We start from the raw sequence: 143,263 nt of genomic DNA, 5'->3' as shown, positions 1-143,263 counted from the left end.
ATGGATAAAAGAGACAGGGGGAGCAAATATTTACTTTAAACAAATATAGAAAGTTTCTTCTGGGCTTCTTTTTATTTGCTCGTGCCTAAGAACTTCTAACTGGCTCGTTAGAAAGAGGTCGGGTCACAGGGGTCATAGGAGGAGCTGGGTGGTCAGGAGCCTGCAAGAGAAGCCCAAGCTCACTTGGGTCCCATGCCTGCCAAGGCTGTTAGGAGCTGCAGCCCACAGACCCTGGACTGTGAAGGAGACGTACCTTCTAGGACAAGCCTCTCCTCGACCCAGACGAGCCCTTCCCTAGAGATGAGATTATCAATAGCCCAAGACCCTATTTATTACTTATCTTCAGAAGTCCCTCTTCTTAATGAATTATTGTTTTTGGCACTGAAATTTCTCTTGTTACAATTTCTTTCTTGATATCAGAATAATTTATGTCCATTTCATCAATTTCATAATCTGTTCATTTTTATCTGAATTTTCTCAGTTATTTAGCTAAAGAAAAATGAGATTCTTTAATGAAAAGTCCAAGTTAGTATCTATATTTAAAACATTCCATCTGTGAGGCGAACACGAAAAGGAAAAATGTAACTGTTGGAAAACACTGAAAATGTCAATCACTTCAGGCACCGTGAAAGAGAGATTTCTCGTGTGAGATTAAGAAAATCAATCGGACATGACACCTATTCTGCGAACCCCTTGCTGTTTTTACAGAATGCTTGCAGCTGCATTGTCATGAGTGACTGTGAATGTTGTTAAACAGCAGGTTACCATCCTCTGGAATGTGTTTGGGTTTGTTGAATGAGTCACAGATAGATGGTTTTCACTTGCCAAGATGTTTGAAATTGCCCTGGAAGGGCCTGTGCAAGAGAAAGGCCTTAAGTGTCACCAGCTTCATAGTAAATCCACCCTATAAACCATAAAAGAGGGTTGGCCCCTCCCAAGGGTCGTTTCACCTACCCTTCATGATAGCCACCTCACAGCCAATGAGATGGACAAAGCCCAGTGAACTGGGGTCACATGATCATGTGATATGAGTAAACCATGGGGAAAACAGCATCAGATTCAGGGCTGTGTGACTTTGAGCAATGCTTTACATATCTGAAACAAAACAGTATTCATCATTCTATTAATACTTCTATGAATAGTAGTAATAATACTAACCCTATCTACCTCACAGAGGTGATCATGAAATTGTATAAGATCTGGGAAAGTACTTTATAATCTACAAAGTACTTCCTGAAAGTAACATATATTATTCATTCAATCATGAAGTCATTGAATGTTTGCTGAGCACTGACTGTATGCCCGGCACAGTTCCAGCGTTGGAGATAAAGCATTAAACAAATATTATCATCTTTTTAACAGATAAAGTTGATTTTCTTCCTGGCCTTTAAGCTGAATGGTTCTTTGGTGTGATGGTCAGTCTCCAAGATGGTCCCCAATGACCCTCTCCCCCTGTTACCCATGCCTTTATGTTGTCCCTACCACATTGAATCTGCCCTCAGTGACCAACAGAATATGGAAGAAGTGACAGTCTGTGACTTCCAAGGTTAGGTCACAAAAGACATTGCTAGTTCATCCTTGGTCTCTTGGATGACTCACTCTGGAGGAAGCCAGTCACCATGTCATGGGGACACTTACAAAGCCATGTAGAGGCTTGCAGGGAGGAATGTGGTATTCTCTCAGCACCGAGCACCAAATGGTGTGCATTACTTTGGAATTAAATCCTTCAGCAGCAGACAAGCCTTGAGATAACTGCAGTCCAGCTGACATCCTGACTGCAACCTCATGAGAGGCCCCAAGCCCCAGTTGCCCAACTAAACCACTTCTTAATACCTGACTCATAGAAACTGTGAGAGATGATAAATTGCTACATTTTGAGGTAATTTGCTATGCAGCAATAGATAACTAATACAGTCAGTCAAGTAATTCTTTCAAAAGAGTAAATGAAGGTAATTCCATATTTGGTCTCATATCACTACGAACTGGTGTTTGTTGCCTCTTACTCACCATTTGGTTGAGGAACGTTGCTCCCATGGCACCAACCATGTAGTCGGTGCTCCATAAAGAATTACCTCTTGGATGTTGGATTAATAATTTTGGAATCACTGAGCACAACTATGGCTTAGAGGGAAGGAGCTAGGTCACACAAGGTTGGCCACAACATAGACCCACCAAGGCAGGGCAGGTAGTTAACGATGGTCTCAGCAACAGGAGATCCTAAGTCCAGAGGGGCGGGCTGGCCTAAGAGGGGTTTGGGAGTAACCAGTGGACATCCTGGTAGCTAGTCAGGCAGATCCAGGCTGGAGGGTCTGGACTGGAGGGAGGGAAGTATTGGACAAGTATAATTTGAGGGAAGGGCAAAGGACAAGTACTGAGGCTCAAGGGCAAGACTTCAGACCAAGCAATGACTGTGAGGTGGGGTATGGTAAGCAAGACAGAGGAACCCAGTCTCATGAGGCTTAGGGAATCAAGGTAGAAATGGTAAGCAAGTCAGAAGCCCACACCTGGAGCTCAGGCCCAAGTGGAGCTGAGGGGTGCAGCAAGGCCACAGAAAGACCGGCCGCCATGCTGACTCAGTGGCCGTGTATAGAGCTCCAGCTCTAGGTCCCTGCCATTCCCCCATCTAAGATCTAGCTTGATCCAGGAGCCCAGAACAGAGTACAGAGCGCAGAGGAGACAGTTTAAGAGGCCCCAGTCCGGTGATAGGGAGGGAGGAGTGGGCAGAAATCAGAACTGTCTATAATTTGGGAGAGGGCTCCGGCTGGCATGTACTGTTGGGTCTCTTGCCTCAAAGTAGAGAAAGGCAAGGAGACATAAAGCAAACCATGAGTTGAAATGCTTGCTTATTTCAACCTCTGATCCTCGATCAAAACTGTTTTTAGTTATTGTTACTGGTTGATAGCCAAGCGGACTCCTGTTCTTTCTCTGTGCTTCCTTCCCCTCAGCCACTTTGGGATGGAGGGTCTGGTAGATAGATGGATTCGGACAGTCAGAGAGACGAGTCTCGGCAGCAAGATGGTTGAGAAAAGAAGATAAGCATGAAGGGGACTGCCATAGATTCTCAAGGGACTCTAGGGTGAGTGCTCAGCCCGGCTGGCGCCCTAGGATCAGCACTTTCCTGTGGGGAGAGAACCAGCCAGTGGGTGTCAAGGGTGCCTAGCGTGTGATCTCCCTCCACAGATCTTGTCCTGCCTCTCCAGCCCAACCTCTTCCTCCAACACCCTCCTCACCTTTCTGCTCCTTCTCCTCTTCCATCTGAGCCACCTTCTGGAATTGACACTTGTTATGGTCCCCTTGGTTTTGGTTTGAACTCCTCCCCACTATGATTCTGCATCCTCAAACTGGCAAAGCATCCCTGAGCTGCTGCCCTAAGTAATACCCTTCCCCACTCACCTGGCAGTTGGACCCTTTTAGCCAGGCACCCCTCCCACTGGTAAGCTCCCACCAGACTCACCTCAAAGATTTCTGACTCCTGGATCTGAATTGGTTTGGGATGAGGGTGCTGTAACACAGTCCTCCTGTATTAGAATCTTAGGGGAAGCTGTCTCTCCTTAACCACACCTTCAGAGTTTTCCCTTTTGTGGTCCCTGGGCTTCTGGGGCAATAAGCAATGTCCCCAAAACAGGTGACAATGAAAATCTAGTGATGACACCAAATTGCGAGCCTGCAATAGGAAGTCAAGGCAGGAAACTTCATCGAGAAAAGGACTTAGCACAAGAGCTCTGGGGATAAGCAAATGAAACAAAATACAGAGTAACCAAAATAAGGCCTTCGCTTCCCAAAATATCCTTGCCTTCTCCTAAAGCTGGATCCGCTAACCACAGAAGAATAGCACAAGTGAAGTGACAAGCTCAAATCCAAATCCCCACTCCTAACATCGTGGAGGCTGCCTGTGGTTTTGTAGAGTCTCCTACTTTTTCAAACGTATCAAAGACACAAATTTTCCAGGCATTCATCCCAAAAGGAAACTCTCCAAAAAAGTTTATCACCCAAAGATTATGCAGATTGGCCCTGAGATCCTCCACTGTCAACTTCTGCTCTCTCCCCACCACCCTCAACACACAGTGCTCAGGTCCGAAGAGAGTTTTCCTGTAGCAATTTCTCTACATCATGTTAGCAGAACTGGCATGAATCTTTGCGCCCCACTTGAGCTGCAAAAATTGTTACTACCAGAAATGTTTCTGAATTAAATCAAATCAAGCTCTGATTCCTCACAAACCAAGCTCTGTTTGAAATCCCATGTTAGTCATTTTTTGTGGCTCTGTTGCCCTCTCTCCAGGACTTTCACGACCCGTGAGACAATAGGAGCAAGTCCTCCAGTTTGGGCTCATAGTCACTGTCGGGTGACCATGTTTGTGACTATGTTTGTCCACGTGGTGGCTGCTTCACAAACATATTTATGACCACCATGCCCAGGTCAGACGTGGGACAGAAGACAAAGTTCCATGAGTATGGTGTTTGAACCCTGGCCCTTAAGCATCAGGCAGCCATCCCTCCCTGGGTCCTGTCACCCTTGAGAATGAAGCTTTCCCATCCTCTCCCCTACCCAAGCCCCAAGCCCCTGACCCCTCCTTCTCTAGGACAATCAAACCTTCCTCTAGCGGGGCCTGGACCTTCCAAAAGAAGCCCAGGTGTTTTTTCCTTTGTCCTGGAATCACACGCACAATGCTGTTCTTTCCAGCCCACCACCACGTCCTCCAGGGCAAGATGGATAGGGCTCTAGAAAGGAGAGTCTGGCTGCCCTATCCAGTGAGGCTCAAGGGAGAATGCACTCTCTATTCTTTTGCTGACAAGCCTGGAGCAGCAGGAAGGACATGACCTTCATTTTTCAATAATTTGATCCGTTCACTTATCATCACATATCTTCTTAATTCTAAAACAATCTACTTCCGATGTATTCAAATTCACTTATGGCCAGGCACACAACAGGGACTCAGTGCAGCTTTGGTGACAAGTATGAAAGGATTGTGTGAAACCCCTCTTGCTTCTTTCAGCTCACTGAGATCTGGCTCATTACGATGTCAAGAACTAAGGTGAGCCTCCAGAAATCTACACCCAGGGACTGGCTCATGCTGTGGGCAAATATACCTTACTAAGAATGTGTCTACCTTGTTTGTTGAAACAATTTGTTGCATGTTTGTTAGGCACTGTGAAAAATTAAAAGAAATAGATGACATGGCCCCTACATCTAACAACTTTTATTTTATAGCTGGGAATGTATGCACCCATGATAAGGCTTAAGTTTAACAATAGCATAAGGTAATAATGAAAGTAACATCACAAGGCACATTGGCATATCTTACTGGATTGCTGTGGCCATAATCCTGAGTGGTGGATATGACCAGGATTGATCCCCTATTTTGTAGATGAGGAAACTGACCCTCAGAGAAGGCATGCTGTCCTCCCATAAGCCGTGTCTCTGGAGGTGGAAACTAACATGGGGCCAGAGGAGGCCACGCCCAGCTGTTACCCACTGGTTGCCTTGCCCCCCACCCTGCCTGACTTACAAACTTCCCAAAACACGCATATACGCACACACATAGTATGACTCCACCTTGCGGAGCAACTGACTCTGTAGCAGTCTATAAAAATTTTATTGTTCCTTCTTTTGGAAAGTTGCTGGATCACCCCAGCACTTGTAAGTAATACAGCGGTCCAACCCCTGCCCTCCACCCTGTCCCTAACCATAAGCACCCAGGGAAGCTGAGGAAGTTTGGTCAGGGGATTCTGAGGTCACAGACCTCCACCTGTGGGTTGTTGACCCACCATCCCATCTGCCCCAACCTGTCAAGGAGACAATTACCCTGGGCCGGGCGAGAGGCACCCTGGTTTTCCAGTCTCCTCTCCCACTCTGCCCATCAGTCTCCCTAGTACGTCAAATGGACTTCCTGCTATTTCCTGAACATTCCTCCTCCCCAGACTTTGGCTCATGTCCATCCCTCTTGGAGTGGCCTTCCCTCAAATTATGCTTATCCAATATGCCCACCTTCAAGAGCTAGGTCTAAAGACAGTCTCTTCCTCAATCCTTCTTCAGTTTCCTCTATCAGTATGTGAACTCACCTGTCTCTGAAACACCATAGTTCACCCTCCGCTTCTTATTACAATTATTTGCAGGTTTGCTTTACTGGATCAGAGTCAGAGTTCTGAGTCTGTGTCTAACCTCTGCCACTTTTGACCTGTGCAAAATTGGAAAACTGAGCCCCAAGAAGCTCACCAGTAAAACGGAGTTTCCTAAGGATGAAATGAGATAATTAGGAGGAAAGCACTTTATAAATGACAATGGGCTTTACTTGTGTTATACATAACCACTCTCTGCCTCAGTTTGCACATCCACAAAAATGAGGAGTAGGAATAGTGCCTGCCTCTTGGATTTGCAGTGAGGATTAACTGAGCTCATCGAGGTAAAGCAAATGGAGCACAGTTCCCTGCCTCAGTCTCTGCCCTACACATGACAGAAGCAGAGCTGGGAGCACAGACTCAGCATCACGCTCTCCACTCTGACCACAAGGCTACGCAGGATTCAGGACGCCGTTGCAAACACTCCTCCACATGGGTGACTTTTGGAATCTGGGCAGGAATTCCAATGCTCTGCAATAATAATCATCATCATAAACAGTTGGTGGTCCTTGCGTCTAGGAAATTAATTTTCAGGGGCCAGGTCTCTGTTGTGATGGAACACGCCTCTTCCTCAGAGGGAGAGACTGCAGAGTGTGTGTCTATAAAATCACAGCTGATCCTCAGAGCCAGATGAAAGAGCCGCCTTCCTGAGTAGGTGGCTGCTGCATCAAAGCTGGAAATGCCTCTCAAATTACAGTTTGGGGAGCATTGGCCCTAGTCCTCCATGAGCCGTGTTATCTAATTGCTTCAGTTCAGATTTGATGCAAAGAGTGAATAAGTCAGCTTAGATTCTGGGTCAAGGATCTGCATCTGAGAAGGAAAAGAAATCATAGACTATCAGAGCCGGAAGGGGCCAATTTGGACCACGGTCCTTGCTGAGCACCTCCAAGCATCCCCCTCCCCCTTTCTTAGCTGCCCTCCCTTGGTGCTAAAAGGCTATATACACTTTCCCTTTAAATCATGGGTCCCTAACCCTTTAGCCACAGTTGACATGACCAAGAGTGGACCAGGCCAGGCCAGTCAAACATCCTCTCCTGGAATTCTGGAGTTGGAAATCAGATACGCTGGTGGGTTTCTGTTAGGATCTTTACCCAGGAAGACTCACTTTCATGGATAGGATACAGATTGGAAGCCAGACAAGGAGAAGTGTATGGGAAACTTGGAACTCATTCCAGAGAGAAACAGCTCAAGGAGGCCGCCCCATATAAGGAAGATTGCAAAAAAAAAAACGTCACCAAAGACACTGAACTTCTTTTGTCTCATTGCTTTAGTTAATTAACACAGTGTCTTGCACATAGCTGCTGCTGAACAAAAGTTTGTTGACGCTTGAATTAATAATCAGAAATGGGTGGAGACCTAATCACAGTTAGATTTTGGGGAGAAATAAATAGGCACTGAGCTGCTCAAAATCAGGGGCCAGATTTATGTATAGCTCAAAAACAGGAAACAATTAATCAGGATAGTGGTTACCCTTATAGAGATAGTATGTGGAAGGAGGCACAAGGGGCTTCTGGAATGTTCTAATTCCCAGTCTAGGTACTGGTTACCCAGGTCTGTTGAGTCTGTGAAAATTCCATGAGTGTATGATATATGGATATCTCTGTATCTATGGTACATGTTAACAAAAAGTTTAAAAATAAAACAACACGGAGCTGGCCCAGTGGTGTAGTGGTTAAGTTTGTGTGCTCTGCCTTGGTGGCCTGGGGTTCACGGGTTTGGATCTCAGGTGTGGACCTACACACCACTTGTCAAGCCATGCTGTGGTGACATCCCACATACAAAATAGAGGAAGACTGGCACAGATGTTAGCTCAGCAACAATCTTCCTCAAGCAAAAAGAGGAAGATTGGCAACAAATGTTAGCTCAGGGCCAATGTTCCTCACCAAAAAAACAAATAAGTAAAATGAAATGAAACAAACAGGGGTCAGGTCTTGACTTGCCCCCAGAGCCCACCTGATACAGTTCTGGCAGGACTGCAAGGTCCCAGCTCACTAGCATTTTCACACAAGTGATATCTGGCTAAAATAAATAACCCAAGTGTCCTGGAAGAGAATAGGATTCAGAGGGCCAAGTCACAGAAGAGTAGCCTCATTCTGAGAAGAGTTTGTGGTAGAGAAGAGCTCATTGCCAAGAAGACAACCCCAAATCCTGTGATAATAATGTGTCTGGGCTAATGTTTTATTCACAGACCTGGAAACACACATATGTGTGTGTGCACATGTTCACATGCCTTGGACATTTTGATAAATTCATAATAATTATAAAAGTAATATTTATTGAACCTTTCTTCATGGCAGGCACTATGATACCTGATGAAATGGGTACTATTGTTTATCCTCATTTTTCGGATGAGGAAATTGAGGCACAGAGAAGTTTAGTGACGTCACTAATGTCACAAAGCTAATAAATAGCAAAATCAAGTTGTCTAATTCCAAAGCCTATGTTTTTTAAAATAGTACTTTCCATATCCCCAAAAAGGGACAAACAGAGGTTTTTACTCTTGACTCCTCTGTGTAAAATAAAAGACAGGAAATGTTTAGTTTCATTTATTAGTGATTTATACCAAAGGTTTATACATCTGGTAGCAAAACAGATGAGCTTGTTTGTTTCAAGGGGTAAATAGGAGATAATTAGCCTGCTGATAATTTCCCCATAAGTGAATGTTGGAAGGGAAGCAACAGAGACAGTGGTTCTGTTATCACACAATCCTCCTAACAATTTTATGAGGTGGGTCGTCTTGTCTCTAGGTTGCAGAAGAAGAAACTGAGGCTGGGAGAGATTAAGGGTCTCCCTCTCTATTCAGACTCTTGCCTGGGTGACTCCAAAGCCCAGGAAGGTATTTTTACCCCCGAACAAGGCAATCTACATCCTTGGGTTGACCTCTGAACTGAACTGACCACTCAGCTGTCAGTTTGGACAGGAGACTCGAGTGTGGCCTGGCCTTGCCCTGGATCAGGTGTGCTCAGTGACTGGGCTGTTACTTCTCAGGGCTTCTGTCTGTCTCTAGCAATACCAGGGCCAGAGCTCACCAGCTCAGTGAGCACCAAGAAGAAATGGTCACACCAAGGAGCAAATCCACACTGGACTCCCTGTAAAGGGGGAACCCGGGAACCCAGAGAGCAACTGCCAGCACTCGTCCCTTGGAGGAATTTGGCTGATGACTGAGAAGTCACAAGCCACACCAGCTTCCCCGGAGGAGAGAAGGACATGAGTAACGGCTTCCTGTTGGACCACACACCTGGGGGAAGCACCGTCATTCCCAGCCATGAGCTCACCGTCCTTGCTCAGACTTCAAGGCAGACGGAGAGTGAGGGGAGGTGAAAACAGGCTGGCGTGACCTTTGCTTTCTCTCTTATCTTAGCTGAGACGATACTGGCTGCTGGCTTTCCTACTGCTGTTAATGATGTGTGACTGTAAGACATTGCAACTGCAACTTTTAGTGTGCGTGTGGAACATTTGTTCACTCAATAAATGTAAGTCGTGGTCCACTCCCATCGAGCATTGAGAGGGGCACTGTAGTCCAGTGGTCAAGAAGGTGACTTCTGGTGCCTGAATCGGGTTCAAGTCCTCGCCTGGTTCAGGCCTAGTCGAGAGAGTGTCCGCTGCTTTTATTACTTGTGTTATTACTCAGTGGAAGTCCTAAGCTGGGTGCTGGTGGGGAGAGGGTAGCTCTCAAGGAGTGTTCCTGCTAGGAGAGGCGTTAAGACAAGTACACAAATAGCCTGTGATTGTGAAATAGGAGACATGCAGAATATGACAAGCTACCCAACAGGTAATTCAGAGTTATAAGCTCTGTCCTTTCAAAATTGTCCCTTTGGGAGGCCTCATATTTACATATTAAGCATTGTTGCTGATGGTTAAAGGAGCTTTTGAACATTTATTGATTTATTATTATAAAAGTAAAACGTTCATTTTTGAAACTTGGGAAAGTACAGGAAGTATTTCAGAAATTTATCGTGATTCCATCATCCAAGAAACTATTGTCCGTATTTTGCTGTATGTTCTCTTGTTTGTATTTTTTCCAAAAGTATTTTTGAGCTGCACATCTGGAGCCTCTGTTCCCTTAGACTCTCCAGCACATTCTTTTGACTTTGCCTCATGGGGCACATCTTTATCTTTTGAAGGTAGGTCAGCATTTTGGGAACACCCGTAAGTCATCAGGAACCAGGTGCGGCAACTTTGATAAGTGATCGAGCTGGGGACTTGTTGCTTTTGGTCCAAACACAAGATGCTAAAGCAATGAAACAAATTTTATTGAGTGGCCTGTAAAATAGCACTAATGGCAATTCCAGTGGGTAGCGTGAAATTTGAGCTTGCCACAAGCAGCGATTTAGAAATAAAGGATCTCATGGAAGGCCAGAATGCTGGGGTTGCCCATTTTTAAATTTCTGGTGCCCGGGGTTATGCCTGACAAATAATAGACAGCACTTAAAAACAGTTGGGTTCCCTGAAGGAGACTGACAACTTTATTTTTTCATTGATTTTCAATTGCCATGTGGCTCTGGCTAGTGTGGCTTTGTGGGGCATATATGCCAAAGTGGATTTTCCTCCAAGAGACTCAGGCAATTATAAACCCTCCAGAATTTTCTGTAATACACTCAATAATATATTTTTAAATAACAGTAAAAGGAAAATAAGAGATTGTTAACACATTATATAATTCGTTTAAAAAATTGTACTTATAAAATTAAACCTTAAAGATATGCCTACATTCCCTTTTGACCACCATATCCAATCCTGGGCCCCCTCTCACCTCCCCAGGGGAAGTGAAGTCAGTTATCAGATTGATTTTCAACTTTTCAAATCTTTTTTATGTTTCTGTGTGTGTATACATATATATTATACATATATACTATATATTACATATGTTCATATATATCATTTTTTACTAAATTGCATCACCATATGTATGATTCACTGCTTGCATTTTTCATTCAACTAAATGAAAACTGACCACTTTAAAGGGGAAAAACGCCACTTAAATATTTAAGTTCTGGTTTACTTTCTTTTGAAATAGGCTCTTGACTTCCTAACTAGCCCTTCCATGGTGCTTGGGAGAATTTAAGCAATGAGAGAAAACAGAGGCACATAAAAACTTCCACACTGGGCTAGCCCTACAATTTATCAGCCTAGTATTGTACATCTGACAGTGGCACCAAGGAATGCAGTGGAGAGTATGGGCTGATGTCAAACTCCAGGATTAGAGACATCCTAAGACATTCTCACTGTCCTTCATGACCCATGATGCATCTGTGCTCCACAAATGTATCAGGCTTCTTGAGAACATATCTCTATTTTCAGCTTGTACCATTCTTAGGGGATAATGAGTTCAATGAGTTACATCTGCTTTGAGAAAGATGTTTGCATCCCTATTACCATCATCTGATCTGGAAAATTAGCTGGACTTCATCTCTCACCTTATTTTCATGGATATCGAAAGAGGATTTGCTTCAGGGAAATAGGTGTAGACATTCTTTCTCTTGTTGCCTCCATCTGGCATAAAGAGTAGAGGGAAAGATTGAAGTTGGGAGCCAAGAGCAGAATCATCATAACTGGACTGGCTGGCATCGAAGTACACAGATGCAGTGGTTTTCTCCAACCTCTTCCTAAGACAGATGCCACGTGTAACAGCCCCACAGTCTGGGGAGGGACAAGAAAAGGAACACAGCTAGAAATGAGATGGCTCCCACCAGAAAAGACTTCCTTGGGTGGTATTTTAGGACATTCGCTCAGGCTGCCTTGTCCTCAGTCATCTCACTGGCATTTAAGTAGCCCCTTGGGTTACAGATCATGGCAGGTGCTGGGAAGTAAAGAAGGCCATGCTAAAAATACCCAGACTCTTCTGGAACTCTGCCGGCAGCCCAGAGCTCTCTCCTCAAGCAGCAGGACCTCAGAAAAAGAAGAGAGAATTTCCTCTGCCTTAAGCAGTAGGAAAGATCTGGCTCCCTCTTTCACTGAAGTTCCTGAGGTGGAAATGGTCCTCTGGAGAAAACACACTCAACGACGCATTTCTACTGAGAAACAGCAATTTCTACTGAATCAAGAAAACAGGCTCTCTTAAGGAGAAGCCAAGGTCCCAGTAGAAAGTACTTGGGGAGAAGGCTTTTGCTAGTCAGCCAAGAAAGCAAAAGGGCTTTACAACAACAAGGAAGTCTACTGCCTATTTGCAGTGACCTAGGCCCGCCCTTGGGCCTCCAAACCAAAGAATCTCAACTGAAAATGGAGTTGTTGGTAGTGGGTATGACATAGGCACAGGAACAAAATTTCAGAAAGCCCAATTTTGAATTTACCTAACACAGCCGCCCTTCTAGCGCCTGGATGAGTGATAGTTAGATGTCAGTTAGAGCAGGAGGCACCGGGGTTGTCCACATCCCCAGGCATTTTTGCATCGCTTTTCACAGTCTGCAAAGTAAGAGTGGAGTTCTGCCTGCCACTCGGGAGGCTGCAAAGGTCACTTTCACCTATCTTCTTGTTAATGACATCAGTGGAAACTTGAGGACCACGTAAAACATAAAAATGAGAAAACATAAAAATGAATAGGTGGGCATCCAATACAAAAAGAATGCGGGGTTTGCTGGAAAGTAATAATTAAAACCATTCCCAGCTCAGATGTGGCCCCTGAGGCTGACCTAAGCCTCTAGACTGCGAAGCCCATGGACGCTCTCATATCTGCACAGGCTCGGGCTTGAGGACGGACTAGATGCCGTCCTGACCGCATATTTTGTCTTCATTTTCCCCCAACTACACTGCCTGGATTGATTGGTGGCTCGTTCCTTTGCTGACCCAAGAGTTTTGAGAGAAGCAGATGTAGATCTCTAATGAGTACCTCGAACTCTCCCTTGGAGCTACTAGAACAAAATTAATGTACCTCCCTTTCTATCTTTGTGAAGATGTCCTTCTTGTCCCATCTTGGACCATAAATACGAGAGTAAGGAAAGGTTTCCTTGGCCCAACCACACTTTGTCACCAGGTTCTCCCAGCAGCTGAGAGTGGAGGTGGGTTTAGGAGCCCTGGCTACAGTACTGAGCTGGCTCATGCAGGATAAGTCACCCCTTCAGTCCCAGCCTCATTGCTGTCACGTTTTAATCAGGTTCACATGTAGAGGAGATCTCTGGTGGCCCCCTCTCCTCTCCTCTTCACCTTATAAAGTGTTGCTTTTAAATATGAAATCAAACATTCATATAAAAACAGGCTGGGGAATGGTATGAAAAGGGCACCTTTGCAGGGGGCTGGGACATCCAGTTCTTGTCCCTGCACTGCCACCTCCCAGCTGGGTGATCTTGAGCCCGTCGCTGCCCTCAGTTTTCTAATCTATAGAGTGGGAATAACAGCTCTCATCCTGTTGCTGTCATAAGAGGTTATGAGGAGGAGAAAATGAACTTGAAAGTGCTTTTAGACTTTACAGAAATAAGGAATATTGCTATTCTTAAGGCAGCTAAATTCCACTACAAGTCAGCTTGATTAAACCTGTATGTAGTTGTTCCTATTGAAAAACAGAAGATATAAGGCAGGAAAACTCATGGCCTTTTTTTGTACTGGGAGAATCACTTTGCCTGTACAAACCCTCCAGGTAGCAAGTGTACTCAGAGACCTCGCAGCAGAATCAGGACCAGATGTGCGTCATTTAACAATGAAGGAAGGCGTCCACAATGGCCCAAAGACCTTTCTCAGAGCTCCAAACGCTCCCCGGAAGCAGAGCATATTTGCCTTGGGTCCTTGATAGTAGCATCACGAACCTTTGAAAAAGAAAACTCCCTTGTGTATGAGGAGAACATGCTGTATCTTGTTCTGTGGGACAATGAGCCATGAGCATAACACACTACATTCCAAAACCCAGTGGAAGAAGCAATTGTCTCTCGGTTTAATTATAGATTCTTCATTTTCCCTTAATTGCTTGAGTCAGCACTGTTGACTCTAAGGGAGTCACGGTACACAGGTAGAGCTATTGCTGTTAAACAAGGTGTGACTATCAGGTAATGAGGGTTTTGTTTTGTTTTGTTTAAACACACAAACCCTCACGTACATATTCAAGTGAATGTGTCTATTAAAGGTGTCACACTAGTGAGCTATGTTCACATTCACTGTCTTTTCTAACCAAATATTAGGCAATGTAAAACGGCAAGTACAGGCGCTCTTATGGTGGGAAAGGGACAGTATATTTAATGTTAAAGCTCTCTCAGAAAATCTGAGGTATGTGATCCTCACAGCAATATGGGGGGCCCAGGCAGCATTTAGGTCAATAGTAACATGCTTGGAAATTCACATTAAATGACCCCCAGGGAGAGGGTTTTACCCCACATCATACACAAATATTTTTCCTGGAGGAAAAGATTCATGTCTCTTATCCATCTTCCTTGATCCCATAAATTCTAGTTAAATACCTTGCACACAAAAGGTGTTCAGTAAATATTTGTCCTACCCTATCACAATACTTATATTCATTCTTCAGAAAATAAATCATGGAGTCCATATTTTGAATGGAAATAAGATCTTTTGAGCCTAGATTTGTTATCTTTTCTTCCCAGATACTGCTTCTCCTACTGACTTGCGTGGCTAATAGCCAATGAACAGTCATTCAATTAACATTTACTGAGAAATGACTGAATACCAAGCACTGGAGAAATATCCTGGAAATTCCATGGACATTCTTGATGTTCACATAGAACCTCTGGACCAAGGATGTTGTGCAGGCTCCCACACCACCGTGATCTGATCAGCTTATTTACTTTCAAGGAACACAGACTCTCTCATGTAACCTCAAGAAAGAAAGGGGGGTTATTATAGGGACCCCTGGAAATTAAATTTGGTCATATTCTCCCAGCCCCTTTCTCTCATTGGTGCTTCTGTTTATCTTGATATGTCTGCTCCATTCTCCTTCCTCTATAAGCAGACTTCTCTGCTTCCTCATAACTTATATGATGCATGGCCGATTATGGTAGATTAGGCAGGAGAAGCTAGCTATGCTTCAGTAACAAACAACCCCTAGATCCCAGTGGCCTAAAATAGCAAAGGTGTATATTCTCGCTCTTGCTACATGTTGATGATATGTTGGTTAGGAGGAGAGGGGGGCGCTCTGCTTATCACAGCCAGTTGGGAACCCAGAATGATAGAGCAGCAACAGCCTTGAAAAATGAACATAGTGAGGCAATGTGCTAACTCTTAGAGTCCACCATAAGTCACTTCTGCTCACATTTCCTTAGCCAAAGCATGTCAAATGACCACACCTAACTTAATTGGGTGAGGATGTGCAATGCTACCAAGACCCTGATTAGGGAGAGGGAGAAAGCCCAAATATTTGTGAATAACTTTCATCACCCTCATTCAAGGCATCTCTAGCCGAAGATTGTAAACCCCTTTTGTTTCAGCAGCCACAGCTAATGATTCATATTTTCCACGTCCCTTAGTTCAAACCACAGTGAGAAAGAAGCTGAGTGGCCCAGTCCATCTTTACCCAGCAGACCATAACGCTAGGTCCCTGGTTAGCCTATGGGTCTGTCCTTGAGTCATGGCCAGTCAGCTGGGGAATAGGGATATACAATACAGCACATGGCTGTCCAGCCTACCCTTCTTGATCCGATCCACGGACCAGGAGATCTGTCCAGAACAGAAGAAATTGCTGTTTGAGTTAAATCATGCTGTTTTGCTTGTCCTAGCCCTTGATGACAGAAAGGTCATGGATGGTGCAGTCCATGAAGCTGGGTTGGGTCTGACTGGCTCTCAGGCTATTCATAGGGCAGAATCTCAATAGTGGTGAAGTGGAAATGATTGAGTCCAGGGACCTGCTATGTTAACCCATCAATCTAGGGATCAATGATGCGGTACCAAGGGATTTAAACACTTGGCTCTATGCAGCTCCATTTCCATGCTCGGATACCACAGTCTTCATCCTCTGAACATAGCCCTGGGGGAGAGGGTCAGGGAGGGGAAGAAAACTGCCTGGCTTCAATGCAAACAATAACACCTGAACGTCTGAACCCAGAATTCAGTCCCTTCACCATACACCCCCAATCTACCTTTCCAGTCTCATGTCCCAGTTCACCCAAGGAAACCTACTGTCCAACCACCATCAAACATTCCCTTTTCTTTCCTTGGCTCATACAGTATCTTCCTCTCTATCTGCCACCTTTCCTCTAAAACCAGTTTAAAGACCACCACTTTTCAGGAAAGTTTATTCCGTCTGCTCCGACCTGGTCATTTCGATTTCTTCCTTCTCCGAATTCTTATACCCCTGCTCGTGCTGAGCACCTGGAGGGCATAGATGTGTCTTATCATTTGGGAATCCCAGAGCCTAGTGCCTGCCTGGTATAGAGCAGATACTCAGTAGTGGTGTGCTGGAGGAATTGTCTGTAGCACCAGTTCATTTAAGGAAACTTTGAGTTGCTCTCTTATGTTAGGCACAGTGGAGAAAAGTCAGTAAGACATGGTCCCTCCAGGAGTTTCACTAATTCAGTAGTCTCATTTTATAGATGAGAAAACTGAGGCCCAGAGAGGGGAAATGACTTGCTCTCTGCCACCCAAGAGTCCAGAATTTACTGAGCACGTTGCTATGTGCAAGACAAAATGCTTTTCATTCTTTATCATGTTTTCATCCTTGTAACGACCCTAAGAGGGAAAGAATTTTTATGCCTACTTTACAGAAGAGAAAACTGAGACTTAAGGAGATTGTAACACGGCTAAGGCTGCCCTGCAAGGAGATGGCCAGGTCAGAATTGGATCCCAGGGTCTAATTTCTGAGTCCCTACGCTTGCCCCCTACGCTGAGCTTCACGCTGAGCTTCAAGCTGAGGAGTCGCTCCCTGTGGTCCACGCATCTGTATATTGCCCACAGGCCTTGAACTTTGTCAGTGCTCCAGTGGCTGGGTTGAGATACGGTGATTAAGGATTCTGGTGAATTTCTGTACCATGCAGCCCCTATGCACACAGATCTAATCTTCTGACCATTAGGTCAGGGTATTTTTCCCTCCTGGGCACTTGGGTTGGTGGAAGAAACTTGATAAAATCCTGGAGAGGAACTTGATTGTTCTCTGAAGGATTTACAAGCTGTTTGGCCTGCCAAATCTGCTCAGATACTGTCCAGGGAATATTCGGTATCCGTGTAGTACAGGTCGTGAATTATTCTATGGGGACTGTGAACAAGACCCTCACCAATTCTGCTGCAGCCAGTCTCAGGCAGGGCCTTGAGGCAGCCCCCTTTCTTCCCTTCCCATCAAAGCTCTGAAAAGAGCAGGCTTTTCCCCATTGGCAGCTGGGAGGAGTCAGAGACTTGGGGGAAACCGTCCTGCCTTAGCAAGAGCTCACTGTACAGAGCTGGCCTGTTCCCTCCTCAGGGTTATGGCTGTGACACAGTGACTTCGCTGGCATAACATCTAGCCCACATTTTCGCAACCTGGTACCTGAGCACCTAACATGGAAAGAGGCTGATTCCATAAAATCAATGCAAGAAAAATGATTAAAATGTGAGATCCGGAGGCACCTCAGGAATCATCTACCCCCTGGATTTAAAGAGGAGGAAACTGCAGCCCCAAGGCTACTTGTCAAGGTCACACAGCTGCTGGTGATGGAGACCAAAGACCAAGTTGCCTGAGTCTAAAGTCAATATCCTTTCCTCTTAAACTCCCAACCTCGCACCCACCCACCGACACAACGCTGGCACTCTCCCCTTTGCGGAAGCACCACACACAAGCACAAGCAGAACTAAGCCAACTAGGTCCTAGGTCCCTAAAATGTTGGATTGTCCGTCCCACCCCCCCCCCCACCTCCCCCCGCCCCGGGGGTAAGGGCACGCAGGAGACAGATTCCCAGACATTCTGACCCGCACCGGCAGAGAAAGTCTCAGGAGCGGCCCCCAGGCCTTCCTCCTAACCATCCCGTTTTCTGCTCCAGTTGAATTTCCAGAAAGTGAGCACCCGGCTGACACCTGGCCAGCTGAGAGCTGCGGGGAAGGTCTGGGCGGGTGCAGGGAGCGCGCAGGCCCGGGCGCCGGGTGAGACGGCTGCTGGGGACCTCCGGGCCTGATGCTGTGCGCGCCCGGGTCTGGCGGCTCAGCGGGGCGACGCGCACCCACTACCTGCCCTATCCCCCTCGGCCTCCTGTGACTCAGGGCGGGCTCGGCTGGGGACCCTGGTGGCGGGGCGTCGGCCCTGGGAGCAGGGGGCGCCCCAGCCCGGACTCGGCCCCGGTGCCCTCTCCCAGTCTTGCAGGTTTGGAAATAGGGCGGCCTCGCCCGGCCGCCGCCTCGGCGGCTCCGGTCCCCATATATAGTCATATCCACCGTCAACTGGGAGGGCGGCAGGCGGCAGCGAATGGGCGAGCGGCCCCCGCGGGAGGCGCGGGGAGGGGGCAGGGGGCGGAGGGAGGAGGGGGAAAGGGGGCAGGAGGAAAAAGCTTTTCCAAAAAAGTATTGGCTGTCTTGAGGAATGCGGTCGCCCCCTTGGGAAAGTACATATCTGGGAGCAGCAGGCGGCTCTGCGCTCGCACTCCGGCTCGGCAGCCCCACCGCGCTCCCGCCTCGCCGCTCCCGCCGCAGCCCCAGGGCCCCTCACCGCCGCCACCATGGACGCCATCAAGAAGAAGATGCAAATGCTGAAGCTCGACAAGGAGAACGCCTTGGATCGAGCGGAGCAGGCAGAGGCCGATAAGAAGGCGGCTGAGGACAGGAGCAAACAGGTCTGCGCCTCCCCGGCCCTGCGTCCGCCGTGCGCCCGCGCGCTCCGCCCGCCCGGATGCCCCCGAGCCCTGGGACCCGGGCCTGGCACCCCTTCCCGGCCCCTCACCCGGAGGACTCGGGGAGCCACCCTCACTCCTGGGCGGCGAGGGACGCGCGTCTGAGAAGGGGGAGGGGAAGAGCCAGACCCAGGCTTATTCTAACTTTTCAGTCTCGTCTGAGGACTCTTATTTCCCTTCTCTGTTCCCAGAGCTCGCGAAGTCAATTCAAGTCCTAGAGACACTTGATTCTCAGGATCGGGAATCAGTTTTGGATCGAGGGTGGGGTAGGGTGGAGGGGTGAAGGAATCAAGTCCGGGAAGTGTTAGTAGTTCTTCTGGACTTTTGCCTGGGGAGAATAAAAGCTTCAACTGGGATAGAGACTGGAGGCGGGGGAAGTCATGGAGTTTTCCCTAAGAACAAAGATGGGACAGAATAGAGAGTAAGGCCAGGGAGACACCGGCGTTTTACTGCACGTCCAAGTTGTGCACTTGAGCCCGCTGGGACCTCGGCAGGAGTCTCCTCTGGGGGGAGGTGGAGGTGCAGGGGGGGGGAGGGGGGGAACCACGCTGCGATTCCAGCTCGGGGCGAGAGGAGGTTACCTAGGGACCCTTGAGCCCCAACTCGGCGGCGCCCCAAGCCCGAGGAGCCCAGCCAACCCGGCGCCCTTGTGTTGTGTGTGTGTGTCTAACACCCGGTCCGTGCCGGCCGCCCGCGCCCGCCCGCCGCTGCCCCCAGCTCGAGGAGGACATAGCAGCGATGGAGAAGCTAATGCGGGCGTCGGAGGACGAGCGGGACCGGGTGCTGGAGGAGCTGCACAAGGCGGAGGACAGCCTCCTGGCCGCCGACGAGGCCGCCGCCAAGGTACCCGGGGCGCGCGGCGCGGCGCGGCGCACGAATGGCTAACTCTGTCTCTCTCTCTCTCTCCCTCTCCCTCCCTGTCTTTCCCTCTCTCCCTCTGTTCCTGTCCTTCTGGTTCTGTGCACCCACACCCCTCCCCTGCGGGATCACGCTGCCTGCTGCACCCCCCCTCCCCACCTTCCCCGTCCCCACGGCCAACTCCCAGCTGGAAGATGAGCTAGTGTCGCTGCAAAAGAAACTCAAGGGCACCGAAGATGAACTGGACAAATACTCCGAGGCTCTCAAAGATGCCCAGGAGAAGCTGGAGCTGGCGGAGAAAAAGGCCACCGACGTAAGTGCACGCACACAATGCCTCCCTCACCTCCTGCCCGCGTGGCCACTGTGGGGTCACCACAGGGGTCAGAGAGCAGTGGAGGAGGGTCACCTCCTCCTGCTGGACACCTGCACACAGCTCCGCCATGGCTCAGAGCACTGGATGCTGCCTCCGACTGCTACTGCACACATTCATTTATATTTCATCCATTCCTCTCTCTCTTTTTCTCCTTCCTTCTCCCCACCCCTGGGGGTGGAGTGGGGTGGGTGAGAAGCTGGGAACATAGAGCAGCTGAAATTGAACTTTGGAGGTGAACCTTGCCTCCCTGGTGGCAGAAAACTTCTGAGGTGTCATCACCAAGGTTTGTGCAAACAGAATGCCTGGTTTTCTTCGCTCTTTCCTTTTGCCATCTCTGGTGGGTGGGAAGGCCTGGTTTCCAGTGGTGGGTCTAGTCAGGGTACAGAGGGCCTGGCCTCTAAGTGGAAGGAACAGCATGGTGCTACGTTTGCTTAGAAGACTGAGCTTGATGGTGGGGTGCAGAGACACTTGAGGCCTCCTTTCTCACTAGGGAAGTTTTAATCCAGCCCTTAAGACCTGCCTGGGAAGATGATACTTGCTGGGTCTGCAGTCTGAGGGCACCAGATCCAGAAGTAAGCTGGGAGTTATATATAGCTCAGTGCTTTATATGGTATAGTGAGCTCGCTGCCCACCCCCTTCCTGCCCGCCCCACCCCCACCTGTCAGCCTTCTGACAGCCACCACATAGTTTCAGGGGTGATGCACACACCGTGAGAGCTCTCCCCGCACTTTGTCCGATGCCCTTTGGAATCTTTTTAGCTGAAGAGCTGGCCTCTTCTGCTGAATAAGGCAAGCTAAGCATGAGATTTCCAAAGGACTGACTTCCTCTCACACTGTTGGATTCCATTCTAGAAGCTAATTAAGCCTAGAGGCCCAATTAGGAAAGAATTCCTTGGGAAGTCAGTAACAATTCCAAGAATGTATGAGCACCCAGGAAAGCTACGCCCGGAAGTTGAACTACCAAGTTCAAGGGCAGAATTTTTTGTATGAGAGTAAAATGCAAATTGCTAGACGGTCTTGGGTCTTGAAATCAGTAAAGGCTTTTTGTGGCCGGAAAGGTTTGAAGTGTCATTTCCAAGTGCGCTTTGTAAATGAGAAATCCAGACACAGGACATTTAGAATCTGACAAAAAGAAATTTTCAGTGACAATCAAGATTCCTGGAAAAGGGGGTTCAGGGAAGCACTGATTTAGCTAAAACATTTAAGTTACAAACGACCTGGCTTTAGAAAAAGAGCCAAAAAACACATATAATTCTGTGCCTGCTTTGTATAATGCAGATCAGATGTCTGCTCCGTATATGGCTAAATGGAGGATGTCTGTCTCCCCCAAATTCTCCAGCAGGACGTTTATTTAGTTTTTTCAAAAGAGCCGCTGATAGATCAAGGAGAGATATTCCTTATAAGGAAAAGAATGCAGAGAATTTGAAAATAGCCCAGTAAGACTGAAGGCAAGCGAAGGAGAAAAAAAGCTACTACAATGCTTAAGAAAAAAAGATCATAATTATTGTATTTATGGAGTGCTATCATGTCTTTATTGAAAAGTCTTGTTTAGGGAGCATTGGAATGAGGTAGGGCAGAAGTGGAAAAGAGGATATTTAAAGCCAGCTGGGGGCGGGGCCAGGAGGGGAGGGAGATTTTTGAGACTGTTTTGGTTCTTTTTTTCCCACTGGAAAACTGTCCCTAATATGGTACACTTTTTTTTTTTTTTTTGTAGTGTATTGATCATCTTTCCCTTTAAGACATTTTAGGTTGTTTGAAACCTGTAGGGATGTTGAAGTTTGTGAAGAAATGCTATATTTAGAGTAATTCCTAACTAGTAAAAAGAGTCAAGATTTGAGGAGGAATAGACAGATGTCACTAGGGAAAGCGGAGGGGGGAGGGAGGTCAGCTTCCTGAGGTAGAATCATATTACATTTGAGATTAAGACATTTCACTGGCGTTACTCACCAGTGTAAAACAATTTCACATTTTTCTATTAATCTATCAGCATACTTTACAAGTTTTATTCCAGAAGTGGGCTCTTCCTAGCTTTAAAGTTATAATTCAGGTAGCACCTGGGTTTTTTAAAAAATTTTTTGTTGTCGTTCCACCTAAGTGAGGCTGAGGGGGATCAAGGTTCCATTTTCTCTCTGGCCCCCAACATCATTCCCAATAACTGTGATGTACCTGATATTTACAGTATGTAAGTCTTTATTCCCTGTAGGTCTTGGCTTCCTAAATCAGTGATTCTCAACCTTATCTAAACAGAATCACCGAGGGAAGTTTTAAAACCCCCAATCCAGGCTGCAGCCCAGGCCAATTAAGTCAGAATCTCTGGGAGTGGAACCCAGGCGTTAGCATTTGTTAAATACCCAGGTGATTCCAATGTGCAGCCAAGGCTGAGAACAGCTGTCCTAAACTCTTGTATAATGACATCAGCATGAAAATGAACTCACCTGAAACTGACTTTCCCAGGTGTTTGAAAAGCAGGACATTAAGTCACTAGTTGGCTGTTTAGAACACTTCTAAGTGTCCAGCAGTTTCCCTGGCTCCTCTCGGAGGCTCCCAGATGCTCCCAAACGCCCCCTTCCCCCACCCTCGAAGTTGGAGGCCCCTGGTGTGTAGTCCTCCTCTAGGGAGGAGTTGTAACCTCCGCCCTGACCCACCAACTGTGTGGCCAGAAAGCGAGGGGCTCCACCTACAGGACGGCCGGTGCGCGGGTTTGTGAGCGTCCGCAGAGGCTGTGAGAAAGTCCGTAGAAAACGGATCAGGAAAGCAAAGGAGGGGCGCTGTTAGGCTTTGGGGTGGGGGGTTGTCAAGCTCGATCTTTTTCTGCATTGTTCCCACCCTTAAACACATCAGGAGCTGACCGGGAGGGCCTCCTGTGAGAAAGGCGAGGAAAGAAAGCCGGGAGACAGAAGGCACTGAAAAACGCAGACCAGGGGCAGAATTGGCAGGGGATGCCTCCCAGAGATTGTGTCCACTGTGGTTTTCACCCAGCTGCAGCCAGAGGCTTTTATAGGGCTCTGTAGCCTTCCTTGGTGTGCCTTTTAAGGCATCCCAATCCAGCCCAGAATTGGTCAGATTCCAGAAGATCTCAGAGGTTGATCTAAAACCAGAGAAGGTTGTAACTAGAAGGAACCCTTGAGATGACTGTTTTTATGGAAAGTAAAGTGAGCCCCAAAGAGACTGGCAGGCCCAAGATCACACAGCTGGTTATGGGCCCCAGCCTGACTCTTAAGACCGTGCCTGCGTATTTATTAACTAAAGCTGTCATTTGAGTTCTTAACTATGTACAAGGTATTGTGCTAAGCGTTTTATATTATTTCAAAATCCTCACAGCAGCTCTATGAGGAAAGTACTACTATTAACCCCACTTTTACAGATGAAGACCAGAGGAGTCAAGTCATTTGCCCAAAGTCACACAGCCAGGAGAGAACTAGGAGCCAGTTTCTAACCTAGGAAGACAGCATTTAGGAGACTTAACCGCCGTGCAATATGTTAGTGGTTTTCACTTCGTGAATTTTGAGGGGCAGGAGGGTCCTTATGTTTAGGATCTTGTGTTCGCGGGTTCTTTATAACGAGGAACAGTCCCTTCAGGGACACATTCAGGCCCCAAACCCCTCGCTCAGCTTCCCTCCCTCCTGGGCATGGGACTCCGGGACTCCGGAGCGGCGCGCTCCGCCGCCAGGAGGCGACACCATCGCCCTTCGCAGCCAGGTCCCTTACCCCGGGTCACCTCGGAGCCGAGGAGGGGCGCTAGGAGTCGAAGTAAAATTCCTGGCGCGCTGGCCGCCCTCCCGGAAGGGCCCAGCCGGCCAGGTGCCCCGCCGCGCGCCCCCCGCGCCCAGCAGCCCTGCTGCCGCGAGCATGCGCAGTGCCTCCCGCGATTTGCGAATTCCGAGGGTCCGCGGCGCGCGCCCCGCCCCGCCCCGCCGGCTGTGCCCGCCCCCGGCGCTCGCGCACCCGCCTGCGGTTCGTCTGCGCCGCCCGGGAAGCCGCCACTTCCGGGCTCGTTTTGGGCCGCAGGGGGCGCCCCGATCGCGCGGCGCGTCCGGGGCGGGGCGCGGGCGGTCGGGAGTGCGGCAGCAGCGGCGGCGGCCGGAGCGCTGCAGCCAGCCTCACCCACCGCAGCCTGCCCGTCTGCCCGCCGGCGCCCCGCGCGATGGCGGGGAGCAGCTCGCTGGAGGCGGTGCGGAGGAAGATCCGGAGCCTGCAGGAGCAGGCGGACGCCGCGGAGGAGCGCGCGGGCAGCCTGCAGCGCGAGCTGGACTACGAGAGGAAGCTAAGGGAGACCGTAAGGGACCCACCCATCACCCACCCCCACCCCCACAGCCACCGAGGCGCCTTCTGCCCAGTGCGCCCCGCAGAGCCCTCGGGAGCCGGCCTTCCCCTGCCCCCAGCCACCCCCTCCGGGGCGCACCTGGCGCACCTGGGCCAGCTGGCGTCGGGCTCTGGGGAGGGGCCCTGCCGGTTCTCCTTAGCCCTTTCTTTCCATCTCGCTGGTCTGGAGTAAAAGGTCTGAAGGGAGGCAGGAGTGGTGTTGAGAAGGTTCTGGAAGCAGCGCTTTCCCACAAGGGGCTGTATTTCTGGGGTGTTTGCGTTCGGTCTTGGTCCCCTGGGATGTGCACTTTGCGCTGCTGGAGTTATTTACTCTGAGGGTGGGGAGGGAAGTCCCTCCTTTTGGAAATCCGTTTCTTTAGGGAGGGGCGCTGACAGGTCAAGTCTGAGGCATTGCCAGATTTGGGAGCCCGGTGGTGCTAAACTCCCCCATCCACGTTCACCCTTGGTGTCCTGGAAGCCTGAGACATTGACAATGCCAGGTTCTGAATTATATAGTAATAACTTGCCTTCCCTTTCTTAACATCCTTTCTCCCAGGTTCTCTTATACAGATAGTATTCCTTTGTTACCGAGTCTTGAAAAAAGTTGGCTAAATATCAGGGATTATTGGGTGTATTCTCTTGCCGGCTTCCCCCTCCCCCATGTTGAGTGTAATACCTGGCTTCCTTCCTTTCTCCTAAGGCAAATGTATCCAGCAAACAGAAGCAGGATTTCAGAGATAGTTTAAGCATTTGCTATTTGTTGATTTTGTGTGTGTGTGTGTGTGTTTTAAATCACAATACTCAAAACACCTTGGGGATTTTATGACAAGCGATAATATGATGTCCAGCTGTGCTTAATATTGGCCTATTCTAAGTTGGTAATCCTATTGGTTAAGTTTGTAATGGCAGTATGGCTGGCTGCAGAAACAAGACCTGTTTTACATAAAATACATAGAAGCAAACAGGTCCTCTTAAGAGGAAGGCCTAACTGGAGGAAGTTTCAGATAAAATACAGAAAGGAATTAGGAAACCTATAGGCAAAAGATAATTTTCTTTAGAGGACAAGTCAGCAAAGATGCCATGGATGACTTTCAGTTTGGCTGGGCGGTAAGTTGATTCCGACTGCCTCTCTGACTGGCTAGCGGCTGTCCTTGAACCATTAAAGCTAATGGAACATGATGGATAAGAACGAGAACTCTGGACCCAGACTGCCAAGATTTGAATCTTGACTTCCGATACTTATTATCTCTGAGACGTGGGGCAAATTACTTAACTTCTCAGTCCCTCTTTTCCCTAACTAAAATGTGGCTGATCACAGTACCTGCCTGTTGTGAGGGTGAAAGACGTTAGAAGGTGTAAGGAAGTTCCAGGGGTGCTTGGCACAGCAGAGTAAGTGCTCTGTGAGTGTCAGCTGGTGTTAAAACTGCACGGCGCCTGGCGTGAGCTCCTTCACCTTCGATTCACCACCTATTGGAGGGTCTGGAAAATGGCCTGCACATCACTACATCTTGAAACACTCCATTTAAATAGTTTTAATCATTCATTTTTCTTTCTGGAACTTGGATGGAGAGAGGATGTGGGCAGGCTGGAAGGACTGTTGGGGCTGGAGTGCTATTAGTGGGGGAAGTCAGCAGAACTGCCCTCACCCGCTGAGAAGGGGACTCTGTGTTCCTGTACGGGAGAGCCTTGGATCCACTCCTGTCCTGGGGGTCGATCTGTCTGGGTGATCAGACACCAAAGCTTGGCAGACAGCAACTTAAAGACTGGGTCGGACCATTGAAGAGAGCATTTCACATTGAGAGTTCCTAACTTTTGAAACTGAAGCTTGCTGGTACCTAAGTTAAGGTGGTTTCGTGACGGGTAGTTGTCAGACATAGCTGTGAGTTAAGCCAGCAGGCAGAGTTTCTCTTAGCAGCAAAGATAAAGGCTTAGTGACAAAATCGTAAGCCACTGCAAAAAATATTTGACTGGAGAGTTGGCCCTAAATTCGGATTCTCAGAAGTTTGGACAGGCTGTAGTTAATTGGCTGTATTACACCAGCACTTAACCTTGGAAAAAGCGGCCATTCCTTCCTTCCTACTGGTTTGTTTTTCCAAGGTGTGTGGGCCCTTCAAAATGTTGGAATGAGGCTACTTTGCTTGATGTAATGGTTGACTCTAGGTCTTGTGACCACTAGGGATTTGTTTGTTTTTTGTAATTATCGAAGGAAAAAGTAGCAAGAAGGAGCCAGTCAATCCTCCTTCCTCCTTTCTGGGTAGTTCCCAGCAAACAAGGAGTCTTAAAGCTGCTGCCTGTCGTTTCTTAATTGGTAACTTTATTAAATCATGGATGATAACCAGTTTACCAAAATTCCCAGCCCTCTCCCTCTTTAGAGTCGGTAAATAGTTCTGAGACGAGGGAACTGAGAGTGCATTTTGTCCTCTGGCTGGCACTCTGAGGGTGGCAGGAACTAGAATATATACTCTCCATTTCCGCTTTCGGATGTAGGCAAGGCAGGGGCATGACAATGCCTTGTTCATATCCGTTCTCCTTCATTATAGAAATATGCCTCATAAATTATAGGCCTTGGCGCAAATAGAGGAGGTCGTGTTTATCTGTTATGCATGGGAGTGCCCCTTAATGTCATCAGTGGGTTTTTTTCCCTTTCCTTACCATATAAGGGCAGAAGTTTAACTTGGCTCTAGTTACTTGGTCTTACACAGCAAGTTGGGTGAAACCTTCTCTGTAAACTACAAGTTTGCATGAAATGAAAAGGGCTGACCTTTGATCATCCCGTGCTCCACTCCGGTTCGGGCAGGACTTTAAAAACATATTCCAGAGGATTAATTTTTAGGATATATTCTTATTCTCCTAAGAAGATTATTTCTTAATAATCTTAACTGGAATACTTTTTTAAGTGAAAGTCATTGCTATTTTTTATATTTTTTTCGTTATCTTAGCTAAAACATCTGGATTTCATGAAAATGTGGGCCTTGTAAAAGTTTTCTTTCAGATCCGATTTGGAGTACTGTTTTGCTGTATTGGGCAGACATGTCCTCGACTTCCGTGTATTACCTGTTGGGGATGGGGGGAGGTGTGTGCCTGCCCTTGTTTTCTGTACAGGTGCCCTGGGGGCGGAGGGACGGGGCAGGCACCTGCTCCTTGAAGGCCCCTCACAAGTGCGGAGCATCACAGATCTGCAGGAAGACAGTTGTTAGCCTTTACTAATGTAGCAGTTTCTTTTCTGAGCAGCTCGTTACATGTTGGGACACAATAGCACTTTTGAAATAAAAGAAACTAGCATCCCAAATTAAAAGACTTCGCCCGCAGTGTCAACACACGGGCCATTGTTAGAAGCAGCTAACCCAGTGCACTGAGGGTGATTTCCATGCCTGGAAGTAATTTGTGTCTGAGGTCTTGGCCCTTCCCGAACGCCTGGTTATGTATATCTGCTTTTTAAATAACAGATGGTCTTGCGGCTGTGGGCTTGCCCTGGCGGAGGCGACAACAGGTTAAATCTTAAGTAGACTGCCCAGGGCCTGAGATGAAAGGAACCTTAGAAAATGTGTAAATAAGCCTCAGAACTTAGAGACTGTGCACCGGAAATAAAGACTAGTGAAGGTGAGAGATGTGGGCCTTTTGAACAGGCAGGATAATCAGGACAAAAAAGGTGGACATGAGAGAAAAACGTGCCCTTAATTAATTTACGGAATTAAATATATCTTGAATTCTAGGGAACCAAACACAATTGTGATTAGACCAGTCTGATAGGGCCGGAGGAGCCAGGGAGAGTCCAGGGTTTTCCCAGGAACCTTACGTAGAGCCAGACGCTGTTCTCCCTTCCGGACAACCTGAGAGCACCCTTGCCTCCTCTTCTCTGACACCTTGGGGGCAGCAGGCATTGGCTCCTGGGCTTGAGAGCAAATTCTCTGTGTCCTTGTGTGAGCTGTTACCTGTTAGTGTTACTTGATGAGGTTTTCGATTTTATTCCATCCCTTATTCCAAAAAGGATGCGAAGCCTTGTTTAATGGATGATGCTCCATACGGTGACTGTTGTAGTCCTGGCGAGGCTCTGTCCCCGAGGCCTTTCTTTCTCTTGGAGATTGGGGTGGGGGCAGCAGTAGAGTGTCTGCCACTCTGACATGGGAAGAAAGACTCCGGGGTGAGAACCACCCATCCCAGGGCTTCCATGAGCTTCCAGGAGGCCATGAGAGCATGTGACAGAGCCAGCACACGAGGAACTGGGGGGCTTGGATTTTAGTCCTGTCTCCCGCTGGCGGCTGTATGAGCTGAGCATGCTTCAACATTCTGGATCAAAGATCTCTCCCTCTTCCTATTTTCTCTTTAACAAAGAGCTGGAAGAGTGGTTCCCACAGGATTTGCCAGCTTCTTTGGGTGGTGGGGTGGGGAGGGGGGAGGGGTAGAACACGTTGTTTATTTATAGTGCGGGTTCCTGCCCCTCCCTTCTGACCTCCTGCATCAGAATCTCTAGGGATGGGGCCTGGAAGTTTGTATTTTTAATATGCGTCTCCTAGTGGATTCTGACACCCAGCCAGTGGTAGGAAGTACTGAGACGGTGCCTAGGGACCCTTCCAGCTAAACAACGGAGACCCCATTTTGCAGACCACTCCCAGGTGTGCTCTCTGCACGTGTACCATTTGTGGCTCCTAGAACAGACCTCCCTTCCCAGTCAGTGTTTGGGTGCCCTCCGTGAGGTCCTGTTGGCTGGTGTTCCTTTGGGGCACAACCCCTAATGCCGAGAGGTCTAAGGTTCTACAAAATGCACCTAGGGAGAGAGTTAGTGACATTTATAAAACAGTGTGCGAAGCTAAAAGAAAGGACGGTTAGAGTGGGGGGCAATAAGAGGGAAGACACAGATTGATCGGGGGACCTCTCAGGGAGGGAGATCTGTGTGCAGAGGCAGGAACGACATGGGGTGCTGTCTCCTTACTCTCGGAAGCACTGACTGTGTGGGAAGCTGGAGACCTAGCATGGCCTTGCCACCCGGAAGTTTCTTTCCTTAGAGCGTAAACGGTCTCCTTTCTATGAGTACAAAGTTCTCAAGGCTGGGGTGCAGATCGAAAGCAGAGCAGGGAACTTAGAATGTGGTGGCTACAAAAAACGCTTTGAAAGTCCTGTTGACTTTCTCTGGCCACGGCACCTGTGACAAGGATATTTGCCTTCATATTAAAAACAACAAGAAGGAAAGGGGAGAAAAAGAGATATACTTTGGATTACATGACCTAGACACTCTGCTGAGGATTTTTTTTGGTTTTGCTCTTCATTTTTGTTTTTAACTTTCAGAATTACTTGCTTGCTTCCTCCTGTTCATAAAAGGAATAGAATTTTATTGGAAGTGGAAAATACATAAAAGCGAAGAAGATGACCTGACCCAAAAGTATACCCTTAAAGTATATATCTCCTTCCAATTTTTTTAAAAATAGGGCTAAAGACTTTAAAAAGACAGTCCTCTGTAATTAAGAAATTTGTTGGGGCTGGCCCCATGGCCGAGTGGTTGGGTTCACGCGCTCCACTTCAGCGGCCCAGGGTTTCGCCACTTCAGATCCTGGGCACGGACATGGCACCGCTCATCAGGCAATGCTGAGGTGGCATCCCACATAGCACAACTAGAAGGACCCACAACTAAAAAATACACAACTATGTACCGGGGGACTTTGGGGAGAAAAAGAAATTTGTTGTTCCTGTTACCCTCACCCCTCCTCCAGAACTACAGGTCACCTGCCAGTCAGACTTGGTGGGGCTCATTACTAGCTGTGCATCGGTAATGATTTACTTTGTGGGCCAGTAAAGGTATAAACTGTCCTCAATTCAATTCTCATTTCCCCCTGCCTCTATCAACCGATTATTACTACATAGTTAATCTTTGACGAGATAAAAGCCTACTTGAATGGTTTTTTATAAGGAGTCCTTCTCTATGGTTGGAGATGCCCTAATCTCCTCTCTTTCCCAGACAAAACTTGGCATTTGAAATCCTACAAATGTGGTTGAGCAAAGAGCTGAATGTTCTTGTATTCCTTTGATTCAAGGCCATAATCGCAGCCTCTCTTTTAACTGTGTGTGCATTTCAAACTGTGTATATCATGGGTCCATGGGCTAAGAAAGTTGCTTTTGTTTAAATTAGGTTGGTTTTACTCGTTTTATTCAGCAGACGTTTACTGAGCCCATACTCTGCAGAGAACTGTGATTCCGTGCACCTGAGAAGCGACAGTTGAGCAAAGAAGGAATGTAGATAGAGAACTAGCATAGGTCCCGACATGTTTAGAAAACTCTCCAGTGTCCTGAAAACCCTGTCACCCCGTGGTAGGCATATGTTCAAAGTGGATGAGGATGAGGAAATGATATCTGACTCGTAAGTTCCATCTTTCATTTCCATGCATAATATTTAAACAGCTGCCAATGCAAGTGTATATAACAGACCATCACAGTCTGGCCAGCGCGCTGAGGCTCTTCGTAATAGATGCTTATAGTAGGTAATCACTGAATCCCCAAGAAGTGTCTTATTTCAGAGATAGATACCAAATAAAAACAGCATCTGCACTGCTTCTCTTCTAAGGAGTTTGCAACTTTCCTTATAGCGACCTTGACTTGTAAGAAATTCCAGTAGGCTTGTGTTAAAAACTCTTGGGAAATTTGTCTTGGCCCTCTTCCAGTGTGAGCACTTATTCTGAAGGGGGTCCTGAAACGGGCAGTGGGGAAGGTGGTTCCTGGATTTTGTTGTGTGTCTTTATGGTGTATATTTTAGAACTGCTGAATTTTAAAATATTTTAGTTCCTTTATAAGGCCTCTTTGAGAAATTGGCCAGGAGAAAGAGGAACTGAGACTCCTGAGTCTGATTTCTGGCTGTGCTGCTCTTGCCTTATGTGGCTGAGCCTGGGTAAGTCTTGTCGTCTCTGTCGTACATCAGGCCCCCACTGAGGGAGTTGTCTAATGAAGGTCTCTTGTAACAGTCAGGTAAAGCTGGTGTGTTGAAATCTATGGAAGAAAGGAACCAAGTGAGAGAGCATTTGCTAAGGGTCCGTCTGTTCGATGAGGTTTGTGGGTGTGGATTTGCATTTACACTAGTGTGAACATTCACAGTAGAAATCAGTGTGTGAACTGAGAACTCCACAGTTGACTGGGGCTGGTTACGCATTTAAAGGTAGCTCACCACAAGGTCTGGGTTCCTGACTGAAATCAGAGTTCCAGTCTCAGCCACTTCCCGAAGGCGAGACCGTCTCCTCTCTCCACCTCTGACATGCCTTTCGCTCTCTCTGCCTAGGCTGAAGCCGATGTGGCCTCTCTGAACAGACGCATCCAGCTGGTTGAGGAAGAGCTGGATCGTGCCCAGGAGCGTCTGGCCACAGCCCTGCAGAAGCTGGAGGAAGCCGAGAAGGCAGCAGATGAGAGCGAGAGGTGAGGACGCCCCATCCAGCCCAGCTCTTAGCACAGGCCTTTCCTCCTGGGGGAGCGGGAGGGCTTCTCCAATATTTGGAGCTAAGAGTTTTCCCATCCCTTGGTGGGATCATTTCCTCACTTGGTCCCGGGTGTAACTATTGGTTTTGTTCATTTAACATTAGTCGGACACCTATGTGCAAAGCACTGTTTTCAGCCCCCAGATTACAAATAAGAAAGAGATCCTATTTCTGCCCTCGGAGAGCTCACCATCCAGCAACGGGGATGGACGTATAAACGAGAAATTCTAGGGGTAACATTGGTTCTTTTGTTCCTGCTGACCACAGGACTGCATTTTTTCTGAAAGATAACTTGATTTTAAAATGCACCAAAGAAAGGCTCAGGCCTCGGTGGGCTGTTGCTTGTCGAATAGCCCAAATAGGTAGAAGAGAAAGCACAGATAAAACAGAAACATGATCTGCAAAAGTAAATTGTTATGGACTTAGTAATGCTGATAAGACACATGCGCCCACTTGAAACAGTCAGGTACTCGTGTCTTCTGAGCCCGCTCCCAGTGTAACCTGGCTGTGCCTGGCTTACTGCTCCAAGATTCAGCTTTGTGGTAGTAAAGGAGAACCGTGGCCACATAGACCAGCACAACTTCATATATTCTGGAAGGCATTTTCTCTTATGCTCAGCTGTTCAAGTTAATGTATTCATATTGCATAGAAGCACCCGGTGAGACCCGAAAAGAGTTCTGATGCTTGAGGGATGACAAAGTGGTGTGGTGACTCAGAACACTGGAAGTGTATTGTCTGTACTGTGACCAGGGCAGAAGAATGCAATCAATTATTTTGTCCATTTCTCCACCTTCTAAGTGAGTTTCTGCTCCCTGCCACCGTGGATGAAGAGTGATTTCAGACTTCGGGATTCAAGAAGCTTTTTAGCTGAAGCTTTCAGCTCATTATTCACTGCTGCTTATTGTTTCCTTCTCCGGCAGGAGTTTTGGAATTCTTTAAGATGACTCATCATCTCCTACAGTGTACACATACCAGTGGTTTTGTGGCTGACTTCTTCCTGAAATACACTTGTTAGTGAACCGAAAAGGCAATCTGATAATCTTAGACTTTGGAGTAGTAAGGAATTTAGAGATCGTTTACTCCAATCCCTTGGTTTTACAGCTGAAAAAACTAGGGCTCAGAGACTGATGTGTCCTGTCCGGAGTCTCAAAGCCAGTTTATGCCGAGGCAAGATTAGAACTCAGGTCTCCTAAAGCAGATCGTAGTGCTTCATCCAAAAAGAGTGGTTTATTTACCGTACTGCCTACTTAGATTTTGGCAAGTGCATGCCATTTTAAATGACTTGTTTTTCCATAAATCTGTAGTGTATCAGAGGTCATTTTACATTTTCCCATAACACACCATGCTATTGGACCCTAATATGCACATCAGCATAGAAGATGGTGTCAGTCCTGTCTTCAACGCCTCTATTATGAAGGAGTTCCACTAAAGGCAAAACTCATAGTTTCACATCTAAAATATTAGGTTGACCCATATGAAATTGCCATTTTGGAGGTCTGAAGTGGTCAAATGTCAGCAGTTTCATGTGGTTCAATCTAATATTTTCACTTATGGCTCCTGGGGTAAGAACAGCTACTTTCCTTGTAGGACAGGGTCCATGAAGATAAATTTGCTTCTGTTCTAACCTTGGTCCATTTTCAAGCCGAAGCTTCCCATTAGGAGAGGGAAGAAATCCCATTATTTACATAGCGAGTAAAGCATGTTGGCTTTTCCTGATTCCATGCCTCCCAGATTCAAACAGCATCCTGACATGGTACCTTCCATTTGACTTTGAATGCCTGGACAGTTTCACCAGTACATTCATGATAAACAGAAGTGTGTGTCTTTTTCTGCCTTCAGCTCTGCAAAGTCTGAACTTTGCAGAAGTCTTTGTGTTTTGGAAAATAAAAGCAGCTCTGTGCTCTATTTTGGGCTGCCAGTTACACTGACCCCACAGATCACGCAGCCTGCCCTGGGTTTGTGGGGGTCAGCCCTAAACCTGGGGTTTCCTGCTTGTCTTCCTTTTCAGAGGCATGAAAGTTATTGAGAGCCGAGCCCAAAAGGATGAAGAGAAAATGGAAATTCAGGAGATCCAACTGAAAGAGGCCAAGCACATTGCTGAAGATGCCGACCGCAAGTATGAAGAGGTCAGATCCTGGGGCCCGAAGCCTCGTGGACTCCCCAGCAGTAGCCCTGGGGGGGGGGCCAGGGAGAGTGTGCAGCCCTGAATTCTCCAGTGAAATGATCTGCTTCCTTGGCAGAAACGCCTGGTTTTGAGAAGCAGAGTTCCTTTGTCTCCAGAAAATGGTTCTTATTTTGATCCTGCTAGCGGATCCGAGGCTTTATCATGAAGCCAGTAGTAGCACTAGGAGATACCGAAGCTTCCCTGCCCTCCCCCGCAAAGACTGGAGCAAAAGCTCTTTGGCCAGGAGAAGGGAGAGTTGGGCCTTTTGAGTCTTGTGGAAGGAGCCTCTTGCTGTCAGCGTGCAGGCGCTTCTTCCGGACGTGAGTCACCGAGCACCGTCCGCTTCAGGCAGCGCAGAGACGCGGACCATGCCCTCACTCGGGAGATCCACAGAGGCTGTTTTCAGTCTGTCCTCCTCTCTCCTCGAGGTGGTGGAATCCCATTATCAAGACAGGTTCAGGGTGAATCAGCTCCTGGTTGTGTCCCCATGAAGACGACCTCTGTAACAGATCCAAAATGACCATTAAGGTTTTAGTATTTCCCTTACTTATCACATCCTGGGTATCCTGAAAATGGCGTTGACCCTCTTTTATTTTTTATTATTATTGTCGTCATCTCCAGATTACACTGTGCCCATTAATTTTGAAATGCTTCAGAGGATCTTTTCTTCTTACTGGTTCTTTCTCCCACTAAATACAGACTTGGCTTCATTAGTCATCTCACCAGCTTATCTCACGTTAGCTTCTCTTGCTATTTCTGTTGGCACTTCACCTTCCTCCACAAAAAGCAGGTTAAGGTACAAAGCTCTAAATTGATGGAGTTCTTAGGATTATTTTCAGTATTTGCTTGGCAGCCCCCACCTTTTCAGCATAAAACGCGTCATGTCTCCTCATACTGCTATTTTTGAGATTGTGAATTTTGTCTCTCTCCCTCCTTCCAAACTTTGGTCTGGCTGCTGTGTAATTATACAGACTTCACCTGGGTCGGACCTAAAATGAGACTGCCCACTCATCGCTAACCATTCTGGGTCGTTGTAAGCAGAGGCCTCTGGTCTTCTCTCCAGTGGCACTCCTCATGGACAGAGGTTTCTCTCCAGTCCATGGGAAAGAAGATCGTCTTGTTTGTGGACAAGAACTTCTAGGGGCAGATGGATCCAATTCCCACCCCCAAACCCCCTTACTCAAAGCTTCCAAGCCCCATGGTGTGTGTGTATTGTTTGTCCTGCTACAGGTGGCCCGTAAGCTGGTCATCATTGAGAGTGACTTGGAACGTGCAGAGGAACGGGCTGAGCTCTCAGAAGGGTAAGCAGGCCCGGTGCCAGGAGGCCGTGTGTGGGGTGCTGCAGAGCAGTGACTAAACAGCATGACCTTCTGGCAGCTGCACATGTACCTGTTTCAGCTCCGGGCTCCTTATGTGTTGACGTGGATGAGTTACGAGTACGGAACTCGGAGCACTTGTGCGGGGTGTCTGTGTGTGAATGTGTGTATCACCGCATGCCTTACCTGCACACTGATTTTGAGAATGGCCTTGTGCATTTCCTGTGTCCACTAACAGCCAAGTTCGACAGCTGGAAGAACAATTAAGAATAATGGATCAGACCTTGAAAGCATTAATGGCTGCAGAGGATAAGGTACTGATGGCTCATGTGTGGTTTTTAGGTTTAACTGCAACCCAGACGTCTTTCAGCTTCCAATGCCTCCTGGTCCGTTTGGTGTAACGCCTGCACCTTCACTACACCCTCTGCTGTCTTATTTCTTGCTTTAAGTGCTTTCTTTGGGTCCTTTATACTCCTTTGTTTTTCCTTCATAAATGCTCTTTGGTGCAGCCAAAGAAGCAGCCAAATTATCACACTTCAAATTTGTTGGTGTTTGTCACCCTGCCTTCTGCTCTTGCAAGGGGGGCAGTGTCCATGGCAAAATTGAGCATTTTAATACATGATGATTTGGCTACTTTAAGGCAGCCCTTTGTTCTCTAGGACTCGGTTTTCATTTTTTCCCATCCCTCTCCTTTTTCTCTCCTCTTTCCTTTGGCTTGTCTCCCACCCTCTCTGCCTCTGATCGAAAACATTAGCAAATGTGCCGAGCTTGAAGAAGAATTGAAAACTGTGACGAACAACTTGAAGTCACTGGAGGCTCAGGCTGAGAAGGTAGGCCAGGAGCATGGTATGGGGGAAAAGTGTCTTAAGAGCTACTCAAAAGACACACGCTTTTTCTTTTCTGAGGCCCGGCCGATGAAAGCAGTAGTGCATCAGGCATTTTAGTAAATGGAATCGTTTTGAGGTGATTTCCTAATGGTTATTGGCGAACAGATTCTTTTTAATCAAGAATGTATTTTATGTTGAGTATGTGAGTCATCTGTAACAATTTAATTTAAACCAAGTGCCAAATGGATAAGTTATCTTGTTCTTATCTCATGTAAAACAAGAGGCAAGAAAACAGAGAATGTATTGTGCTATGCCATTTGATATCAGGGGCTCCATTACCTCCTAAGAGATCCTCAACATCTGTTGGCTGGGCTGGCGCTTTCTTTGTATTAGAAGACAAGAGTATTGAGTGAGCTGTGGCCTGACATCTGGAATGTTCTTTCTAATTACAGTACTCACAGAAGGAAGACAAATATGAGGAAGAGATCAAGGTCCTTTCTGACAAGCTGAAGGAGGTAATATTATGAGTGTTTTGGACAAAGCCAACTGGATTTTAAATGAGTTTGTTTTTATGGAGCAGGTCAGGGCCTTTTCATTTTAAAGTTATGATGATCCAAGTCAGGAATATGCATAGGTGGTCTTGGAGTTCATGTACTGCGCTAGCTGCCGCCTCTCACGGTGGTGACTGACTGGCAGGTAGTATCAGACCCATTTTATGGGTGCTGAGCTTGGTTTTCATTCTCTGGTTTTCTCTATATTTGTAGCTACTGGAAATATAAACTTCCCAATTTTAATCGAAATAAACTGAATCATTACAGGCTGAGACTCGGGCTGAATTTGCAGAGAGGTCAGTAACTAAATTGGAGAAAAGCATTGATGACTTAGAAGGTAAGACCTTAAGTTTTGTTTTTAATTTAATCCTTATGGTTGAATACTGACCTGGCAAGACAGTTTTCCAATCCACATGCATCCTCCTTAATATACCTCTTTGCTCTTGCACCTTCTTCCTGTCTGTCCTTCGGGGTTTTCATTCTCTGGCTCTAAAACTCTTGGGCCTGAGTCCTCTGCTCACCAGATGATTGTTAGCCAGCAGACAGGGTACATCTCTTTGTAATGCCAGATCCATCCAACTTTACTAGACACCCTTCAGGAGTGTGGCAGGTTTATTTTTCATAGTAGGTGAGGTGGTTGTAAGTGGGAAAGACTCTAGTGTATTGTCTGTCTTTAGTCACCCCTCCTAATTGACAGAATGATATGGATTTGTCTTTAGACAGAACTCATCTTCTTCCAAGTAGGAATTCAGTGTAAGGGTGTAGGTGGGGATTTTTTCAGCCATTAATGATCTTGGCAAATGCTCTATACCCTGAAAGGGGGTGGGGATAATAGGGCATTGTATTTTGAGATTATACTTAAGCATTTCTCCCCTAAGATATTTAAGGTTTTGTATTAGTAACACCCACTGTATCTCACAGAAATCCTAAATGTTGAGCTCTGAGGCTTGTGAAGGGTCAGCTGTGGAAAGGAAAGAAAGAAAAAGTACATAGAATATGTACATCAGAGGCAGAAGGGGCTAGAGAGGGACTGGGGGTTGGTGCAGATGATAGCCAAGCTGACGGAGAAGAGAGAATGATGAATGGTTACCAAACAGTCTGCCAGAGGGCAGCAAAGTGGGAAACTTCCATCATGACAAACTGTAAAGTGCAGGCTGGGCACACTACCACCGTCAAAAGTGTGGCTGTCGGCGCCTTTCAAGCCCCCTGGGCCGGTGACAGGACAGCGTGAGCAGGAAGACCACAAGAGGAGTTTACACAGCACTGAGAGATCGACGGCTTAGTGGTCTAGTTTGTCAGGAAGTCAGTGGCCCGAAAGTGGAGCCAGAGAAGGATTACAGACTATTGTCACGAATTGTTCTTCCCAAACACTGCCCTTGGATATTTTTTCCACTGTTTATAGTTGCAGGCGGCTGACTACTCCACCGTAATTAAAATATGGCCCTATAAAAGAAAAGTGTTCTCTTACCCACCCAGGAGACAGCCTTCTGTGGTTTTGTTTAGGGCTTAACATGGTTTACTGATAAACCTACCTACCCTATTTGTTATGATTTTCATATTGAGTCTTTCTTGTTTTATTTTCTAATGGGTTTTGTTCTTTTTGTTTTTGTTTCAATTCATTTAAAAACAAAACGCACGCCTCCTGCACTGGCCACCTGCTGCGGCACCAATTCCTTCATGCATTGCCCTTTTCTTGCTGCTGTGTCGGGATGGTGTCCATGCCACCCTCACTCACCCTCCATCTCTTGATCACTCTCCATGTCCTTGCACCTCTGCCTTCCACTTCCTGGTCATAGACGAGCTGTACGCTCAGAAACTGAAGTACAAAGCCATCAGCGAGGAGCTGGACCACGCTCTCAACGATATGACTTCCATGTAAATGTTCATCCACCCTGCCTGCTCACATTCGCGCCCTCACGCTAATACGATAAACTCACCGCTGTTTCCTTCTGTACCTCCAGAATCTCCATCTTTGCACCTTTCTGTTTACTCTCTGCGTAATCTAGGCTCGTCATTGTTTTTTCACATTCTACTAATATAAAGGCCAAGTAGTTTAAGGATCTGTACAAGTCATTTTCCTTTCAGAATCCGTTTATTTCATAATCTCTGAGCTGGATTGTTCCCACCAAGCAGTGACCTGCAATATGAGTGACTTGAGCGCTATCTTTTTAGGAAGTTAAACGAGGCTCAAGTGAAATTAGAAAGCTGTGCAGTTGTGCAGGAACTTCCCTGGAAATAACAATTGGTTTCCGGAAATTCAATGAAATACAATGTGATCATTTTCATAAAAGAAATACACATTTAAAGAGCCCTAAAGTGTCAGGTTACTGAGGTTCTGAGGGAAAGGAAATTGATCAAATGCAGCCTGAAGAATGGTGCTGTAAAAGATCATCTCTTCCTCACTTTTAAGAATTCTAGACAGAAATGAACCCTCTGCTGAGTAACCAAGCCTTTAATATTCTGTATTTATATAAAAGGAATTAAAATGCAAAACACACCACAAACTGTGTCAAACACATGGGAAATAGAACACAGATTGTGCAATATGAGTTTGGGAGTTAATGGCCCAGCTTTTTCTATGGTGAGGCAGTCAGTGTTGGAGTAGATGGTCTTGTTCTCATGAGAACCATGAGCAGACAGAAGTAATTTACATATTACTAACCAAACCTAAACATTAAACTTACTCTGCCTCTTTAAATTCTAACCTGGAATGTTTCACCGAGTATGCTCTTCGTTCTAATAATATAGCAGCGAATTCCTTAGGAGCTGGAAATTTCGTTTCCAGGCCCACCTGTCATTCCTTTACCCATGCAGAAAAATGGTAGCTTGAAGAGTGTGGCATGTGCCTGCTGCCTTACAGGTTATAGAATCTCCACATTGCCCTTAGAGACACGACTGTCACCATGGAAACTAGAGAGCATTCCATGACTCTTCTCGCATTTGTAAATGAGGGGGTGGACCAGATCACAGTCTCTAAGATCTTTTCCAGTTACTAAAATGTGGTGATTCTATGGGGAAAACGTTTAGCATCAAATACAATTAAATATTCTGAGAGAGGGGTTTCGCTTAAAATTTGCTTTTAAATTCTGTTCATGAGTCTTTAAATGGACCCTTACCCAGAGGGGGCCTGTGACCCCTCGGGTCCAGACACTGGGGGGTAAAGATGGCCGTCCTCCTGCAGGTGCAGCTGGCCGCGGGTTTTGCATGTCTGCTTCTCACCTGTGTTTCAAGTGCTGTTCTCATCTCTGAGTTCGGTTTTCCTTTTTTCCATTTGTGCCACTTTTTTTCTTTTTCTCCCATCTTTTCTCTTCATGCAGATAAGTTTCTTTGCTTCACTTCTCCCAAGACCCTTTCATCAAGCTGGACGTTCCACCTCTCTGAGCTCTGCGGTTTGTCTCTTCTCCAGCTGAGCCTGGCTCTTTCTGTCAGCTTCCTGCCGTAGGGCCAGGCACACACTGTGCTTTCTATTGTACAGAAGCTCTTCATTTCAGTGTAAAATAAACACTGTGGAACTGTTTCTGTTGGCTTTTCTTTTTACTTCTTATTTATTGACATTTTAGTTCCAAAACCGAATAAAACTACAAATCTGCTTCATGCATATGAGGGTTAATTTTTGGCTGCTGCTTTTTTTTTTTTTTTTTGCTTTTTCCCTTTTCATTCTGAACGTTATACGTTAATATCAAGAGTTCCTAAAGCAGTGGTTCCTTGTGGAACTTTTAAAAAAAATACCCATGCCTGAGTCCTTTTCAGAGTTTTGGTTTCCAAGGGTTAGAGTGAGGCCTGGGCATCTGTATTTTTTAGGGATTGTGACGGTTCTGGTGTACAGTCTGGGTTGAGAACGTCTGCACAGAGGATGCTGCTTGTTGGAATTGAAAGATCCACCTTAAGCAGTGTCTTCCTCTGCCAGAGGTTTATTTAGTTTGGGGTGTGGTGAGCCTTCTTTGTTGATATTTAGATGGCCCTGCGTGGGAGGACGTGATTAACTAATGAATGGCTCCCCAGCCATCCCCCATTGCTAGGAATTTACATATCGAGAAAGGTGAAAAAGAACTTGGATTCAAATCACGTAAGTTGAGATCCTTGATCATCCGTTTTTTTTTAGCACAAAGAACACTTAAAACTTTTTCAAAGGATATTCATTACTCAGCCACGTTCATTTCAATCATGAAATGACATCTTAGGTTTACTAAATGTGATTACTATGTTCAAGTCAAAATTGATTGTACATACAGAATCTTTGTGTTAATAGCTCGGTTTTTTCATTTGTGAACATTTTTAAAGTATAGCAAATGAAGGTGATTCTCTCCCCGTCGGCACCCCCCGCCAAATTAGTTGGTGGAAATTAATTCAGAATACAGTTCTGTTTTATTTGGGCTTCACTGTTTCACTTCAAAAACAGCAAGTAAGTGATTAAAAACACACACAAACATTGCAAAATTAGAACTTTAAAATGATGTGGACTTTTGTTTCTTAATTCCCAACATTTCTCCTTCCTCAAAAGTCTGGCTGTATTTCTGCTGTGTTTTAAATGTGGGTGATCTTCATCTGTTTGTGTGTAGGTTTTGTTAGCCTAAGAGGGTTGATGTACCACTGTAGTCAAATAAATTTGTCATGTCAATCACTCAACAGAGACGTCAGAGCAGAGAAAAGAATACCCTTGAGAGGTCTGTGACATGAGTATTTTAGCAGTGCTGTAGTAGACTTCCATCAGGACGGTGTCTCTCCCTTGAGAATATAAAGACATCTGGAATTGCACGTTTTTCTTTTCCTAAGGCTCCTTGGGACTACTTTTGACCATGATTCGTGCTTGGTTCTTCTTTAAATTCAGGGTGATAGACGTGGGCCCTTCTCTGAGTAACCCTGCTTCCTGCCATAGACAAAATGGCCAGAGTGCACGTTCTGCTGAGCAGATGTTTTGTTAAGTCTGAGGGCACATCTGTTTTTTGGAAGCTTTTCCAGAGACTTTCACACTTTCTCTAAGTACAGTCTACAAGGGGAAATAGGAAACTGATGGATTGGGAAGGCAAATCTGGAATAGCCCAAGAAGGTGTGGGCATGCAAGAGGATAAGTAGCAAGTTGAGTTTATCGAGAAATTGTCAGAGCCCAGCCTTCTAGTTCAAAGGGGTAGGCCACAGCTACAGCTGCTGCAAGAGCCTTGGTTGGACCAAATCGAAAGCATTGCCAAGTCTGGGCACTAGAGGCCCCAACACCTGGGAGGTGGGACAGGAGGGGAAAATACTTCCAAATATGTAACGATTTCTGATCCCTGCCCTCAGGCTACCCAGGTGTCTCAGCTCCATGGCACCTGAGGTGGAGCAGGTGCAAAGGAGGATGTGGTAGGGACAGCTGTCATTTAAGCTCAGTTCACATTGATTCCCTAAGGTTTCTCTGAAGTTCTTCCATTCCAGCTTGGCCAAACATTGGCTCAGCAGACTGAGACATCCTGCCTGCCCATTTGGATACTTCCCCATGTGAGGCTGTGAGTATAGTGGCAGGATTTCGGTTTGCAAGACACTGTGGAAAGTAGTGGAAGATGGTCAAGAGATGAATCAGAAATGTTCTTGGCCTCCACGAGCTGGCCATCTTGTGAGAAAACAGATGAGTGAAGCAAGTCTGAACTAATAGGTGATGTGCGTTTAGAGTCAGCGAGGAAGAGAGAATAATTGGAAGCCATCTGCAGGAGGTGACATTTGACCAGGGTTTTGAGTATTCAGAAAATTTGGATGAGCAAAGAGGACAAGGCGGCAGATACTCCAAGCTAGAAAATAGAATATGAACATAACATCTTTCCCATCTCCTACTGTTTATCAGAGAAAGTTAAAATAAGAATTGATCAATTTCCCAACAGACATTGGGCTGGAGACTGGACATTTTCATTTTCCCCAGGGCTGGGCTTCTCAACTTTTCAAGATCATTAGAGTTTCTGGGTCCGGGTGTTACTGTCATTCACAACAATTTTGTATTCTCCGGCTTTTTGTGGTAGGTGCCAGGTTCTTGTCATTGTCTGGGTGTCCCTTGGACCGTCAGATACAGACTGACTCTTATCAGTACAGACAGACTTCCTTGCAGATTACATACCAATGTGTAAAATTTATATCATACTGGTCTCCATGTAGATGTTTGAGATTTTGTTCATTTTACACACATCCGTCTAGCGCCAAACTCGAATGCCATCCTCTTCAAGAAGTAAGCAGATAAATTTGAAGTCAGTTTTGAATGGAGATAAGTGTTCTTTTGCTGTTTGGTACACACACCCAGTAGCAAAGCTGGACAAGAGTTCAGAATTCGTACCCTGTGTCATGGTGACTGGGGGAGGGGCAGCGAGCTTAGTTCTGCATTTCAAAAAATGTTAATGCAGTATCTGTTGCCCCCTCTTGGTATTACCTGAAAGGAAAGCCAGCCCCTGGAGTGGACATGAAAGGGGGTCCAGGAAGAGGTGAGCAGCAATGGGCAGGTTGCGGTGTCACCGTAAGATCACCACTGAGCCCTAGCAAGGAGTGGGTGACATGCTGGGCTTGCCTCCAGCCCTGCCTCAGTTCCTCAGCTTTTGCCAGAAACTGCTTCCAGCTCACACACAGTGGTTTTTGTAGGTGCAGGAGAAACATCCACTCTTTCTCTCCCTCATATCTTGTTGCTCCCCTCCCCTCCCACCAAGAGAGAGGTCCTGGCTTCCCCTAGGTCTGCCAGGCCTTTACCATCCACCCTCCCTGGGGACGGGACCGATGACCATGGCGTGAGGGTAAACCGCTCAGCCAGTGCCCTGTGTCTGAGGTATCTCTGTGTTCTGTCTGTTAACTTCCTCTCACCAAGTCTAGCTAACCTCTCTTCCTTCTGCCTCTCTCTTCTGCTAACCTGCTTGCTGACCTGTACAGATCAACTCTACCAGCAACTTGAGCAAAACCGCCGCCTAACTAACCAACTAAAGCTGGCCCTGAATGAGGATTAAACTTAAATGGGAAAGAACTGGGGCTGAATTCTAGGAGTGGAGCCCTGGGCAGGAAACCTCAGACTGTCGTACCTCCAACTAATAGGGTTGAAAACAGTGGCTTTCTGCAGAAGTGTACGAAAGCAGAGGGAAGCAGCTGAAAGGCTGGCCTCGCCTGCATTATCTTCTTCTATCTCGAGTATTAAGTTCTCTTTAATCTCAAAACAGCTTTTATGGTAAAAATACATATGTATATGGATAAATATTTATAACGATCAATTCAGCACTCCTCTTTGCAACAGCAGGTCCTCTTGTTTGAACCGAAATATAATGAGAACCAAAAAAAAAATGTTTTCTATTTCCTACAGAGAACTGAGTCCTGCTTTAAGTTAGAAAGCCAAAGCAGGGGGGGTGTGTATATATAATATATATATATAGTTATATATATATATTATATATGGGGTATGGTATATAATATATATATTTCTATTACATATTCATATTCCTAAGATCTTAATACCTGGTATAGTGTTTGAAATATGGTTAAATGTACCTATGCTTGGGCAGAATAGCTTTTGAAAACAGGAGCTCATGTCAGAAGGCCCTGGTTGAAAGGTATGCTTTGATTCCGTCTGATGGTGATGTTGGAGTCTGGTGAGACTGTCATGCTAATGATAAATAGAACACTTTAAGAGTAGCAAGGGGATGTCGTACTAAGTGTGCATGAAATGTTGATCCTTTTTTTTAATGAGCAACAGAAATAAGTGATTTCAAACGCTGTCAGAAAACCATTTACATCATCTTTGTTTTCTGCGAGATTGTGCCACAGCACTTCTCTCAGACTTTTCACTGCCTGTGACTCAGAAATGTCTGCTGTTATTAACTCCATGCTGCAAGCACCTCCCCGTCCCCACGGCACACGGCCGGCGAACCGTCACCTGACCCCACCTGAGCTTTGTTCTGAGTGGGTTGCTGGTGAGGGTCTGCCTGGCCGCTCCGTGAGAACCCGCTGTGCCTGTGGTTCCTCCTGGTCAGAGGCGGCTTCCCCCTCGTAGGTCCTTGTGTGGAAATGAGGAGTGTCCTCCCAGCATGCCTGGTTCTAATCGTCTCCCCCGTGTCTGTGATTGATGTTCGCCTGCCTAAAGGCACAAACCACCCTTGTGTCCGAAGCGCAGCTATTCATGACTTAATTTTCTAATCCCACCACAGAGAAAGTGGCTCACGCCAAAGAAGAAAACCTTAGTATGCATCAGATGCTGGATCAGACTTTACTGGAGTTAAACAACATGTGAAAACCTCCTTAGCTGCGAACCACATTCTTTCATGTTGTGTTTGTTGTTTTTTTTGTTTTGTTTTTAAACACCATGCTTACCCTGAAACCCCGTAAATGCATTTTTATTTACTTTTACCACTGTCACAGAAACATCCACAACATACCAGCTAGATCAGGGGGTGGGGAAAACACACACACACAGAGGCAAGCCCCTGTCAGGGCCATAAAGATTCCAATGTGCCATTTCCCGGGTTGACGTTGCCACACTTCGTAGAGAGTTTAGCAGCACGGTATGCTTAGTCAGTCTAGGAATCCTCACTAGATAGAGCAGGAAGATTTCCACTCGAAGTGCCAACGACGCGTTCATCAGGAAGATTCATGTTGGAAACACAATCAGGTGTGGATTGGTGCTACTTTAAACAAAAGGTCCCACTGTGGTCTTTCGTTCCATATTGTACAATTTAGAACTCCGTCCAACACTAATTTATTTTGTCTTGAGTTTTACTATGAGATGAGACTATGGATCCTGTATGCCTGAATTCACTAAAGCCAAGGGTTTGTAAGTCACGCTGCTCTCTTAAGACCATTTCCTTCTAATTGGCACACTTGCAGCTCATTACAGCTCGTAGGACAGCATTCGATGTGGGTTTCCACTCTTCATTTCTTGATGTTAAAGTGAAAGATTTAGGCACTACATATAATTGGTGAAGAAAAACCATGTTCTTAAGAGCTATAACTATATGTAAACATTGTATAATGATGTGGAATAAAATGCACAATGTAGGACATTTTCTAAATCTGGTGGTCCTGTCGTTTATTTTTACTTCGTGAACTTTAGATCGCGTGATTGACCCACCTTCCCTGATGGGTGGTTTCTGAAAGCAAAACGATATCCCAGAGTCCAGGGGGAAACGGGGTTCCATGTGTTACCCTCCCAGAACGACTCAAGGCAGCATCCCTTCGGTCAGTTCAAGTTACAACCCAGCAGGAAAGACCCTTTCCAGAAGACTACCTCCAGTTATCGTCTATTGTCTGTATCTGCACTTCCGTGTAGGCCCTTCAGCAGTGGTTTTACTACTTTGATGACTGTGCCTCATGTGTTAGTCTTCAGCAGTGCCAAACATACAGATCAACAAATTATGGGGTAATGCACCAAATCTGCTTTGTCCCCAGCAGTGTGATTCTACTTGAAAGTACTGCTTTAAAGGGTCTTTGTGATTTTCTGCTTTTACATTGAGTTCTAAATTCCCAATACATCGGTCATTTTCTCAGAGTAGGAAACAAAGTATCACAGATCACTCTTGAAGACTTGAAGCGAACCAGATAGATGAGCAACAACATTAGTTGGCCAAACTTGTGCTGCAGGGAGAAAAGGCATTCTCAGGAAAAGTGAACACAGCAGAATGGAGATAAACGAGAACGCCTGTGGATGCTCGGGTAGTATTTCCGTTGAAAAGTATTGAACATCTCGGTAGCTGTTTTTCCAAGCCCTTTGACCAGGTTTTTCTCCACAGAAAAAAAAGGGTATAAGGCAAATCAACGCTCTGGGTCTTGACCTTGCCGCATCTTCACCTTCCTGGGCTCACCCTGCCCTCCTCAGCTAGACAGACAAGGCCTCTCTGCCTCACCTCTAGTCCTAGAGGCCTTTCCTGGACCCAACACTCCCACGTTGGGAGCCAGATCTGGCTTCCCTTTTACTAGCTGCCTAGCCTGTCAAGTTCCTAAAATCTGAGATTCTTCATCTATGAAACGGGGCCAAGATTAGCACCTAGCACATAGGTTATCATGGGACTCGAATGCATAACCCGTGTAATGAAGTACATAGCACAGCTCCTCAGGTATGCTTGATAACCACCAACTGCTGCTGTCCTCAGCGTGCCACACATGCTCCAGAGACCACCACAGAGGATGTTTAATAGCCAGCTTGGGACAAGCTGGGACAACACTCCCTTTGCCCCAGATGATGATGATGATTGTTAATACTATTCTCGGATGCCACACGCCAAAACCTGTAATAAGCACCTTACCCATGTTATTTCAGCTTCACATCAGTCCCCGTTTTACTAACACGGAAACAGGCTCAAGGAGGCTGGGTCAACCTACTTGCAGCCCTGTAGCTCACAGGGAGTGGGGTCGGACTTCAAACCTAGGCCTGTGTGACTCCATAAGCCCCGTTTGGATTCTTCCACTTGTTTCAGATGTTTTACAGCAGAGGAAAAGCAACTACTAGACATAGGGAGAAAGAGACGAAGCAGCAATTTCGGCTGGGAGGATGTAGGCTGAGTCAGCTTGCAGCTGTCATGACCACGAGTGGTTTATCGCCTGACTTCCTCCCTGGGTTCCAGGGGTCAGAGGAAATCCATGAATTAAGGAAGCATCATGCAAGTCGAAGAATGATTATTACCTGATCTTTCTGATAAATAGAAAAGGGAGAACACCCAATCTCCATGTGGCACACACCTTGGGTCTGTCCCCAGGATGATAACCTGAACAGGCCGCTCGGAGATTAGGGCTCCTCATTGGAGACACTGAGGCTGGAAGCTGATGTGGTCACCATTTAGAAAACCATGAAGTCAGAGAAAGAATTCAAGATTCGTGTTCTAAATTCCATTGCTGAAATTTAGCAGGCCCGGATTTCAGAAGGAACAGCTGGCAAAGTTGCCTTATTCAGGGTACAACACTGGAACTCCACAGTGAGAGAAGGGGTACAGGGTAGGAACATAAGTGCCTTCCAAAAACGATGACATCTGTGATGAGAGTGCTACAGTCGTTTATTAACAAAAAAGGAAAAGTGCTTTGTGGATACATTCTGAACTTTTTGAGACTGGCATTGAAGGCAACGATTTCTCTCCTTATTGCTTCTAGAGGTTGTTAGCAGAAACAAACTCAAATTTTGGGGTATGCTAGTACATATCTTCCAGAGTTTAATACTTTGGGCCTGATTTTTCTTTTAATCTAGGGAGAAAAAATGTCATTTTTATTTGAACAAATGTCTGAGTGTATGTTAACAATTTTTCCAACTTGTCAACACTATTTGTAGAAGTGATTTTTTTTTTTCTTAATCTGCAGTCAGATGTACATACAGAAAAAAAAATCTGAATCCTCCAATCAAAACAAAAAGCACTGGGTGCTCAGGGAGCCATCATTCCCAGAATTGGAGACAGGGATTTGGAAAGAAATTAGAAATGTCAGGCGGCGCAAGAAATGTTCCTTCCATTATATATACTTTTTGACATTGAGAGTTTTCAGAGCTACATTCCTTCGACAGATGTCATAAATTTTGTGTGCCAAACAATGAATGAAGCTATGTTGAGGGTTCGCTAATAGGAATGCAACTTTTGCCAAATTTTTGACAAATGGGCATCGACCTAGAGGATAAGATTGGTTCCTGCTGCCTGTGAGAGTTTCATTTCCATCTGTTACCAAGGCCATGGAGAACAAAGAGTTGAGTCAGGGCCTTATCAGGGCCTGCCAAGGCTGAGGCCCTGACTGGAAATGCTGATTCAGAGCAGGAAGGAGGCTTGAAATCCTCAAGGCCTAGAGAGGTTCAGTGGCTTGTTCGAGGTCATTCAGCTGGTTGAGTTCAACCCCATCCAGTTCAGCTCTCCTGCGGGGTAGGCAGTGCAGTGCCGGGTCTGGAAACCAGAGGGGCCAGCATTGCATCCTGCTCCACCTCTCACTGAGACCCCGGGTTAATTTTACCACTTGAGCTGCAATTTCTTCATCCTTAATGGAGATGGTTCGCCTAATTCCCATCCCTACACACTTCCTCACAAGTAAACGAGGTGGAGTGTGTATAGTGCCCCCCTTCTCCTCTGGTCCTCTTTCTGCTCCTCAGCCCTAAGCCCTTCTCCCCCTGCATTGAGTCCTTAGGGAAACCGAAAGTAACTTTTTTCCTTTTGAAATGAAAATTCCCAGTTCCATCCCCCTGGAGGCCATTCATTGCATTGCAACAGTACCCCATACATAGAAGACATTCAAAATACATTTGTTAATTGGACAAATGGTCCAGACACAGACCCTCAAGTAACAATTCCGGAGTCATTAATCACCTGTGCACAAGAGGCAAAGAATGTTTCAAAGCGATAGATTCACATTTCATTTCTAAGCAAAACACTGGCCCTTGGAAATGAGTTTCTGTTGCTGCATTCTCAAACTGTGTTTGGATGTGTTGCTGAGTTGAGGGGAAGCGGACAGAATAAGGAATACTGCTCACAGGCCTTGCAGCCGGTGTAAGTGAAGGCAGGTCAGCCCCATTCATTCTTGAGGAGCCTCTGGGCAGGACCACTGTGGAACCCACTGTCTCCAGAGGAAAGCTAATGATGGGAAAGGTAAAATGCCCTTTGTGTGTGTGCCCAAGGAAGGACTCTCCTTTCTGTCTCCCAAGGGGCCAACTGGGCGGGAGGCATGGAGGAGCTTCTGGGTGGATGCTTCATAGGAATAGGGGTGAGAGGGGAGCACACTGTGTGATGGTGAGTCTGTTTTCAACTCAGGAGATACTCAGGATTTGAAACGTTGTCTTTCCAGTGGAACTCTTGTTGCTTGGACTCATAAATTGGGTATTAAACTCCCAGGTACATGCAGTGAAATAATATAGCTCTGTGGCCTTCCAATGAGCCAGGTTTCGATGGGCTGACCACATCCTGCATCAGCACCCTCACCCCCACCCCATCCCATCCCAAGCCTCTGGGAAAACCATATTTCACAATAAAACACTTGCCGAGTAACTACTTGAATCATGCTGTGATCAAGGACACCATTATCTGAAGTGAACCCTGTCACCACCCCAATAGGGTTAAATATTGTTGCTGAAAGCACGGTGATGAGCATATTAGAAATATGAACCAGCACCCAGGCAATAGGATTTTTCATCTTTGTTTTTAAAGTGGATGACGGCTTCGTAGGGATGGCCAGCATATCTGTGTCTCGGAACCCAGCCAGCAAGTGATTAATTGCTGGCTTATTTAGCTTGAAGACTGCCATCATGATTTGTCTTCCTGCTGTTTCCTCACAAAGTACTTCTTTCCAGAACATTCCAAGACTGCCTTAGCACCTTCCCAAGACATTAAAAAGGAACAAGGCAGAATAGTTTGCAGAGGAATAAGAATGTAATAAATGTAAAGAAAATGTGCCGCAACGAAGTGTTGCTAGTCTCAAAGTCTGGCAAAACTGCTCACATCTCTTCAGTGGCTAATCCTCTACTTGAAAGCCCCTACTGTCTCCTGTTTCTCGCTTGGGTTCTCTCTTCCCCCTCCGACTACAATTTTTTATTACTCTAGATCTCTTGTTCTGCTCACTCTCTCTTAAACACAGAAAGGGCTTCCATGTTGTCTTCTAGTAACTAGAGAATAGATGTAAATTAAGATTATACATGATTTGGCCTATGGGACTAAGAATTAAATTCCATTTCCACTTAAGAAGCACACACATTATTTTAGGGTCTATAGCTTGGGGGTTGTAGGACAATATAGAAAAAGCATAAAATAGACTTCTTGACTTCACGGAGTCTATAATCTAGAGGAAGCAATGCACACACTTTAAAAAGTGATAATAGGATATGATTACATGGCAAATTGAGAGTAAATGATACAGGAGTGCATTGAAAACAGGTATCGTGCCCCCTTCCTAGAAGATTTTTAACCACCTAAAATGAGTGGGAAAGGCTCTCAGGCGTGCTGTGTAACTTTCTCAGGTCCTCGAGCCACACGCAGTTCACGACTCGCTCTCACCTCTCAAATCTTAGAAATGAGCTCTGCTAGTTTATAAAGGCTTTGGCTTTACTATTTACTCTGGCCACCAAGTTTTTTGTTCTTTATTGTAGGTTTCTTCTGCGGGACTTTAAAAATTCGCCACTCTCACCCACTTCCCATTCCTTGTTTTGTGCCATTTAACTTTTTGTAAAGTTTGGTTTTGCGATGCCTTGGCTTTTGTCCCAGAGCATCTCTCAATCTTTAGAACAAAGAATAGAGTATAAATAAATAATGACATCGACTCTTAGGGACTATAAAATCAGCTTTTCTACTCCACTAGGGAGGTCCACAGGGAGCATCTGCTTTCTGGGAAAGCAAATGGAGGAGAGTTGCCATGAATGCTCACTTCTTCCATGGGAAGACTCCCGAGCCCTTGCGACCCTGAGAGAAGGCAGTGACCTGATCTGCAGGGGTTCAGCCTTCGTAACAGGTAAGGAGGCCTGGGGATCTCCAGATAATCCATTTTCCAGCCTTCCAGGAAAGATGAAAAGTGAGGTGGTATGCCAGAGAGAATTGGGTCTTGCTACTGTATTGAAGGAACTGCAGGGGGCTGGGAACTCTCCTTATGCTTTTCTAACGTTGGTTCCTACCCAAGAAAGATAAAGTATTACTGATAAACGGGGCATAATTAAATTTGGATGAAAGAGACTCTAACCTGAAGAATTCATTCCAGTTTGTCTAACAGCAATAGATACGTGTTATATATTTGAAGGAATATGTAAATTCCATGCAGCAGTTTGTGAGTTCAAATGAAAAGCTCTTTGCCACATTTGGATACAGAGTTGCAAGGCAAATAAGCCAAAATGTACATGCCACCATATAACTGTATACATTTCAAGTTTTTTGTGTGTCACAAAACGTTACAAAAGCAATAGGGAAAATCTGTGAAGGAAAAGGTCACTCATAATCTCACTACCAATATAAAAAATATATTTTCTATATGTTTTGCCTATGTGTGTATATAGGGCTTTTCATTCAAAACTTTATTCAAAAAATTTTGCATAAGCACCTTCCTATGTGACTCACCTAGTTTTTATGATATCATTATATGATACTCCATCTGCTTAATATGCCATAATTTGTTATTCTCCTATTTTTGATCATTTGGATTGTTTCTGATTTTTTGCTCTCGTAACTAGAACTGAGATGAGATTCTTGGTAATTTGGATATTTTCTGACTCATAGGAAATGAAAACACACACTTTAAAAAAAACAAACAAACAAAGCTATTTCTTTTAAGTGCAGGCATATCCTAAATATAGTGTTAAGCTGTTTAACTCTGTCGTGATTCCCGCTACAAGGCCATCTGATTTCCAGGCTTTGCGTTCTTAAAAAAAAACAAAACACTTTCCCCACACTGGTTGAAATAGAGGCCTTGAAGAAATCTAGCTCCATGTGTTGTCTCTGTTTCTCCCCCCTCCTCCTCCCACCAACAATAACACAGAAACTTGAAATTTAAGAGATACATTCCCAGCAACCACTCCGCTCTTTGTCTAGATCCAGAGTTGATAAAAGTGAATAATGGGTGTGTGGGCTCCAAGGCACTGCCCGGGGCGATTCTCGTCTCCATTTTGGGAAGACCCTTAATTACTGATAATGAGCAGTGATGCAGGAAAGAAGTCATGATGAAAGAAACCTAAGCTGTGCTGCGGAGGACGCAGCCTAGGATAGTGGTTAAAGTCCCAGGCTTTGAAGTAAGACCAGAATTGGAAAGCCACCTCTGCCACTTACTGGTTATGTGACTTTGGGTAAGCTACTTCTCCAACTGCATAATGGATGATAAGAATAGTACCTGCATTCACAGCATCATTAAGATATTGCAAGTAAAAGTTTTTGGTACAGTGCCCGATGCGGCAAACTGTCAATGATGGACAACTTCTTTTGTTATGCTATTATTTCAACACATCTGAGTCTTGTGTCCTTGCGAACAGCCCCTATAGCCAACTTCCCCAGGCTTCAAAGATAAGGCTGCCCTTTGTCTCTTCCGTACTCACCTGTGAGGCTGCTGTGTGGTGCTGTCTTGGCTCCTTCGAGGCTGCCTGTGATGTTCATTTCATCAGGATGGTTCAGGGCCAAATAGTCCAATTGGATCTCCCCCCTGAAATCACAAGGAGGCAAGGCTTCTTTGCCCTTCAGAACTAAAATCCAGTGTTGGTGAACAGTAAGAAGAGCCCCTCTCCAGTGGGGAGGGGAGGGGCCTGAATAGACCCTGAATGACGGAATGACCAACCATCACCAGCTCTCTGGGAGCCGCCTCCCCCGAGCCGCCCAGAAGGGAGCGCCCAGGTCGGTGTCTCCACCAGGGCATGATGGAGTTTCGCCTCCAGGGTTTGGTTTCCCAGGGACTTATCAAGGACACTATGAAAACCCAGCTCACCTAGTTGTTGATCCTATTCCCAGAGAGGAGAAGCTTACCTGGGACACTTCAAAGTTTTCTTCAGACAAAAACAATATCCTTGTCCTCCTCTGGTAAAAAAAACCTTAGCATGTGAGGCCCTGCTTCATGGTTCCCTTTGTCAGGATGTGGCTCCTGCCTCTGTAGCTTTAGCCTTGAAACAAGGGGTCGGCGGGAGGAAGCGGGCTGTTCCTGTTCTCAGTCGGAGCAGTCCTGGATGTGCTGGAGGAGGAGCCTGAGCTGCTTGGCTGTGGCTTTTGTTGAGAGAGGCTTTGGGGTGCGGGGCAGGGCACCGGGATCTGGCCAGCAGCAGGAACAAAAGCCAAGCACCTGCCCTGGCTGGCCAGGGTATCTGACACCAGGGAACATCTTTCCTTTCACACTCTATTGTCCTATGTCTTCAATGACATTCTTGACTCAGAGCCCAGGAATGGGGCTAGCGGGCACTCCAGAAATCCTTAGAGCAGTGACTCACTTGCGTTTTCAGCCTCCTCACCTCCCTAACCATGATTGGCACTGCTGGTCTTCCAGGTGGGGCATATCACTGCCCCCTCCACATAGCTGAGTGAGCTTCCCTAGGCCTCAGAGCTGGCGTGAAGGTGGGTCCTACAGGGACGTGCACTGAGTGCATCAGCAAAAGCAGGGCACCCAAGAGAATGAGAAAAAAATGATAGAATTTAATATTTTACACTTGCTCCAAAAAACATTGATGGAGTCACCATTGGAAAAATCTGAACATCCTTGGTCTGTCTGCCACTTATTTTGTAATGATATTTTATTTTGAATTACGAATGTGTGAAGGGTGCCTTAAGCCAACTGCATCTCATCGATGCCGTGGCCCACCACCATGAAGGGCTAGGCCCCTCTGCGAGCTTCTCACTTGTGCCCTCGACTCTCCCGAGGACCCCACCCACCATCCCCCAACACATTCACACACGTCCGCACCCAGAGCCGTCATCACCAGCACCACTCAGGTGGGGCACACGCCGACCGCAGTTATTTCTTGTGTGTTAGGTTTCATGTGTTTCTGTGAGTCTGCAACACTGATGAAACCTGGATTCAATACCTGGTTCTTCCCAGGTAACAGCTGGAGAAGTTGAGGCAAGCTACTTGGCCTCTCTGAATTTGTTTCCTCCTCTGTAAAAGCCTGTCCTTTATGGTCGCATTCAAGAATAAAAGAGAGAACATGTCCAGGAGCTGATGCATGGCAGGCTATCAGTGAAGATTAGGATTGTTGGTGCCCTTTCTTCACTCCTGGCCCATTCTAAAAGGAAGATAGAGCAGGTCCCTTCTCCAAAAAAGAACCACCACTATCCCATATTAGCCTGGGGGACTTTGTAGGGAAACTTACCCTTTGAAGCAGCCTCCTGAGCCTCCTGCCTCCACTGCCTGAAACTTGTAAAGGGGAGGGGCTTTTCTGGAAAGAGGCTTGTTCAAAGGGTGGTGCTGTCATCATTTTTTGAAACCAATGCCTGATTTTTTCTTTTATTGTAGAGTCAGCCATCAACAAAGCACCAGGTGAGTGTGTCTGAGAAGCCCTTTGCCCACCTGGGAAGGGCAGGGTCAGCCCTGAGCCTCCTTGAGTTTCAGCAAGTCCTGTTTCCAAGAAAGGCTCCTTTCCCAGGTCCCTGTGGTTGGGAAATGCAAGGGCAGCAGCAATGGCGGTGGTGGGAGGGCAGGCGGGGGAAAGGTGTGGGTTAGCGCTTCCCACACTTTAGTGAGCCCAGGAATCACCCTGGAATCTTGTCGAAATGCAGATTCTGACTGTGGTCTGGGGCAGGCTCGAGGTTCTGCTCCTCATCGGCTCCAGGTGCTGCCGGTCTGCCGGTCTGGGGACCACACTCAGAGTGGCAGGGCTCTGAGATGTGACTTGGTATGTAATGTTGGCATTACTCAGACTGTTGATGTCACATAGGTGGTGGGAAGAGACAGAAACCAACTCCTCCAGCTCAGGAGTCACAGTCTGGGAAGGGAGCGCGTGATGCCCACACCAGCCTCAGGGCCTCACACCAGCTGAGGCTCTGGGGGAGGAGGGGGGAGGCCCCTGAGGGAGTTCCACAAGACTGTAGACGGTGAGAAAGAAGTGATTCCTCAGCAGGAAATCGGGGCATCTTAGGAAGGGAGCCTGAACACCAGGTAGTCCAAACCCACAAATGCTCACTCCAGCCCTCCCAGGACCACAGCAGGCCTTATGGGGAGCTAGGGCACTGGCCAGGTCTAAGGTGAGGCAAGTGAAGTGCCAGGGTGCAAAATTTAAGGAGGTGCTCACTCTCAAGGTCATGCCCTTGCATGTGATTACCTCCTTAACTTTAGCACCCTAGAGGCCTCACTCCCCTCACCCTAGTCCCAGCCCTGCTAAGGCACATACAAGTCACACTTTGGTCTCCCTCTTTGATATTCCCTTTGGGACAGCCAGCCTGACCCTCTGTGCCTCCTTTCGTCCCTCAAGAAAATAAGAACCAAGCAAAAGTGAGGAAGAAAGTCTCTTACCATAAACATCTTCAGAATTTATCTTGGAACATCTGGCACCTAACCTAGGACCTGGCCTGTAGCAGGTGCTCAATAAATGCTTTGTTGGCATCCTATCACTCAATGGAAAGCATTTTTCCTTATTTAATAGCAGTTGCCCTATCAGAGGGCAGGGGCTGTTTTTTCACCATCTTTGCACTTAGTGTGTTCCTACAATGTAACAGAGGGCAGTACAAGTCTGTTGATTTGGGCAGAGGTGAAACGACCACTCCTGAAGTTGTCAGTAGTTGTTTACAAGCTGGCAAATGAGGGACCTTCTTCAAAATATTTTCTCTTACTCTTCTAGAAATTTCTGTGTTAACAATTTATTCCTTTGACTTTCATTTTCCTTACCCACTTGTCTTATTTTAAAATACAGAGCATAGGAAAGGGATTACATTAACCAAAAACAAAGCTTTGCCTTCATTGCCTCTTTGCCCCGGGCATTTTATAAACCAGGCAGAACCTCACCCATGGGCTAAATTCAACCCACCTGTTTGTGTACAACCTGAGAGCTAAGAGTGGTTTTAAAATTGTTTAATGGTTGAAAAACATCTCAAAAAAATACTATTCCATGGTATGTGAAAATTATATGAAATTCACGTTTCACTGTTTATAAATAAAGTTTTATTGGAACACAGCCACATCCAATCATTTATGTGATGTCTATGGATGTTTTTGTGGCACAACTACAGAGTTGAGTATTTGTGACAGAGATTTATGGTCCACAAAGTCTAAGATATTTACTATCTAGCTCTTTACGGAAGACATTTATTGCCTCCCTACTCTAAAAGGAGGCTCTTTGTACTCTTGTTACTTATCCCATCAGCTTGTTCCAGTGTTTTTTATAAAATCACTAGATGTAATTTAATTTTAGTGAGGAAGTGACACCTATTTTAGGAGATACATAGATTCCCAGAAAGGTATGTGTAAATAGAAATCTTATGAATAAAATCATTTTAAATATTTTTTATATTTCTACCTAAAATAATTATTTAGATTTAGAGAAATGCAAATGTTCTCCTCTGAGTTTTGGGGGTCCGGTTCGTCTGAAGCAGGCGCTGCCTCACCCCAGAGCTTCCTCCTCTTTATCTTGTCTTTTCACTGCTCATAATTCTTGGAGCTCAGGCCATCCGTACCGGGGCACTCCATACTTCATCTCCGTCTCAGCTCACCGGAGGCAGACTGAATTATGATCCAAGCAAGAGAGACTTTTCCCAGGGGTGGAGAAGGAAGTGATTTACTCCGGGTGCTCCTGACAATAGGCCTGGGAAATCATCTGTCTGCAGCTAAATGGTTTCCATACTGCAAGGAGCTGCGGGCAGGAACAGACCAGGATAGGAATTCCACAACTGGTATTTTTCTCATTCTCCCCTACTCCACTCCCAAGTTTATTGGTAAATGTGGGATTGTCATTTTGGTCCCCATATCCCCACACGGACTCTCTCCCCAAACTTCTGGGTTTGCAGCTGGTCAACTTCAAGGGAAGTAAACTTGGGCTGAGTTGGCAGCACAGGGATTTTCATGGGAGACGTCACCTCCCAGTTGGGAAAGTTGATGAAGTCTGATCTGAGTCTGAGAGTTGTGATTTCCCCTGGTGCTCTGGAAGTCTAGATTTTCCTGGATTTGCCAGAGGGATTTTGTTGGTCTCTCCAGTGTGAGCCTTGAAGCTCATCTTCCCTTCTCACCTTAGTCAAAGGGTCGCAGCAGGGTACTATATAAGAATTCACACAGCCAATAGCAGCATGGGAGCCTTCTAGCTGCCTCTAGTTTACTGGTGAGCAATTTAAAAGGCAGCTCCAGCTTCCGGATGTGAACTGAAGGAGTTAATGGAAGGCAGCAGGTTTTCTGCCTGGTGAATGTTTCCATCTCCCCATTTTCACAGTGTAGTGTGGTGTATGTCGTGAAATACCTTCAAACAAAGAATCCCCAATCTTTTCCTGATGTGAAGAAACTTTGAATTTGCCCAGAGTCATAAAATCAAAATACTACCATACTCACAACACTTCTGACACCAGATGTGTGGATTTTCCACACATCAGGCAATTTTCCAACACCTGCTGGGTGTCCTACAATTCAATTCAGTTCTGGCACTATCTACCTGGAGTTGACATCAGATCCCACAGGTTAAGGGCTCTGTGCCACAAGGCCGTCCCCACTTCAGGCATCAATCACAAGTCCCAGGTTGTCATCTGTACTGGCTGTAAATTGAGGTTCCCATGAACCCCCTCCTTGGGTTTGCTAATTTGCTAGAATGGCTCACAGAACTCAGGGAAACACGTTTACTGGTTTAGTATAAAGCGTATAATAAAGGTTATAAATGAACAGCCAGGTGAAGAGACACATAGGGCAAGGTCCAGAAGAGTTCTGAGTGCAGGAGCTTCTGTGCCCGTGAAGTTGGGGTACACCGTTATCACAGTGTGTGGATGTGTTCATCAATCCAGAAGTTCCCCAAACCTGGTATGATTGGGGTTTTTATGGAGGCTTCATCATGTAGGCATGGTCAATTATCTCCAGCCTCCTGCCCTTTCCAGAGGATGGGGGTTGGGGCTGAATTTCCAAGCTTCTGATCATAGCATAGTCTTTCTAGTGACGAGTCCCCATCCAGGATTCCACCATGAGTCACCTCATTGGAACAAAAGACACGCCTATCACTGATGAAATTTAAAAAGTCTTAGGAGCTCTGTGTTAGGAACTGGAGTCAAAGACTAAATTATTAGAACCAAAGTTCTCCTAGCACCACTATTTTCAAGGGTTTTAGGAGCTCTGTGTCAGGAACCAGAGACCAATATATGTATATTATTATTTCACAAAAGGAGACTTAATTTTACAGATATGAACTGACGACCAGATTGTTGAGGCAATTTGCCCAACAATCCTGCAGCTAAGGGGCAGCAGGGTTCACTTTAAAATCGAGGGCCCCTGGCATCATATCCAGAGCATTTCCCATTATACCACACTGTCTTCCTGTGGCTGGTGGAGGTGGGGTGCCATGAAGGCAGATTATTGGTGGATGGGATCAAATCATTAAAAAGAAGAGAGAGGAGCTACTGTAAGCCAGACAGAGGAAGCACCAAGGGCTGCACACCTCCATCTTTGATATAAGCTATTAATATTTCTTTATATTACGTGAAGTGTGAAAACACAGCTTCAAGACACATGCCCCAGACTCTGCTTTCAGACTGCCAACTCCAAGCTGAGAAAGCTTATCCCCTTCCCCCAGAGTATGGTCTATGGCTTTACTTGTCTGATGCTTAGGACAAAGAAGTATACCCATGCCCACTGACCTGGTGTGAGATAAAGAACTGATTCGATCCTAAACCATGGCTAAGTTTTATGCCATCTTCCTTTGTCAGGAAGAAAATCAGCAACCACATACTCTGTATGGTATCTCCACTTATGGAAAATTCCCTAAGAAGATTGGGCAGCTGGACCCCATCCATGCTGACCTTGATGACAGAAGCAGCCTTTTAATTAGTTCATCTGGTTTACCTCGCGGGTGCAATAGTTGATCATAGTTCAGGAGGTGCCAATTCTCTGTCCCCCTCCAGCAGCACAACTGTCCCATGAAATGGACCTTCACAGGTAAAGTTCAATGAGGAGACCCCTGGCCACCAGAGCCACGTTATGAATGTTGTGGACTCTGAGGACTCTGCCTTGCTGGGCCCCTTCCTCCATAAAAAATATTAAAGGTATGTTTGCATTGGTATGAAGACAAACATATGAATATTATATATTAAAACAATTTCTTTGACCTAAAAGTTCTGTTTTTTCTTCTGATTTTAAAAGAAATTAACCCATCCGTGGGGCTCTGAAAGCATCACGGCCCTGGGCACTGTGCCTCCTGCCTGATGGAGAACTTGGCCCTGCTGCCCACCCCCACAGCCTCTGCTGCACCCCACCCTCCATGGCCCAGTTTGCCTAAACAAACAGAGTCTGTATTTGCTGAAGGAAATTCACAGTGCAGGGCATTTCTTCCCTGAAGAAGGCCAAGTAATAAAAGGCAGTGAGGGGGAAAAGACCCTGGGAAAGCCCACGGCTGGCCATCGAGAGGCCTGGGTCCCACTTGCGACTTAACGGCTTAACTCTGCCATTGTTTCCTGGAGATGCAGCTGTGTCTCTCTGGGGGATGTTGAAGGTCAAAGGAGCCCTGAGGTGGGACCAGGAGCGGGAGTGATGGTTCAAGGAAGCCAGAATTCAGACTGATCTTATTACTTTGTAACGGTAAAAACAAACCAAAGGCAAGCCAAAGCCTTGACCGGAGAGATGGTGAGGGCCCCATCCCAGGAAGTGGCCAGCAGGGGCTCCCGCTCAGGGTGCTCTGGGGGGACCGATGCATCAGAGTGAGGAGATGGAGAAAAAGGGGAGTAGAGAGTGCAGGCATTCCTGACATGTCTGCTTTTTGCAAGAGAAGCAGCCAGAACAGGGAAGGAGACAATGTGACATAGGCTCCCTGGAGAGCTGCCCTGGGCAAGGTGGCCACGCTGCTGGCACAGGCAGTGTGGAGGATATGGAGCGGGGAAGGTGGCCACTGGCTGGAGAGGTGGAGCCATCAAGATGGCAAAGATTGCGAGGTGCATGAGCGACCTCTCTCCGTGGCCCTCAGAATTTGTCAAGTTACCAACTTGATGAAATGTTTGGTGTGGTGGGACATTTTGTAGGAAACATTGATGGAGCTGTGCTTTGTGACCCTTATTGATACCAGCTAGAACCAAAACATGAGCAGATATACAGGAGCAAGGAATCCGAAAGATGCTAGAAGTGAGGTGAGGGACAGGTCGAAATCTGCGAAGGGCTTTTACCAACCACGAATGGGGCCATGTGGTGAGCAGGCCCCATGGGCACAGGGCCTCCGGCAGATGAGCTTTCTTCATAGGCCTGTGAAAACACGTGAGATGAGAGAAAACTTCAATGGATCTAAAACATAAAAAGAAAAGTATAAAATTGAAAGTAACAGATTTTAATTCAATGTCTACCAAACCCATAATTATGTCAAGTTCATTTTTAAATTTAGTATTTATAAATATTTTCCAGTTGAAAATAGTGCTACGATTCGATTTTCTCACTCTATAAAATTTCCCGTGCATTTATGATGACAGCCCAGAAATCACAGCCAATCGTATCATAAATGAATGACTGGTAGCTAAATAGTTTCAAAAGCAAAATTAATAAAACCTTTTTGATTTTTTTCCACAGCAAAAATGTTATATTTTATGTGAAATATGGGTATATTCTAATGTGTTTGATACAATGTGGAATGCAAACTCTGTAATTAAAAGGCCCTGCGGCCTGTTATGGTCTGAAACCAACCCTGGTCACAGGCCCTGGACATGGGGGTTTAAGCCAAGTTGAACAGGTCTCTGAGGATGAGATGGGGCCCCAGCTGATAGCAGATAATAACTGCATTACCTGTGATAATGAACTCAGAATCTTCCAGTACAGAGTCCCTCTGTACACATGTACTTTCGACCCTGAAGGGCTATTCAGATGTATGAGCTTGTAGTTGACAGATGTGAAGCTCTCTGGAAGGAATAAGCACCTTCCAAGTGTAATGAACTGTTATGTTAAGTCTCTGCTGGAGCCAACGTAACTCATAAAGGAGAAAGAGAACCAGAATGAGTGGCTGATAAATAACTGCTTGGCTGGTGGCAGTGGCCTGCACAGGTCCTGTGGCCTGGGTGTGAGCCAGCAGGCCCTGGGGGGTGGGGGGGGGGCCTCTGGCCTGCAGCATCCCTTAGTGATATTAGCTCTCCTGATGGCAGCTGGAAGGTACTGCCACCCAAGCAAGCACAAAAAGCTAACACTGATTGCTATTTTTCCTTTGAAGCATGTCTTTTTTTTTTTCTTAATGATTTCACTCTCACGCATGAGAAAAGAGAGCAGAAAAAAATAATAGTGCTCTCCAGTTCTCTCTCTCCCCTGTCATTTTTCTGTCTTTGGTCCTGTTCCCAGGCTTATACTGTTCCATGCCCTTTCCTGTCACACCCAGCTGTGTTTTCTCCCTCCCCCACCCCTCCCCAGCCAGATTTCTTTGAGTGTGGGTCACTTTCTGTGAGGCAGCAAAGGTGGCCAGGAGACACCCCCTCAGGACCCCCTTGGGCTGGATTCAGAGCTGTGAGTGGTAGAGGTGGGGGGAGGCCAGACTAAGGAGGATGTCACCAGCCTGGCCTTGCAGGCCCAGGAGTGGCTGTGGGAGACTCCAGGCTCCTCTCCTCACCCCACCACCAGGTGCTCCGGGCAGATGACCTCAGCCCTGACGTGGCCAGGGAGGAGGCATGTAAGGCCGCTGGTGTTTGCCTGCTCTTCACTGCCAGGTGACCTGGGGGAGGCAGTTTAATGGGTCTGTGTGTGTCTCTTTCATGGGTGTCAATCACTAGAAAGGCAGAGGCCAAAGAGCAAAGGCCTGGACCTCCTTCCCCAAGGAAATCCTGCTCCCTCCCAGTCCTCCCTCTGCCACCTGGAGCCTATGGTCACTCGGGACCCTGAGATCTAGTAGTTTTCACAATAATAAACTAACATCATCTAGCACTTCCCTGTTCCCAGAGAACATTTACATATTTTATTTGATCTTGACAGTGATGCTGAGAATAAGGCCAGGCAGGCGCCAGAATGACGCCCATTTTATAGATGAGGAAACTGTTCAAGGGTGAACTGACTGGTCAGTGTTCTAAGCCTAGTCCACGCAAGTGCTGAGGGAGACTGGAACCTGCGTCTTCTGTTTCCAAGCCCACAGTGTGTGGGCTTCCACTCTGAACCCACAGAGAGGCACCCACTCTCGCTAAGCAGCCATCCAGGCTGTGAGCATGGGTTTGGAGTCGGTGTACACACAGGGAGTATGCGTGATCCTAGAACGGGAGTCTCTGTCTCAGGAAACTTCCAAGGCTCTTTAAATGCTGACATCATGTATAGTCATTGATCTTTAGAGGGAAAGGTCATCTCATTGATCCATGTCTTCATTCACTCAAGTATATATACCGAGCACTCCTCCATGTCCAATAGATGCAAACCAATTTGCCAAAAATTAGTGCACCCCCAAACCCAATCTGCCGAAGAATCAATTCACTCAATGTGTCAATTTAAGCAATTTGTCAAATGACTAGTTTACTGGATTTACCAAATTTACCCATTGTAATTGTAACAGCTTGAAGAGTAATGTTTTAACAATTAAAATGTTGGCTTAACAGAAATATGTAGAAATTAACATTTTTTCCACATGAAACAGTACTTTTCCAGGCAAAATTCCAGCCTTTAACTGTATGATAGGATTGTTTTGGCTACTTCTGGTTTCTTTATGTGCTTTTGAATGTAAGCATATATTTTCAAACTTGAAACATTTAAATATTTTTTTCATCAGTTTCTCAAAAGGGATTTAAGCCTTAACTCTGTAGAGGCAACGTAGAGAGTGGTCACACAGCAAAGCCCAGACTGGAGCCCGGCGTGGAGGCCCGCTCAGCCACTCTCTTCGGGCTGCTCCTCAGTCAGGTTTCCTGTGCACGTGTGATGTGATCTCAGCCACATTACAGGCAAACACCGGGGTAAAAACACAACACAATAAGAAAAGGGTTAATTCCAGCTGGTGGGATTGTATCTTACTTGCCTTCCTTAAACCTTTTTCTGTGTCTTGTTTTAAGACATCCTTTTAGTGACTTTAAGTGTTCACTGTGTACAAGGAACTACACAAGATGCTTCATATGTGTTGTACTTAATCCTCATAATAAATGCACAAGACAGGTAATAGTATCACCATTTTATAGACAAAGAAACTGAGGCTCTAAGGAACCTGCATGTGTTCCCACACCTGGGGGGAGTCTAACTTCCAGTCTGTCTGACTTCAAAGCTCGTGTGAATTTTTACTTCCTCTGGCTCAATCTAAGAGTCCTTCTCTGTTAAATGGTATAATATTTGCATCTCAAAATACAGAGGGAGAATGGGATGAGATGGTAGGCATGGAGGACCACTGCAGAGGATAAAGCCCTCTGCAAGGAACACTCCTGAGCTGCAGGTGTTACACGCATAGTGCACCCCAGGCACTGTGCTGTTCTAAGGTTTTGCAAGTATCGGGTTCCTTCAATCATCTCAATGACCCTGTGAGGCAGGTGGCCATCATTATCCTCGTTTTACAGAAAAGGATATCAAGGAACAGGGAGGGTAATAGGCCCCATCACACACTGCATGACATTAATTATCTAGACGGGAGCCTTTCCATTGTAAATAATTTCTGGATCATCTTTCCCAATCTTCTCCCCGACTCCTTCCTCAGGGATACTCTGCAGAGAAAAGGAAACAGCTTATTAGATGTCAGATAATCTACCTGGCTCAGCAGGAAGTGGATGAGGGGTGGGATCCAGGTCAGAGGTCAGAGGTCAGGCATTGGATCATGCCTTCCCTGGTGCGCATTGACCTTGCTTTCTAAGGTAGGGCACAACCACGAACTCCAAGGACACTGCTGCCACCTGGTGTTCACACATTCTCCATCCAAGGGCTTCTCCCCATGCCTTCGTGCACGATTCTCTCCAGATCTTCATTCCCATCTTTCCCAGACACTCTACAGCCTAGGAAAAAGAATTTCAACCTTGGCTCAATTTCAAGTGCAGGTAAGGGTAACCCTTAACAGAAGTAGCAGGGCTCAGATAGAGGGCCATGATACGCTTCTGTGACCTTGGGGCAAGGCCCGTCACCTCTTTGAGTCTTTCTTCAGCTGTAAAATGATGACAATGATATCTGCTTCATACAATTGTTTTTATGATGAAATAAGATTTTTTTTACCTCTACAATCTACTTTCCTACCAGAAAAAAAGTCAGACATGTCAAAGGCAAGCTAGGATGGGGAACAAACGTCCCTAAATGCCTAGAATCACCTCTGCTGACACTCACATTTTTAACAACTTTTAAAATTTTTCTCACAGTCAAGCATTTTCTTTTATGTTTTGCTACTGATTTTGAGTTTATCAAAATTGTCTCATTTTCTTTACATTTTATTGAGTATCTGAACCAGAACATGAAATAGAGAAAGGGGTATCTAATTTTTTTTTTTTAACAGAAAAAGCTTTCATAATTAAAATTCCATCTGAGACTGTCAGAGTATTTCCATGATTCCGGTTCACAAGTTTCACATCACTTCTTTCAGGCAAGCCGTCTAGCAAATGGGCAACGGAAAACTGCGAAAACTGGAGTGGGCTTTTCCACTCAAGTTCCTTTGGGAACTGATGTAAATAGCAAAGCTAAGAGGCCTGGCTCCCTCTAAGCAGCTAGAAACGTCACACCAGATTCTGTTTGCCTGAAAATTCCTTCTGACTGAGTCCAGATGCCAGTAGTTGGATGATAATCAATTTTCGTGTTGCCGATCTAATATTCCTTTCTAGAATATTTACAGCTTGTGTTGCTGGTTTAGAAGTTCAGCAAAACTGAAACTCTCTATTGGTGAGCTCCAGCAAGTGTACTGAAACTATTTCAGGACCATCCACTCTACTACATACTATAGGCCTGATTGTGACGTGGATTTGAGGGGCGGGTCTGGCTGTTCTCATCCTCTGAAAGGGAGGTCGCTGCCAACTCGCTCTCGCACCTTGTTGGTGTGGACAGAGTGCTAAATGAAGATACTGTCTGCTACCTACATTCCTCTTTTTGGTGCCAAAAAGCACCTCTTCTAAAAAGCACCTCTTGAAAATTTTCTTTTCTTTATGGAATTAAAAATAAAACAACTCTAAGATAGCATTTTACACCTATTAAATTAGTAAAATTATGTAATAAATTGTTCAATGCTGGAATGTTTGCAATGACATCAAATATGCTTAATGGCATTGTAATTTGTGAAATCCTTTTGGAAAGCGATAGAAATATATTTGCAAGAATCCTAAAGATTTTTCATAACCTTTGAGCTAATAATTCTACCCTTGAGAATTTATCTTTCAACAAAGGCAAAAAACTATATTTAAGAAGCTTTCCACTGCAGCAGTATCCATAGCAGCAAAAGAAAGACCTGGAGACAACTTACATCCTGACCCAAAGAGGATTATGGTTAATTAAGTTTATGAAATATTATTTTGCCATTAAAATGATCAAAATGGAGGCCGTGGAGAAATGATTGCTATAATGCCAAGTGAAAAAAGGCAGAATATCAAATGGTTTGTACACTCTAATTATAACCATCTTAAGCTATCTGCGTGACAACAAGTTTATGCATGACAACTGGGCTGTAATGGCAAGGACACAGAATTGTGTTCAGATAGTAGGATTTGGGATGATTTTTATTTCTTTATTTCCTAATTATCTTTAATGTGATTACATTATAAAATGAAAACTGACCTTTCAGGGTACAGATGTTCCAAGTAGAACTTAGTTACTCTGTAGGGCCCTCTTTTGGGAACAAGGAGGCAGCCATGACCTATTTGGAGAGGCTGTGGATTTCTCATTTCCATCAGTAATAGTTTGTGAAAAAATTCCATCAAGTACCACAATGTTCAAATATGATATATGGCAATTACAAAAAGAAAATATCGTGCAGAAAGGAAAATCCTCTATTTAAGAATCTTGTGTTCCTAAATCTTCGATATGTTGTTCGGTGCTGAGATGTCGCTTTTGTCTAGCCTCCATGGAAGAAGCATGAAGTGACTATTAAATATGTCAATGTCTTACTCCTCAGTTGCATTTGACTAGCACTTTACAATATTCAAAATATTTTCACATCCTTTATCAAATTCAAGCTTCACAACAACATACGGCAGACAGTGCATATAGTATTATGATCATTTTATGGATGGGGCCATTGAGGCTCAGAAACCTAAGTGATGTGCCTGTGTTCACACAGCCAGTAAGTGGCAGAGCTGGAACTAAATATTTGAGAATTGTTTGAAATAAGAGGACATGACTAGACTCTCAGAGAGTACGCACATCTCAACTCTGAGGTAGGAATTAAGAAAAAAATTGATTTTTTCTTAATACCGATTGACTTTTTAAAGGAAGAAAGAAGTAGTTTCTAAAACGTGAATGTTTCGCATACCTGGGGAGAACCACACAATGACCTTTTGGAGACCTAAAGCGGTGGTAAAGCCAGAGTGTGGGACAATCAAGGGAAGACGACTCACGACCTCTGAACCCAAAACCCATCTACGAGAGGGAGACAAGGCTTAGGAGGTGCCTGATGGAGACTTTGGGAGGAAAAACTAAGGGTGGACCTGGACTTAGATCTTTGGTCCATTGGTGATCAAGGAAGCTGAGAGGAAAGCATCTCAAACTGAGACTTGGGGCATAAAAATAAGAGGAAAGTGTTAAGATGGTTTTCAGGTATAGCTCTTAAGAAACTGGAGAAACCACACAACTGGTGATATGAACAGTGGCGTGTCCAGCATCTCAGGTTCATTCAGCACGTGGCAGTGGACCACTGTGCTTGAGCCGGCTAGCTTGGGCTTCTCCAACTGGGATCTGCAGACTCACCCTCAGGCATCTGTGAGTGCTCTATGAGGACTCTCACATTTTATCTTTTCATTTGATGCCTGTTTAAAATAAGAATAATGTCTGCAGATTCTGGGTCATCTGGACAGCCATCAAACACCACAACATGATTTCAGCGTCTACACTGGCACTGTGTTTAGATAGTATTGGGGCCAAATAATGCTATTTGAATTGTCACAACTAGAGGAAAAAAGAATAGAGGCAAATTTAATATGTAAACAAATGGAGGCCAAAGGACACCACAAAGTATTGTGTGAAGAAAACTTACCCAGTGGTTCAACCAGAAAACTGGTGAGAGTATGCAGTTATCATACAGCCCATGGACTATAGACATTGGAATGTTGTGAAGAAAAGATATCCAAAAGAGGTGGGCAGCATGTCCCTTCCGTGTCACACAGGGATGAAGGCTTCCCAAGGATGATCTTTTTTGTTTCAGGATCCATTTATACTCTTAAAAATTATTGAGGGGCCAGGCCGGTGGCATAGTGGTTAAGTTCAGGTGCTCCACTTCAGCAGCCTGGGTTTTGCAGGTTCAGATCCCAGTCGAGGACCTACACACTGCTCATCAAACCATGCTGTGGCAGCATCCCACATGTGAAATAGAGGGAGATTGGCACAGACATTAGCTCAGGGACAATCTTCCTCACCAAAAAAAAAAAAAATTATTGAGAATCCTGAAAAGCTTTTGTTTATGTGGGTCGAATCTATCCATATTTATGTATTAGAGATTAAAACTGAGAGACTTATTTACTAATTCATTTTAAGTGACTATAATAAACCCATTATATTTTAACAAAGGTAACATTTTTCACAAAAATATATTTTCCAAAATAGAAAACTTTAGCAAGAAGAGAGGCATGACTTTACATTTTTGCAAATACACTTAATATCAGGCTAAACAGAAGACAGTTGGATTCACATATCTGCTTATGTATTCCACCCATTTTGATGTATTGCTTTTGAAGAAAATATGACCTCGCACATACATGTTGTTGGAAAAGGGAAGAGTATTTTAATAGACTTTTCAAATAATGGTAGATGTTCTTCTTTGATGTTGCGCCCAAATTCAACAAACTTTAGCTTCTTAAACATTAATTGCAAGGTATTGTCTGGAACCACATCGATGAACTTTTTGTACTCACTTACATTAAAATCCACTGGTTCCTGCTGCATTTTGAACGGCTCTTTTGCTCACATAGAATTTTCTAACATCATGCATTGGTCAATGCCTTGGAAAATATTGGTTCAATAAGTTGTGCAGATCTTCCAAATGTTGCCATATTTCATTATACAATATCAAAAACTCACATTCGTTGATACCACCACGAATCTCGTGAGAAAAGTCTTTTAGTACTGGAAAGCTGTCAAGCTTATGGTGGCAAATATAGCCTTCCCAAAATTCTGATCTTTGCATGAAAACTTGAGGTTTATCATTGGCAACAAATACTGTCACATGATTTCTTTGAATTGACAGGCTCACTTCATTCATTTTCAAGAAACTGTCTGCCAAATTCCCAAGTCAGAAGAATAATAGTTTGTTGGTCAGCCATTCTTTTAGGTAAAAATGGTGTTCCATAAAAAAGTGGCTAATTCAGCCCATAACTCAATCATACAGGTGCTTTTTCTCAAGGTAGGCTGCATAAGTGCTTTACATATACTTGCCATTTGTCACGCTGAATGTTAGAAAGATTTTTTTTTCCTGTGAGTGCATGACAATGAAGAATACAATGACTACTGGTTCAATTTGGTGCCACTGCCTTGATTTGTGTGAAGATGACAGCAGTTTTAGCCGCCATTTCTTTTGCACCGACAATATACTCCTTAACACAGTGAAAAACATAAATAGTGAATGATGATGATGATGATGAAAATAGTTTTGAACGCACAGACCCCCTGAAAGCTTTGCCAGGACTCCTAGGTCTCACGGACCTGATTTGAGAGCCATTGAACCAGAGTAACGTACTTAATTGGACTCGTTGTTCGTTAAAGTTCCCAGACTTGGAGAAATTACATGTTAGTTTGTAGATTTTTGTCTAGGAGAGATGCAAATGATTTTTGCCCAGTAGAAAAGATAACTCCAAAGGTTATAATTTATTGCCTTATAGGACATTAACCGGTTTGTATCTAACCTAGCAATTGTATCCTAACATTCCTTTATTAAATTACTAATAAATATGTAGCTTCTCAAACACTTTTTAAACTGGTCTTTATATCTTCCTGTTTCCCTCATTAATTGATGAATTCAGTAAAATCTTTGAAACACGTTCATTTTATATTTGCATGAGTCATGATTTTACCCTTTTTCAAAGTTTTCCCACATCCACAAGTTTTGCCATCAGCCTCCTTATCACATTCATGTTCCTGGTGGCAAAGCACTTGTTCAGCAAAATCTCTTTAAATTAATGTTATGGATTTGAATTATGTTGGGTTTGTGGTTATGCACATTTAAAGGGAAATATCTCGTAGACGTCTAGGCTTACTGAAATTAATTTTATTGAATTCTACTTAAATATGTATTAACATGGAATTATGTATAAACTCCTTATGCTTGTAAGTGTTACACAGCTGTACAAGCAAAATTACATATTAAATTATGCAATATGTGTTACATATTAAGTACAAACAGAGCCACAAAACCAAAATAATATGTACCTGAATCTGGGGCACGATGAAAAATTCCTGACCCAAGAAAGACAAGCAGGTGCAGAAAATCAACGCTTGACTTGTGGCTGGGACTGAGGCAACATTCCTGAACCCCCAATGCCATTGGTATCAGCGCAAAACTCACCTGGACACGTGGACACCTGCTAAGAAATTTTAGGTGCCGCTAAACAAGAAATTTTTTTTTTTTGAGCTCCTCTGTAAAGTATATCTACCTATCTCAAAGGATTATTACAAAGATTCACTTAGAGGTAAAAATGTGCAGCCGTTTTGAGCAAAGAAGGTAAAAAAAACATTTCAGTCTTTCATTCTTCTCTCTCTCCTTTCAGGAATGTCGTCTTCCTTAATTTTATTCTTGGACTGGACCTAGAGCCAAACTCCTAGTGTTACCTTTCACTAGCAATGTGACCTCGAACAAATTATCTCATCTCTTACTTCAGGTTCCTCATCTGTAAACTGGAGGTGATAATAACCTCTGCCTCATACGATCATTGAGTGCATTATTTAGAATGCATATAAAGCACATGACACATAGAAGAACTCAATAAATGATCATTATTATTAACATGATGCTCAGCACCCAAGAGCTAAATAAATGTTGGTTATCATTATTCAGTTTTTAGGTGATAACTAAGGATATAGTCCATCCTAAAATGATATTTTTAAAAGGAGGGCAAGAAAGAAAAAACTAACATTGAGTGAATGCTTACCTTGTGCCAGGCACTTTTCATGCGTTATGTAATTTCATCTTCACAAATCCCCTTGAGGCAAATATTATTATCCAGGGCAAAACTGGAGTGAGGGGAGTGAGGCCCCCAAGGTGCAAAATTAAGGAGGCACAAACACACAACATGTAAGGAGGCACTCCCTCTCTGGGTTCTGCTGAGGGAAATGAAGCTCAAAAAGGGTAACTCGGGAACAAAACGGTAAACAGGGGTGGGTCACTGGGGTCTGCCAGCTGAAGCCAAAGTGGATACACTGAAGTGGAAGGACCATGGTTCTTCCTTCCTATGGGTTCTCCTTTACTCCGTCCACATGGAGCAGACCTCTGAGAGACTGCCCAGCCTGTTCTAGAAAGTTCCCAACTGTGATTCAAGTCCCTGACATATTACCATGTTCTAACTTTTCTTTCACAGAAGTGCCCCTCTGATGTAGCTGCACTTTAAGCTTTTTGAAAGTATTATACTAAGGACCTCTTAAGACTTTCCCAGTGAGCCCAGATTCTAACAACTTAGTAAGAAAACACCTCTTAGGACAAGAATGGGAAGTTACGATCTTTCGGAGAGAAGCTAAACCTTTGACTTCACAGCGTGGAGGATGCTTTTGGAGGCCATTATGATAACTGGGATGAGTGCTATAGACCGCACTTGGGATTATTTTCCAACATCCTCTTCACCTAAAGTGCAAAATGGCTCTGGGGCTGAGGAAAGCTGCCCTGCAGTTTAGCTTTTCCTCTCTTTCAGGTGGAAACATTGGCTGAGTGATCTATGGAACAGAGCATCGAATCCAGGGTTGAAGCCAGTCCTTAGAATTTAGGGAGATTTCTCTAGGAATCCCTGAAGCATTTGTGTGAATAACCAACCCAAGGGCAGGAAAAGCCTTTGAAAGGAACAATCAAAATCTGTTTGGATAGCCTTTCCTGGTGCCTGAGGATAGAATCTAGATTAAAAGGTGCCCCTCCCCCAGCCTACCTCAGGAAAGGAGGTTGAGCAGAGAAATAATTTATTGGGAAGGAATGTGCAAATAAAAAGATGATCTTTGTGTTCTTTTCAAGATGTAGTGATTTCTCTAGAAACGTGCTATGGACTGAATGGTGTCTCCCCAAATTTATCTGTTGAAGCTCTAACCCCTAAAGTGACTCTCTGGAGATCAGATCTATAAGGAGGTAATTAAGATTAACTGAGGTCATAAGGATGGGGCCCTGATACCAGAGGACTAGCATCCTCATAAGAAGAGACATCTGAGACCACCATGTGATCAAGCCAGGAAGAGAGTCATCACCAGAACCTGACCCTGCTGGCATCCTGATCTCAGACTTCCAACTTCCAGAACTGTGAGAAAATACATTTGTATTGTTTAAGCCGCCCAGTCTATGATATTTTGCTGTGGCAGCCAGAGCCAACTCATACAAAATACTTGGGGTGATATTTAATGCCCCCAATTTCTTCAGTTGGCTCCCAATGACCCCAGCCTTCTTGATGCTAGTCTCACTAATTTTGCATCTATATATCTTTCATCCTCACCATCCAAGTAAGTGGGTAGTAATTTTTGCTGTTTTACAGATGAAATGAGAATCATGGATTCTTTGGATTATAGAATCAAAAGCAGAAAAGTCCAGAGCTGAGTGGTCTTATATGAATCATTTAACCTTTCTGGGCATTCATTTCTGCCACTGTAAAATGGGGGTCGTATTAGTTCCTAATTCACCGATTGCGTATGAGGCTCTAACTAGCTGCCCACAACCCCCAGGTGTAGGCACTGATCAAGCAGGTCAGCGCCGGAGCAAGTGGAAGCCAGAATTAGGAGAGGCCAGAAAGGAGAGAGCCAGAGGAGTGAGCATCTATGTTCTTAAACAGCACAAGGTTCCAGTGCTAAGACCCACTCACTTTAACAAGTGACTTCAATTAGCACATCTAAGTGGTGCCACCAGGATACTTAGGACCAGAGACTAGAGTTTGAAATCTTGGAAATTCTCTCCCAATGAAACAACCAAATGCCTTGTTATAAAAGCATAGTGAAAAAAAAAAAATTCATGCAGATTCTCATTCTACTAGAGAAGCTGTTCTGAGAACGGAAAGGGGCAAGCATTCTGAGATACATCCGTTAAATACATCTAATCTGAAACAAAGAGGCAGAAATTGTTCTGGACTCCATTGGCTTTTGCCCCCCAGGGTTATTTGGTTTGGATGACTGCCAAGTCCTAAAGTTCAAAAGACAGTCACAAGTGGGGAAAGGGGCCAGCATTCTTGGGGTTGGATTCCCAGAATTCTCCGATTTATTGTAAGCTTCCCACTCTAAGGTCAGCCCCCTCTGGCTGGTAGTTTGGTTTTAGAAACAGTCCTTCCTCCTGTTACGAAGAATGTTAGGGAGATTCTGACGGTAAAAGCGACAACCATGTTGGCCACCCAAGGACTTGAACTTGGATGTGTAAACTTCTTCCAGAAGCCACCACCGCAGTCACGTCTGACGTTCCTGAGGATGAGCAACCCGCTCACACTGAAGGCAGCTGTTCTCATTAGGCCTGTCACAAAATACACAAGAGCAGGCATTTCGTCCTTTTAAAAACGTTCCATTGCAATTGATTGTAAACATCAGTTCAGTTAATAGGAGTTTATGTAAGCCATTAAGCTTAGCTTCATCTTTGAAATCTCCCACGCTCTTGCCCAGTATTCAAACTTTCACCGTTCCCTCATGGGTTTTATCTCCCAAATTACCACAAGGAGCCAACCACTTCTCTCCTCCTTGCCACCGCGCTGGCAAGTCACCTTCATGTCTCACCTCTGTTACTGTGACAGCTTCCTGACTGCTCTCTCTGCACCGATTCTGCCCCCTCCTCCCGCAAAATCTGTTCTCCGTGCTCTAACTGGAACAATGGTTTCAACGTACGCGTCTGATTGTGTCACCACCCACCCCTTGCTAAAATTCTTTTGCTCTTAGGCTAAAACTCAAAACCCTTCCCTTGTTCCCTGCCTTCCTCTGCAGGGGGTGTGGGGGGGGGGGCAAGATTAGCCCTGAGCTAACACCTGCCTCCAGTCCTCTTTTTGCTGAAGAAGAGTGACCCTGCGCTGCCATCTGTCCCCATCTTCCTCTATTTTATGTGCGGGATGACTGCCACAGCATAGCTTGATAAGCAATGCATACTGCCATGCCCGGGATCCAAACCGGTGAAACCAGGTGGCCAAAGCAGAACACACTAACTTAAACACTGCGCCACCAGCCCAGCCCCTCTGCAGCAGCATCTTGACCATTGCTCTGCCTCCATCCCTCTCTGCCTGCAGCCACGTGAATCTCCCAGCTTCCCTCACCTCTCTCTTCCACCCACCCAATGATCAGAGTTCAAATGGCACTTCCTAGGAAGGTTTCTCTTGAGGACCCCCAATCTAGGGCAGGTCTCTTTGTTTTAAGCTTTCATTAACCATGTTTCTTTCCCAAGAGCAATTATCTCCATTTTTAATTACACATTCACAAGTGTGATTATTTGATAAAGATCCATCTTCCCTACTGGTCTCTAGGCTTCATGAGAGCAGGGGCAAGGCTGCTCCCACTGTATCCCCAGGCCCTTAACCTGGGCCTGGAACATTCTTTGAATGCATTTCAGAGAGGTAGACATTGAGTGAGAAACACAGACAACTGTGAATCAGTTTTTTTTAAAAAAGGTACTAACATTTGAGGCCAAGGTAAGTTATTCCCAAAACTTAGAGACAGGGTTACTCATAAAAAATCAACACATAATGGACGAGATTATCTGTGCACAGAATCCAGAGGAAAAACTCCTAACAGCTTGTTAAAACCACAGAGGAATGGTAGAGAGGATTTTGGAACCTGGATTATGTGGTCAAAAGTCAGAGAGATAGGGAGAGAAGGGCAGGAAACAGAGAGGTCCTGGGCAAGTACCTGGGTCAAACCCTCTCTAGAGACTGGTTTGTAACATGATCTGTCAGACCACGATAATGAGCACAGTTAAAGGGGACCCAGGGTGAGACAGGTTGCATCGAGTAATCATAAAAGATAATTTATAAATGTGCTAGGGGTGGGGAATTGAGAGCCCCCCAAATCTGTAAGTAGAGAGCAATAACTGAAAATCAGTATGTGCTCTGCTTGACGAAAGAACATGGCACCCACAAGAAGGGAGGCCCGCGTGTCAGAAGTTTCCACTCCCTGGCTGGCTCATGGTTGGGTGATGACCCTGTCCACGGAGATCATCCACACCCTGATGCTCTGGTCTCAGGTTCCCCAAGCAACCTCTGACCAGTGGCTGGTTTTACACAGAGACTTTCCTGCTTTGGGGGGAGAAAAAAACTGGCCAACTGTGGTAGGTTGAATAATGGACCCCAAGATGTTCATGTCTTAATTCCTGGAACCTGTGAATATGTTTCCTCACATTGGAAAAGGGACTTTGCAGACATGATTAATAAGGATCTTGAGAGGAGGTGATTATCCTGGTTCATTTAGATAAACCAAATGTAATCACAAAGGTGAAGCAGGAGCACAGAGTCAGAGAGAGAGAGACTGGAAGATGCAATGCTGCTGGCCTAGAAGATGGATGAAGGGGCCAAAGAACGAGGGAGGTCTCTAGAAGCTGGGAAAGTCAAGGAAACAGATTCTTCTCTAGAGGCTCCAGGAGGAGCGCAGCCCTGCCCACACCTTGATTTTAGACCAGTGAAACTGATTTCAGACTTCTGACCTCTAGAACTATAAAATAAATACATGTTGTTTGAAGCCGCTAAGTTTGTGATAATTTGTCACAGGAGCAATAGGTCAACAGATTAGCACCTGGATCATACATGAGTCTCTAGAGAGTTTAGTTGTTTTCATTCAGTTACCCTGGACCAGATCACTGCGAGGAGTGTTGTCCAATCAATTTCTGGATCTGCTGAGAACCAGTGGCTGACCTCAACTTTCCTGAGGTCCTTCCACCCTAGGAAGCCTGGCCCGGCCTGAGGAACAGCTGGCTCTTCTTAGTGAAGACCACACTGGTCACTGAGAGTTACTCATTATGTCTGAGTTATTAGGTGAGCTCTTGGGAAGAGAGTATACACTGTGGCACCAGTGAGGCCTGAGTTCAAATTCCTTCTCTACACCACTCGACAGTCACATGATCATAAGCAAGTTACTTAACTTCCTTCAATCATGACTTCCTGACCTGTAAAATGGAGATGACATCTTTCCAGTTTAGAGTGTTGTTGTATGGATTGATAGAGATAATGTGTGTCTAACACCAAACACAGAGTCAGGCCAGAGTAGGCATCGAATCAAGGGTGCCCCCTTGCGCATCCTCCCCACCCCCAGCTCCCCTCCACCCCATGAGTCTCTTCTGTGCTCACCTCTTTTTACACAGGACTCTTCAGCTACTTCCCCTATAGCTTTGTAAGTCCCACGGTGGGCCTGTCTTTTGTTAGACCCCCAGCTACAAATCAATGACCTCAGTGATCACTCTTCCAGTGGCCTGGTGTCTTAGTTGGGGTTCTCCCAAAAGTAGCACCTGAGACAAGGATTCCAGCACAGGTGGTTTGTCTGGGAGATAGTCCCAGAAAACACCAATGGAGGGGTGAGACAGGGAGAGGAAGGATGTATGATCATGCAGACTGCCCTATGCCCATCTGGAGATTAACCCCTCCAGGGAACTCTGGGAAGGAGTTATCCTGTCCAAGGGGCAAGGGAGCTGAAGCATACACCTAGTGCCAGCAATCGTTTTGGGGGAGAGGGGGAGAAGTAATAATTTCCCTACACCTCCTGCCTGCTGTACTCACAGACGGGACAGTCTCCAGCACCAGAAATCTTCTGGCACGGGGATGCAGGCACTGGCAGCTGGAAGAGGTGGCGTGGGAATTTGGGCAGAACACCAACAGCTTTGCCTCAGTGAGAAGCATCTTCTAAATGTGTGACCTTCCTGGTCACAGCTCCCACTCTGGTCTTGCCCTTTCCTTGACCAATAGTGAGCTCAACATGCCTATTGTATTGTTCTGGACTAAGTAAATCCAAGTTGCAGGCTCTTCCAGTTTGCAAACTGATAAATGAAGGAACTTCATACCTGTCTTTTGATTAGAGATGGGGAGGAACACCATTTCCCCAGCAAACCAAAGGCTGCTTTCTCCGGTATATGCTCTCTATTACAAATATCCCACATAATTACCTTCATTTGGCAAGTTTTCAAGCCACAGTTTGCATATATTAAAGGCTGTTTAAGTCCAAGAAAAACTTTTCATTACCTTCTAAAATCTCTAAATCTTTCTCCCACCCAATCACGTATAGGTTACAGCCCTCTCGGGGTTATTGTTATCATTACCTGAAGATATTTTAAAACATCCAGATAATCGAGAATCCTAATTAATAAAAGTCTGGATAGTAGGAAAGTCACCATATTAAATGCCTGCCGATCATAGGCTGGATAAAGCACAGAGGAGGAGTTTCAGACGTGCCCAGCCCTGAAGAGCCAACTCTGACACCCTCGCTGCTGTTCACTGTTAAGCAGTGTGTCCTGAGTGCCTACGAGGAACAGAGCGCTGCGCTGGGGGCTCTGACGCACACAGAGGCTTGAGAAGGCTTCAGAGAGACAGAACTTCCCTTCCCCCAGACAACTCTGAGCCTATTCCAACTCCCACTATTAGAGTCTTTTTTTTTTTTTTTTTTTTTTGGCCATATCCAGCATCCTCTTATACAATGACTTCTCGCTAGGAGGGATCCAAGTCTCGTACCATATGACTGAGAGGGGCCTCAGGGCTCCTGTTGGTGTATGGATAGAAACTCAGAGGGGAATGGTTAGCCTGAAGTGACCCAACCCGCGGGTGGTAGAGCTGGGCCTGAAATCCTTGTCTTTGTCCCCACGGTCTGTTCCTTCCCATTTTAAGCTGTTGTCTGACTGCACACTTGGGGTGGATTAATGAAGGGCTGGGCTCTGAGATAGCATTCTAAGAGCACCAACTGGCAAAGTGGATTTCACCAGCTGCTCCCACTCTCCGCTCTGCAGCTGGTGATCTTTGTTCCAGCGAGCCCAGCAGACACACTGCTGCTTAAACTCTGAGCACCCCTCTAGCCCAGCAGTGTTTCTCCTCCAACCACCATATCAAAATCTTATGGGAAAGTCATTGAAAATGTTCCGTCTTGGGCCCCTCCCCAGACCTACTGAATCAGAACCCATCTTTGAGGCTTGGGCCAAGGAAACCACACTTGTAATAAGGCTTCCATGTGTTTCAGATCACACCAAAGTTTGAGAATCATCAGTCTACAGGCTGAAGCCCAGCATCCTCAGTCTGGCTTAGAAGGCCTGCACCATCTGGCCCTGCCTACCTCTGGCCTCACCTTTACCCGCAGGTTGAACTTCTCCCTGTTCTAGAAACAGGCCTAGTATTGTCAAGCCTGTGCATCTTAGCTCACTCTGTTTCCCCGTCTTGCCTGCCTTTCTTTCACCAATTCTATCCGATGAATTCCTGCTCCTCTTCCAAGGCCCTCTTGAATGTCCCTTCTCTCTGTCACTCTCCCTAACTCCTTCCCTAGGGAGACTCACTTGCTCTCTCCTCCCTTCCCATAGCTGTTGATATCTGCCTCTATTATGGCACTTATTGTATTGATAAGTTCTGAGTCTGTACTCGGTCCAGGGCTGCTGGGAGCACACATTGTTCCTTTGTGCATGTTAGAAAAAGGCCCCCCTTCCTCCAGTGAGAGACACATGGCTTGGCAGTAGGAGCACAGGCTGGATTTCCTCCCCAGGCACCCTTGTGCAAGACAGAGCCTGCCTGACCATGTGCAGGATCTCTCTACCTGTCTTCTCTGCTAACTGTGGGCTCCTGAGGGTCTGGTGGCACTTGTTCGTCTTTGTATGTCCCCAGCATCGAAGTCTGGCCCCATAGTGACTCTCTGTCAAAGGTTTTATAAGCTGAAGTGAATTGGATGCAGCCTGTGAGCACAGGCAGGTTGCCCTACACGCGAGTTGCCAAATGCTGTGAGCTGCAGAAGGCTCTCAGAGCAGCATAGGTGGGATGACTAATGTCATCTCTTCTGTTCTCCGTGGATTCTCGATATTATAACATCAGCAACTGCAAATTATTTAGAGCTACAAGACTAAAATAGATTCCTATAGCAGTCCGTTACCTCATTCTTTGCTTTTTAGACCTAAAAAAATTATTTCCTGGGGCCAGCCCAGTGGCATAGTGGTTAAGTTTGTGCACTCCACTTAGGCGGCCTGGGGTTTATAAGTTTGGATCCCAAGTGCAGACCTATACACCACTCATCAGGCCATGCTGTTGTGGTGTCCCACATACAAAAAAATAGAGGAAGATTGGCACAGATGTTAGCTCAGGGCCAATCTTCCTCACCAAAAAAAAAATTCTTTCCCACTGCCCCAGGAGGTAAATCTGAGCCTAGTTGTTATTAAGGCCACAGGAGAAGTCACCTGGCTGAAGGACCCTACATTGGATCCCTCCTGCTGCACAACTTGCTCCCCAGTGAAGGGGGAAGCCCATCAGGCCCGCAGGGCCAATTCGGGAGACACAGTCAGCTGCGGCCGCTGAGCTACAGAGCAGTGTTGCAAACCCTGTTGATCTGCAGACAGGACATGGAAGGGTCTGCAGGGTTGGTCCCAGTTCCCAAGAGTTTAAAACTCCCATTACTACAGTGAGAATGCATTCCTGTATGACTTGATTGCTTTCTTTAGAAAGGTCATTATGACATTTCAAGACGGGGCTATTTGTTAACTTTCCATCAATACCAATCCAGGAGAGGCATAGGCTGGCTCTGCAGAGAAGAGGAATTTGAACTCCTATTTTGTCTTTAATCACTGAGCAGTGACCAAACAATTAAGTTGACAAGTTGAGGGAAAGAGATGTGGGAGGAGGACAAACCATCCAAGTATAAACTGGAGGATTAGTTTACATGCAGCAGGAAAAGAACAAGTGACTTTAGTAGTTGACACTTCGGTTTTTATTTTCACTAAAAATAATATTAGAGGAGAAAAATAGTTCTAATCTCTACTCTTACTTTGCCAGTCTACTCACTAAAGTTTATATATCTTTTTATAGTTTAAAGCACATTTAATCTTCATAAAAAACCTTCAATGTTATTTTTATTAGCCCTAACTTACAGATGAAGAAACTGAGATTCTGAACTCATCACCTGAATTCAGACCCGTCAGACAACAAAGCAAGGCCTGAGCTTTGCATATGAGGGACCAAAATATGTGTGTTTGTGGTTTCTAATCTAAATCAGAATAAACCACATGGACAACAATTTAAAAATGAAAGATCGAGATGGAGGAGAGAACATGTACAGCTGATATTGACCAAAGTCTACAGGCAGGAGACACCACCTGAGTTGGGCTTTGGGAGTTGTGCAATAATCACATTCGGGAAGAGACATGAAAACATTCTGAGGGTGATAAGGTTTTGTGATTTTTATACAATTAGTACCAGAGCAGGGATTGGAACTTACCTCAGTACTCATCACTATTTCATTTACACTCTACATTTTTAAAAATAGACTATTTTTTAGAGCGGTTTTATGTTTACAGAAACATTGAGCAGAAAGTGCAGAGATTTCCCATATGCCCCCTGCCCCCATACATGCATAGCCTCCCCCATTATCAGCATCCCATACTGGAGTGGTACATTTCTTCCAATTGATGAACCTATATTGACACATTGTAATCACCTAAGTTCGTAGTTTACATTAGGGTTTGCTCTCCGTGTTGTACATTCTGTGGACTTGGACAAATTTATAAGGACATGTATCCATCATTAGAGTATCATACTGAGTAGTTAAGTGCCCTAAAAACCCTCTGTGCTCCTCCTATTCATCCCTCCCTCCCTACCAACCCCTGGCAACCACGGGTCTTTTTACTGTCTCTGTAGTTTCGCCTTTTCCGGAATGTTTTATAGTTGGAATCATAACGATGTAGCCTTTCCAAAGTGGTTTATTTCACTTAGTAATATGCATTTGTTTCCTCCATGTATTTTGATGGCTTGATAGCTTATTCCTTTTTATTGCTGAATAATATTCTATTGTCTGGGTGTACCACAGTTTATTTATCCCTTTATCTACTGAAAGACATTTTGGTTGCTCCCAAGTTTTGGCAATTAGGACTAAAGCTTTTATAAACATACATGTACAGGTTTTTGTGGACATAAGCTTTCAACTCCTTTGGGTAAATACCAAGGAGAGTGATTGCTGGATTGTATGGTAAGAGTACGTGCAGTTTTGTAAGAAATCACTCAGCTGTCTTCCAAAGTGGTTGTACCATTTCTCATTCCCACTGGCAACGGATGAGAGTTCCTGTTGCTCCATATCCTCTCCAGCATTTTGGATTGTCGGTGTTCTGAATTTTGACCATTCAAATAGCTATGTAGTGGTATCTCACTGTTGTTCTAATTTGCATTTCCCTGATGACATACCATGTGGAGCATTTTTTCAAGTGCTTGTTTGCCATCTGTATATCTTCTTTGGTGAGGTATCTGTTAAGGTCTTTGGCCCATTTTTCATTGGGTTATTTGTTTTCTTTTGTTGGGTTTTAAGAGTTCTTTGTATATTTTGGATAACAGTCCTTTATCAGATATGTCTTTTGCAAATATTTTCTCCCAGTCTGTGGCTCATCTTCTCATTCTCTTGAGCTTGTCTTTTGCAGAGCAGAAATTTTTAATTTTAATGAAGTCCAGCTTATCAATTCTTTCTTTCATGGATTGTGCCTTTGGTGTTATATCTAAAAAGTCATCATCAAACCCAAAGTCATCTAGATGTTTTTCCTGTATTATCTTTCTATCTGTCTGTTCTTTCACCAATATCACCTTGTCTTGATTACTGTAGCTTTATAGTAGGTCTTAAAAGTAAGGTAGTGTCAGTCCTCCAACTTTGTTCTCCTTCGTTATTGTGTTGGCTATTCCAGCTCTTTTGCCTCTCCATATAAACTTTAGAATCAGTTTGTTGCTAGCCACAAAATAACTTGCTGGGATTTTTATTAGGATTGCATTGACTCTAAAGATCAAGTTGTGAAGAACTGATATGTTGACAATATTGAGTCTTCTTACCCAGGAACATGGAATATCTCTCCATTTATTTAGTTCTTTGATTTCATTCATCAGAGTTTTGTAGTTTTCCTTACATAGATCTTGTGCATATTTTGTTAGATTTATATCTAAGTGTTTCATTTTGGGGGGTGCTAATGTAAATGATATTGTGTTTTCAATTTCAAATTCCTTTTGTTCATCGTTGGTATGTAGGAAAGCAATTAACTTTTGTACACTAACGTTATATCTTGCAACCTTGCTATAATGGCTTAATAGTTCCAGGAGTGTTTTTGTTGATTCTTTTGGACTTTCTACATCGATAATCATGTCATATATGGTCGAAAGTTTTATTCTTCCTTCTAAATGTGTATATCTTTTATTTATTTTCTTTCCTTGTCATCTTATATTAGCCTGGACTTCCAGTACAATGTGGAAAAGCAGTGGTGAGAAGGTACATAGTTGCCTTATTCCTGATCCTAGTGGGAAAGCACCAAGTTTCTCACCATTAAGTATGGTTTTAGCTGTAGACTTTTCATAGATATTCTTTATCAAGTTGAGCAAGTTTTCTTCATTCCTAGTTTGCTGAGAGGTTTTTTTTTTTAATCATGAATGAGTGTTGAATTTGGTCAGAGGCTTTTTCTGCATCTATTGATATGATCATGTGATTTTTCTTTAGCCTGTTGATGGAATGGATTACATTAATTGATTTTCAAATGTTGAACCAGCCTTCATACCTGGGATAAATTCCACTTGGTCATGGTATATAATTCTTTTTATACACTGTTGGATTCAATTTGCTAATATTTTGTTGAGGATTTTTACATCTATATTCATGAGAGATCTTGGTCTGTAGTTTTCTTTTCCCATAATATCTTTGTCTGGTTTTGGTATTAGGCTAATGCTGCCCTCATAGAATGAGCTAGGAAACATCCCCTCTGCTTCTATCTTCTGAAAGAAAGTATAAGGAATTGTATAATTTTTTCCTTAAATGTTGGGTAGATTTCACCAGTGGGAACCCATCTGAGCCTGGTGCTTTCCATTTTGGAAGGTTATTAATTATTGATTCAGTTTCTTTAATAAATATAGACCTATTCAGATTGTCTATTTCTTCTTGTGTGAGCTTTGGCATACTGTGTCTTTCAAGCAATTGGCCCATTTCATCTAGGTTGTCAAATTTGAGAGCATAGAGTTGTTCATAGTATTCCTTGACCATCCTTTTAATGTCCATTGGATCTTTGGTGATGTCCCCTCTTTCATTTCTGATATTAGTAATTTGTGTCCTTTCTTTTTTCTTAGGTATCTTGGCTAGAGGCTTATCAATTTTATTGATCTTGTCAAAGAATCAGCTTTTGGTCTTGTTGATTTTTTTCTATTGATTTCCTGTTTTCAATTTCATTGATTTTTCTCTGATTTTTATGATTTCTTTTCTTTGGCTTACTTTGGATTTAATTTGCTCTTCTTTTTCTAGTTTCCTAAGGTGGAAGCTTAATTGATTGATTTTAGATCTCTCCTCTTTTCTAATGTATGCATTCAGCACTACAAATTTCCCTCTAACCACTGCTTTTGCTGTATCCCACAAATTTTGATGTTATATTTTCATTTACTTCAATGATTTTGTACTCTCTCTTACAATTTCTTCTTTGATCTATGTGTTATTTAGGAGTGTGTTGTTTAATCTCCAAATATTTGGGGATTTTCCTGCTATCTTTCTGTTATTTATTTCTAGTTTAATTCCATTGTGCTCTGAGATCAGACATTGTATTATTTCTATTCTTTTAAATTTGCTAAAGTGTATACTCAGCCCTAAAAAAGAATAAAATCTCCGTATGACTCCACTCATATGAGGAATTTAAACCTGTGGACAAAGAGAATGGATTAGTGGCTACCAGGGGAAAGGTGGGGTGGAGGGTGGGCACAAAGGGTGAAGGGGTGCACCTACGACATGACTGACAAACAATAATGTACAACTGAAATTTCGCAAGATTGTAAACTATCATTAACTCAATAAATATTAACTTAAAAAAAATTTGCTAAAGTGTATTTTGTGTGTGTGTGTGTGTGTGTGTATGTGTTTATGCAGTGTGTGTTATGTAGTGGGAGATACCTAATTTATTGAAATTTCTATGACTGATCTTTTTTTAAAAATTATTTTATTGAGGTCATAATAGTCTATAACATTGTGAAATTTCAGTTGTACATTATTATTTGTCAGTCACCATATATATGTGCCCCTTTACCCCTATGACCACCCCTAACCCCCTTCCTCCTGGTAACCACTAATCTGTTCTCTTTGTCCATGTGTTTGTTTTTCTTCCACATATGAGTGAAATCATGTGGTGTTTGTCTTTCTCTGTCTGGCTTATTTCACTTAACTTAATACCCTCAAGGTCCATCCATGTTGTCGCAAATGGGACTATTTTGTCTTTTTTATGGCTGAGTAGTATTTCATTTTAGATAGATACATATATACCACATTTTCTTTATCCATTCATCAGTCCATGGGCACTTGGGTTGCTTCTGTGTCTCGGCTATTGTAAATAATGCTGAGATGAACATAGGGGTGCATAAGTCTCTTTGAATTGTTGATTTCAAGTTCTTTGGATAAATATCCGCTACTAGGGAAGCTGGGTCATGTGGTATTTCTATTTTTAATTTTTTGAGAAATCTCCATACTGTTTCCCATAGTGGCTGCCCCAGTTTGCATTCCCACCAGCAATGTTCAAGGGTTCTCTTTTACCCACATCCTCTCCAAAATTTGTTATTTTTTGTCTTGGTAATTATAGACATGCTAACAGGTACAAGGTGATATCTCATTGTAGTTTTCATTTGCATTTCCCTAATGATTAGTGATGTTAAGCATCTTTTCATGTGCCTGTTCGCTATCTGTATATCTTCTTTGGAAAAATGTCTGTTCATATCCTCTGCCCATTTTTTGATCGGGTTGTTTGTTTTTTTGTTGTTGAGTTGTATGTGTTCTTTACATAGTTGGGAGATTAACCTCTTGGTGAATATGTGATTTGCAAGTATTTTCTCCCAGTTGGTGGGTTGTCTTTTGTTTTTGTTCATGGTTTCCTTTGACTTGCAGAAGCTCTCTAGTCTGATGTAGTCCCATTTGTTTATTTTTTTTGTTTCCCTTGCCCAAGTAGACGTGGTATTCGAAAAGATGCCTCTAAGACTTATATCAAAGAGTGTCTTGCCTATATTTTCTTCTTGGGGTTTTATGGTTTCATGTCTTACCTTCAGGTCTTTAATCCACTGTGAGTTAATTTTGTGTATGGCTCAAGATAATGGTCTATTTTCATACATTTGCATGTGGCTGTCCAGTTTTCCCAATACCATTTATTGAAGAGACTTTCCTTTCTGCACTGTATATTTCTTGGCTTCTTTGTCAAAGATTAACTGTCCATAGATGTGTGGTTTTATTTCTGGGCTTTCAATTCTGTTCCATTTATCTGTGTGCCTGTTTTTGTACCAGTACCTTGCTGTTTTGATTACTATAGCTTTGTAGTATATTTTGAACTCAGGGATTGTGATGCCTCCAGCTTTGTTTTTTTTTCCTCAGGATAACTTTGGCTATTCTGGGTCGTTGTCATCCCCATATGAATTTTAGAATTCTTTGTTCTATTTCCATGAAGAATGTCACTAGGATTCTGATTGGGATTGCATTGAATCAGTAATTGCTTTAGGTAGTATGGACGTTTTAATTATGTTTATTTTTCCAATTCACATGCATGGGATGTCTTTCCATTCCTTTATGTCATTACTGATTTCTTTCAACAATGTCTTATAGTTTTCATTGTATAGGTCTTTCACCTCCTTGGTTAAATTTATTCCTAAATAGTTTATTCTTTTGGTTGCAATTGTAAATGGGATCGTATTCTTTGGTTCTCTTTCTGTTAGTTCGTTGTTAGAGTTGTGAGTTGATTTTTGTGAGTTGATTTTTGCAACTTTGCTGTAGTTGTTGATTATTTCTAATAGTTTTCCAAGGGATTCTTTAGGGTTTTCTATATATAGAATCATGTTGTCTGCAAACAGTGAGAGTTTCATTTCTTCCTTTCCAATTTGGATACCTTTTATTTCTTTTTCTTGCCTAATTGCTCTGCCAAAACCTCCAGTACTATGTTGAATGAGAGTGGTGAGAGTGGGCACCCTTGTCTTGTTCTTGTTCTCAGAGGGATGCCTTTCAGCTTTTCACTATTGAGTATGATATTGGCTGTGGGTTTGTCATATATGGCCTTTATTATGTTGAGGTACTTTCCTTCTATACCCATTTTATTGAGAGTTTTTATCATAAATTGATGTTTGATCCTGTCAAATGCTTTCTCTGCATCTATTGAAATGATCATGTGGTTTTTCTTCCTCACTTTGTTAGTGTAGTGTTTCACATTGATTGATTTGCAGATGCTGAACCATCCCTGGTATAAATCCCACTTGATCATGGTGTCTGATGCTTTTAATGTATTACTGTATTTGGTTTGCCAATATTATGTTGAAGATTTTTGCATCTATGTTCATCAGCGATATTGGCCTGTAATTTTCCTTCTTTGCGTTGTCCTTGTCTGGCTTTGGAATCAGCATGATGTTGGCCTCATAGATTGTGTTAGGAAGTGTTCCATCTTCTTCAATTTTTGGAATAGCTTGAGAAGGATAGGTATTAAATCTTCTTTGAATGTTTGGTAGAATTCTCCAGAGAAGCCATCTGGTCCTGGGCTTTAGTTTTTTGAGAGGTTTTTGATTACTGTTTCAATCTTTTTGCTTGTGATTGGTCTATTCAGATTCTCTATTTCTTCTTGATTCAGTTTTGTGAGGTCATACATGTCTAAGAATTCATCCATTTCTTCTAGATTGCCCAATTTGTTGGCATATAGCTTTTCCTAGTATTCTCTCATAATCCTTTGTATTGCTGTGGTATCCATCGCAATTTCTCCTCTTTCATTTCTAATTTTATTTATTTAAGCCGTCTCTCTTTATTTCTTAGTGAATCTGGCTAAGGTTTGTCAATTTTATCTTCTCAGAGAACCACCTCTTACTTTCATTGATCCTTTCTACTATTTTTTTTTGTTTCTATTTCATTTATTCCTGCTCTAGTTTTCATTATTTCCCTCCTTCTGCTGACTTTGGGCTTTGTTTGTTCTTCTTTTTCTAATTCAGTTAGGTTGAAGTTTAAGATTACTTATTTGATATTTTTCTTGTTTGTTAAGGTGGGCCTGTATTGCTATGACTTTCCCCCTTAGGACCACTTTTGCTGTGTCCCATATGCATTGATATCGTATATTTTCATTTTCATTTGTCTCCAGATATTTTTTGATTTCTCCTTTAATTTCTTCATTGATCCGTTGGTTACTCAGTAGCATGTTGTTTATTCACCATCTATTTGTCACATTCCCAGCTTTTTTCTTGTAGTTGATTGCTAGTTTCATAGTATTATGGTCAGAAAAGATGCTTGATATGATTTCAGTCTTCTTAAATTTATTGAGGCTTGCCTTGTTTCCCAACATATGGTCTATCTTTGAGAATGTTCCATGTGCACTTGACAAGAATGTGCATTCTGCTGTTTTGGGATGGAATGTTCTATATATATCTATTAAGTCCATATGGTCTAGTTTTTTGTTTAATTCCACTATTTCCTTGTTGATTTTCTGTCTGGATGGTCTATCCATTGATGTATGTAGGGTGCTGAGGTCTCCTACTATTATTGTATTGCTGTTAATTTCTCCTTTTAGGTCTTTTAATAGTTGCTTTATGTACTTTGGTGCTCCTGTGTTAGGTGCATATATATTTATAAGTGTTACATCCTCTCAGTGGAGTGTCCCTTTTATTATTATACACTGCCCCTCTTTGTCTTTCATTGTCCTTTTTATCTGGAAGTCTCTTTTGTCTGATATAAGCATGGCAACACCTGCTTTCTTTTGTTTGGCATTAGCTTAGAGTATCGTCTTTCATCCCTTCACTCTGAGCCTGTGTTTGTCTTTAGAGCTGAGATGTGTTTACTGGAGGCAGCATATTGTTGGGTCTCATTTTTTAATCCATCACGCCACTCTATGTCTTTTGATCGGAGAATTCAATCTATTTACATTTAGAGTGATTATCAACATATGAGGGCTTAATACTGCCATTTCATCTCTTGTTTTCCAGTTGTTCTGTATTTCCCTTGTTTTTCATCCTGTTTATTTCAAACTACCAATTCAGTTTGGTGGTTCTCTGGTGGTTTTCTCAGTTTTCTCTTTATTTATCATTTATGTCTCTGTTCTGATTTTTTGTTTAGTGTTTCCATGAGGTTTGTATAAAAGATCTCATAGGTGAATTAGTCTATTTTCTGATAGCCTCTTATTTCCTTAGTCTAAGCAGGTTCCATCCCTTTTCTCTTCCCCATCCAAGTTATTGTTATTACAACTTATTCCATTTTGTGTTGTTAGTCTGTGATTGAAATGAAGTGATTATAGTTATTTTTGATGTTTTCCTCCCCCTTTATCATTAATGTTATAATTAGGTATTTGCTAACCTGTTCTGATAGAGAGTTGCAATTTTCTGATTTTGTCTATTTATCCTCTTGCTCAACACTTTGTCAACCTTTTCTCTTTTTTTCCAGGTGTGAGGGTCTTCTTGATCATTTATTTATTTATTTATTTTTTGAGGAAGATTAGCCCTGAGCTAACATCTGCTGCCAATCCTCCTCTTTTTTTTTTTTTTTTTTTTTTGCTGAGGAAGACTGGCCCTGAGCTAATATCTGTGCCCATCTTCCTCTATTTTATACGTGGGATGCCTACCACAGCATGGCTTGCCAAGATGTGCCATGTCTGCACCCAGGATTCGCACTGGCGAACCCCAGACCACCAAAGCAGAACGTGTGCACTTAACCACTGTGACATCGGGCCAACCCGTTGATCATTTCTTGTGTGTGTATTGGGGGATCTTGTGGCAATGAACTCCCTCAGCTTTTGTTTATCTGGGAAAGTTTTTAGTTCTCCATCATATCTGAAGGACAGCTTCGCTACATAGAGTATTCTTGGCTGAAAGTTTTTGTCTTTCAGAATTTTGAATGTATCATTCCACTCTCTCCTAGCCTGTAAGATTTCTGCTGAGAAATCTGCTGAAAGCCTGATAGGAGTTCCTTTGTAAGTTATTTTCTTCTGCCTTGTTGCCCTTAATTTTTTTCTTTGTCATTGACTTTTGCCACTTTTATTAATATATGCCTTGGAGAAGGTCTTTTTACATTGAGGTAATTAGGAGTTCTACTAGCTTCATTTACGTGTAATTCCAGCTCCTTCCCCAGGTTTAGGAAGTTCTCAGCTACTATTTCTTTCTTTCTTTCTTTCTTTCTTTCTTTTTTTTTTTTTTGAGGAAGATTGGCCCTCAGCTAACATCTGTGCCCATTTTCCATTATTTTATATGTGGGATACCTGCCACAGCATGACTTGATAAGCAGTGCATAGGTCCGTGCCCAGGATCTGAACCAGCAAACCTGCAAAGCACGTGAACTTAACCATTATGCCACTGAGCTGGCCCTACAGCTACTATTTCTTTGAAAAACCTCTCCGCTCCTTTCTCCCTCTGAAATACCTATAATCCTTACGTTGCATTTCCCAATTGAGTCAGGTATTTCTCAGAGAATTTCTTCATTTCTTTTTAGTCTTAGTTTTCTCTACTCCTCCATCTGCAGCATATCTATATTTCTGTCCTCTGAATTATTAATTTTGTCCTCCATAATATCAGCTCTGTTTTTTAAGGATTCCAGATCTTTCTTTATCTCATTCATTGTGTTCTTCATTTCTAACATTTCGGTTTTTTTATCGTTTCAATCTCTTTTTTGAAAAATTTCTTCTGTTCATTAATTTTATTCCTAAATTCATTGAACTGTCTTTATATGTTTTCTTGTAATTTGTTGAGTTTCTTTATGATAACCATTTTGAATTCTCTGTCATTTAGATTGTAAATTTCTGTGACTTCAGGATTGGTTTCTGGGTAGTTGTCATCTTTCTTCTGGTCTGGAGTGTTAATTCTTCATGCTGTTTGATGGGTGGACTTTTGCTGTAGCATAGTGGTAGTATCTGGTCACAGATTCCATCTGTCACCACTGAGGGGAATAGGAGCTATGTTTTCTGAGGCTGGCACAACCTCTGGAAGTTGTGCCCATACATTGGAAGCAGTGCTGATGGGGCTTTCTGCATCTGGCTGCCACTGCTTTACACACATAGACACAGGTGCTCTGCTGGGGATCCCAAGCTCTGGCTGACTGGCTGAGCTAATACACTAGACAGGATGCAGGGGAGGGGGTGCCTTCTTTCCCACCATGTTCCTGCTCTGCACTCACTGTCTGCCTGCCTGGACCGCTCAGCTTGGTGGGGACACCTCTGCAACTGCTTAGCCACCTCAGTATGGAGCGTTCTCATGGGCTGGGAGGCAACTCCAAGAGCAAAATTGTTCTCACAGAGGGCTGCCTTTTCCCCCTTCTCCTCTCAGAGTCATACACCAGCTGCCACATAAGGGCCCATGCCCTAGATTGCTGCCACTGGGGAAGGAGAGGAGATCCACTTTCCTCCTTCCACTGCCTCCCGGGGGTCCAGCACCTCCACCTTCAGACATATGGCTGCATGGGTCTCTCAGACATCTATTGTGTTAGGTGGATGTCCTTTGTTGGCACCTGAGCTAACATCTGTTGCCAATCTTCTTTTTTTTTCCTTTTTCTCCCCAAAGCCCCCCCCACCCCCCCCACCCCCGCCTCCAGCCCCAGTACATAGTTTTATATTCTAGTTGTAGGTCCTTCTGGCTCTGCTATGATGATGCCACCTCAGCATGGCCTGATGTGCAGTGCCATGTCTGTGCCCAGGGTCTGAACCAGTTAAACCCTGGGCCGCCAAAGTAGAGTGTGCAAACTTAACCACTCGGCCATGGGGCCAGCCTCTAAATGTCCTTTTCATTGTATCTTAGTGGAGAGGGAAAAAGGAAGAGCTCACTCCACCATGATGCTGACATCACTCCTGTGTTTTGTGTTTTATGGCCAAGAATATGGTTTATCTTGGTGAATGTTCCATGTGAGCTTGAAAAAAGTGTGTATCCTGCTGTTGTTGGATGAAGTAGTCTATAAATGTCCATTATATCCAGTTGGTTGATGGTGTTATTGAGTTCTACTTTCTCCTTCCTGATTTTCTGCCTGCTGGATCTGTCCATTTCTGATGGAGGGGTATTGAAGTCTCCAACTATGATAGTTGATTCATCTATTTCTCCCTGCAGTTCTATCAGTTTTGTCTCACGTGGTTTGATACTCTGCTGTCAGGCACACAAACACCAAGGCTTGTTATGTCTTGTTGAAGAATTGACCATAAGGGGTTTTTTAAATTGCATTCTTTAATTCAACTTTTTATTTTCTGAGATAATTGTAGATTCACATGCACTAGGAAATAATAGAGGGAAATCCTGTGTACCTATACCCAGTTTTCCCCAATGTTAACATCTTACAAAACTGTAGTATGATGTCACAACCAGTTATTGATATAAATGAAATTCGCCAATCTGATTAAGGTTTCCCCAGTTTTATTTGCACTTGTGTGTGTGTGTGTTTATTTAGCACTATGTAATTTAATCACATGTATAGGTTCATGTATCCACCACACAGTCAAGATAAAGAACATTTCTATCACCACCAGTATCCTTCATGTTGATTTTTCATAAACACACCCACCTCCATTCTCTCCTCCTCCCATCCCAGTCCCTAACCCTTCATAATCACTAATCTGTTCTCATTTCCATAATTTTGTCATTTCAAGAATGTTATGTAAATGAGTGAAGGATCTGAATAGACATTTCTTCAATGAAGATATACAAATGGCCAATGAGTTCAACATCATTAGCCATCAGGGAAATGCAAAGCAAAGCCACAGTAAGATGCTACTCCACACCAGCTAGTATGGCTATTATCAAAAAGACAGTTAAGCAGGCCCCATGATGAAGTGGTTAAGTTTGGTGCACTCTGCTTCAGCAGTCCGGGTTCGTGGGTTCAGATCCCAGACACAGACCTATATCACTTGCCAGCCATGTTGTGGTGGTGACCCATATACAAAATAGAGGAAGATTGGCACAGATGTTAACTCAGCGCTAATCTTCCTCAAGCAAAAAAGAAGAGAAATATTGGCAATGGATGTTAGCTCAGGGCATGTCTTCCTCAGCAAACAAACAAACAAAAAGACAGTGTTGGTGGGGCCGGCCTGGTGGCACAGCGGTTAAGTTTGCATATTCCACTTCTCAGCTGCCCGGGGTTTGTCAGTTCAGATCCCAGGTGCAGACATGGCACCGCTTGGCAAAAGCCATGCTGTGGTAGGCATCCCATGTATAAAGTAGAGGAAGATGGGCGTGGATGTTAGCTCAGGGCTGTTTTTCCTTAGCAAAAAAGAGGAGGATTGGCAGTAGTTAGCTCAGGGCTAATCTTCCTCCAAAAAAAAGACAGTGTTGGCAAGGATGTGGAGAAATTAGAATTCTCATACAGTGCTGGTAGGAAAGTAAAATGATGCAGCTGCTTCAGAAAACAATCTGGCAGGTTCTCAGAAGACTAAACATAGAGCTATCATAGGACCCAACAATTCCACTCCAAGGTATATACCCAAGAGAAATGAAAACATACGTTCACACAAAAACTTGTATACAATGTTCCACAAAAACTTTATGCAAATGTTCATAGCAGCTTATTTGTAATAATCAAAAACTGAAACTAACCCGAAAGTCCATCAACAGCTAAGCATATGAACAAATCGTGTGATATCCACACAATGCAATGCCATCTATCAGTAAAAGGAATGAACTATCGATACCTGAAGTATCATTATTAATTTCAAAATAATTCTGCTGAGAGAAAGAAGCCAGGTAAAAAAAGAAAGCACATACATACTATATGATTTCATATATACGTAATTCTAAAAGATGCAAACTCATGTTTGGTGACAGAAAACAGATCAGTAGTTGCTTGGGGAGTGGGGAGAAAGTAGGGAGGGAGGGACGGATTATAAAGGGGAGGGATGGAAATGTTCACTATCTTGATTGTGCTGATAGTTTCACAGGTGTATACATATGTCAGAACTTATCAAATTGTACACTTAATTTTTGTACAGCTTATTATATTTCAATTATCTCTCAATAGAGTGTTTTTTAAGTATATATTAACAACATTCTTTTTAAAAAACACCTGTAATCATAACAGATTCCTCTTTCTCCACATTCTGGTGATCTTCATACATGTTTGTGTTTTTGCCACTGCAAATTAGAATGTCTTACTTTTTCCACTTAACACCATTTCAATGAATATTTCTCAAATGATCCCTTGTTATCATTTTCTCAGGTTTTTATTTTGTTATATGTGAATTTTTACATTAACGTACAAGACACAGACAGAACAGTGCACAAAACATAAGTGTACATCTCAGTGAATTATCACAAAGTGAACACACCTACATAACCTTATTTTGCAAACAAGTGTCTCAGTTTCTTAAGGGTGGTATTTGGGGCAGAACAATTCATTGTGCACTGTCAAAGATAAATAGAGCTGGACATTAGCTAAAGCGATGAAAACAGCTTTTACTCAGTAAATCTTGACAGTTGGGAAAATGAGTGCCATTCCAATTTGTGCAAAAGTGACTGGGCGTTTTGAAGGAAGAATGAAGGATTAGGGAGGAGTAGCAGTGGGGGCTTCAGCAGAGTCAGGGAAGTGAAAAATTACAAAAAATGGGAAGAAGGGATTGGTGCATGTGAAACCCATCTGGCTTTGCTAAGCGGCACTTATGGAAGTCAGGCTTCCAACCTCCCACAGAGACTGGGAGGCAGGGGCCCTATCTTCAAGTGTTGGCTGGAACAAACAGTAAATGCTCTTGGCAGCCACAAGTATTCTCAGGCAAGCACTTTAACAGGGCTAGAGTCAACCTGGGAATGAGGCCTTGAGCTGTTAGGTACTGTTAGTTTTAGTTCAAGTCTTTATAGCCAAAGTTGAGGCCTAGGTGAGAAGAGGGCTCAGAGGAGACTGCCTGGAGTTAGTCAAGGAGAGAATCTTTGTCAGTACTACTGTCCCACAGATTGGAGGATTTTCCAAATCATCCTAAATCCCCTTCCACTAAATGTCAGGGACTGTTTTTCTCCTCCCCTCATTATGATAAGCAAAAAATATCTTGATGTCTTTCCAAACGCCCCATCTCATGAAAGCCACTGTTAGTGCTGCCTAAATAGCTAAGATAAATACAGCCAATGGTTAACATAAGTTAGCATAAGGGAAGCCATATTATAGAGGGGAACTATGTTGGGACTAAAACAAGACACCCCCTTTTCCTTGTTAGCAATGCTCTAGTTTGCACATAGCTTAGAAAAGTACACATCTGCTTGCTCTGCTATTTTTGTAGCCTTGGCTTATACATAGACCTCCCTATTCTGATAAGGCAATAACTTTGTTCTTTCAGCTTTTCCAGGGATGTAATGACTTTTGGGAAAAAATCTCTGCTGATATCTGTCCCTGGTGAAGAGAGAAAAGGATATTCGGTAGTCTCAAGGACTACAACTCCAGATGGTCAACATCCTGAGACCCCCCTTTTTCAGCCCATTTGCCCTATAAAACTGCTTCAAATTTTTGTAGTTTTAAGATGGTTCTTTAGGACATGAGTCCACCATCTTCCCCTCTGCCGGCAAACTGTAACAAAAAGACCCTTTCTCTCTTACCACCTTGCCTCTTGACTGTTGGCTTGTCTGGTGGTGAGTAGAAGACCCCCTTTGGTGGTTACACTACCACACTAGATAATGTCTAATGTGCCTTCTAGCTTTGAAATCCTACAGTAATATCACTGGCTGTTTCATCTCCATTTGAAGATAGAGCCAAAGAAACAGGCTGAAAAGACAGTAGTCAGAAGTGTTGGATAGGCTGTGGCCTTCCCTCCTCTGTAAATCTTCACATGGAATGCATACTCTCTTGCCTGAAACACTTTATATAAATTCCCAAGGGAGCCAGGCAAGGAACTAGGCACAACCTGTGTTACTGAACCTAAAGTGAGTTCGCTCACCCGTTGCGCAGCCAGCCAATCTCTGAAACAGGGTGTGGCGGAAGAAAGTAGGAATTTTATTTTTGCACAGCGCTGAGCAAGAAGAGAGGGCAGCTAACGCTCAAACCCCAAACTTCCTGAAAAGCTAAAAGGAATGGTTTTTATTTGGGGGGGTTAGGCAGGGGAGGGGGAGAATATGGCCTTGCTGGTCGGAGCTTTCCCACCAGCCTGTCTTTGGCCTTGAGACTACTTGCAGAGAGGAGGGAGCCCGTGACCTTGCTGGTCAGCAGCTTTCCCACCAGCCTGTATCTCCTTGCAGGGAGGAGATAATGAATCCAGGTGCATGTCCTTGGCGGTATCTGTCTCCATGGAGGATAGTGGATTCTGGAGCCAGGAAGCCAGAGAGTAAGCAGGGAATGAGTGTTTTGGTTTTAACCCCATATATGCTGGGTTTAATGTGGGGAAACTGATATCAGCATCGGTATCACCTGGAGGGAACCCTATTTCAAATTCTGATTCTGCCATTTTGCTTTATTTCCATGAGCAACTTAGCCTTTCTTAGCCTCAGTTTTCTCCCTTGTAAGGGAGATAATACCTGCTATTAAATGAAGTAGTCTAATAATGGTGAGGGGGCCTAAGAGGCCAAGATAGCTGAGTACTCATTAAGATGTCCTGATGACCTGAATTCCATTTTCCAGTCCTCTGATAGGTTTCTCTCAAGCTGAAAGTCAAGATCCACAGATGAAAACCTTTAGAGATTGAAACTTTAGTAGCAGACCGCTAAAACCACCATTTAAATCAGTAATCATCATAAATCAATTTACCTATTTTTCCATAAAAAGTACAATTTTACACTCATTCATAGAAAGTTTTCAATACGTACTTGTGGAAAAGCTTCCCATGTGCCAGGCACTAGGGCTAAACCCAGACAAAACAGTCTCTACTCTGAAGGAATGTACAGATCATTGGCAAATCCAAATAGTTAGGTAAAAAATCAAATCCAAAAAACAAATCCAAAAAGTTAGGTCAAATTGCAACATGCAGCTAAGTGCTACAGTAGAGGAACGTAGGGCAAGATGGAGGGAGGAACGCGGTGCCTGACACTCTCGGGGGCAGGAGTTTGCCAGGTGAACGTTGGAGAAGAGAACATTCCAGGAAGAAAGAAAAGCCTGTGCACAAGCCTGGAGGCATTTAACAGCCTTCTGTTTTCAGAAAACTGAGATAAGAGCACCAGTGAGAGGTGGGAGATGAGGGAGGGTCTGATTCTGAAGAGTCTTTCATATCAGGCACGATTCTAGCTGCAAATCACAAAGACCACTCTAGCCAGTTCAAGCAGAAAAGGAATTTATTAAAATATACTGGGTGGAATGACCATACATTTTATTTCCTCATTTGAGAGGGAAAGGGGTGCTATTTTTAATTATGCCTGTACAGCAGAGGTAAAGGAGACACACATAGTCTTTAATATTAGGGCATTCCCAGAACCTGGGGAGGTGAGAGCGGCCGTAGTGCCCGGAACAGTGCGGGAGTCCACAGTGGGGCAGCCCTGCGCAGATGGGCACTGGACACTACAAGAACCCCTACCACTGCTGTCCCGGAAACCGGATGTCTCGACCACCACACTCAATGGCATCACCAGCTTCTGAAAACAAGCACCTCTGATCAGTGGAGCCTACTTCACACATCTGCTGCCAAGTGAAGGGAGACTGGGATAAACATAAATTCTTGACGCCATCACCTACCAGCTGTGTGGCTTTGGGCAAATTACTTAACTTCCTGTCCCTCCATTTCCTCATGTATAAAATGGCAACAATAACAATGCTATCCACCTTTAGAGCTGGTATGATGCTTAAATGTAATGATGTATGTAAAGTGCTTAGAACTGTGCCTGACATGGAATAAGCACCTTTATTTGCTATTATTATTGTTATTCCTTAGGGAGGTAGGATTCATAAGATAAGAAATTCTCTCGAATAAGGGAAAAGTGTTTTAAGGAGGCCCCAAAGAAGCCAAATATCCACGACATCTTGATTCAGTGCTGAAGAGTATAACAAAAATGAATTACTCCACTCATTTCATTCAATAAAAATGTCAGTGTCCATGGGGCTCAGGGTGCAAATAATACTTTATCTTCTTATTTGCATAAATCAAATTAAATACAGTTAGGGCCTCACCTATCAAAGTTGGTAAAAAGCACAATATTAACCGTTTTGGGGGGAGGGACTCTTTCCTCCTCTTAAGTATCAAACAAGAGCCCCAGAAAATTGTGGCGACAGGTTGCTGGTCCTCTGTCTATGGTTGCTGCTGTGGTGTTCTGTGGGGGTCCCCAGGCCTGCAAAGGCCACTTGTAGGTGGGAATTCCCTCTGCACACAACCTCATCAGTATCCAGCTTAGTCTTGGGAGGTCTTCACTGAGCTTGGAAAAGCCATGGTCTTTGGAGGTTCCTGCTCAATGTGCACAGGCAGCTGTGTCTTCTAGAGGCAGGCTCTCCAGGGCTGTGCCAGCTGGTCCAGACCCAGGGCCACACTCTTGGAACCTGCACCAACCGTCATTCTCCTGTCTGCTCCCTTTCCCCACGCCTGTTCCCAATAGTGGGTATGGGTGTGAGAGACTAGAAGGAAGGAGGAGGGTGATGAAAGAAAGCAAGCAGATGCCTCTCCCTGCATAACCCCCATTCAACTCCTACCAGGCCCCCAGGCAGCTGCAAGAGGCACCCTGCCCAGCTCCTGGAGACAGGTGTGGACTGGACTTGGCAAATGGAATAGTACCTGAAGCAACTGAATAGTCCCTTGAAATTACACTATTTTAATAGCTAGATGTGGCTGAAAAGGTACTAGAGCAGACAGAGATATCACTAAAGCTCCCCTCTACCCAGCTGGAAAGGGATTTGGCGAAGCAAAGCAGATAGCTGGGCAAGACAAAACCGTCTCTGTTTGCTCTCCGGTGGGTTGAGACCTCTCAAATGGACCAGTTAAGGTTGTTAACTACCCCCTGGGGACTCAGAGTCCTGGCTGCCCTCTTGGCAGGGGAGGAAATCTGGTTTATTCCTTTGTGGGCTGCTTTTTTTTCCGGAAAAAACAAGAAAACAGTTTTTCTCAATAGGTTATCCACATGCCTAGCTAACCACAAGAGTCTGGACTTTCTCATGTGGCTAAACAGAGCTTGAGCTTCAGAGTATTCATCCTGGTTCATACTGCATCTTTTATTTTTAAATAAACTTTTTATTTTGAGATAATTGTAGATGCCCATGCAGTTCTAAGAAACAAGACAGAGAGATCCTGTGTACCCTTTATCTGGCTTTCCCCATGGATAATCTTGCAAAACTATAGTAAAATTTCACAACCAGGATACTGACAATTGATACAATCAAGATACAGAAAAGCTCCATCATCACAAGGATCCCTCATATTGCCCTTTTAAAGCAATATCCATTTCCCTCTCCTTAACACCCGGCAAACACTCATCTGTTCTCCATTTCTATAAGGTTGTCATTTCAAGAATGTTATATAAATGGAATCATACAGCTACATATCTTTGGGAATTGCTTGTCTCACTCACCATAATTCTCTGGAGATTCATCCAGGTTGCTGTGTATATGAATAGTTCTTTCCTTTCTTTGCTGAGAGGTATTACATGGTAGGAATGTAACACAGTTTGTTTAACCATTCACCAGCTGAAGGACATCTGGGTTGCTTTCAGTCTGGACCATATGAATAAAGCTGGTATAAATATTCATGTACAGGCTTTTGTATGAACATAAGTCCTCATTTCTCTGGGCTTAATGCTCAGAATTGCAAATACTGGGTCATATGGTTTGTTTTTTTAGGAAACCACAAAACTATTTTCCAGAATGGCTGTTCCATTTTACATTCCTTCCAGCAATGCATAAGTGATCCAGCTTCTCTGCATCCTCGCCATCATTTGGTGTTGTCACTATTTTTTATTTTTGCCATTTCAACAGATGTGTAGTAATATTCCACTGTAATTTTAGTTTTTATTTACCTATGGAAATGATTTTGAACATCTTTTCATGTGTTTTTTGGACATCTGTATATCCTCTTCAGTGAGATGTCTCTTCATGTCTTCTGGCCATGTTCTAATTATATTGTTTGTTCTCTTCTCTGTTGAGTTTTGAGAGGTCCTAAAATATTCTAAATGCTAGTCCTTTCTTGGATATGTGGTTTGCAAATATTTTCTCCCACTCTGTAGCTTATCTTTTCATCCTATTATGAGAGTCTTTCTCAGATAAAAGTTTTGATTTTTAAGTCTAATATATTAATTTTCCTTTTATGGGTCATGCTTTTGGTGTCAAGTCTAAGAATTCTTTCAATAGCCCCAGACCCCAAAGATTTTCTCTTAAGCTTTATTCTAAAAGTTTTATAGTTTTACATTCACATTTAAGTGTGTGATCCATTTTGAGTTAAATTTTATGTGAGACTTAGATTGAGGCTCATTTTTTTTGCTTATAAATGTTGAATTGTTCCAATACAGTTTGTTAAAAAGGTTATCTTTCCTCCATTGAATTACTTTTCACCATTGTCAAAAATCAGTTGGACATATTTGTGTAGGTCTATTTCTACATTCTCTATTCTATTCCTCTGGTCTATATGTCTGTTCCTCTGCCAGTACTACACAGTCTTGATCACGGTGTTATACAATACGTCTTGAAATCAGGTTGACTGATTTCTCCCACTTTATTCTTCTTTTCAAAATTGTTATGGCTATTCTGGTTTCTTTGTCTTTCCATAAAAATTTTAATACATTCTTGTCTATATCTATAAAAAAATCTTGCAGGGATTTTAATAGGAATTGTGTTAAACCTGTATATCAGTTTGTGGAGAATTGACATCTTTACTATGTTGAGTCTTCCAATCCATGAATATGGTATGTCTCTCCATTTATTTAGATCTTCTTTGAGTTCTTTCATCATTGTTGTGTAGTTTTCAGTATACCAGTGCTGTACATATTTTGTTAGATTTACACCTAAATATTGTGGGATATTTTTGAGTGATAAAATATGGTATCGCATTTAAAATTTTGGTGTCCAAGTGTTCATTGCTGGCATATGGAAATACAATTGGTATTTTTATGCTTTTCTTATATGCTATGACCTTGCTGAACTCACTTATTAGTTCCAGGAGGTTTTGTTTGTTTGTCTTTAAAGATTCCTGTGAGGTTTTCTAACTATACATTCAGATTATCTATAAATAGGAACAGTTTTACCTCTTCCCTTATAATATATGTGCTTCTTATTTCCTTTTCTGTCTTATCTAACTGGCTAGAATTTCCAGCACTATGTTGAACAAGAGTAGTGAAAATGGACATACTTGTCTTATTCTTAATCTTAGGGGAAAGCATTCAGTCTTTCCCATTAAATATAAGTTAACTGTAGTTTTTAGAGAGAGAGATGCTCTTTATCAAGTTGACCAAGTTCCTCTTTATTCCTATGTTTCTGAGAGGTTTCTGGTTTTTTTTTTTTTTTTTGAGGAAGATTAGCCCTGAGCTAACATCTGCCACCAATTGTCCTCTTTTTGCTGAGGAAGACTGGCCCTGAGCTAACATCTGTGCCTGTCTTCCTCTACTTTCTATGTGGGATGCCTGCCACAGCATGGCCTGCTGAGCAGCACCATGTCTGCACCCAGGATCCAAACTGGCGAACCCAGGGTCACCAAAGCGGAACGTGTGAACTTAATTGCTGCGCCACCAGGCAGGCCCCTGAGAGTTTTTATTATGAAAAGGTGTTGACTTTTATCAAATAATTTTTCTACATCAATTGATATCATTATGTGATTTTTCTTCTTTAGCTTGTTAATATGGTAGATTGTGTTGGTTGATTTTTTAAAATATTAAACGAAGCTTCAATCCTTGGAATAAACCTCACTTGGTCACAGAGTATAATTCTTTTTATGTACTGCTGAATTTTATTTGGTAGTATTTGTTAAGAATCTGTAAGTCTATATTCATAAGAGGTATTGGGCTGTAACTTTCTATCTTTTTTTGTAGTGTCTTTGTCTGATTTTGGTATCAGGGTTATACTATGGGAAGGTGTTCCCTCCTCTTCTATTTTCTGGAAAAGATTGTAGAGAATTGGTGCTAATTCTTGTTTAAATGTTTGTTAGAATTCTCCAGTAAAACCATCCGGGCCTAGAGATTTCATTGGGGGGCAGGGGTGTTAAATTATAAATTCAATCCTCTTAGTAGTTATAAAGCTATTCAAATTATATTTTGGTTAAGTTGTGTCGAGTTTATCAATCTTTTTGAAGAACCAGCCCTTTGTTTCATTGATTCTCTCTATTGTTTTTGTTTTAAATTTCATTGATATATGCTCTTTATTATTTCCTTTCTTCTGCTGCTTTGGGTTTATTTTGCTCTTTTTTTTTCCTAGATAGGAGCTTAGACTATTGATTTGAGACCTCTACTCTTTCCTAATGTACACCATTTCCCAATTTATATAATTTAGTGCTGTAAATTTCTCTCTCAGTGCTGCTTTATCTGTGCTCCATAAATTTTAATATGCTGTATTTTCACTTTCATTCAATTCAATGTATCCTTTAAATTTTCCTTGAGGCTTCCTTTTTGACCCATAGATTACTTAAAAGTGGAAAAATGTGAAAATAGAGAAAGTGAGTAATAAATTCTAACCTATCAAAGCTATCCCCTTATATGAGACTTTTTCCATACAGAGTGTAATTCCAGGTATTCAAGAGAATGTAATGTGTTCACATAGACTTGCAGGCTCTGGCATGAAGGCATAGGTTTCCACCTCACATAGAAGACATACTTTGTGATGGTGCTATAGTGAAGGATTATTTGATTAGAAGTAACAGAAACCCATTCAGATTAATTTTGAGAAAACTGAAAGAAGAATTGGGGAGATTATTGGAATGTTTAAAGGAATTCTTACAGACATGCCCCAAACAGGAAGTGTACTGGGGGGCAGGTGAGCTGAAAGCTGGAACCTAAGCCATCAAACTAAAGCAGCTCTGATTCTTAATTAACCGTCTGTCTGTCTAACTAACTAATTATATGGCCTCTCATCTATGCACATCTGTCTCATTCCCTTCTCTGCAGACCAGCTTTCTCTATTTCTCAATACTTGAGGAAAAAGGTGGCCATCTGGTCCTCCAGGATCCACCAGCCCAAGCACTCAAGAAAGACTGACCAAAATTCCTGTACCACTGTTAAAAAGTTCTGGGAGAGAAAATTCAATTTGGCTGACCCTGGGTAGGGGTTTACCTGTCATCCAATCATTTGTGGCAAGAATGGACAGGTCATATGACGCTCTGTCCTCTGCTCAATAAAAGCTTTGGAAACAAGCTAGGAAGGGGTTTTGCAAGAGGGTATAGGGATGGGATAAAAATGAATGGCAGTGTTAAAACAGTATGTGATCCTTGCTAAGGGGTGACATCCGCCACATTTAATCTTGACAAGGTTCACTGGGAGGTATGCATCTTCCCAGATCCAGATACAGTAATAGCCCACCAGTCACAGCCCGTTTCTGCTGATACACATGGGAATCCATAATGCGGTCAGAAAAAACCTGGAATTTCTTGCTAAAGACTTTGAAGATATGGGTAAGAAACTGATTAGAGACTAAAATGGTGGGAACCTGACAAAGGATTGAGTGCCCTTAGCACCCAGTACAGTGCATAGATCACAGCAGTCTTCACTAAATGTGGTTGAGTGAACGACAGAATCTCATAAAGACCTGGAAGAATGTGTCAGACAAGAGACTTACCCTGAAATGGGCTTCCAACCAAATTTATGTTTTATTTTTTTAATTTTAATTTCATAGAATACATATGTATTCTTTTTTGAAAAAAATAACCTAACAGATGAAGCTAAAATCCTCTCCGACCACCACTTTGAATTCTTGCCTCCTCCCTCACTCCCCAAGAGCAATCACTGCTGTAAGTTAGGTGTGTGTGCTTCTAGACCTTCTGAAATACCTCTACAAGCATATACATGTACCCATCAAAAATACGTAATGCTGTGTAGGTTTTAAAAATATATAAATGGTATTATTCTGTACAAACTGCTCTTCAGTTGTCTTTTTTTATTTAAAAAAAAAAAGTTTTCCTTTATATTTCTTCTAGTCGGCCCAGAAAGAGACCTAGCTCATTCCTTTCAATGGATACACAGTATTCCGTGGTATGGATGTGCCACAACTTGCCCATTCCCTTCGTGAAGGGTGTTTAGGTTGTTTCCAATGTTTTGTTATTATCAAAAATGCTGCAATAAACAGTCTTGTATTATTTCTATATGCACACGTGTGGAAGACTGTAAAACAGGGTCACAATTCTCCACCCTCCCTATATCCATACACTTTACAATGAGAGTTTGTAGCTCTTCTCATCAACAGGTAAAATCCTTTTCTCTTCCCCTTAAATCTAGGATGACTTTGGACTTAATTTGGCCAATAGAATGCAGCAGACGTGACAGTGTGCCAGTTCCAAGCTTAGGCCTCAAGAGGTCTTGAATGCTTCTGCCTTCTCTCTCTTGGATCTCTGTCCAGCCATCAGGTGAACAAGCCCAGGCAACCCTGTTGGAGAAAGAGAGACCAGACAGAACAGAACTGAGCTGTGTCAGCTGAGGGCAACCTACCCCAGCCAGCCCCCAACTAACCCAGCAGCAGACTGCTGACAATGACTGAGGCCAGAGGAAATCAGAAGAACTGCCTTGCTGAGTCTAGCCCAAGTTGCCAACCTGGAAAGCTGTGAGCTAAATAAATAGTTCTTGTTTTACAGCAAAAGTTATCTGATGCAATGTGTGCAGATACTTCTTTAGAGTAGTAGTTTTCAAACTTTAGCCTGTATCAGAATCAGCTAGTGGGCTTTTAAAATCACAGATTGTAGGGCACCACTCTTAGAGTTTCTGACTTAGTAGAGCTGGGTGGGACCTGGAGCACTGGCATTTCCAAAGAGTTCTCAGGTGATGCTAATGATGGTGGTCCAAGGGCCATACTTTGAAAAACGCAGCTCTAGAATATATAACCTAAAAGTGGTGTTGTGGGTCATGAGTTATAAGCATTTTTTGATAGTTAATAGTTACTCCCAAGTTACTATCCAAAATGAATGTACCCTCATCTAAATTTTAGGGATAAAAAAATAAACCACCCAAATAAAACTTTAAAATCACATAGTGTGAGGAGTAATTGTGACCAAGTAGCAGCATTAAGGAGGAAGTACTTAGTAATTCTTGACGTTGGAAGGTGCGGCAAGAAGCTGATTAACAGTAATATTTATGACCTCTGATGTCGACACACCAAAGCACAGGGTATGAGTAATGAATTTTGAAATGTTAACCCAAACAAACAAATAGTATTTCACAATACTACATATTATAATATAGTATATACTATACTGAGATATAGTTGAACAGAACTTGTGTCCAGAAGCAGCTCCAGAAGAATATTCCTTCTTCCAAAGAAATAGCCGGGGAGGAGGTCCCGAATAGTCACTTCCTAGCCTCATCCCTTACCTCACTCGCCTTAGGTCTCAATGGCAGCCGCCATGGCCATCTCTTAATTCCATGAGTGAAACCTCCTCCCTCCCACCACAGAGTCTCTGCACTCGCTGATTCCTCTGCATGGAACACTTCCTCTCTCTTTCTGCCCAAGGTCTTAGATCTACCTTCACTTAATTAGGAAAACCTCTCCCGATCTCCAAGACTAAATCAAACCTCACGATAATAGCCTCTCAACGCACTATGCATCTCTCCTTCTCAGCACTTACTACAGCGGGATTTTACATTTGTTTCTGTGTTTATTTGACTCATGACTTTCTTACCCTCCGGCCTGTAAGTTCCAGGAGGGCTGAGACCATGTCTGTTTTGAGTCACCATTGTAACCTCAGCAACAACTTTGTCTAGCAAAGAGCAGATACCCATAAATATGTGTTGGATGATTAAAAGTAGGGTTCTGCAAAAGCCTTAAAAGAACCTGAGGTCAAAAGTACAAAGGAAAATATTCAGGAGAGGAAACAAAAGTACTACCTCCAAGTCTCAGAATAGCAATGACGGGCTCCCCGCTGTATGAACAACCATCTCAAAAGAGTACTGGCTACGGGACCTCTGACCCCCTGGAGAGAGGTTCCTACTGGTGTACCAGTGGGTTCTATCTGAGGTCCAGCCTTATTCAATACTTTGAACGAGACAGAAATTTTGCCTATCTCATTGGAAGAAGATATGAAAGTCAAAAGGTTTATGATATATCCAAAACCAGAATTTAGATTAAATACCATAGAAATACTAACTCGAAACCAATAAGATAAAGGTTAACAGAGCTATATGTTAAATCAATTTTGCAAGTACATGATATGGAAGGGAAGCTGGATTTGACTATAACATTTATGTAAAAAAAAAAGAAAGACTTGCTTGCTGACCACAAATTCATTATGAACCAATGCTGTGATTCAACTGGTAAAAATGTTAACTGTCCAGAGGATAGGAAGTGAGGGTCTAGTTCTTAGAGCCAGTTTGGGGCCTGGGAACCTTGAGTTATGAAGAATGGTTAGAGCAGCTGGAGAAGTTTAGCCCGCAAAAGTAAACAAGAGAAAACAAAAACTGACCTCGGAGGCAGGCCACCGCCTTTGCGCTTCAAACTCCAGAGGGAAAGAGATGCCCTTTTTAAAGCTCTCAGGATTTTTTATTTTCCACAATTTCTGATAAGCTCTTTTTCATATCCTTATGTTCTTGTTTCATTTATTCCTATTTTAGTTTCATAATTCCTTGTTTGTTTCTTGAATATTGTGATTCATTTCTCCCTTTGAGAATTCTTTGAAAAAACACATATTTAGTTTTCTATCGACTCATCTTTTTTTTAGCCAGAGAATGCCCTTTTTTTTTCTCTTTTCCTGTAGATTGTTCTACTGCTTTCATTTGTCTGAGGTTATTTCACTTTTTGATTATTGATTTTGTTGCCAGTCTTTCTTAGAAATATTTTCCTTCATATGTTTTGGAAATTTGGTTTGCAGGTTTATTTTTAGCGGAAAAACTCTTTCTTTCTTCTTTTTCCTTCCTTTCCTTCTCCTCTTTCTTTCTGTCTTCCCACTCTTCTCCCTGTCTAGGGATTTACTTTTCTTCCATCTAGTTTCTCTGGCTCCCAATCCAGAGCCAGCTAAAATATTGGCACTCTGGGCTCCCCTCCGAGGTGACAGTAAAGATCCTGCCAACACATCTGCCACCTGCTCAGTCAGGCTGCCTCCTAGGCATTGGGCTTGCTTGGACAACCTTTATTCTGTTACCTTCACAGAAGCCATACTTTGGGTGGCCTCTACCTGCTTCTAAACTGGTGGAAGTCCACAGGAGCTTAGCTTTTGCTCTCTATGTGGCTCTGTGTTTCTGTTCCATTTCTGATCCAAAGAGAGGTACAGAAGAGTGCATAAAATATATATATACAGTTTTTAAAAGAATGGTAAAATGAGGACTTATTGTAACCACCACTGGTTATGTCTGTCACATTTTTCTCTTTATATTTTTTCTCTCGTGGTCACGTGCTTCGACATGACCTGTAGGGACCCTGTGATGGCAATCTCCAATACCATCTTGACAGAGTGCACCTGTCCACCCTAACTGCAGGTGCTGCTCCAGAGACCTGTGAGTTTCAGTGCCAAACCCTGTGGGTCCTAGGATACCCTGATCTCTTGGGGGTTGTGGCTTTGTGAGCAGCCTCAGCACCTTATAATTATTTAGCCCCAGTATCTCCTGACTAGGTGTGGTTACCATTATTATCTTGTCCTCCAATTAAACAATTATTAGCTCAAGATGTTTACAGCTTCTTCTCCTGACAACAGCTTGTCAATTCAAGTCTGCGAACTCTCTCTCTCTCTATTCCACCTGCAAGGAAAGACAGCAGCATTTTATACATTGGGTATAATGTCCCAGTACCTAAGGCCTACAAGCTTTCAAAAATCTTTAAGAAATATATATATCAAAGTATAAATAGAAAATTGTAAAATCAGAATGGATGTTTAATTATCTTCAAAATTAACACTGTATTGGGGCCAGCCCTGGGGTGTAGTGGTTAAGCTCAGCGTGTTCCACTTCAGCAGCCCAGGTTTACAGGTCAGCTCCCAGGCGCAGACCTATACCACTGTCGGCCATGCTGTGGCAGTGTCCCACATACAAAATAGAGGAAGTTGGCACAGATGTTAGCTTATGGCTAATTTTCCTCACGCAAAAAAAGAGGAGGATTGGCAGCAGATGTTAGCTGAAGGCAAATCTTCCTCAGCAAAAATATATGTATCTATTTTTTAATTAATATTGTGTAACTAATTGTTCAATTAGGATTTACACATTTTACATTTTGTAGCAATTTGAGGTTTGTCCAAACTGACTATAGTGGAGCCATTTTAAATGGAGTCGAGCAGCCTTTCCAGAGAAACTGCCTTGCTGTCTTCAACCTTGGACTGGGCAAAACCTTTGGAGTGGGCCAAAACAGCAATTGTTTTACAAATCATTGTTTGAAAAGTCAGCAGGAGAACTGGACATCCTGATCACAAGGACTGAGGATTGTGGACTTTCTGAAGATAAAATCAACAGTCAATCAATGTTTAGCCAAGACTAGCTCTCTGTCTCCAACTCCAATTAAAATTCTTTGTAATACAAACTTCCTCTTTTGCCTTTAAAAGCCCCTAACTTTTACTCCCTAGCGGGACACTATTTGGGTTTCTACCTGAATCTATCAGGCTCCTCGAATTGGAATTCCTGAGATCCCAAATAAACTTTTTGCTTCTCTTGCTATGCCTCTTATTCGTTGACAGTTTAGATTTCTTATTTCAAGAGAATCTCTGATTATGTACAGATGTCAGAAATCATAGCTAACTGTAATTTTATGAGTTACTTTTGGATTAAAATTTTTAAGTGCCAAATTTAAAACTTTTTTACAGCAAAAGAATTTTTTTTAAATATAAGGCCTGGATATAAGTTACTAAGTTTGATGTGGTGTAGAGCTAGACCTCCAGAAGTAAGAGATTTTAAAAGAGCCTTAGGTAAATGGAAGAAGTTGAAATGAGACAAAGAGTGGAGATGGCAAAAGAGAAAAAAGAGAGTTCTCAGGGGAAAAAAGATGCCTGTTGAGCGGCTGCTGTGTGCCAGGCGCTGTTCCAGGAGCTGAGGATCCAAAAGCAAAAGTCCTGGCTCTCCAAACAGGTCACAGCCCGGTAAGGAATCAGAGTAGTTCAGCGAAACAAAGAGTTAAGTGTTATTAAGGAGGGGTGCGCACTGGCAGTCCAGGTGTGGCGAGAACATCCACGGGGACGGGAACTAGGAAGTCTTCTCAGATGAGGTGACAGCAGATTTGATGGGAGGCAGAGAGGGAAAGTCGGGGGAGGGGGATGAAAAAATACCCAGAAAGAGACAGGCAAGGAGAAAACAATGAAAGGAGGAAGGGCTCGATGCGATCGGCGCTCCGGACGTCGGCCGTCGACTGCTAGAGTCTGAGCGCGGTCCCCGCCCCCTCCCCTCCCCGGCCGTCCCCTCCCTTCCCCGCGCCTCCGCAGCCCGCCCGGCCAGCGGGAGCTGCGAGGCTGCCGGCTCGCCAGAGACGCCATGTACCGCCTCCTGTCAGCCGTGACCGCCCGGGCCACGACCCCCAGGGGCTGGGCGTGGGGCAGCGGGCGGCGCGGGGCCCACCAGCGCGCCGGGCTGCCGCCGCTCGGCCCCGGCTGGGTCGGGGGCCTCGGGCTGGGGCTGGGGCTGGCGCTCGGGGTGAAGCTGGCGGGCGGGCTGAGGGGCGCGGCCCCCTCGCCTCTCCCCGCAGCCCCCGACCCCGAGGCGTCGCCTCAGACCGAGCCGCTGCCACCGCAGGAGCTGTCCCTCGCCCCGTGGTCACCGCAGACCCCCGCGCCGCCCCACTCCAGGCGCTTCGCCAGAGCCATCGAGAGCAGCCGCGACCTGCTGCACCGGATCAAGGTGCGGCGACAGGGGGCGTGGGCAGCCGGGCAGCCGGCGGCCCACCCCCGGCGTCACCTCGGAGTGGGGCCCCTCGACGGTCGTTTCCTGGGGCCGAGCGGACCCCAGCCGGGTGGTGGGATGCCCGCGGTCGGCTTCTGAGAAACACTTCCCATTTCCTGACCGCACAGCCACGGTCAGACGTTCTTGGGGGGTTGCCCAAGTCGAGGCGGAGGTCACCGCCCGCCTAGGGGACCGCCCCTTCCCCCTCCGTGTGCCGACAGCGTACACCCCTCACCAATAGCGCCGGCCGGCCGGCCGGAGGCGAGGTGGGCGGGCCCGGGCCGAGGGGGCGGGGCCGAGCGGAGGGGGCGGGCCCGGGCCGAGGGGCGGGGCCGAGCGGAGGGGGCGGGGTCTGGGGGCTCCGGAGGAAATCGGTGGCGGAGGGGCGGGGGCGTTGGGCTGTCTTTGAACTGTCAGTTGTTTCTCCTTCGTTCTTAGGATGAGGTGGGCGCGCCGGGCATAGTGGTTGGAGTCTCTGTAGATGGAACAGAAGTCTGGTCCGAAGGTGGGCTCAGAAAGTGTTACTTAGTGGCTTGTTTTGTGCCAGTTGGTGAATGAAATCTTGATGTTTTACCGCCTGGCGTGAATCCCATGAAATGCTGTTCAGTTTACTTCAAGCCACACGTATTGTAGAGAAAACGTGTCTAACAATGAAGAATTAGGTTTTCTATAAACAACAAGATTTAAAATGTGACTCTAATGAGTAAATTGGAGTCCTCAAGATGGCTTGTTTCTACCTTTACTTTTCTGTAACGACTGGATTTATTCTGAAAGTTGTGTATAGAACCATCTGTTAACTGCGTATTTGTAGATAACCCTGATGACTAGATAAAGCATGAGAACTTTGTGTTTTTCTTTTTTAATTCAGTCAACAATTCATTGAGTCCCCTGTTTGTAATATGCACTGTACTAAGTACTGGAGAGAGACACGATTCCTCGTCCTTAATGAGTTTACGATCTACTTTATTACTTTCTTTGAGGAGGCAGAAATGTCCGCTACTTTTTCAAAGAAAAAGCTAGAAACTTTGGGAGGAGGATTTCTAATCATTTTATGATACTTTTATCAAAGCATATTTTATAACTTGATTTACATCTCCATTGCACACCAATTGGTCCAACTGGTCATCCCAGGTTTTGAGGAACTGTGCTTTTAGGAAATGTTGTTTCAGACATCATTTAAAGAAAGTAGTACTTGTTTACTCCTTACTATCGGAGCAGTAGGGTTTTGAATTTAAAGAAAAATGATTCTTCTCCCAAGTATAAGTATAGTCTAATTGTGATACCTAATTCATGGAAATATTTTAGTCAAAAATGAATGAAATGTTAGCTTTATGGGTGAGGGCTTTGTTTTTATGTAGATATTTTTCAGCATAATCCACATTTAACAGTTTAAAAACAATCATTATACCTTTTCTTTCTTTTCAAATCTCAGTTATTTATATCTCAAAGTTAGATTTCCACACTTTCAGCCTGTCAAGAAGGTGAAACCAAACCTAAAAAATTTTCTAGAAGGAGCTTTAAATTAGTGGTAAATTGTTTTTCTTCTAGTTTGTAACTGAATTAAATTGATGGTTAGCTAGATTGGATTTGTGGGACATCTTTTCACATTCATTTTTATTGGGTGACTATTTTAATGAATTCAGTGGAAACTCACTAAAAAATCGAGAATAAATATAATCTGAAGAAGAATGATGTTTTCTTTGAAGAAGGTAGAGTAATTTATTTGAAATGTAGAATAACTAAATTGTTTAGTTAAGCTAAGAAAAATTAGTGTCTGAATCAGAAAATTACTATTGTGCACATGGTACAATTCAGTTTAGCTATAAGGTTAAATTGTTAGACTTACTATTGTCAGTGTCGCTAAGACACTCATCGCTTACGTGTTCAGTTTTAATTCACTTATAAGAGTGGAATATCTTTTCCTTTAGATAAATACACAGGATGTTTTAAGATAGTATTATTTCAGTTTTTCAAGACTCCTTTGACAATGAAGTCAATTAATAGTGACTTTTTGCTTTTTTTTTCCCCAAAGGTTTAGGTTATGCTGATGTTGAGAACCGTGTACCATGCAAACCAGAGACAGTTATGAGAATTGCCAGTATCAGCAAAAGCCTCACCATGGTTGCCCTTGCCAAATTGTGGGAAGCAGGGAAACTGGATCTTGATGTCCCAGTACAACATTATGTTCCTGAATTCCCGGAAAAAGAGTATGAAGGTGAAAAGGTAACAAAACTCACAGTTCATTTTACTAATGACATGTTAAATGGTTTACACTTTCATAGGATTCTTTGGTTTGTTTTTAATAATTGTTAATGGATTAAGTTTTCTTAATCCAGATGATAATCAAGTGGGTATTTTTCTGAAATTTAAGGCTAAAGATCTGTATATGATATATTTTTCCAGCAGCAATTTAACATGGAAAATATTAATTCCTGATGCATTATTCCAAGGCTACTAACTTTTTATTGTACAATTTAATCATGTAATTGAATTTTCATGTTTTTACAATTAGGTTTCTGTCACAACAAGATTATTGATTTCCCATTTAAGTGGAATCCGTCATTATGAAAAGGACATGAAAAAGGTGAAAGAAGAGAAAGCTTATAAAGCCTTGAAGATGATGAAAGGGACGATGGAATCTGACCAAGAGAGAGAGTTAAAAGAAAAAGGAGGCAAAAGTAATGAAAAGAATGACTTTGCTAAAGCTAAGATAGAGCAGGATAATGAAGCCAAAGGCCGGAATTCAAAGCCTGGCAAGAAAAAGAATGATTTTGAACAAGGCGAATTATATTTGAAAGAAAAGTTTGAAAATTCAATTGAATCCCTCAGATTATTTAAAAACGATCCTTTGTTCTTTAAACCTGGTGAGTTTTAATTCCTTCTCTTAATGAAGTCATCATTATTTGAAGGATTAATTTTCAGAAAATCCAAAATGACACCACTCTGAGTGCATTCGATGTGGTGGGTGATTGTGGCGTGGATTTTGTTGTCAGTGCAGCGCTTGCCTTTTTGTCTGTGGTTCCTCACACAGCCTAGCATCTAGGTGGCCAGTTGTCTAGATTTAGCCTCGTTAGTGGCTACCCAGTCATTCTCAGTATCAGGATGTTCAGTATCAAGATGTTTGTGGAAAAATTATGGAGAAATGTTGGAATGATAGTTCTCCAAATAAAATCTGGACAAAGTGGACAGAATAAAGTATTGCTAACATTTTAGTATTTAGTTAGAATTTAAATTGCTCAGCTTATTTTGTACTTTATTCCTTAAATTAGTGTTCATCAACTTAATTTTATTTCCCAAAAAGCTGATCTGTAAAAATAATTCTTTGTTTTTGTATATTTTTTGGTGCGATGCCTACTGAAATCACTTAATATCTTTAAATTTACCATAGATTTATTTACTTTTATTCCATTTTCATTTTTAAAGTTGTTTTTACTGTGAATATATATTATATAGGTATAGTTTTATAAGGGCAAAGAATATAATTATGGATTTTGTCTTAAAAAATAAGGTTCCTATCCATTTTTAATACAGATCATACAATCTACATTTCCAGAATCCAAAATGATTCAAAGGTATATATTTGAAAAAATATATATATTTGAATATGTATTTGTATTTTAATATGTATTTGAAACAAGGTTCTTATACCTACATATATTTTATTAAAATAGCATGTTCAACTAATTATGCCTTAAACAATGGGTAGTAGTATATTAAGAACAAGACAGTTGACTCAAGAAACCGTATTTGCTTTTCTTTCTCTTCCTGTTTTGTTGCTACTTTGACAGATTTTTGTTTTGTTTTGAGGTAGGATTTATTTGCTTATTTCATTATCATAGAAAGGAATAGATTCATATGAAATTTTAAGTATATTGGTCATCATTTTATTCTTATGTTAGAGACATGGGATAAGTAAGGCCATTGCAAAATTGACTAAATTTAATATATCATCCATGATGTTTTTCTAAAAGCTGAAGTAAAATATTCCAGTTTTAAGGTATGGCAATTTTCATTGGGAAACTTTTACATGTTTTTAAATAATAATGAAGCATTTTCTTTTTTTTCCCCTTGCAATGATGTCTCAAGGTAGTCAGTTTTTGTACTCAACTTTTGGCTATACCCTACTGGCAGCCATAGTAGAAAGAGCTTCAGGATATAAATATTTGGACTATATGCAGAAAATATTCCATGACTTGGATATGCTGACAACTGTGCAGGAAGAAAATGAGCCAGTGATTTACAATAGAGCAAGGTAAATGAATACCTTCTGGTGTGTCTAGCTATATCACATCTTAACACTATGTTATCAATTAAAAGTCAGATTTTCCTTTTCTTCATTCCAAAAGCAACTTGCCGCATTTTGGGAGCTTTTCTACATGTCTGTTTTTCCATCTATAAAGTGAAGGAAATAAAATGTATTTGTAGAGTACCCCAAAGATCCTTAGATAAAAGACAGCAATAATAATTTAAGCACGTAAATAATTAAACCAAAAATTGCACCTATCATGACTATCTATGATTTGCTCTTCAGTCATCTCTTTCTTGTATGTTTTAGCTAATGCTTTGTTTGCTTGTTTACCTTTTATTATTTTTTGTTTTAACTTTATTTTGAAATGATTTCATACTTATAGAAAAATTGCAAGAATAGTACAAAGAATTCTTGTATACCTTTCACCCAGATTCCCCAAATGTTATCATTTTACCACACCTGCTTTATCTGTCTACATTTGAACCATTCTCTGAGCCATTTGGAAATAACTTGCAGACATGGTATCCCTTTACCTGTAAATACTTAAACATATATTTTCTAAAAACAAGGACATTCAAGAAATTAACATTGACACAATGCTTTTATCAAATCTACAGACCTTATTCAAATTTTGCCAATTATCCCAATATGTCCTTTATAGCAAAAGAAAAGAACAAAATTTATTTCTGGTCAAGGATCCAGTCCAGGATCACACATTACATGTAGTTGTCATGTCTCTCAGAAGTCACATGATGTCAGTTTGTCCCATTATTGGTGATGATAATTTTAATCACTTTGTTGAAATGGTACCCGCCAGATTTCTCCACTGTAGAAATTTGAAAGTCATTTCATTGGAATGTATCAAACTAAAACTTTATCATAACTTTTATTAGTAATTTGTAAAAGGGACGTTGGGAGAGAATCTTGAGGCTAATGACTAATATGAGTTTTATGGTTATGGTGTTTTCTTTCCATTTTACTCTTATTATTATTTGATTTGTTAGAAAGCTAACACATTTAACAGATCAACTGTTACTTTTAGCTTGCGTATTTCCATTAGTACATACTTTAAATGGCTTAATGGTACTTGAAATAGATGAAATGATGGAATTTTTTTAGCTTTATCTTCCTATCCCCACACTAGTTTTGTTCAATCTTATGTTGTATTTAATTAAATTACCATTTTTAAATTACCAGCTTATTTAAAAGGTTTAATGTGCGTTGCAAATCAGCCCGAAAGAGAGTTTTTTGGATCCAAAAGAAATTAGGTTAGCAGCAAGCAATGAATTTTAATTTTTTAAATGGCCTATAGTTCTTGACCACTTCATACTCTGATGTTTATTAGTTTTAGATCCAACAATTATATTCTACTGGAAAGCATAAGAGATATTGACAAATACAAGAGTTTGTCAATTGAATCTAAAAAAGATTGTGTAGTAAAGATGGCATATATGCATGACCTTATTTTGATTTTGATCTAGGCATTTGAAAATGAATGCCTAGATTTATATATGAGGGAGAGAAGACATTATGTATAATCATTGAGCCTCTTTTCTAAACTGAAAATTAAGGCTCTATGAATGTACACACTACAAGCCACTTATCATTTGCTGTTTCTTAATGAGCGATTAATTTACAAGTTGCACAAAAATCAAAATATGGCATATGATGATGAATTAATTTCATTTTATCTCCCATTTTTTGAAAAAAGGCCATGGACTTCCATTTCTGCTGTTCAAGGTTCCTATCAGCTCTGGGCTTTTTCTTTAGATTTTGGTGGTCCCCAATGGTGCTACAGGGGTACTTGATTCATTTTAGTTAGCTTTGATGGGCTGCTGTAATAAAATAGGGCATGAAAAGAAGGAAATATTGTCACCTAGGAAAATGTTCTGTCCATTTGCTTTGTTTTTATTTTACTTGATACAATATCTATTTGGGCCTCTAGAACTCTGATTCTTTTTTTTGTAATAATCATTTTAAAAGAGCTTAAAGGCATCAGCTTTTGAGGGAGTTCAGGGAGTAAAAGGAATTTTTTCAAAGATAGGAACAAAAATTTAAAAACCTTGAAGTAAAACTTAGCAAATGCATATATTTCTATTCATTTGTTTTATGGCATCATTTTGCAGCAAATAAAATTTCCAGCCAAAGTTTCCAACTCCTTGATCGTAATCATAAATTAAATATGTTTATACTGTCCTGACCAAGGCTTTTTAGAGTTATCGTATACCAAGAGTAAATATTTATCATCTTTATCACTTCTCTCTATGTATATGTGTATTTTTAAAATAGTGCCTCCTAGTGTCTGTCACCTATTTAAGACATTTCCCCAGAATCCCACCCCAAAATACTAGTTACATTTCTTTGGCCAGAATTTTAGCCACAGGCCACACTTAGCTGTAAGGGATACAGGAAAATTAGTTTTTAGCTGAATACGTTCTTGTCCTAAATAAAATTGGGGTTTTCAAAATTGACTCTCTATGGGCAGGGGACAGGGGGCAAATAGGATGAGGACTGTAAAAAGTGAATTAGAAAATCTTTCATAACCGACAAGACAGCTGTTTTGCACTGATAGAGGAACAGAAACCAGATTTTAAGGAACTGAATGGATGGAGAGGGTGAGTGCATGGAAACAGTGCATGGACTATTTTATGTAGTTTGGCAGTAAAATGAGGAGAGAGAAAGGACTGGTAGCTGGAAGCTGTAACAAGGATAAAAAGATAAAAGGGGTTTTTTCCTTAGGATATAGGAAACTAGAGCATTTTGTGAACTAAGGTGAAGAAGTCAAAGTTCCTAGCATGGCACAGAAAGTCCTTTGTGACCTACCCCACATCCCATGTCTATTCCTCCAGCATCATCTCTTGCCACTTGTCCCCTTAGGCTCTCTGCTTCAGCCAAACTGAACTACTTTGCTTCCCAGGCTGGCCTCTGTGGGCAGCTATTTCATCAAGGCTTGCTCTTGATTCCTCACCTCTGTCTTGCTAGTCATCCCCCAACGTGTTACTCAAAGTGAGGTCCAGGGACCAGCAGGATTGGCATCACCAGGGAACTTGTTAGAATGGCAGAATTTCAGGCCCTCCCCAGACCTACTGAAGCAGACTCTGCATTGTAACAAAATCCTCAGGCGATTCATCTGGTTCTTTGACATTTAAGAACTATCCAGCAAGACTGTTAGCCCCTTGAGAGAACAGCCACAGTGTTTGGTTTTACTTCTCTCTCCAGTGCCTTGCAAGGTGTCTCCATTAAATATTTGGCGAGCAAATGATGCTTTGATGTATTCAATATGTTTAATGAGCACTTAGTGGATGGCAAGTACTGTTCTAGGTAGGGGAATCATCAATGAACAAGGTAGATAAGGTTCCTGCTCTTATGAAACTTGCATTCTGCAGGAAGAGACAGACTAACATGTAAACTAAGAATTTCAGGTATTATATTAAAAAATAAAACTGGGCAATGAGATATAGAGTGACAGGGAGAGGACGTCAGGGGATCTACTTAAAATAAATTCATTTAAGGGGCTGGCCCCGTGGCCGAGTGGTTAAGTTCGCGCGCTCCGCTGCAGGCGGCCCAGTGTTTCGTCGGTTCGAATCCTGGGCGCGGACATGGCACTGCTCGTCAGACCACGCTGAGGCAGCGTTCCACATGCCACAACTAGAGGAACCCACAACGAAGAATACACAACTATGTACCGGGGGGCTTTGGGGAGAAAAAGGAAAAAATAAAATCTTAAAAAAAAAAAAAACAAGCTCACTATTAGTGAGATAAATTTATAAAAAAAAAAAAAAATTCATTTAAGGCCATGTCAGTTGAGCTGAGACATGAATGATAAGGAAAGCTAGCTTGCCTTGTTGCAAATACAGAAATAAGTCTGGCATGAAAGAAGCAAGGCAAAATGTTGTAAGTGATAAAATCAAAGAGGTAAGCAGGGGCTAAATCATATTGGACAGTAAGTCTCAATGCCATTAGGCCCACTGCCCCTTAATTTAATAAATATTTTATAACACCTCCTTTAATATCCTGAAATGGAAGTCATAGATCATATAACCTAGACTCAATACTCTAACTAAAATATAAAAAAGAAAAAGGATGTAATTTATAATAAATAAATGATATTTCAAAATGTTAAAGTTTACTCATGACAACGTTAGGAGTCATAATAAAGGTCAGATGCAACTATTTAATACATAAAAGCATTGTAATTGTGACAACTGTAAGTGTAGACCAATACAGGTGTATTGTATTGATGCTTCAACTCATGCCCTTGGTGGCCAACTCTGGCTAAAGTTGTGAACAAAATAAAGTGTGGTCTTTCTTCAGTTTTCACAATGGTTACATTCAAGAAAAATTCATTGCAGAGTGAAAATGTGCAAAAAGTACATTGTGTTTATATGTGAAATGGAGAGGTTCTAGGGTCAGCTAGTTGCAAACAGATTTTTTACTTATATGAATATCTGGTGGGATAGTTGAAGGTGTTACAGGATATGGGAGAATGTACCCATTGTGGTGTGACTTTTCCATACATCACAGGACATTTAGGACCTTTGGACTTCCATCCATTGAATGTCAGTAAGAGCCCTCTAATAATTGTGACAACTAAAAAAATGCCTCCAAAAATTTCCCTTAGGAAGTTGGTACTGTCTCTGTTGAGGACCATTGAGTGTGTTGTAGGCCATAGTAAAAAATTGAGCTGTATTCTCATTACAGTGGTAACCATCGAAGGGTTTCAAATGTATAGGAAAAGAGGGAGACACAATCTCTGGCTTCTGCATGAAGAATGGACTTCAAGGAGATAAAGTAATCTAGGAAGTGTAACTGGAGGAACAAGGTTGTAGAGGCAAAAAAGAAGCAGTCAAAAATGCAGGTAGTAGAATTTTAGTCTTAAAAACAAAAGGAAAATTTCTTAAGTGACGAGAGAGAAGGAAAAAATAATGGATGATGGTGTAAATACATTTTAAGATAAAGATGGGCATTGCTAGCTGACTCTAAATGGCCTCAATGTCCTCAGTAAAACAAAGGATATAGTTATCTGTTGACTGGGCCTGAGCTAGGGTAGAGGACTGAGTGGAAGAGGTTGGGAATAGCCACTATATACCAGGGAACAACCAGAAAGAATGCTAACAGCAGTGGAGACCCTTAGCAAAAGTATGAACTGATATCAGTCAGCTCAGCTTTGTTATATGAACTTCCACAGCCTTTCTTGGCAGATAAGGAACCAAGGGAAGGGTACCTGGATTTATTCAGGATTGGTGGATTGGTGTAATGTAAGGTCACGAGAGTGAGGAACCCAAATGTGCTAGTGAGACCACAGCTGAAATAGCTGAAATGGCTGATGATATAATTCAGGCTGGAACAGAAAATCAGGTGAAATCAGTAGGAACTGAAAGACCTAGGAAAATTGGTCATAGTCAAGGAGAATAGATGGAGGTCACAGTGAGGGCAGAGAGCAGGTTCAGGTGGAGAGTTGGAAGGATTGGAAATCATTGTCATAGGAAGAAATTTCTGAGTTTGAGACCTTAGAGATAAAACAGTTTAAATTGATGGTGAGATTGAGGTCTGACAGTGCTTATGAATAGCCCAAGGTAGCATGAAAATGAAGATCATTAGAGGTGAGACAGTCAGCACACTGAAAACCTAAGAGCACCATTTTATTATGACTCTCAAAGGAAAGGATCCTCATGAGCCAAGTTTCATTTTTTGTGTAATTATTTTGTAATTTCATTTCATTTACTAATATTTATGGTACAGTCTCCCGATATTAGAATAGAAACTTCATGAGGTCAGGCACTTTGTCTCTTTTGTTTAACGCTTTATCCCAGCGTCCAAACAGTACCTGACACATGGTAAGTGCTCCATCAATGACTGTTGAGTGCACGAGTAAATAACAGCTACCAGTTATTAAGTACCTACCAGAAATATGCAAAGTGTTTTAAACATGTATTCCTAAGCGCAAAGTAGATACTTTTGTCTCCATTTTACAAATTAGGATGCAGAAACAGAGAGGCAACAGACTGCCTCTCAGTTTGAATCCAACTCTGCCACTTACAAGCTGTGTGACCTTGGACAAGTTACTTATACTCTCTGTGCCTCAGTTTCTTCATCTGTAAAATAGGAATTATAATAATATCTACCTCCTAACATTGTTACTAGAATACAGTAGTTCTTATTTATATAGTTCTTAGAACAATTCCTGGCACATAGTAAGAACTAAGTGTTTGTTAATCAAATAAAATAAACATAGCTAGTAAGGGTGAGAGTTGGGATTCAAACTGAGGCTTGCTAACTCCAGCTTCTGCCACTACACCAAGAAGGTACTACATCATATCATTCTACATAGTTTTTCTATGGTTTTTTAGCAGGAGATATAGTCTCTTTATATATTAACCTTATTCCTGAACATCCCACTGTGTGCACTTTTCGTTATAAAACTCACATGGCACATGATTCACCGAGCCCAAGGACTGGGAATGTCTACTGAATGACAGGTGTCTCTGCATACGCCTGGGGCAAATATATCGTGTGTAATATTAATCAATACATTTTTGCAGGTATTAAAAGTTTGATACCCTCAGCATAGGCGAGCCATGTCAACAGAAAAACAACCCGCTTTCTTTGCTTTAATTACCCAGTTATCTGTGTTTCATCAGGATCTGAATCATACTGAAAATTAATGGTTAGTTTCTCAGAATGTATGATCACTACATTGCAATACAATCTGTCTCATGTACACATTTTCCTGTTCGTTTTCATGTGTAAAGTCAATAATAGACTATTAAATTTTTAATGACCATTCTTATTTCATTTTAGATTTTATGTTTACAATAAAAAGAGACGACTTGTCAACACACCTTACGTGGATAACTCCTATAAATGGGCTGGTGGTGGATTTCTGTCTACAGTGGGTGACCTTCTGAAATTTGGGAATGCAATGCTGTATGGTTATCAAGTCGGGCTGTTTAAGAACTCAAATGAAAATCTTTTACCTGGATATCTCAAACCAGAAACAATGGTTATGATTTGGACGCCAGTCCCTAACACAGAGATGTCTTGGGATAAAGAGGGTAAATATGCAATGGCATGGGGTGTTGTGGAAAAGAAGCAAACATATGGTTCTTGTAGGAAGCAACGGCATTATGCCTCGCATACTGGAGGTGCAGTGGGTGCCAGTAGTGTCCTGCTGGTCCTTCCTGAAGAACTGGATGCAGAAACTATACATAACAAGGTTCCCCCAAGAGGAATAGTTGTTTCTATCATATGTAACATGCAATCTGTTGGCCTCAATAGCACTGCTTTAAAGATTGCTCTGGAATTTGATAAAGACAGATCAGACATACCTTAACATCACAAGTGCAAAATGAGTTGTTTTGTTTTGTTTGAAACATTAAAGTCCCAAAATACATGAGATTTTTTAAGAATAAATTTGTAATAGAGTATAACTGAATGCAGAGAATTATGTAACTCTAATGGCTTAATTTTGTAATTGTCTTTTATTGTAGGATTAGTTCTTTATACTCAGGGAAGTAACTATATTGTTTTTACTTTTTGAAAAAAAGTGTTAACTCTTGAAATAAAATATTCTGATAAAAATATGTACTTTTGAATGTATAATATAGAGGAAATCTCATTCAACAGGAACCTCCAAATATTGTTATTTTAATATGACAGCAGAAACAAGATTATGATAAATGGTATATTAGTTATCTATTATGGTTTAAAAGAACAAAATTATCTCATAGTTTCTGAGGCTCAGGAATTCAGGAATAGCTTGACTTGGGTGGGTCTGGTGCCAGAGTCTCTAATGAGGTTGCAGACAAGAAGTTGTAGTCATCTAAAGGCTTCTCTGGGGCTGGAGGAAATGCTGCAAGTGATTCAAAAGAGAGAGAGAGCATACACATGCACGCACAAGCAGGCAACCCAGACAGAAGTCAGTGTCTTTTATAACGTAGCCTCAGAAGTCACATACTATCACATTTGCTATATTTCCTAGATCACACAGATCAACTCTGATACAACATGGGAGGGATTACACAGGATGTGACTATTAGGAGGTACAGATAATGGAAGGTCATCTTGGAAGCTGGCTACCAAAGTCTGACCTCTGGCCCCCAAGGATTCATGTCCCTCCCACATGCAAACTACACTTACCTCCTCCCAAGTCTTCCAGAAATTTTATCCCATTATAGCATCAGCTCAAAGCCCAAGATCTATCATCCAAATCAGATCTAGGTGTGGATGAGGCTTCTTAGGGGTAGTTCCTTAAGTACCGCAACTAAAATACAGTACACTTCTTGATCTGAAGACCTGTGAACTAAAGACAAGTTGTTTGCGAATGTAACCACTCAGCAACAGGGCCGGCCCCCATTTTTAGGATTCTTCTTGAAGCTCTGAGAAGAGCTGTGAACATTCTCAGTAACTGAGCCAATACACAAATGTCAGGTGTTCACAGACCTCAAGGTTAAGGTTTCCTGTTTGAGATATTTTTGCCACAATAACTTCTTTTCTTACTTAATACTATTAGAAACAGTATTGATAAATTTCCACATCTCCCAGAGTGGTATCTCTGGGGTGGCTGATCCTTAATATTATGGAAAAGAACGCAAGAGAACTTAACACAAATTCCTTGTGTTTTTGTTCTCTGAAGTTTACAACTTGTCAAGGTGATCATTGGCTATGAATCATTTGCTTTACCTTCCTTGTGTTAAACTGATGTTTTATTTTGTAAACATGGCCCCAAGACTGCCTTGTAAGGAAGCCAGACTAGCTTACTGGAGCATAGGAGGCCACACAGAGAAGAACTGATATCCCAGTTGACAGCCAGCACCAGCTGCTGGACATGTGACCGAAGCCATCTTGGATCTTCCAGTCCAGCTGAGCCTCCAGCTGAATGCAGACATGAATGAGCCCAGGTAAGACCAACCTACAAAACTTGAGAAATAATAAATCATCATTACTTTAAGCCACCAAATTTGGGGGCAGCTTGCTTTGCAGCAATAGTTAACATGAATATGCTCCAATGTGGTAACAAGGTGGGTATATAAGTTGGGAGAGAAAAATAGAACTTGATAGCACTTGATTTTGAATGGATAGGATCGTTTTTATTTAAAAAAAATTACTATTAACAGAGCACTCACTATGCATCATGTATTGTGCTAAGCACTTTATACATGTTATTTCATTTTATATTCATAACAACTCCATTAAGTAGAAATTGATATCTTATTTTGCCCAAGGTCACACAAGCATTAACCATTAGAACTTGTTTCAAGCCCAGGTATATCTGACTGAAGCCTGTTCTAACCATTATCTTGCTTTCCCATAAAAAAGGTATCTCTGAAAATTTACAGATCCAATAAAAGACACATTTAGTGACATGCAATTTTATACATGCTATGTTTAGTAAAAATTTTTTAAGTCAGGGCCAGCCCTCTTGGCCTAGTGGTTAAGTTTGGCACACTCCACTTCAGCATCCCAGGTTCAGTTTCCAGGTGTGGACCTACACCACTTGTGTGTCAGTGGCCATGCTGTGGCTGCAGTTCACATAACAAAAAAAAAGAGGAAGATAGGCAGTGGATGTTAGCTCAGGGTGAATCTTCCTCAGGAAAAAAAAAAAGTAGGTCACATGAAAAAAATAAAAATAAGCATATACTGGCATTTTAATTAGTAAATCTTGCTGCAAATAAAGAAAAATACACAACTTCTATTTAATACACAAATTAATATAAAGACGACAAAGATGGCACAGTAGGGTCATCCTTTTACACACCCCCTTCTTTTAAATACATAGCACAATATATAAAATGCAAAATGAGAAAATGAAAAAGACATTCATGGACTTAAAACACAAACACAAAACACTGAGCAGAGCTGAAGCTGATGTCTGCTGAACCCCAGGTCCAGATTGCAGTGGCAGCTCTGATTTCTGTTCCTGTTAAATAATCAAAACTAAAACTCCTTCCCTAAGAATAATTTAAAATGTCGGCTTTTAATTAAAGCTTACAGGACAGTACTTATCTGATTTTTTCCTAAGGTGAGGTTTCGCTAGGCAAGAAAATAACAGTAGACCTGGTACATTAGGGGGGGAACTGAGCCAGAATATGTAGAACAGAGATAAACTTAGCTATCCTGGCATCCTCTTAGAAACAAGGCTCAAGACAAAGGAATAGGTTATAAATAAGGGAAGAGGACAAAACCCCAGAAAAAGAACTAAACAAAACAGAAATAAACAATCTTCCTAACAAAGAGTTCAAACAAAAAGTCATAATGATGCTCTCTGATCTTGGGAGAAGAATGGATGAACTCAGTGAGAATTTCAACAAAGAACTGGAAAATATTTAAAAAAAAAAAACAATCAGGAATGAAGAATACAATACTGGAAATGAAAAATTCACTAAAGGGACTCAATGGCAGAGTAGATGATACAGAAGAATGGATCAGTGAGCTGGATGAAAGACTAGAGGAAATCACCCAAGCTGAACAGATAAAAGAAAAAAGAATTAAAAAGAACAAAACAGTCTAAGGGACACCTGGGACAACCTCAAGCACACTAACATCTGTATGATAGGTGTCCCAGAAGGAGAAGACAGAGACAAAGGGGCAGCGAATCTATTTGAAGAAATAATAGCTGAAAACTTTCCTAACTTAATGAAGGAAATAGACATCCAGGTACAAGAAGCACAGAGAGCACCAAACAAGGTAAACCCAAAGAGGCCCACACCAAGACACATTATAATTAAAATGTTAAGAATTGAAGATAAAGAGAGAATCCCAAAAGTCATAAGAGAAAGGCAACAAGTTACATACAAAGGAAACCCCATAAGGCTATCAGCTGACTTCTCAGCAGAAATCTTACAGACTAGAAGGGAGTGGCACAATATATTTAAAGTGCTGAAAGGAAAAAAACCTACAGCCAACAATATTCTACCTAGCAAGCTTATCATTCCCAGAATGGAAGGAGAGAGAAAGAGTTCCCCAGACAAGCAAAAACTAAAGGAGTTTATCACCAAGAAACCAGCCCTATGAGAAATGCTAAAGGGACTTAATTAAGTGGGAAAGAGAGGCCCACAAATAGGAATAAGAAAGTTATCAAAAAAATAAAAGCAATAAAGTCACTGGTAAAGGCAAATATACAGTAAAGGTAGCAGATCAACCACCTATGAAGATAATATAAAGGTCAAAAGATAAAAGTACTAAAATTATCTGTTTCCATGATAAGAGGGTAACAGACACACACCAAAAAAGAGGTTAGATATGATATTAAAAACATAAAATGTGGGAGGAGGGGTGTAAAAGAGTAGAGCTTTTAGAAAGAGGTCAAACTAAAGAGACCATCAACTTAATATAGATTGCTGTATATTAGGTTATTATATATGAACCTGATGGTAATCACAAACCAGAAACCTATAATAAATACATAAAAAATTAAGAGAAAGGAACCCAAACATAATACTAAAGAAAACCATCAAATCACAAGGGAAGAGAGCAAGAGAAGAAGAAAGGAACAGAGAAGAACTACTAAAACACTCAGAAAAAAAGTAACAAAATGGCAATAAGTACATACTTATCAATAGCTACTTTAAATGTCAATAAACTAAATGTTCCAATCAAAATACACAGGGTGGCTGATCGGATGAAAAAACAAGACCCATATATATGCTGCATAGAAGAGACACACTTCAGACCTAAAGGCACTCACAAACTGAAAGTGAAGGGATGGAAAAAGATACTCCATGCAAATGGCAATGAAAAGAAAGTTGGGGTAGCAATACTTATATCTGACAAAATAGACTTTAAAACAAAAACTGTAACAAGAGACAAAGAAGGGCACTACATAACAATAAAGGGAATGATCCAACAAGAGGCTATAACACTTGGAAACAGCTATGCACCCAACATAGGAGCACCTAATTATATAAAGCAATTAGACATAAAAGGAAATAGACAGTAACACAATAATACTAGTGGACTTTAACACTCCGCTTACACTAATGGAGAGATCATCCAAACAGAAGATCAATAAGGCAACATGGGCCTTAAATGATACATTAGACTAGATGGACTTAGTAGATATATACAAAACATTCCATCCAAAACCCACAGAATACACATTCTTTTCAAATTCACATGGAACATTCTCCAGGATAGATCACATATTAGGCCACAAAACAAGTCTCAATAAATTTAAGAAAATTGAAATAACACCAAGCATCTTTTCTGACCACAATGGTATGAGACTAGAAATCAACTACAGGAATAAAATCAGAAAAGCCACAAATACATGGAGATTAAACAAAATGCTACTCAACAATGATTGGGTCAATGAAGAAATCAAAGGAGAAATAAAAAAAAGACCTGGAGACAAATGAAAATGAAAATACAACATGCCAAAACTTATGGGATACATACAGCAAAAGTGGTTCTAAGAGGGAAGTTTATAGCAATACAGGACTATCTCAACAAACAAGAAAAATCCCAAATAAATCTAACAGTGCACCTAAAGGAACTGGAAAAAGAAGAACAAACAAAGCCCAAAATCAATAGAAGGAATGAAATAATAAAAATCAGAGTAGAAATAAATGAAATAGAGACTATAAAAAAATAGAAAAAAATCAATGAAACTAAGAGCTGTTTCTTTGAAAAGATAAACAAAACTGACAAACCTTTAGCTAGACTCACCAAGAAAAAAAGAGAGAAAGCTGAAATAAATAAAATCGGAAATGAAAGAGGAGAAATTACAACAGACACCTCAGAAATACAAAAGATTATAAAAGAATACTACAAAAAGCTGTACACCAACAAACTGGATAATCTAGAAGAAATAGATAAATTCCTAGAATCATACAACCTTCCAAAACTGAATCAAGAAGAAATAGAGAATTTGAATAGGCCAATCATCAGTAAGGAGATCAAAATAGTAATAAAAACCTCCCAAAAAACAAAAGTCCAGGACAAGATGTCTTCCCTGGTGAACTCTATCAAACATTCAAAGACATAATACCTATCCTTCTCAAACTCTTCCAAAAAATTGAAGAGGAGAGGAAGCTTCCAAACTCATTCTATGAAGCCAACATTACCCTGATACCAAAACCAGATAAGGACAACACAAAAAAAGAAAATTACAGGCCAATATGACTGATGATCATCAATGCAAAAATCCTCAACAAAATACTAGCAAATCGAATACAACAACACATTAAAAAGATCATACACCATGATCAAGTGAGATTTATTCCAGGGGTGCAGGGATGGTTCAACAGCCACAAATCAATGAACATGATACACCACATTAACAAAATGAAGAATAAGAATCACACGATCATCTTGATAGATGCAGAGAAAGCATTTGACAAGATACAGCATCCATTTATCATAAAAACTCTAAATAAAATGGGTACAGAAGGAAAATACTTCAACATAATAAAGGCCATATGTGACAAACCCACAGCTAATATCATTCTCAGTGGAGAAAAACTGAAATTTATCCCTCTAAGAACAGGAACCAGATGTCCACTTTCACCACTCTTATTTAACATAGTATTGGAAGTCCTAGCCAGAGCAACCAGACAAGAAAAATAAATAAAAGGGATCTAAATTGGAAAGGAAGAAGTAAAACTGTCACTATTTTCAGATGACATGATTTTATATATAGAAAACCCTAAGAATCCACTAAAAAACTTTAAGAAATAATAAATGAATATGGTAAAGTTGCAGGATACAAAATCAACATACAAAAATCAGTTGTGTTTCTGTACACTAACAACAAAGTAGCAGAAAGAGAAATTAAGAATACAATCCCATTTACAATTGCAACAAAAAGAATAAAATACCTAGGAATAAACTTAACCAAAGAGGTGAAAGATCTGTACGCTGAAAACTATAAAACATTGTTGAAAGAAATTGAGGAAGACACAAAGAAATGGAAAGATATTCCGTGCTCTTGGATTGGAAGAATTAACATAGTTAAAATGTCCATACTACCCAAAGCAATCTACAGATTCAATGCAATCCCTATCAAAGTTCCAACAATACTTTTCACAGAAATAGAACAAAGAATCCTAAAATTTATATGGAACAACACAAGACCCTCAATAGCCAAAGGAATCCTGAGAAAAAAGAACAAAGCTGGAGGTATCACACTCCTTGATTTCAAAATATACTACAAAACTGTAGTAACCAAAACAGCATAGTTATCACACAAAAACAGACACACAGATCAATGGAACATAACTGAGAGCCCAGAAATAAAATCACACATCTATGGACAGCTAATTTTTCACAAAGGAACCAACAACAATGGAGAAAGGAAAGCCTCTTCAATAAATGGTGTTGGGAAAACTGGACAGCCACATGCAAAAGAATGAAAGTAGACCATTATCTTTTACCATACACAAAAATTAACTCAAAATGGGTTAAATATAAGACCTGCAACCACAAAAATTCTAGAAGAAAACATAGGCAATACACTCTTCAATATCAGTCTTAGCTGCATATTTTCAAGTACCATGTCTGACTGGGCAAAGGAAACAATAGAAAAAATAAACAAATGAGACTACATCAAACTAAAAGGCTTCTGCACAGCAAAGGGAACCATTAACAAAACAAAAAGACCACCCTACAATTGGTAGAAGATATTTGCAAACCATATATCTGATAAGGGTTAATATCCAAAATATATAAAGAACTCATACATCTTAACAACAAAAAAACTAACAACCCAACTTAAAAATGGGAAAAATCTGAACAGACATTTCTCCAAAGAAAATATACAGATGGCCAATAGGCACATGAAAGGATATTTAACATCACTATCAGGGAAATGCAAATCAAAACTATCATGAGATATCACCTCACTCCCGTCAGAATGGCTATAATTAACAAGACAGGAAATAATAAATGTTGGAGAGGATGTGGAGAAAAGGGAACTCTCATACACTGCTGGTGGGAGTGCAAACTGGTGCAGCCACTTTGGGAAACAGTAGGGGGGGTGGGATAACTAGTGGGCCAGCCTGGTGGCACAGGGGTTAAGTTCACAGGTTCCACTTTGGCAGCCTGGGGTTCACCAGTTCAGATCCCGGGTGCAGACCTACGCACCGCTTGTCAAGCCATGCTGTGGCAGGCGTCCTACATATAAAGTAGAGGAAGATGGGCACAGATGTGAGCTCAGGGTGAGTCTTCCTCAGCAAAAAGAGGAGGATTGGCAGCAGATGTTAGCTCAGGGCTAATCTTCCTCAAGAAAAAAAAATTGAGACTAGAACTACCATACAATCCAGGTATTCCACTGCTGGGTATTTACCCAAAGAACATGAAAACATGAATGTGTAAAGATACATGCACCCCTTTGTTCATTGCAGCATTATTCACAATAGCCAAGACTTTGAAGCAACCTACTTGCCCATCAAGGCGTGACTGGGTAAAGAAAATGTGGTATATATACACAATGGAATACTACTCAGCCATAAATAAGGATGAAATCTGGCCATTTGTGACAACATGGATGGACCTTGAGGGTATTATGCTAAGCAAAATAAGTCAGATGAAGAAAGTCAAATACCATATAATCTCACTTATAAATAGAACATAAAAATAACAAAGAATCACATAGAGACAGAGATTGGATTGGTGGTTATCAGAGGGGAAGGGAGGAGAGAGGAGGGCAAAAGGGGTGATTAGGCACATGTGTATGGTGATGGGTTGTAATTAGTCCCTGGGTGGTAAACATGATGTAATCTACACAGAAATCGAAATATATAACAATGTACACCTGAAATTTATATAATGCTATAAACCAATGTTACTGCAATTAAAAAAAAAGAAACAAAACTCAAGGGCTATTTGAGCCTGGATCGATAGCAAATATCTTAACTTGATATAATTCTTTATGCTTTTAGTTGTGAACATGTAGCTGTAAAATCCTAAAAGATTATAAAGTGAGGTCATTATTCTATAAAAGTAGTGTTTTTCCTTTGTAAAATGCAATAGTGAACTCTAACCCTTTCAGGCAAAGATTTAAGTTTTTTCCATTGAAAATTACAACTACATCTTTCCAGAATCTGTTTTCAAATCTGGGGTAGAATTTTATTTTGTTTTACTTTATTTATTTTTTTTTTGTGAGGAAGACTGGCCCTGAGCTAACATCTGTTGCCAATCTTCCTCGTTTTGCTCGAGGAAGATTGTCGCTGAGCTAACATCTGTGCCAATCTTCCTCTAATTTATGTAGGATGCCACCACCACGCTTGGGATCTGAACCCACGAACCCTTGGCAGAGTGTGCGAACTTAGCCACTATGCCACCAGGCTGGTAGAATTTTAAAACTTTGTTTTCTGTGATAGGCAGAGTAATGGCACCCTAAAGATGTCCACATTCTAATCCCCAGAACCTGAAAATATGTTCCTTAAATGGCAAAAGGGACTTTGTAGACGTAATTAAATCAAGGATCCTGAAATAGGGAGATTATCCTGGATTATCCAGATAAGCCCACTGTAATCACAAGGGGCCTTATAAGAGGAAAGTGGGAAGTCAGAGTCAGAGGAGGTATGATGACAAAAGTAGAGGTCAGAGTGATGTGGGGTCATGAACCAAGGAATGCAGGCAGCCTCTAGAAGGTGGAAAAGAGGAGGAAAACTTACTGTTCCCTAGAGCCTCCAGATGGCATGTAGCCCCACTGACACCTTGATTTCAGCCCCAAGGATTCCATTTTGGACTTCTGACCTCCAGAACTGTAAGATAATATATTTATGTTGTTTTAAGGCACAGATTTGTGGTAATTTGTTACAGCAGCAACAGGTAACTATATTCCAACTATTTTTAGCCATATTTATAATAGGGAGAATTTTTTCTTATTGTAAAAGAAAAAGCAAATGAGAAGGCATTCTAGGAAGATAGTAGCTTATTCTGGCTTCTTTCCATTTCCAAACTCATCAGTAATCAGATATGTAAATTAGAGTAACAATGATATATAACCTTACAATCATCAAAATGGCAACAAATTTAGATTCCATTTATTAATAGAAGAGATAGAGATTGGGGAGAATATTTTCATATATTGCTAGTGGAAAGTAATCTGGCATCACCTGTTAAAATCGAAAATACATTTGTCAGGGCCTGCCCGGTGGCACAGTGGTTAAGTGCTCACGTTCTACTTTGGTGGCCCAGGGTTCACCAGTTCGGATCCTGGGTGCAGACACGGCACCACTTGGCAAGCCATGCTGTGGTAGGTGTCCCACATATAAAGTAGAGGAAGATGGGCATGGATGTTAGCTCAGGGCCAGTCTTCCTCAGCAAAAAGAGGAGGATTGGCAGCAGATGTTAGCTCAGGGCTAATCTTCCTCAAAAAAAAAAAAAAATTGCCTTTTCATCCAGCAATCCACTCCTGGAACTCTAACCCACAGAAATAAAAGCACCATTATTAAGGACATATTTAAATGTATTTATAGTGGCTTTGATTATAGTGGAAAAAACTAGAAACAAAGTGCCCTTCAATAGGATAATGCTGAATAAATTATGGTACTTTCATACCAAAAACTATTATGCTGCCATTAAAAAGAATTAGAGAATGAAGTTGGACCACTGCCTCACACCATATGCAAAAATTAATTCAAAATGGATCAAACCTAAATGTAAGAACTAAAATTATAAACCTCTTAGAAGAAAACAGGCATGAATCTCCGTGACCTTGGATTAAGCAATGATTTCTTAGACATGACGCCAAAAGCATAAGAAATGACCAAAAAAATCGATAAATTCGACTTCATAAAAATTCAAAATGTTGGTGTTTCTAAGGACAAAAGATAAAAAGCCACACACAGAATGGGAGAAAATATTTGCAAATCATATACATAAGAGATTTATATCTAGAATATATAAGAACTCTTACAACACACAATAAAAAGACAACCCAGGGGATGGCCCCGTGGCCGAGTGGTTACGTTCGTGCGCTCCGCTGCAGGCGGCCCAGTGTTTCGTCGGTTCGAATCCTGGGCGCGGACATGGCACTGCTCGTCAGACCACGCTGAGGCAGCGTCCCACATGCCACAACTAGAGGAACCCACAACGAAGAATACACAACTATGTACCGGGGGGCTTTGGGGAGAAAAAGGAAAAAATAAAATCTTTAAAAAAAAAAAAAAAAAGGCAACCCAATTAAAAATGGGCAAAGGATCTGAATAGACAGTTCTCCAAAGAAGATACACAAATGTCCAATAAGCACATGAAAAGATGGTCAATGTCATTAGTCATCAGGGAAATGTGAATCAAAACCACAATAAAACAATTCGTCACACTCTAAGATGGCTATAATCAAAAAGAGACAATAACAAGTGTTGTCGAGGATGTGGAGAAATTGGAACCCTTGTGCATTGCTAGTAGGAATGTAAAATGGTGCAGCCTCTTCAGAAAACAGGCAATTCCTCAAAGAGCTAAAAACAGAATTGCTATATGACCCAGCAATTCCATGCTTAGGTATATACCCAAGAGAATTTAAAATGTCTACACAGGGGCCGGCCCCGTGGCCGAGTGGTTAAGTTCCTGTGCTCTGCTTTGGCGGCCCTGGGTTTCGCTGGTTCAGATCCTGGGCACGGACATGGATGGCACCGCTCCTCAAGCCATGCTGAGGCAGCTTCCCACATGCCACAACTAGAAGGACCCACAACTAAAAATACACAACTATGTACCGGGGGGCTTTGGGGAGAAACAGGAAAAATAAAATCTTTAAAATGTCTACATAAAACCTTGTACATGAATGTTCATAGCAGCATTATCTGTAGTAGCCAAAAAGTGAAACCAACCCAACTGTCCATCAACTGAGGAATGGATAAACAAAATGTATATCCTTACAACAGAATATTATTCAGTTAGAAAAAAGTATTGATACATGCTACAGCATGGATGGCCATCATAAACATTATGCTAACTGAAAGAAGCCAGACACAAAAGGCCACATATTATATAATCCCATTTATGTAAACTGTCCAGAATAGGCAAATCCATGGAGATAGAAATTCTATTAATGGTGCCAGGAGCTGGAAGGTGGAAGGAACTGGGAGTGATTTGGGATTATGAAAATGGTCTAGGATTAGACAGTGGTGATGGTTGCAAAACCTTATGAATACACTAAAAACCATTGAATTCTACATTGTAAAATGTTGAATTTTATGGTATTTACATATCTCAAAAAAAATTAGAACTTTATCAGATGACTTAGAGGGGCAACCAGACAAGAAACCATTTGTCATCTGATCAGGTCGGAAGCCAAGAATTTCATTTTATTTTATCTTTATGTAACTGGTTTTTCTATTTGTGGAAGAAATATAGTTTCCTTTAAAAAATATTTACATAAAAAAATGAAGTCAATATACATAACAGTATTAAAGAAAAGCGGTCAGTAATAATGTATATAGCAGCCCTTGAAGATTAGAACAGTCCTAGCGTTCCATTGAGCAGTTTCCAAACCCAGTAATACTGCTTACTACACCATTCAGTTCCCAGCGCCAAGCGTCTCTATAACGCAATCCTTAGATACGTTCTTTAAAGTACACTTTCTTCAAGGAAATTGTCAGGGATTTGCCCTCTAGATTACTCATCACAGGATTTGCTCCTTTCCATATCACTAGCCCGTCATCCCCACTGGCTCTACTCGGAGCCAGAGTTCCTAAATTGTGCAAATTGAGGCACTTTGGGGCACCATGAGAAAAACAGTGATACTCAGCATCTTTTGGATACCATGCAAACTTATAGTTCCAGGTATTGTTACCTTAGTTGGCACCACATTCCTTTCTATGATGTCATATCTTTGTGAAGCTGGGTTTGGGGGCATTGCTGTAATAAAAAGCAAGTACTATGCAAACATCAATGTGGCAGAAATGAAGATGGCAGTGTCCAATCTGATCCCAATTTTGAGAAACTGTGCAGTGCCCAAAAGGCACACTGATTCCATTAATAATTGTGATCATTTAAGATAAAAAATGATCACTTTTGTTTTAATTTACTGGGTTTTTTTTAAGATTTTATTTTTACTTCTCCCAATGCCGCCCAGTACACAGTTTTATATATTTTAGTTGTGGGTCTTCCTAGTTGTGGTACGTGGGACGCCGCCTCAGCATGGCCTGATGAGCGGTGCTAGGTCTGCACCCAGGAATCAAACCGGTGAAACCCTGGGCCACTGATGCAGAGTGCGCAAACTTAACCACTTGGCCATAGGGCCAGCCCCTATGGTATTTTTCCAACAGCTATTAAAGTTATTAGAACCTAACTAAATACATCTAACTGGGGTCAGCCCCATGGCCTAGTGGTTAAGTTCAAGAGCTCCGCTTGGGTAGCCCAGGGTTTCGCCATGGGAGCAGACATAGCACCACTCATCAAGCCAGGCGGTATCCCACATGCCACAACTAGAAGGACCCACAACTAAAAATACACAACTATGTACCAGGGGGCTTTGGGGAGAAAAAGGAAAAATAAAATCTTTAAAAATAAATAAATGTATGGGGCCGGCCCAGTGGCTCAGCAGTTAAGTTCGCACATTCCGCTTTTCAGCGGCCCGGGGTTCGCCAGTTCAGATCCCAGGTGCGGACACGGCACCGCGTGGCAAAAGCCATGCTGTGGTAGGTATCCCACATATAAAGTAGAGGAAGATGGGCATGGATGTTAGCTCAGGGGCAGTCTTCCTCAGCAAAAAGAGAAGGATTAGCAGTAGTTAGCTCAGGGCTAATCTTCCTCAAATAAATAAATAAATCTAACTGTTAGGTATTTCCTTTGGCCAAGGGACTCCATGAAAAAATTACTGAAACTCTAAAGATGCCATAAACCAAGAAAGTTCGGGAACATCTGTTATTTACTTCTCCATATATTAAATACACCCCAAACTTTCCAGAGTTCTTTAGTTTTCCTGCAACATTCCTGTGATATATGAGTCAACATGTTAAAGAATCAGTCTCTCCGATGGGGGGTGTATATGTAGAAACACCTCTTAATAGGAAATGCCTGTCTTAAGTACTTGCCTTAAAGTTAACGAGTAAAATAGAAGAGGTTATCTTCCCCCTCGAGAGAGCAGTAGGATAGTGGCTAGAGAGGCAAAGATACAGTCTAGTTCCTAGTTCCCCAGGGTCACTTCATAAGCTATAAAAATGACAATGAGACACCAAGGCCACTCAACACACATCTGTAGTCAGGAGTGCTTACCTGTCTGGACCAGAGAATTCAACACCATCTACCATCACCAGCCAGGATATCCTGGAGTAAATCATGCTACTCCTGATTCCTCCTCTCAAATTTTCTACTCCAAAAGGAGCTTCCTATAACTCAACCCCAGCTGCAGTTATTGTAATAAATTATGCAGTATGTTAGGGCCACATGAATCCAAGGCATTACACTGTGATTTCTACTGCATTAAATATGTATTTCTATAAATATGTGTTTCCATAGTTACAAAGGCAAAACTGTATTTTGAATTAACAAATAATGGACTTCTTTGCATTTGTAATTATTTAGCTCATTCATAACAATTTTGAAAATGACTAAAAATCAAATATTTAGGGTTTCTATTCTTGAAATGAGACACAAACTAATCAGAATACACTATTTAAAATGTTTAAACCAAATTCACATTCACAGTATATATAAATGTATAGCATATTCACACATACTTAAAAAAAAAAAGGGAAAATTTGCCCATAATCAAAACTTTATTGAAAAACTGACACCCAAATAGGAGATCACTGTTGTACACCTTACAAAATTAAACATAATTACATTATCTTGGTAGATTAACTAGAATTACTGAACTGATAAGGCTTTCTGCGATGTAACACAAATTCAAGAAGCTGTGTGGATCATTAGTGCTGCTTTCTTCTAAATGAGCACCCTGCAAAAGAATCACAAGAGCGTATTAAACACTGGCCTAGTCTATCTTTGCCATAGTTTCAACAACAAAAAGTACTTTTTAAGTATAAAACAAGTTTTGGGAATATTACATTAATGTTTATATACAGGTTAGCCTTTAATATCAGAAATTTGCTATAATAAATCTTCTATATTTCAATTATTCTGATGTGACTATAACTGTCACTCCTATTTCTCACATGCTATAATGGAGTTTATTTAAGACCACAAGCCTGAATTCAACAGTTAAATTTTTTTTTTTAATTTAAGATTTTATTTTTCCTTTTTCTCCCCAAAGTCCCCCGGTACATAGTTGTATACATATATATTTTTTTTCAGTTGTGGGTGCCTCCAGCTGTGGCATGTGGGACACCGCCTCAGCATGGCTTGACAAGCGGTGCCATGTCTGCGCCCAGGATCCAAACCAGCATAATCCTGGGCCACCAAAGCAGAGTGCTCGAACCCAACCACTCGGCCTCTGGGCTGGCCCCACAACAGTTAAAATTTTAATGTAAGCTGTCAAAGATGCAATCTTAATTTTTAGGAACTATTCTGAATTATTTTCCCAAGAAAGTAATTTTGATTAGAATTCTTTTCAGATCTACTAGCAACTCTGGTATAGATACACTCTGTTAATCATATGTCAGCACATGTGCACAAAATTCCAAGATCATGGCATGATATAAAGGTTTCAGAAATCTTCCAAAGACACTTTTAAGAGCAATACTGCAGTTAAATATCATACACTGACTTTATACTTAGATCCCACCAGGTCATACCAAATAGATCTCGGATTTGTTGCCAATCCACTTATGACTCTTCCAGTGAGAACAAGGACTCACAAGCAAATTTCAAATATCACTATGGAATTATAGATCTCTAAGTACTACTATGGAAAACAATATACATAATTAATATTTTCTCACTGTGTAAAAGTGAAAGACGAAGTAAAATTGGATTTTTATATTAACCATTAAATAGGTGCTCATAGAAATCAAACCTCTGGCATTTTAATTTATACATTAGTTATCTGTTGCATAGCTAGCAATGATAAAAACTGTCTTACGTCATATGTACCAAATACATAGGAAACAAAATATTCACAAGAGAAATTTGAAAATCCTATGGTTTCAAAAATCCAAATGTCCTATCGTATGTAGTTCTTTTGTTCCATTATGGTTTATGTTTAATATTTCAACTTAAGCAAACTAAGTGACTAAATACAACACAATGAGGTGTTCCAAACTAAGGAAAATAATAGTTAAAGGAATTCTGTGCAAGTTGAAGAGTATAAACTTATCCAGTTAATAGGGCACTCTACTGAAAGAGCACACAATGAAAGATAAAATTATTTTGGTAACCATGAATTTAAGATTCTTTTAGGGGCCGGCTCTGTGGCCAAGTGGTTAAGTTTGCGTGCTCCGCTGCGGCGGCCCAGGGTTCAGATCCTGGGCGCGGACATGGCACCGCTCATCAGGCCACGTTGAGGCGGCGTCCCACATCCCACAACTAGAAGGACCTGCAACTAAGATATACAACTATGTACAGGGGGGGTTTGGGGAGATAAAGCAGGGGGAAAAAAAAAGATTGGCAGCAATTGTTAGCCCAGGTGCCAATCTTTAAAAAAAAAAAAAGATTTCTTTTAAACTGGTTTTTCCTCATCACTGCATTAGAAAATGCTAAATGATATACCTTCTGTGAGCCTGGCCTTTCCTCCTGTTGGCTGGCACAACACTGTTGAACAACCTACACAAAGAACCACTGTCTGAGCATGGCTGAAAACCGTAGTAATCTTGTAGCAACCTAAAAAAAAGGGCAATGTTAAAAGTGAAAAGCAGAAGAAAATAGAGCATTTGTTCAACATATATCTAGTAAAGACCTTATAAAAAATTAAGAACTTCGATGCTGTGCAAGCCACATATGTAACTTAAAGTTGTCCAGCAGCCACGTTAAAAAAAAAAAGTAAAAACAAAACAAAACACACAAACCCAGCAGGTGAAATTATTTTATTGAACTCAAGATTTTCAAAATATTATGATATCAACATGACTTTTTTTTTGCTACATTTTCACAATCCGGCGTATACTTTACGCTTAAAGAATATTTCCATTCTGATTAGCCACATTTCAAGTGCTCAGTAGCCACATACGGCTAATGGCCACCATACTATGCAGCACAGCTTTACATTTTAAGAATCAGTACACTTTTCACTGCATCGTGAAAAGAAAACTCATCATCTGAACAGCTGAAAGACTTAGTCAAATGTCATATCCCCTTTGGAGTCCCATCTCCACCACCCCTTCAACTGTTTCTAAAATCGTTTGACTACGTTTATGATGAAAACGTCCCTTACGACGTTTCCAATTCTGTAATCCCACTTCTACTCAACAGAGGGTCCTAATGTATCTAAATATGCACACCACACTAGCAATCCCTATAGAAATTTTCCTTGCAAAGGGAACTAAAATTTAAAATATTACCTGGACATTTTACATCCATAAAATAAGAATTCGGACTTTGAACTAGCCGTTTCTTTTTATGTTTTTTCTTTTCCTCTTCCAAGGACGGATGTAGTAAATCTCTTGCCAACTGAATAAAAAAGCATATTATTACTACTAGAATGAAACCACAATGCTGGCAGATTTAACCATAAGTGAAATATACATGCAAAAATAGGAATAATAGGCATACTCGGCAGAGGCAACGCTTCAGATGTTAGTGACTTTTTAAAGCCCGTTAACTTTCATCAATACTTTTTAGAATGCGTGCGTTCTCCAAGTCCCGGTAAAGGGGCTCTGTGAAGGTCAGGAAGCATATGGTAAGCATATGGTAACCCTGTTCTTCTTTAGTCAACTGAATAATAGTCCCCAATGAAAACAAAACTGCGGTGCTAAGTAAGAACGTGACCCCGACCCTGCCCGCTGAGAGAAGTCGCCGAGGCAGACCGAAAGCGCCTGCACCGGGGCGATTTCTGCCCCCGGGGCTCAACATCTGCTCTGACTTGAACTCTGAGCTGCTGGGCCGTGGCCGTCCTGGACGGAGTTAACATGTCAGGCAACTGCAAAGACAGTTTTTAAAAAGGAAACAAGCAGGAAATCGCTTCTGAGAGGAGGCAGAGGGGTGAGAACCATGAACCACAAGAGCAACTCGACTCCGAAACCATAACCTCTCGGGCGCCCACCAAAACCAAGACGGCTAAGTTACCCGGGCAGCTGTCCACTCCCAGCCACGGACACCAGAGACCGCAGCCCTGGGCGGCCCGGATCCTCCCCGCCCCACGCCCAGGCAGGGCCGCCACGCCGCGCTGCCCGGGCAAGTCCTGACTAGTCCGCCACGCGCGAAGGGCTGCGCGCTCCGAGCCGCCCAGCCGCTTTCGGCAGGGGCCGCCCGGCCCCGGGGTGTGCTGGCCTAACTCGCCCCGCTGGACCCTTGACAGAGTGAGAAGCCCAGCACAAATCCGAAGCCCGAAAGTAAACAACTCACAGGCATGCTGACGCTTCCGCAAGCGCAGCCCGTCCAGATCTCTAAGGCGACACACACCCTAGCGAGCCGCACGCGAGCTGCGGCTCGGCATCAACTTCCGGGATAGAGGAGGCTGGGAGGAGCGGAGCAGCGGGGCGGGCGGGCCGGTCCGCTCTAGGCGCTCCTCTCGGTGGTGGGGGGACGGCTCTGGCCGTTCCGCAGATCCCAGACGAAGGGGAGGCTCTGAGACTCGCGCCAATCCGAGAGCCCCAACCCCGCGAACCTGACGGTCTCCAGGGCGGGGCCGCCGGTCCTAGAGCTCCGCGCTGGACTAGCCCGGCTGGGAAACCGCCTCGGGCTTTAGCTGCAGAGACGGAGCGCCGGCGGCCGCCCCGGACCGCGGCATCGCGGAACAGGGCCGCTCGGTCGCTGTCCGGCCAAGCCCGTCGGCCCTCGGTGCGCTCTGCGGGCGGTGCCGCCCGCTATTGTCTGTTCTTTTGTGTATTAAAAACAGTATTATTAATTAAAACTTTAACATGTGCCAGCGAGATTATGAAAGAGGCTTGTATACTTGTGCATCCAGCTTCCAAGTTACCGGTTATTAAATTCTTTGCGGGATGCGTCTGTGCCTTGGGTATGCTTTGCCTTGAAAAAGTTTCTTTTTTCTTTTGGTGAGGAAGATTGGCCCTGAGCTAACATCTGTTGCCAATCTTCCTCTTTTTGTTTGAGGAAGATTGTCGCTGAGCTAACATCTGTGCCAGTCTTCCTCTATTTTGTATGTGGGACACGGCCACAGCATAGCTTGATGAGCAGTGTGTAGGTCCACGCCAGGATCCCACTCCCAAATCCGACCACCAGCAAGCAGAGTGTGGGAACTTCACTACACCACGGGGCTAGCCCCTAAAAAGTTTTTAAAAGCACTGTCCTGCCTGCTTAGTTCACGTCAGGCTATTTCCTGTCCTCTGAGGATTATGCCTACTTCCCAGAGGGGACAACTCAAGCCTAAAAAAATGGCGCGTGTCTCAGATAGCCAGACATGAAATGTCTTTGATCAGGAAGACAAGCTTGAGGGATGGGTGTGAGTGAGTGTGATTGAAAGCTAAGAAATCAGGGAGAGAGGCTTGACCAGAAAATTGTCCTAGACAGACGTTCTCAATCATCTTTTATTTCTCTTTGCAAAAATAATACGTGTATTCTGCACATTTTGGAAAATGCAGAAAAATAGAAGAAAATTAAAATTACCATCCAGAGATAAACGTTGTTAACATTTTGACCTATATCCTTCCAAACATTTTTTATTCACCTGCATAGGTTTGTTTTGGGTTTGGGTTTTACATAATTGGTATCATCTTGTGCATATTCTTTTTTAGACTTTATTCCCCCCACACGCTTACCATATAATGGACATTACTCCATGTTACTACATGTTTTCCTATGTTATGACTTTTAATGGGCACATAGCATTCATCGTATGAATATATATCCTTTCGTCTGTACACTAAATTGGAATTAGGCTTGGGTTTTTTAATTTAATAAATATTAAATATTCTCAGTGAGATAAGTATATGAGTAATACAATTGTGTAGGCAGAATAATGGCCCCCAAAGCCTTCAATGTCCTAATCCCCATGACCTGTAGTTACATGGCAAGTATAATTAAGGTTGCTAATTAGCTGATTTTAAATAGGAAAATTATCCTGGACTGCCAGGGTAGGCCAATGTAATCACAAGTGTCCTTAAAAGTGGAAAAGGAAGGCCGATAAAGAGAATCAGAGAAAGAGATGGGGTGACAAAGAAGAGCCTGAGAGATGCTATGTTGCTGGCTTTGAAGATGGAAGAAGGGGCCATAAGTCAAGGAATGGGGGCAACCTCCAGAAGCTCCCCTAGAACCTCCAGCAGGAACACAGTCCATTTTAACCCAGCGAGACCCTGGTCAGACTTTGAACTACAGAACTGTAAGATAACAAATCTGTGTTGTTTTAAGCCACTCATTTTGTGGTAATTTGTTACAGCAACAATAGAAAACTAATACAATAATGAAGACCCATGTACCCACCACCCAACTCGTCAAATCTTAGCATTCAATACTCCTCCCCCGCAATTTTTCTCACTATTAAAATAACACTGCAGTAAAACATTCTTGCAGATAAGTTCCTCCCCGTGGAGCTCTCAGGAGCCCAGATTCCTACTCCTCCAGGGTAACGAATCAAGGATACTTCCCTAGAGTGGAGCAGGGAAGCCCGTCTTCCCCTGCTTCTCCAAGATACTTTGTTCATCCCAGCAAATCCCATTATCTCATACTGTGTCTAGGAACTCTTTAAGTCAATGATCCTCAAACTTGGTTGCACATTAGAATCACCAAAGGAGCATCCAGTCAATTAAAATAAAGTATTTGTGGATGGGATCCAGGAAGTAGTATTTTTTAGAACTCCCCAGGTGCTTCCATGAGGAGGCAAGGTTGAGCCCTACCTCTCTAACCTCTTCAGGGGGCTCAAAATTTTCAAAAGCGAATCCCAGAAACAACAACAGGCTACTCCTGCTTAAAGCTTGAGAGAGGAAAAAATACAGAGAGAAAAAAAATTTTTAATTAGTATTCGAAATATCCAGGTGACATCTCCCAGTACTGTCTTGCATGCCTAGAGGATCAGGTCTCAGGCCTTCTCCTCCTCTCCCTGGCGATTGCTTCCTGCAAACTCTCACTGTCTGCTTAAATCTCTAAGGAAGAAAGTGAGCTACTTAGAGGCCAGGTGCTCTCTCCAACTTCACTGTCTCCCCACAGCTCGTAGTGAAGGTGTTTTATGAAGATGCCTGAGATCAGCAAAAATTAATGCAAATGTCATCCCTCCCTTTGCTGAGCTCCTGCAGTGCTTATTGCCTGCATTAATCATTGCTCGATAACCACTGCTATCTTGTGTAGTTTTTCTTTTTATGTTCTTGTACTTCAGTTTCGCTTTCCTTGTGTCTACGTATTCTCTAAAAGTACATAGGCTTCTTAAGATCAAGAGTTGGTCTTATCTTCTTACATGCCTACTACTGTGCATAAGTGCAGGAATGTGTCCACTGAGTGACATACTCAGTGTAACTGACTCAATGGTCATTCTTTGAGGACTAACTGTTCCGCCTCTGGTTTATCCAGAACCCTTCTTTTCCAATCATAACTGTACTAGGTTCTTCTTGATACATGCCTTTGGTCTTTCCTCTTCCTCAATTTGGTATGATCAAAAGACCACTGAATTCTGAATTCTAAGCCTCAGTTAACTTGTTTCTAAAATTGGGAAGACAATTCTTAGCCCTTGTAGGGTTAATGAGATATTATGGTGAGCTCTTCACTTGGAAAGTGTGTACAGGCAAAATAAATGAAAATTATTCTGTTTTCCCGTTAGATAAAAGCTGATTAAAAGGCTAATGGGTCAAAGGGCTCAAAGTACTAAGAAGAATGGTGCTCTATTTATTCACATTAAAAAAACTTATTCAACTATTTATGGAATGTCTGCTATATACAAAGTAGTAGGCAATGTAAATCCTGTTTCCTAGGAGCGCAGAAGCTTTTCAACTCTAATAGCCACTTAACCTCTTTAAGTTGTTTCCCAACTGTAAAATGAAAATATTTATACCTATTTCCTAAGGTAATATGAAGATAAAGTGACATAATGCTTGTAAAGTACATAGTATACTGCAAGTGTTCAATAAATGCCAACTGTGATTGCTAGAGCTTGTTGATGATATAGAAATCAGTTGGCACTGGGAATCGGGCTGATGGTGATTTCCCTCATAAGGAGTTGTAAAATGCAATGTTTTTAGAATGGTTCTCCCTTAAGGAAGAGTCTCAATACATTCTGTCTGCAGAAAATACTTGCTGGAGTCTTAGCTTTGAATTGAAAGCTGAGCAATTGTTCTTTCAAAATCCAATAGGTGGCACAAGGAGCCACTTGTAGTGCAGGACAAGCGCTGGCCAGCAGAGAGCTTTATCTTCCCATTTCCAGAAGGCCTTTGTCTTGGGCATGGCGTTCTAGTCTGTTACACAGTCACTCCATAAGAAGATGTGCATAATAGACTCTTTAGATGTACAGACCATGGTTATTATGGGTTTTCTTAGAGGAAAAAGAGATGTGGCCTAGAAGGCAGTTGAGACTGAGTCTCGTCCTCCCCAAATATGTTCCCCTAAGTATTCCACTCATCTGAAACTAGTTAACTGTATTACACTACTTAAATTCCGAACTGCCCTTACATGAAAGTTAAATACCATTGGCTCTAAATATATTTTTTCTAGAGACACATAGTCCAAAAATCTAGTAGAACGTCTGTCGACATTATCAATCATGCCAGCCCAGTAGTCATTGGGTAGCATAGACTCTAAAGCGGGGGAGCACTAGGAAGTGAGCTGGGGAGAGTCGTGTTGCTGATCTATAGTGTTTGCTAATTTCCATAAATGTTTCCACTATGGCCAATTTCAAGTCCTAAGATGAAATCACTTTATACAGAGTATGGAAGAGATGAGTACAATCTCCTGATCAGGTAATGCCAACGTCTTACTTTAGGAATATTTCCATTATCATCAGAAGTGCTGGTAAAATATCCATATTGATGATTTGGGCCTTCCTTTTCTCTGTCCTCTGATCAAAAAGCAGAGAGCAGGACTGAAAAATGGGAGAAAGAATGGACTACTAGACTAACCAAACTGGATGACTGGCCTTGAATCAAGAAGAGTTGACCTACTTGATCATTGTACCTAGCTGAGCACAACACATACAGACGAAGAGCTCTACAGGATGTTGCTCTCTGACTTACGAATAAAGAGGTGATTGATTGATTTATTATTATTTTTAAAGATTTTATTTTTCCTTTTTCTCCCCAAAGCCCCCTGGTACATAGTTGCATATTTTTAGTTGTGGGTCCTTCTAGTTGTGGCATGTGGGACGCTGCCTCAGCATGGCTTGATGAGCGGTGCCATATCCACTCCCAGGGTCCAAACCGGCGAAACCCGGGGTCACCGCAGCAGAGCGCGCGAACTTAACCACTTGGCCAGGGTGCTGGTCCTAAAGAGGTAATTTATTAAATGTGGAATTTCAGGTTATCAAGGGACAATCCACTCCAATTTTAGACAGCTCTAATTGTTCCTTATATCATGTCAAAATCTGCTTTCTTTTAACTTAATCTATTGAAGTTCTGACCCAGGAAGAGGACATAGAAAATACATGTTATTCGTTTTCCAAATGACAGCCCCAGAGCTAATTGAGGATGGTGTTTTATCTCCTCTTGGGCTTTACTTCTCCAGGATGAATATCACGAGCTCTTACAAACAGTATTTGCAGTTTCTCGTCACCCGTTTCATGTTTCTCTGGACATGCTTTAATTTACCCACGTCCCTCTTAAAACAGT

General features: G+C 42.7%; 3 protein-coding genes and 5 long non-coding RNA genes across 47 annotated transcripts; 2 read left to right on the top strand and 6 right to left on the bottom strand.

Moving 5' to 3' along the window:
* Window positions 1–9,977: 9,977 nt before the first annotated feature.
* LOC103552578 (uncharacterized) lies at window positions 9,978–24,705 on the bottom strand. Of its 2 annotated transcripts, XR_011527918.1 has the most exons (4): window positions 24,481–24,668; window positions 12,408–12,608; window positions 11,535–11,757; window positions 9,978–10,348 (listed from the first exon to the last, which is right to left on the bottom strand). It is a non-coding gene; the product is annotated as an uncharacterized lncRNA (long non-coding RNA). The 2 variants fall into 2 exon arrangements; XR_545281.2 differs by lacking the exon at window positions 12,408–12,608 and having other exon boundaries at window positions 24,481–24,705.
* Window positions 18,404–45,676, top strand: TPM1 (tropomyosin 1). 35 transcript variants are annotated; one of them, XM_008522670.2, is made up of 10 exons: window positions 18,444–18,782; window positions 19,885–20,010; window positions 31,630–31,763; window positions 33,831–33,948; window positions 35,217–35,287; window positions 36,057–36,132; window positions 36,582–36,644; window positions 36,948–37,017; window positions 38,477–38,555; window positions 39,998–40,197. In XM_008522670.2, exons 1-10 carry the CDS (start codon window positions 18,669–18,671, stop codon window positions 39,999–40,001), a joined length of 855 nt encoding a protein of 284 aa, XP_008520892.1. In that variant the 5' UTR covers window positions 18,444–18,668; the 3' UTR covers window positions 40,002–40,197. The 35 variants fall into 35 exon arrangements, 34 of the variants coding, with proteins under 34 accessions (XP_008520898.1, XP_008520892.1, XP_008520895.1 ...); XM_008522673.2 differs by lacking the exon at window positions 36,057–36,132 and adding an exon at window positions 35,541–35,616; XM_070578208.1 differs by lacking the exon at window positions 36,057–36,132 and adding an exon at window positions 35,541–35,616 and having other exon boundaries at window positions 18,475–18,782; window positions 19,557–20,010.
* LOC139076357 (uncharacterized) lies at window positions 30,494–35,556 on the bottom strand. The gene is made up of 2 exons (XR_011527919.1): window positions 35,489–35,556; window positions 30,494–34,486 (listed from the first exon to the last, which is right to left on the bottom strand). It is a non-coding gene; the product is annotated as an uncharacterized lncRNA (long non-coding RNA).
* Window positions 44,938–54,873, bottom strand: LOC139076355 (uncharacterized). 3 transcript variants are annotated; one of them, XR_011527898.1, is made up of 3 exons: window positions 53,045–54,873; window positions 52,624–52,727; window positions 44,938–48,514 (listed from the first exon to the last, which is right to left on the bottom strand). It is a non-coding gene; the product is annotated as an uncharacterized lncRNA (long non-coding RNA). The 3 variants fall into 3 exon arrangements; XR_011527897.1 differs by having other exon boundaries at window positions 44,938–46,238; XR_011527906.1 differs by having other exon boundaries at window positions 47,633–49,932.
* A 47,232-nt stretch (window positions 54,874–102,105) lies between these two features.
* LOC139076336 (uncharacterized) lies at window positions 102,106–108,593 on the bottom strand. The gene is made up of 3 exons (XR_011527825.1): window positions 108,549–108,593; window positions 104,929–106,195; window positions 102,106–102,902 (listed from the first exon to the last, which is right to left on the bottom strand). It is a non-coding gene; the product is annotated as an uncharacterized lncRNA (long non-coding RNA).
* On the top strand, window positions 107,842–120,145 carry LACTB (lactamase beta). Of its 2 annotated transcripts, none has more exons than XR_011527805.1 (6): window positions 107,842–108,271; window positions 108,752–108,818; window positions 110,346–110,536; window positions 110,826–111,177; window positions 112,404–112,565; window positions 119,364–120,145. XR_011527805.1 is itself a non-coding variant. In XM_070578138.1 (6 exons), exons 1-6 carry the CDS (start codon window positions 107,909–107,911, stop codon window positions 119,893–119,895), a joined length of 1,671 nt encoding a protein of 556 aa, XP_070434239.1. In that variant the 5' UTR covers window positions 107,846–107,908; the 3' UTR covers window positions 119,896–120,145. The 2 variants fall into 2 exon arrangements, 1 of the variants encoding a protein (XP_070434239.1); XM_070578138.1 differs by having other exon boundaries at window positions 107,846–108,271; window positions 112,400–112,565.
* Window positions 120,146–120,188: 43 nt separating this feature from the next.
* LOC139076337 (uncharacterized) lies at window positions 120,189–129,310 on the bottom strand. The gene is made up of 4 exons (XR_011527826.1): window positions 129,179–129,310; window positions 121,323–121,481; window positions 120,702–120,857; window positions 120,189–120,414 (listed from the first exon to the last, which is right to left on the bottom strand). It is a non-coding gene; the product is annotated as an uncharacterized lncRNA (long non-coding RNA).
* A 4,898-nt stretch (window positions 129,311–134,208) lies between these two features.
* RPS27L (ribosomal protein S27 like) lies at window positions 134,209–138,350 on the bottom strand. 2 transcript variants are annotated; one of them, XM_008528939.2, is made up of 4 exons: window positions 137,907–138,350; window positions 136,904–137,012; window positions 136,116–136,226; window positions 134,209–134,406 (listed from the first exon to the last, which is right to left on the bottom strand). In XM_008528939.2, exons 1-4 carry the CDS (start codon window positions 137,910–137,912, stop codon window positions 134,378–134,380), a joined length of 255 nt encoding a protein of 84 aa, XP_008527161.1. In that variant the 5' UTR covers window positions 137,913–138,350; the 3' UTR covers window positions 134,209–134,377. The 2 variants fall into 2 exon arrangements, with proteins under 2 accessions (XP_008527161.1, XP_070434258.1); XM_070578157.1 differs by having other exon boundaries at window positions 137,628–137,912.
* Window positions 138,351–143,263: the final 4,913 nt, after the last annotated feature.

The sequence above is a fragment of the Equus przewalskii genome, chromosome 1 (assembly GCF_037783145.1).
Source record: "Equus przewalskii isolate Varuska chromosome 1, EquPr2, whole genome shotgun sequence".
Lineage (NCBI taxonomy): Eukaryota > Metazoa > Chordata > Mammalia > Perissodactyla > Equidae > Equus > Equus przewalskii.
The sequence above is the reverse complement of the archived record's forward strand: the minus strand, read 5'-3'. Positions and strand labels throughout refer to the sequence as shown.

Coding starts and splice junctions, on each gene's coding strand:
- RPS27L (XM_008528939.2), bottom strand. Junction 136,227..136,903: donor TATGGATGTAAAATGTCCAG/GTAATATTTTAA, acceptor CCTTTTTTTTAG/GTTGCTACAAGATTACTACG. Junction 134,407..136,115: donor AAAGGCCAGGCTCACAGAAG/GTATATCATTTA, acceptor ATTCTTTTGCAG/GGTGCTCATTTAGAAGAAAG.
- LACTB (XM_070578138.1), top strand. CDS start 107,909: ATGTACCGCCTCCTGTCAGCCGTGACCGCCCGGGCCACGACCCCCAGG. Junction 108,272..108,751: donor ACCTGCTGCACCGGATCAAG/GTGCGGCGACAG, acceptor CTTCGTTCTTAG/GATGAGGTGGGCGCGCCGGG. Junction 108,819..110,345: donor AACAGAAGTCTGGTCCGAAG/GTGGGCTCAGAA, acceptor TTTTCCCCAAAG/GTTTAGGTTATGCTGATGTT.
- TPM1 (XM_070578421.1), top strand. CDS start 18,669: ATGGACGCCATCAAGAAGAAGATGCAAATGCTGAAGCTCGACAAGGAG. Junction 31,764..33,830: donor GCAGCAGATGAGAGCGAGAG/GTGAGGACGCCC, acceptor CTTCCTTTTCAG/AGGCATGAAAGTTATTGAGA. Junction 35,288..36,056: donor CGGGCTGAGCTCTCAGAAGG/GTAAGCAGGCCC, acceptor CGAAAACATTAG/CAAATGTGCCGAGCTTGAAG.